The sequence below is a fragment of the Myiozetetes cayanensis genome, unplaced genomic scaffold (assembly GCF_022539395.1).
Source record: "Myiozetetes cayanensis isolate MyiCay16 unplaced genomic scaffold, myiCay2020 scf22, whole genome shotgun sequence".
Classification (NCBI taxonomy): Eukaryota; Metazoa; Chordata; class Aves; order Passeriformes; family Tyrannidae; genus Myiozetetes; species Myiozetetes cayanensis.
Window position 1 is genome coordinate 11,274,695 of NW_026087434.1, and position 117,350 is coordinate 11,392,044.

The 117,350-nt window shown below is 51.1% G+C and overlaps 1 protein-coding gene across 4 annotated transcripts; it reads left to right on the forward strand.

The window, feature by feature from the left end:
• The first annotated feature begins 1,888 nt into the window (after positions 1-1,888).
• Positions 1,889-108,132, forward strand: MYOCD (myocardin). 4 transcript variants are annotated; one of them, XM_050319533.1, is made up of 13 exons: positions 72,741-72,817; positions 82,531-82,596; positions 83,378-83,502; positions 86,811-86,866; positions 91,269-91,344; positions 93,435-93,596; positions 96,916-97,091; positions 97,697-97,822; positions 98,310-98,563; positions 98,906-99,059; positions 100,290-101,231; positions 104,914-104,971; positions 105,638-108,132. In XM_050319533.1, exons 5-13 carry the CDS (start codon positions 91,329-91,331, stop codon positions 106,198-106,200), a joined length of 2,451 nt encoding a protein of 816 aa, XP_050175490.1. In that variant the 5' UTR covers positions 72,741-72,817; positions 82,531-82,596; positions 83,378-83,502; positions 86,811-86,866; positions 91,269-91,328; the 3' UTR covers positions 106,201-108,132. The 4 variants fall into 4 exon arrangements, with proteins under 4 accessions (XP_050175489.1, XP_050175491.1, XP_050175490.1 ...); XM_050319532.1 differs by lacking the exons at positions 72,741-72,817; positions 83,378-83,502 and adding an exon at positions 1,889-1,967; XM_050319535.1 differs by lacking the exon at positions 86,811-86,866.
• Positions 108,133-117,350: the final 9,218 nt, after the last annotated feature.

Sequence of the window (117,350 nt, forward strand, 5' to 3'; positions counted from 1 at the left end):
GTGTCAGGGCAGGCTCAGGGTGGAGCTCAGCAAAAGGTTCTTCCCCCAGAGGCTGGTTGGGCACTGAACAGGCTCCCCAGGGCAGTGGGCACAGCCCCAAGGCTGCCAGAGCTGCAGGAGGGTTTGGATGATCCTCTGGGGCACAGGGGGTGACTCTTGGGGATGGGCCTGTGCAGGGCTGAGGGATGGACTGGATGATCCTTGTGTGTTCCTTCCAGCTCAGCACATTCTGGATTTGGGGGATTCTGGGATTCTGTGGTGGTAAGGGCTGGGTTTGCACAGTCTCGGAGCCCAGGGCTGGCCCAGGCAATGCACATGGGCACAGCTTTATGTCCCACCTGCAAAGTGACAAAGTGACACAAGGGCCTTTGGGACTTCCTTTCTGTCCCTGCCCCTGCCCCATGAGCACCCTGTGTGAAATGTCCCAGCAGTGGAGCACCTGTAACACAGCACAGAGGGACAGGGCCTGAGCTGCAGCCAGGGACAGGCTGTGGGGGGAAGGGTCAGAGCAGGTGGAGGGAGGTAGATGAGAAAGCAGATGGCAAAATCCCTTCTGGTGCAGGGTAGGGAGAGGGGTGTGAGACAGTCCTGGCACAGGGAGCGTGGAGGAGATGGTATCGTATACAATGCACTATTCCCACTTCCTTATACAGTAAATTGGTAACTTTTTTGTATTAAATCAGATTTTATCACTGAATCAGTCTTGCACTTTTCTATTCTTGTTCTCTACAAATGACCTTTTTTAGTTCTCCTCAGCTCTTTCCTGATGGGACTCATTAGGAACTGGTGCTAACTCTTACAAGCATTCACTTTCATTCAGCATCTGGAGATTTTTTTCAGACAATGCTCTGTTGAAACAGTCCCTGCAGCTTTCCTCTGCTGTGCTCGCTATCACAGCCCCTCCTGGGCCACGTGCTTGCATCCCACAAACATGGGTGGTGTGAGCTGAATCTTTTCCCTCTCTGTTTCTGGTGAGATGGGAGTATCGTCAAGCACCTCCCTGCACACATATTTGTAGAATCACAACTTGAATTTTCAGAATTATTTTGAGAACTTTTCTGATGAATTTGACCATAAACCCCACGTAAACCTTGGAGTAGAACAATGTGGTAAACAAACAATTCCTCCATCCTTCAAAAACTCTCAACATTTTGTACCTGATGGGGTTGAATTCTTCATAAAGGCTTTAGCTCTGGTGAGTGCCAATCACAACTCTGATGTCAGAGTATGGGTTTTGCATATGTATTTTACCTTGCAGGGTGTTTATACACCTCCTGAATGTAAAAGCTGAAAGGTGTCTGCTCTTTGCTTTTACTGTGTGTATCACATAATTAGCAGGTTCATCTGTGTTGTGTGGAATTATTTCTGTCACACAGTTTTCTCAGCAAACTGGAATCATATAAAGGAAGATTGTTCTCACCTGTAGATTTATTCTGTATTTCTGACAGTTCAAGAACTCTCTTGTGTGGGTGTCCCATGGTTGTGTTTTTTGAAAATACCCCTGACTTTCTGCAAATATTCTGTGTCCATGGATGGAAATTCTTCCAGCAAAGCAGCCAAGGATGCAGACCAGCAGACAGGGAGAATCAAGCAGGCAATAGGGAATTCTAAAGTCTTCCCATGCAAAGTGTCAGTAATTAGTTGTCTGTGGTCTGATCCTTCACAAATGCCAGCCTTTGTTCACTGTTCCCTGGATTGATTTGGGACTTTGTCCTTACCTGTTCCTCTTCTCCTCCAGAGGTCACCTTGTGTCTGCTTCTGTCCCTGCTCATCCAAAGTGGAGCAGCCAGAGTCTGGACCGGCCCCTCCAGGCACGGTGATGAATGGTGGGATCAAACAGGATTGCTCTGACCATAAAGGTGCACCAGGTGGAAATGAAGAGGAAAAGGCACTCAAGGAAAAATCTGCCAGTGAAGTGAGAGATGGCCCCAAGCTCCAGCCCCCGCCCTTTGCGGAGCGGAAGAATGGTGAGTTCCTCAGCCGGTGGTGGCAAGAGAGGGGAGTGGAGATGGGATCAGTGCTGGTTTGGCATGTGCTGGGTTTGTGGTTCATCATTATTCTTATGTGTGGTGCTTTTGAGGATGTTTCTGATGGCATGATTTTAAGGTTTAATGGAAGTGGATACTCTTGATCTCAGTGTACCTGGGTCAGCCGTAAATGCTGTTGTCACACTTGAGGCAGTTGCCATGTCCTTTGTTATCCAAGTGTTTGGTATAATTTTGGCTGAAATGTGGAATTTCAAGGTCTTAGGAAGAGACTGGTGATGTGACTGTAGCAATGGGATTGCTGGGGAATTAGGGTGACGTGAAGTTGATCAGTGGAGAAGAAATGGGAAGGGTATTTGATTTGCCAAGGCCCCGATAGACTGCTCTGCTCTCTCTGGGCACTGGGTGTTTCAGATGACCTTGTCCTCTGCAAAATGGCTTCAGATTGATGTAACAGAGAGCAGAATTTGGTCAGGCCTCTGCAAGGGTCATTTGTCTGGTCGTGGGTCCAGCAGCTACTCTTGCTGGCAGATAGTGCTGCAAGTTTGATTGGAGATCTGCTGCTGGAAAGCTGCTGGACAGACAACACCCCAGTGCAGCCTGTGCAAAGCACACTTAGGCTGAGGAGTTGTTTGCCATTTCTTTCAGGCAACTGTATAATATATGAAATGAAGAAAATTCCTTTTGGGCACTCTAAGGCTTTCAACATTAAGTCCTCAAAATATAATGCAATGTGAAAGTGCAGCCCGAAGGCACTATTTTTGCTTTGTGTCTTTGATTGTTTGCATTATTGTACAGGACCCAATTTTTCTCAATCACTATAAATCAGAAATAATCCAAATGATGTCATCATGGCAATGTACTGGTGTCAGACTGGAGTAATAGAGCAGAGAGCCAAGCCCAGGGCCTGCCCACAGTCAGACTCAGTCACACCAGTGAGGGCTATTCTTTCCTACAGTCCCAAATATCAAAGCGTACCTAAGATAATACAGTAACAACAGGAAAGATGATTTGGACTTGTAAAGGGACAAACTGTTTGTTGATGTAAAAAAAAAAATCACATTTTCTCTGTAGCTTTCACATTGGTTTTTGTGCCCGTTTTCCACATGGTTTTAGTTATAAGAAGGCAAAAAAGGAAACACCTCCACGTGCCCACAGGCGTGGTGGCTCCCAGCACTGCTCCCTGAGCCCTGCAGCAGTGCCAGCACCTGCCTGGCAGCTGACCCTCTGCCAGGGGTTGGTGTCCCCTGGGTCTTAGGCCTGGTGACCCACCAGGACGTGGCTCCACCCTGGGCTGTTTGCCCTCTAAGTGAGAAGAGCCCCTGCCCCATCCTGGCCATCCCTCCAGCCCCTCGCTCTGGTCCGTTTGCCTCTTCTCCCTTTCTTTAGCACGTTCAGACAGCACAGGGGCTCAGCCCTTCCTGCCACCCCATGTGGGAGCAGCTGGCTCCCTTCATCTCACATCATCTGGGAGCTGGCAGGGCCGCCGACTGTCACACACATCACGTGGCACCCGGGCCTGCCTTTGATGTCCCGTTCTGTGGTGTGACAGCTCCCACAGGGCCCGTGGAGCCTGAGGAGCACCTGGCTGGGAGGGCAGTAGGAAGGGGACATCCCTCGGTCCCCCAGGCTGCCCCCACAGCTGTCACCTCCCTTTGCCCTGCAGGACATGCAGAGCCCTGTAGCTGATCTCTTCCCTGCCCAGAGCAGAGCCTCCCTGTGCCCCTCAGTGCCATGGGGTGTCACAGCAATGACCTTCTGCCCCGTCCCTCGGGGGGGCTCAGTAGTTGGGATTGACGTGGGGAAAAAAGCAAGGTGTCAGTCTCCTCATATCCCACCCCCATGAAGGGCAGCCGTGGGGGTGTATTCAGCACTTCATCCCACACACACAAGGGAGAGCAGCAGGAGGGAGCAGGGACACACCATCCAAGATCGTGCCACTGAAGGAGACAGTGCCTAGGAATGAGCTGGGTGAGAGGCAAGAAGCTTTTAGGAATCTGTCAGGGCATGTAAGGAGAAGCAAATGCAAGTTGTGTAACCCCCCCTGCTCCTCTTGTCCTGTCTCATCCCATCTCCTGAGGGTACAGGTGTGCACACCTCAGCCAGGCAGGACCTGCCCCTTGCTCTGTGTCCTATCCACCTGTGTGCTGGTGATCTGTGGTGGTTTGGACAGACACCCATCTGTCAAGGGCACAGCTCCTCAGCAAGGACTAGCTCCTGCCCAGGTCTCAACTTTCAAACTGCCGTCTTTATTTGACTTAACTTTGATTTAATAAAAACAGTCTAGCTAGAATATTTTTAAATAGGAAAATAGTCTTTTTAACTCTAGTATTACTAAAAGATGGCTGAGGGGATTTCATTTAAATTTGTGAAAATAAATCACCTTTGAGCAAGCCAAAAGCCCATTTGGCAGGACCTACAAAATCCCAGGACTGGATGCATAGGTCCAGGAAAATGGAGACTGTTACCTCTACAACAAGCAGGAATCCTGACCTCTGCTTGCCCAGACCCTGGGCTTGTACCCCCAGCCCCTGGCCCTGACCTCCCCCAGGATGGAACACTGTCAGGATGCCCTTTTACCACAACTGTGCCAATCCCACAGCCCATGGTGTTTATACACCCAGTGACCTCATCTCCTCCCACGTTCTGGTCCACACTGGCCTGAGCCAGGCAGAGCTGTGACCTCTGTCTCGGAAGAGCCTCAGAAGAAGCAAATATGACTCTGGGTCTTCTTGAAGTCACTAGTGATGCTGGGTTTAGAGGAGAGGTCCAGCTCACCCCCCACATACACACAGAGTTATTGTGCATCTTTGCTGGGTGCAGGATCCATGGGCTCTGGCATTCTGCCTTGCCAGAGTCATTTTGATCTCAGCGTAGTGACTTCCCCCTCTCCAGCTCTACTCACTCCATTTCATCTCTCCATGCAGTGAGACTCTTGAGGTGCAAGGTCAGGGCATGGCATCCTCAGAGTGAGGACACACTGCCCACACCTCTGTTCCTGCCAGGGTTGGTTGCACACAAAGGCAGACTCAAAAGCAGTAAGACAATTCCTGATGCAGTGGGAACACAGGCCCCTGCAAGGGGTCCCCAGCAGCCACCTCCCTGTGGTGCTGGAGCCTTCATTTTGTGAGCCATGAGGGACAGTGTCTGCACTGTACAACATGAACCACAGTCCCACTGTGCAGGTACCAAAGGTCATCACAGCCCAGTCCAAAGGTGCTTAGTACCTCATCCCTCACAGGCTCAGCACTCTCTGACCTCCAGTTTGGGGGTCAGATCCATAAGCTGCTTTTCCCTCCCAGATCCACCTGAAACCCTCTCAGATGTTGACACCAGGGCCAGTGGTTACACTCTGAAGCAGCACCAATGCTCCCAAGATCAGTTTCTTCAGCTGATAACAGCTTTCATCCCATCACAGCTCATCCCAGCCCATCTTCCCATGCCATTACACTGTACTTTATCTGTGTCAGCTGTGCCCAATCACTCTCTGGGGGAAGAACATTTTTCCAACCTAAAGCTCCCCTGACACAACTTCAGGGCTCAGTCCACTCTGGAGGGTCTCATCTCTCTCCAGTGACTATTGGAGTTTAGATGCCCAGCTCTGACCCAGATACTTTTTAAAAAAGTGATTGATTTTACTCATTTGCCTCCACCCACGTGTCTCCCAGTCTGGGTGTCTGAGCTCTGGCTGCAGGTGAAGGCTCTGGACTGCAGGCATTCAGAGGCCACTGAATGGGTACTGCAGGTGGGAGAGCTGAAGGGCTCCCTGTGCCCACACCACTGCAGCAGAGTGTTTGCAAACTGCTTGTAATGTTTCCTCATAGGTTTCCTATTGCTGATTTTGGACAATAATGCAGTTAAACTTTCTGTTTATTTGTGTAGTGAAGCAGACCTTCTGACCACCGGCCCCTTCAGCCCCCTGCAACAAAGGGGAGGATTTTCCAGTGCCCATCTGGTTTGTGTTTAATGTAATGTGTAGAAAGGTTGCACATTTTCAGGGCCCGTGTTCATAAGCAGTAGATTGTACAACAGTTTATTACACAAATGGAGCTTTATATTACTGGGCTTTGTTGAGCTGCCAGTTGGGATAAAAAAAAAGTAACGTGCTTCATAGACCCTATCAAGGAAAATTAGAAAGCATTAAATTCTGCTCAGACTATCCATCACTGGTGAGCTAGTAATCAAATCCAGAGAGGCTGGTGGGAGGTCAAGACTTTCTTGTTCTTGGTGTTTCTGAATCAATAACTATTATGAAATACATGTAAGTGAAACCAAAAAAAGAGAGGGCATGTCTGACCTAGAAGTCATCACAACATCACAGCAGAGAAGCCAGAAGAGACCTACAGGTTTTGGGGAGAAAACCCCACAGTCTCAACTCAATTCTTGTGGTGAGCATGTGTTTTAGTTTAATTCTGTATTGGAATGGTTATTAAATTACTATCTAGTCCTAAGCAAAATCTAGCCCTTATTCCACACAGCCAGGTAAGAGGTGTATCTACAGGAAGACTTTCCAAATTACCTTTGGATCCAAACCAAATAAATATTATAAACACTGTATTGAACCCAGGTGATACCTAATCCACAATGAAATATCAGCCTGCAGCCTTGGACTGCAGAGCCCAGCTTTAATGCCACTTAAATCAGAATGTAAGAACTAAAAGAATTCCAGGAATCCAATGATATAAACTGTATTTTTAGAGCTGTGAGTGACTTGTGAGAGTGAAACAGTGCAGTGACTAAAGATAGCACAAGCAAGGTTTTCCATGATTTATCGCAGGAGCGCTCACAGTAAGTTAAAGTCACCGAATGTTGTGATAGCAGCACCTACATGTTGGCATGTTTTCAAGACAAGTCATTCATAACATATTTGTCACAGAGGAAAATTTCCATAACAGAGCTCTGAGTTGCATCTCACTTGCACGAGCACCACACACATCACTTTTCTATTAAAACACCAAGAGCTTCGTTTGTTCCCGAGGCTCTCTTTTTTTCTTTAAGACAGCTGGAGGGAACCCATTTGCCTGCATGTCTCAAACCTCTCCCAGGCTTTCAGTCTGGCTAAGCAATCCAAGCAGTGGTAGCAGAAGACAAAGACCCTCCCTTGGACTCAGTTGTGGCCTCACTCCATTCCCTGCTGGCCATCTGGAGTTATCATTTTCATAGGTGTTCATTGTGTGACCCGTCATTCCTCCTCGGGGCTCTGTGTTCCTTTGTGCACCAAGAGGTTGGGTAGGACCTTTGTTTGCTAAGCAAAATGTCTAGAGGGGTTATTTTAAGGATAAAGTCATGGCAAACATTTCCTGACACCTCCTGATCAGCGTTGCTCTTGGCTCCTGGCCCTTGCTGGTGGCAGTGTACAGGATAAAGGCACTGGCTACTTGAGAGGGGGCTACAGAGCAGAACTGTTTTCTCCCAGTTTCTCACATGCCAGGATGAATTCAGACAGAAACAGCAGAGAGAACCTGCAGAGAACTCCTCTCATGGATAGATTGGTCTTTGCTTCTGCAGCCACCTCCTGGGTAGCCTGAGAGTCACCTGGAATCTCATTTTCATAGAATCGCTGAATGGTTTGGGTCGGAAGAGACCTTAAATCTCATCTCTTCCCAACCCCTGCCATGGGCAGGGACAGCTTCCACCAGCCCAGGTTGCTCCAAGCCCCACCCAACCTGGCCTTGGACACTTCCAGGGATGGGGCAGCCACAGCTTCTCTGGGCAACCTGTGCCAGGGTCTCACCCCCATCACAGAGAAGAATTTTCTCGTGTGTCAAGTTCTAAGTTCACCTTCCAGCACAGAAACCCACTGGCTGTGCTGGGCCCTGGCCAAGCTCCCCAAGCAGGGTTCCCTTCTCTGCTGGATAGGGACATCACCTGCAGGATGAGGAATGTAGCTGAGAGACTGGAGTAAGTTCCTCTCTTCTTCATCCATTGACTAGTCCTGCTCTCAGTCCCATGATGTCCCTGCCCAGCAGCCTGGTCTCTGATCAAAACCAAGGCTATGCCCAACCCTGTGTAACCACCTTCACAACCCTCCCATGGAGGGATCTGTGTGAGTCATGTCCATTTCTTTTTCAGGTATATTTTGGGATGTTTCTAAGACCAATTTAAATTTCATTATGACTCAAAGAGGCTGTTTGGTGTCCTCTTTTAGAGATAAATAGAAATGGGGGGAGTTATTTGTCATGATTCTTCTTCTTGTTCCATCTCCATATGCTTTCAAGCAAGTTCTGCAACACTCTCACAATGACCCCATCCTGCTGGGTGGTCACTGCAGCCTGAGCACTGCAAAATGCAACAGAACAGGGGTACTGTTATCGGCAATGTGTCTGTTCTTGGGCTGGGGCTGAGTGTCCCACTGCTCCAGACCATTACTCAGCACCCAGGAGGACTGAACCCCCGGGCTGGCTCTCCTCAGCTCACCATCCATCCAGCCTTAGCACTCCCTATCCAGGCCTGTTGTCCTTCCCTTGTAACCATGCCTGTGGTTAAATAAACAGAGGGTGTCAGTGATTATAAGCTTTCCTCTCCCTGCTGCACTGGGGGAAGAGCGCTCACAGCTCCATGAGCAGTCTGAGTTTGTATTTCCTCTCCTTTACATTTGTTGTTATTTCTGTGTTGTTTTAATGATTTCCACATTCTTGAGGCCATTGCTTGGAGCACCTGTGGTCAGGATTTGCTCAACATCTCCCTCTCTCAGTAAAAAAAAAAACGCTTTTGAGAGGTAGCCAGTCATGGGTAAAGTTCAATCCAGGGCACAGTTCTTAATTCATGATCAAGCCTGATGAATGGCATGTGAATGATACCTGAACACGTGAAACTTGGGTTTGAAACTGTGATCTGTGGTATGAAACCTGCTAGCCCTGGAATGATAAAAAGAAAACATCCTCTGCAAGAATAACACCACGTTTTCTCTGTGAGCATTTAACCTGCAGGACTCAGTAGCACATTAGGCTCGTTGACACCAAAAAAATCAGGAGGATTCTGGATAGAATTAGTTATTCCTGGAGATAATGGGAATATCCACAACATCACAATGAGCAAGCATGAATGTATCCAAGTGGAGCATCTAACAGGGAATGGTAGGGAAAGACACCTGTTGCTATAACTCCCTAGGTAAGCTGGCCTAATAGAAAAACAGACTAACAACTGAGGCTTAAATAGTTCGTCAGGGTAATTTGTCTCTAAGCCCAGCTTATCTGGGAACTTTTTGCAATCTCCAGCACTTCAGGTCTTTTAGCTGGGATGCACTTTTTTCTTCAAAAGATCCTTTCTTATACAAATGAAAATTATACCTTTATGCAGAAATGTGTAGGAAAGCTTCCCTGGCCTTTGTGTCACGCTCAGGTGCTTCAGTGCTCTCAGCTGGTGAGCAGCAGCCCAAAGGTGTCACAGAAGGTTGTCAACAGAAGACACACAGTCTGTAGGGCTTCACTGCAGTTAAATGCCAAGGCAGCTTTGCTCCACATCAGCAGGTTACCCCCAGTGCCTCACTGCTGACACTGAAAACCTTCAAAGCTCTGCTTTTACAGTGTTGGGAAGGTGTTATGATAGCTGGATATCTCCAAGTTTTAAAGATCAGAAGCACTGAAGAGACAATCATAAATGGAGGTTTCTGTCCTTGAGCAGAATGAATCTGTGAAGAGGCTGGAACACAAGATGTTTCCAGTTAACGCACCATCTGTGTTAGATCTGTCCATTCACAAAGAGGAAACATATTTTCACTCTGAATGACTTTTTAAATTAAGAGACACCAAGGAAAGCAAGTACGTAAGCTGTGTGTGCGTGTCTGTGTGCAGATGGTGGTGAGTGGGGCTGTGCACGTGGGAGCCCCACAGACCTCGCTGCCCAACCCCGGCACAGTCTGCAGAGGGACCCCACAGAAACCACTCAGCACCTCATGCACACAAATCCACATGACATTCTCGTGGCACAGCACAGCACAAGCTCTGTTTTTAACCGCCTTGGTGTGAATTGTCAGCAGTAGTGGCAGCCTGGGGGGCAGGGCCTGGGGACCGGCGGCTGCTGTGGGAAGGGCGGGTGGGCTCACACCAGGGCTTCCCACGTGGAGCAGGATGGGGTTCTGGGCACGGGGATTCCTCAGGCAGCTGGGAGAGAACTGCCACAGGGTGCCAGGCTCCTCGAGGAGCCATGCCCACCCTCTGTGGTGAGCCACAACTGGGGGGAACTGGGGGGAACTGGGGGGAATTGGTCTCCACTTTGCTGCAGAGGGGATGGCCCAGTGGCTCCTGTGCCCTTCCACCACAGCACACTGACAAAGCAGCCAGGGCAGGATGCTGGCTGCTCTGGGGCTGGAAGGAGACAGTGCAGGAACTCATCATCCATGTCACTGCTTGGTCCAGACTCGTGTGCTGATAGTGCAGCTGGAGCCACCGATCCATCCCCATCACTGATGGAGAGATGGGGAGCACCGGAGAGATGAGCCTGCCAGGCACAGTGCCTGCTCCCGGGATAATCAGCAGCCAGGAGCATCCCTGTGGGAGACCTGCTCAGAGCTGGGTGTGTGGGGCTGGCTGCTTTGACATTCCTGCCACGATGTGTCCGTGTGCCCTCCCACTCCCCTGTGTGCCTGGGTGCTCTGTTTGTGTGACCAGCAAAATCTCCCTGGGGAGGGACAGGCTGCGATCACAGCCCTTGCCCAGTGCTCCATTCCCATGTTTGTTGGAGATCCTGCTTTCTCAGGGCTGGTTCTGGGCAGGCTAGAAGGGCTGGCACTTCCAGGAATCCATTTCCAGGCCCAGTGCTGCATTGCCTTCTGGTAACATCTGGCACAACATGTTTGTACAGATGTTTAGTGCCGTGGCTGCTTCCCAGTAGTTTGCTGGGGTGGTGTGTGGAGAACAGCTCCAAGGATGGGAAAAGCTGCTTCATACTGGGTTTGTGCAAAACAGCTCATATATTTTAAAATGAGAAGAGAGGAAATTCACAGCTGTGCCTCTGTTATATGTGCATTTAGGGCCAAATCAGGCCTGTTTCTGGCTTGGACATAGAGAACACTGCAGGGAGAGGGCTGTTCCTTCACAGGCTGCTGAGCAGCAGCAAAATCTCTCCACAGCTACTGCTGCAACCCTGGGTCTGCACGCCTTTTGTGTCCCCTGCACTTCATCTCCCAGAGGACAGAGAAAACTTCTGCCTTCTCATCCTTATTCCCCTGTCCCGTTAAGTCCTGCTGCCCAGGGGCAGGCAGTGCCAGAGGCTATGAAGTGAGGACACAAGAGATCCCCATGGTTACAGCCTCACTGGGCTTCTCCAGACCCCTGGGGCTGGTGTAGGGCCTCTGCTTTCCTTCCTGTGTTGCTGAGGTTTGTGCTTTACAAACCCTTCTGTCCAGGCTGTGAATCTCCAGGGAGGTGCTCAGCTCTGTGTGCCTCTCACCCACCGTGCCAGCTTGAGAGCTCCTGGGCTTTCTCCTGGTGAGGCACACGTGGGAAGATGGACATGGAAGGCAGGAAGATAACAAGACTCACTGAGAGATGAGCACACCGAACACCAGTGGACAGAGCAGGACACAGGAGCCTGGCTGAGCCTTGCACCTGTCTGGTGTTAAAAAATAGCCACAAACGGCCTCTTATGACAAACCACTATCATGGCCATGGCTGCCATTCCACACTGACCCAGCAGCACTGGGACCTCTGAACACAAAGCCAGGCTCTCTCATCATCTCTGTGCTCACCATCTCCACCTTTCTGATGTTGCAGGGCTGGTTGTGGAGGTTCCAAGGTTGATAAACCCTCTGGAGGTGGGCAGTGCCTGAAGAGTCTCAGGGGCTGGAGTTGCCATTGCAGATGGCTTCAGGGGTGTAGCACACACTGCTGTTAGGAGCGAACATTAAACAAATCAGCTCAGGGTAATGAACTCTGCTTTGTTCCTTTTATGGGTGCTTCTCCCAAAACCACAGTCCCACAGTGCTCATACCAGATGGGAAGTGCTGCTCTGGCCAGGACACAGGACAATAGACATTGTCCTTGGTGGTGAGCAGCTTGGGCAAGGATGGATGAACTGGTCAGGATGCAAGGGACTGTGTGGAAATGTGACACAAACACTGAGCAGCACTGCTGAGGCTGAGCACAGCTCCCAGTTACCCAGGGAAGGGAAGCAGGAGAAAGACAAGGATGGGGACATACAGGCACTGTTAACTGAGGTGGCATCAGGAGGCTGGCCAGAGCTTTAGCATGCCTGTGTACACCAAGCAATGAGCCTCTCCGTGAGGGGACCAGGAGCAAGGAGTCCTGGAGGACCACAAAGCAGGCCTGGAACAGGCTGGGGGCTGTTCCCAGTCGGAGCAGCAGTGCCCCAGCAGCAGGAGCACAGGGCTGCCAGCAAAGCTGTGGCCTGCAGCTACGAGCAGCCATGGTTCGCTGCACAGTGACAGGCATGGAGACCAAGGTGGTTGTGGATTTGTCACAGTACTCCTGTCCAAATCGGTTAGAGGAGAGACTAACATGAAGCCAGCAGGAGAAGCACTGCACGTTCTGTACTCGGCACTGCGATTGCGAAGGGCCGGGGCAGACCAGGAACGTGGTCACTGCAAAGATGTGACGAGCAGAGGAGGAGTCGTAAGAAGGTAAACATGACAGATCCCTTCCTGATGGATGCATGTAGTCCATAAACATCATTGTCACACCAGAGATCTTGCCAGAGATTCCTGAAGGTGCTTTCAAGCATGCTGCAGCCTCATCCTGTGGTTCTTGGGCTTTCAAAATTATGACCATCTGTTTGCAATTGAGGCTCATTTGGAAGTAGAGGAGACTGCTGCTAAGAGACTCTTTTTTTTGAACTAAGTCCCTTCAGTTCTGTCAAGAAGTTCCCACCAGCAGGTATAAGAATCACAGAAATCATAGAATGCTTTGGGTTGGAAGGGACCTTAAAGCCCATCCCAATCCACCCATGCCACACCTTCCACCAGCCCAGGTTGCTCCAAGCCCCATCCAACCTGACACTTCCAGGGATGGGGCAGTCACAGCTGCTCTGGGCAACCTGTGCCAGGGCCTCCCCATCCTCACAGGGAACAATTTGTTCCTAATATCCCATCTAACCCTGCCCTCTGGGAGTGGGAAGCCATTCCCCCTTGTCCTGCCTCTTCATGCCCTTTTCCAAAGTCTCTCTGCAGCTCTCCTGGAGCCCCTTTAGGCACTGGAAGGAGCTCCAAGGTCTCCCTGGAGCCTTTTCTTCTCCAGGCTGGACACTTCCAGCTATCCCAGCCAGCCTGCAGAGCAGAGGGGCTCCAGCCCTTGGAGCATCTCCATTACCTCCTCTGGACTCCTATGGCTCAGGAGGGTTCTTCATCATCCCAAAATGGGGTAATCAAGCTCAGCTGGAATGCCTGTGATAGGTATGACACCAGGCTGTCATGGGGGTATGTGAACGTGATGATTTAACCCCAGCCCTGCAAACAACTCCTGTCTGTTGTACTGGCACACCCACTGCTCAAAATAAGAACTTCCAAGAGTGAGCATTAAGCTGGCTTCCAGAATTTGCAGCTGCAGCCCAGGTACTTGAAGCCTTGGCAGCTTGTTTTAATTCTTACTTTGCAAGAAGCTGGGCATGAAGGTCTGTGGGCATGATTGAAGGGAGCTGGGCAGGTCTCCTCAGCTTTCTACAGAGCCTGAGGTGTGCTGGGCATCACCTTGAAAGTGCTCTGTCACCCTGCTGGGCTCTGCACAGCAAGGAAGGGAGGGAAATACAGACTCATTCCAGCAGGGAAGGAGATCAGAAGGGAGCAGCAATCCTGAGAAGGTGGGAGATTTTGCCAGCCCTTGGATGCTTCTATTGAAGCCACAGTGGACAAACATCTCCCTGATCTGTGCCTGCTCCCCTCGGCTCTGTGCACTCAGGGGGCATGATCAGCAGCACTGCTGTAAGCCCAAAGGTCCCCTGAAGGAGGCTGTCTTAGCACTGCACCAGGGCTTGAAACCTGGGCTTAAATGTCAACCTGCCTTAAAAGCCCCAGGCAGCTCCTGACGTGTGGTGTGAACCTGTTCACTCAGTGGAGATTTGCTCCACTGAAAATGAGCCTGAAAGCTGATAAGAGCCCCTGGTTAGGCCTGAAATAGCCCTTTGCAATGTGGGACTGCCTGGAGTAGGTATCAGATGAAGAGCAACAGTCACAGCACAGCAGAAAGGAGGCTGAGATCATGCCTGCACTTTGGTGCAGTCACAGGTGCAGGGGCTGCTCAGAGATGTGGCTGTGCTCATGCTGCACATCCCCCAGAGCAGCCGTGTTCTGGTGCTCCCTGTTCCTGAGCTGGAACACCAAGGGAACATAGAAAGAGTGGAGACACACTGGAGGGAGAACTGCCCTGGAAAAGGTGCAGTGGGTGCTGTCTGGAAGTGCCTAAGGAGACAGGATTCCCATCTCATGGCAGCTGCAGAGAAAGGCCAGAGGGTTTTGCTCAGTTACCTGGAGCTGTGTGAAATGCAGCATTCCTGGCATGAAGATGATTCGTTCCAGTGCCCTCAAAGAGGCAGGAGAGACTATATTTTATTTGCAACCTCCACTGGTCCTGTGCGTGGGAAACACAGTTGGCACTGTGGCTCTGGGATTTCATTCTGCTGGGGGTTTGCTCTGTGCTGGTGATAAGACTCCACTCTCCTTGGTCACTTTGTAGGAATGGAAAACATGCCTGGGCCTTCAAGCACACTTTGAAGTCAATCAAAGCTGTCTGAAAGTATATTTCTCTGCTATAGAACATAAAAATATTATCCTTCTGGCGTGCTTCCATGAGAATATTAAAAATAGCTTACTGAGTTACTCTGTGAAAATCGCTAATATAATGAGACTTTTGTGTCTTATTTCATTAATGAAGGAACTCTAGTGCTGGGCTTTAATGTGATATTGCTGTAAATCAATAAAGAATATTTTTGGAAAAACGCAATCCTATTCTTCCGAGATATTTTTGTAGGGTGAAGTTAGAAAGAAACATTTATTGCTATGACTTTTGTCCAACTCAATAAGCTATTTGCATCTGAAAACTTTAGTGCTAGTTAAATAAAATCATGTTCTGCCCATGGGATGGCATTTTATTTCCTGGTTTGTTTTACTGCTGTTTGTCCAGAACAGGGGAGAATCTGTTTGGCAGAGAAAGGCTTGGAGCTAAACCTTGTTCTGACCCCTCACAGCAGAATCCCATGGCTGGCTTAGAGAAGAGTCAGAGCAGGACAGGGCTCCAGGCTTTTCCTGAACAGCATCCAGAACACAGTAAGTCTGGGATGTGGCCTGACTCCGAGGCACAGGATTCTATCCCATTTCCAGCTCCAATTGTTTGTTAACTGCCCCCTGGGTCTGTGACCATCCTGGATGAATGTGCTGAGAAGGCAGCCAAGGAACCCAGGATGGTCCTGCCTGGGCCAGGGCTGAGGTGACTTCATCTCACCCCCTCATCTACGACACCAGGAGTCAAAAGAAATGTGGAAAACGGGGGCAATCGTACAGTAGGAATCACAGTTCCCCACCCAACTACAGCCTTGCCTTTACCAAGAGAAAAGCTTTAGATGTCATGGCCTTAGTGAATACTTCCTCCGTGGATTTGTCTCATTGCCTTTTGAAGCCCTGTTTAAGAGGTGATTTGCTGCTCCTGGGGGGTGTAAATCCCAGCTCTGCTGCAGGAACCAGAGGGACAGGCAACGTTCCTCCCATGGCAGCTCTTCCAGCACTGTACCCCTGCTGCCTCTGGAGCTCCAGGGAATCAGATACCTCTTCTTTCCTGTTGCTTACAGAGGCTCCAGTCGTGGTCAGTGATTTGAGGTGAGAAATAGGTTTTTACAGTACCTGAGTTCCAGAGGTACTTCTTGGCTGGCTCTGCCAGGGTTTCACAGTCTCTTGCCTTTAAGCACCTCTGCAGGGTGAGGAATGGCTCATGCAGCAGGAGCACAGGTGAGCTGAGGGAAGAGGCTCCTCTTAGTCAAGAAACAGCATTCAGCTGCCAAATTGAGAACCTGTCTCTGGGAGCAAATGATTCAAAGCACCACAGTGTGTCACGAGCCTGGAACTGAGCATTGCACACCCCCTCAAAATCCACAGGACCACGTGGCACGCTGGGTACATCTGGAGGAAACCTCTGTCACCCGAAGCCAAGATCAGCTTTCCCTCAGTCATTCCTGACAGAAGTTTGTCCGCCCTGTTCTTAAAAATCTTCTTTGGTTGGAGAAGATCTCAAGTCTTCCCCAACCCATCCTGAAGTGCACGCCCATAACTTGTAGTGCTACTCAAGATGGATACAGAGGGTAAAATAGTCTGTTCCTTTCCATGGTAGTCTCCCCTAGATTAAAAATCTAATCAGGGTTCCCCTCGGCCCATTTTTCACTGGACTGTCCCTCAGTCCTTGTGTCTTCCCTTGAGTGTCTTATTTTCTAGAGTTCTTGTGTCTCTCTCTGTGCTTTGGGCTCTCTCCTGTGGTCTCTCTCCTTCCTTGCCCACAGTGCTCTCAGGGGGTTGGTCTGTGCTGCCCTGAGAAGGCAGTGTAGGGGTGGTTTTGTGGTCTGCACTGTACAGCCCTGTGCTTACCCTTCTCAACTCATGTACCCTCGTGCATGGTCTTTACCCGGCTCATGATCCAGGTCTGTTGGCACAGAACAGCTGCAGAACACTCTGCTCTGCACATTCTGTGTGTGCAATAGGCCATTGCTGACTAATGCTCCCTGTATTCTCTCCTAATTCTGAAACTGTCCTCACATCATCAGTTCTTTTTAAGAATACTTCCTAGCTGTGACCCTTCTCTGCTGCATCCACGTGTCCTTCTCCAACTTCACCTCTCAGTAAATGAAATAATTTTCTACTCCACTTTGTAGAGGACTCACAGAAGACAAGGTGACACATGGAGAGCTTCTCTCTGAGTGTGCCTTTCTAAGCATTTTGCAGCACCTTGGGCAGTTTCATACAGACCATGTTTTCCCAAAAAGCTTTTCAGAATGTCAAGTCAGACAGTGTCAACAGCCTCATTAAACAGAAGATAGATGACATGTACAGCTTATTCCCTATCCACAAGTGTCACAAAAGGATTAGATTTGACACATGCATAATGACTAGGGTTTATTTCTTTTCCCTAATTTGCTTCAGTATTTGTTTTTTGGCTCAATTAGTTGTCCAAGTACTTTTCTGGAAATGGAAATTAAACTAGATGCTCCATAATTTTCCTTTTTCAAAACCAGATATTCTGTTTACCATTTTTGAAGCCTTAAGGAGTGTTACATCTCCATGCCTGCCTCGTGTCTTTAAAAAATCTGTTTAAGTTGCCAGTACCTCCTAGAACATTACAACAGATGTATATCTCCCAGTTATTGCATAGAAGGCAGAATTATACTCATTTGTACCTTGACTGATTATTTCCAAGTCTTACCCCTTCCTGGGTGGTTGGCCCAGCAGGGCTGTGACAGCTGCTTAGGGACACGTTTTGCACAAAGGGGTGGCACCTGAAATGAAACACTGAGGAGACACAGGGAATTGCTGCACAGGGGCTGGAACTTCTGTGATTCCCTATTAAGAAAAAAGTGAAGTATTCCCACAGTGGAGACGGTGTTGGAAGGGTGGTGTAAGAGCCAGTGTTGGCAGTGGGGGGGAGTCTGTAGAGCCTGGCCCCGTCCATTGCAAATCCTGATGTTTCTGTGCATGCCACATGTGCTGCTCTCAAAGAAACACAACAGTGATTTATCATGGAGTCACAGAATCATTTCAGCTGGAAAAGGCCTCTAAGATTATCAAGTCCAACTGTTAACCCAGCATTGTCAAAGCCCACCACTAACCTATGTCCCCAGGGTCTTTTAAATCCCTCCAGGGATGGTGACTCCATCACTGCCCTGGGCAGCCTATTCCAATGTTTTACAACCCTTTCAGTGAAGATATTTTCCCTAATATCCAATCTAAACCTCTCCTGAGGCAACTTGAGGCTGTTTCCTCTCATTCTGTCACTTGTTACCTGGGAGAAGAGACCAAGCCCCCCCCCGGCTCCACCCTCCTGTCAGGGAATTTTGGACAGTGAGAAGGTGCCCCTGAGGAAGGAAGCACATGGATTTTACACACCTACACTCTGCAAGGTCCCACTGCCCCCTCACAGGAAACAAGCAGGTGAGGTGGGTGGCAGTATCAGAGAAAGAGAAGGTGCCTAAAGCATCTCTGAGAAGAGCATGAAAACCACTGATAACCCAAGGGAATGGGAGAGTCCAGGAATGACATCTCTGTCTCATCCAGGAATATGGTCCTGGTTTCTTCTTCTTCCCAGTTAAATACAAATTTCTTCTCTCTCTCTCTGTCTCTCTTATGCTGAGTTACATCTTGAGAAGCATCAAAATTCCCCCTTCAGACCCTGGGTATAGTGCAGTCTTTGGGAAGGATCAAGGTAGTGGAAAACAGAGGCTGGCACTGTTCCTTCCTGGCTGCCAGGACCCCAACAATGCCAGAACCGGCCTGGGCTCCTTTCAGGCTGTGAGCAGAAACACCTCCAGATCTGAGTGCCCTTCCACTCTCTCTGGTCCCCTTCACTCAGCCTTGGGCAGCTGCCTGCCAGCATCCATCCTGCTGGAGTGAAAATGGGGAAAAGCCTGGAGGCAGCACATGTGCTATCAGATGGAGAGCTCTCACCTGCACAGACCGCAGCCCCCAGCACACGGTGTAACCCCGCAGCGATTGCATCAACGAGCCAGAGCCGACACAGGAATAGAGTGTTATGGAAGTTGTGGATGCAGGTCAGTTTATTAACCATATATAGCATAACCCACTACAGCTGACTGAGAGCATTTCAATTACTTTGAGTTTGTTTCTGTAAAAATAGAAGAAATCTGTAGTTTAATCTTTAATTCACTCAGGGAAAAAAAAAATAAAGCTTGCTTCTTTGTGTCTCTCCAGCAGTTTACAGTTCATCCTTTGTAATGTGTACAAAACAAAGGGGAATGTTACCTTGCTCAGATGAAATCTTGTTTTCAGGTCTTAATTTCTTCCTTTGTTTTGTTTTACAAAGCTTCCCTCTCCCATCAGTTCAGGAATGCTGTCTAGGCAATAATCTCTCCCGTATCTCCTTCTCACAGATGCTGTTTAGCCACTTCTCCCTTTTGGTCCCCAGAGTACCTGCGAAGAGCTCAGTTCCACAAGACCTTCCCCTTTCTTTTTTTGTACAAAAAAACCCACCCAAACTCCAGCTCAGGTAAACCTAGGGCCAGCTTCACTTTTCCTACAACTGTTTCCATTTCCCACATCTCTGGGATAATCTGTTTTCTGTGAAAGAAATCTCTCTCACCCTCTGGGTAGAAGCACTTCAAGTGCAGGAGCAAGAGAAGAGCAATTAGGGATGTGAACACAGAGAGAGAGCTGAGCCTCTCCAGCCCAAGAAGGGGATTAGTCCATGGGACAGACAGACAGGATGAATGTGCCCCTGAGTTCAGCCCACCCCGGGGGGTGTGGTGGGTGCTGGGGCTGTGTCAGGGCAGGTCTGGCTGTGACTGCAACTCGGTCTCCTCACGGGAAGGAAAGGAGGACAGAATGAGCAAAACTGTCCAACTCTGAACTCTGGCACTGAGGCACCACAGCCTCCATCTCTGATCTTGGAGGTCTAGCTGTAAGAGAAACCCTTTTCTGCACTTTTCACCTTCTCCAGACACTTTGACTTTCACTTGCTCTGAGCTGCTGTGACTCTGCTGGCTCATTTCCTGGATAAAATTCTCTGTTTCTGCTCTGCAGGAAAACAGCAGCATTAGATGATCACCAGAGGAATGCAACTGTGTTTCCTAGGACTCTCTGGGATCTTCTCCCCTCCAGGTCCTTCAGCAGGAGGGGGAAGTCAGGGATCATTCACCGGGGTCAGGGGTCATTCATCCTTCGCTGTTGGCATAGTGTTGTCTGGAAGAACAGGGCTGATAATCTGAATATTTTTCATTTTTCCTCTTCCTCTTTTTTGACTGACAAATGGCAATGGCTAAGGTTCACATTGCTCTTAGGAGAGAAGGATCTTCCTATACTCAGAACAGGCATGAGAGGGGGATTTCTTGGAGCAAAAGTGGAATGCTGCCATGGCACTTCTCTTAGAGGACAGAGGGGAGGCCTCAACCAGCCCTGCCAGAGACACACCAAAGTGTCCTGTCCCATAGCAGGGCCTTTTATTCCAGGTCAGCAAAGACTTTACTAATTTCATAGTACTTTCTGCTCATTTATCATCCCCAATTGCTTGGACGTGGCATCATCAGTTCCCTCTCTGCCCACAGTCATCATCTACTCCTTGTCACAGAGAAGCCCCAGGTGCCAGAGGGATTTCAGCCTTCCAGAGGGGCAGGCAAGGGGAGCAGGAGCATCTGATTTTTACCCAGTGCCTTGTTGGATGCTCTCTGGGAACAGAGAGATGGGACACTGATGGATGCTGGAGCAGACAGAGGGAATTCCTGAGGAGCACAGAGCAGACACAAGAGCAGTCCTAGGGTGATGGAAATAAAGGAGTTTCTCTCTGGTCCCAGAGGGGACTGTGCAGAGCTTGGTGCCACCAAGGGAGGCACTGAAGGACTGAGAGTCAGAGGATGCTGTGTCTGCAAAGACACTGTGAACACTGAACAGTGTATCGGGGTTTGTTCAGTCTTGTAGGGTTTTTTTCTTTGAAAACCCAAGTTGTTTGCATCAAAGACATCTCAGCTGAAACTCTCTTCTAGGATGGGGTAAGATTTGGGTTTTATGGTCCTTAAAAATCACAGACCAAGCTGGACAACAGCCATGGGGCATCTAAAGGGAAGGGACAAGGCCATGAGGATGATGATCAGAGTATTGCCCTGCTAAGTGAAGGAGGACCTTGATAGATGGTCCTGCACAGACACAGGAAAGACCACCTGGAAAGACCAGCCAGCAAATCCTCAAGGGGCCCAGCAGCAGCAGCAAGGTCCCAGAGTCAATAGGAGCAACATAGAGACTTCACCCAATAAAAAGACTTCCCAGAGATGGTCCCTGCTGGGGCAAAACCCCCAGAGTCGATTCTGTGCAACCCTGCAGGGGTTGGTGTCCTGGGGCACTGGGGGAAGGGCTGCCAAGGAGAAGGAGCTTGAGAAGCTGGTGACAGAGTCGTTCCTGATAACCTTTGCTTGTCGATGGCCCATTCCCAGCTTAGCTCGGGGTGTGGCAACGAGCCAGGGGTTGTGTCTGTGACTCTCTGCTGTCATGAGTTCATGGGATATGAGAGCAAGGCAGGAGGCACCCAGACAGGATCCCGGTGGGGCTGTTGTTCCAGGTTGAGGGGTGCAGCAGGGCTCCTGCTCCAGGAGAGCTCTGACAAGTCGAAGATTGTTTGCCCAGAATTGGAAGCCTGTGCCAGGATACTTGGATTATTGTCATTTTGAGGAAGAAAAAAGAAAAATCCGTCTATATTTATGGAAAGAGAGCAGACATTTTTCCCTGCTTTCCAAGGAGGAGAATCAGTGAGAGCCCACAGTCTCTAATGGACCTGGTGACACCTCAGGAGCACAAAACACCCACAGCCCATCTCATGTTGGGGTTTAAGGGCTGCCAAGAGCTCAACCAGAGCAAGGCCATCAGAGGCCTTGGCAGTGCTGGGCTCCTGTGTCTGGAGCAGCCCAGAGGACACAAGCAGACACACTGGAAGCCATGGGATACCCTGGCAGCCAACCAGTCACTAGTACATCCAAATAATGTCTGGGTTTCCTTGTAAATTAAAAAAAACTGGTGCATTTCCATGAAACATTTTGATGTCTATGAATCAGCATTTTCCAATAAAATGTTTCATCAGAAAATTCCCAGTGAGATGCAGCCCTGATAAGGTCTGGAGCGTTGGCTGCAGTCCAGACAAGCCTCAGCCGTGGGGCAGCTGTGGACAGTGATCTCTCTGGGCAATGACGATCGCTGCTGACCTTTCCCGCAGTGTGACTGTGTGGCCTGGGCATCTGAAATGTTATTTATAGGCAGGAGCAGCAAGTGCTGTGGAGACAGTCTCCAGCAGCCCCTCGAGGCAGGGAGCTGCAGCTGGACAGGCAAGAGCTGCTGGAAAGGAGCTTGTCCAGTGGAAAAGCCACTTTACAGAAACACGAATAGAAACAAACTCCCTTTTGGAGATAAATCATTCCTGCTGGGGGCCTGGGTCTGTGCATGTGCTTCTACATGGCCCAGCAAGGCTGCTGGCTGTGTGAAACCACTAATAACAGAGGGGTGATCTCCTCCTCTCATTCCTCTCCTTAAGCTGCTGCCAGAGGAAGATTTGTTACAGCACAGGGAGGCTCTGGTTTCACTGGGTGTCTCCAGCTCTATGTAAATGTATTTTCATACATCTCAAACGATAAGAATTGCTGGGGACAGGTTGGTGGTATGTGACTGTAGGGCCCATATCACAGAGAAATGGAGTACTTTGGCTTCACCTGGAGCAATGAAATGAAATTGCTCCTTCTCAGAGCCATCTGCAGAGGATTTCTTGGAGTTTTCCAGAGCTTCCAAGCTCTCTAAAGTCTGTATTGGCCCAGGATGCAGGGTGTTGCTGCAGAGCTGAGGACAACATGGGCAGTGTCAGGACATTCAGTTGCTCCAATTTGCTTCAGGGGGAAAAAAAAAAAAAAAAAAAAAAAAAAAGAAAAAAATTAGCCAGATCAGTTTTTCCTAAACAAAACATTCAAATTTCCATCCCACTAAGATCTGGCATTCCCAGCTCTTCCATTAATTACCTGCTGCATTCTGAAGAAGTAATTTTCTGCTTCTGACTCTGCTTCTTTTCTTGTAAAATGAGGTCACTCCAATGTTCCTGCTGCTCCAAATTCTTGACACTTGCTGATGGATTTCTCTCATTCTGTACAATAACACAAAAATAAAGAAGAAACCAAGGTATGCTTTCTGCCCAAGTCCCCCTCAGGCACCTGTTCAGAAGCCTCTGTGGACTGGTGGGACAACATGTTATTCCAAGCAAACACCTTGTTTTGTGGTGGTGCTTTGAGTGGTGAGGTAGTAATGAACCAGCAAAAGCTAAAGAAGAAGGGACTCTCCCAGAATTTCTTACTTTATCTGAGCAAGCAGCCCAAGAGGCTGAAAAGGTCCTTCTGAAGAGCAGAAACACCTCAGAGCACATCCATCTGCACCCTGAGAGAGCCACCAGTGTATCCAGCGGGACCTGTCACGGGAGAGCAGCCAGAGAGGTGCCTGCAGAGCATCCTCTCTTGTTCACAGCACGTGCAGGGGTTTCTCTCTCACCAAGACTGATGTGCACATGCTGTTGGATCTGCTGTGTCCTGAAAAGCCAAGGGTATCATATTTGCAGGGTGGCCTTTTACTGAGCTGTTGTCTGAGACCAAAAGGGAGGGGTCAGAGGAGGGAGGCAGAGGCTGCAGTGGGATCCTCTCTGGAACACAGGTGTAGAAGAAAGGCTTGTGATGGAGTGTCCCAACACTCAGGAAATGCCATGGTACAGTCTTAGGCTGAAGAAAAGACAGAAGGGTATGAAAAGCTGATACTTGTGGCTCAGACTTACGGCTTTTGACAGCTATTCCACGAAGCACATCACAGCCTGCAGAAAGGGTTGTCCAAAAGATTCCAGTTCAATAGTGAGATGCCAGTAGTCAGCTGTTATCTAAAACCAGCTCTGAAGTCTCCCTGGGAAATGTGCTGAACTGATGACTTTTGAAATAATAAATCCTGGCTCTTTTAAAGCATAGACAGAGATGTCTGACTGTCTTCACTTTCTCTTGGCTTCTTCCTGCATACTGAAAAGCAGCTCTGGGCAATTCACAGGTACAAGTAGGCAGTGCATTAACCTGTGGGAACTTTGGCATCTACAAGTTATCACCCTCTTATGCAAAGTTGCATTTCAGCATTTCAGCTCTCATCAGAATATAAGAGTCAAACACCACTGCTTTAAGGCTGTGCATAATTGTACCTGAGAAAATAATAGGAAGGGATTATATGTCCTTGAAAGAAAATTCTGCTTATTCACAAACAGGGAACAAATCCTTTATTCTAAGTTTTAATGTCAGAGGCATTGAAGAGACAGATTTATATCTGTGGTTTGATGCAATGCTGTGACAATATGGATATTAATGGATTTACTTCAGAGAGGCTTTTGTTTGTGTGTGTGCTGCCTGAGTACCCTTTGGTAAAGAGAAATGTTTATTCTGACAGCATATATTGTGTTTCCAAGCTGGACTGATTCAAGATTTCATTCAGCAGTGGAGGCTTGTGGCAAATTATTAGTTTAAACATTACTGATAGATTTTCATTCTTTAAGTTGTACTTCTGCTCATGTAAATCAGCAATAAGACAAGTAAACCAACCCAGTTACAATTCTTTCCATTTAATAATTTTTTTTTGTTTGATACCTGGAAACCACCTTGAAATACGCTGTCATTGCAACAGTGCCTTCCGACAGAGATTTTGAGAGACTCAAGAATAAAATGGTGGAAGTACATTGAAAATTGTGCCATATTCCTCAAGTATCTACTCCAAGCACTGAGCAAAATTTTCCAAGGGAGCAAGAGAAATGGCTGCTTCTTTCACAGACCTGCTCCTTGCTATCCATACCACGTACATCGACATGGATATCAACATCCATATCAACATTCATGGCCATTGGGAACCTGCCAAGCCTCACCGAGGTGGGATTTTTCCCTTGGAAAGAAAACATCTGGGTCCCTTGCTCTGGTGAGGTGTAGCAGGGCAGGGGTGATGTGGATCCCATCTGTCAGAGGAGGTCCAGGACCTCTGGCTGATATTGGGTCTATTCACTGCCAAGCCTTTGCTCCCCCATGCCCTGCTCTTGCACCCCTTGGGAAGCACAGCACAGAACAGACCCTCCTGCTTTTACCCTCCCATTGCACCTGAAAAGGAGACTGTTCCCCTTGGTGCTGCTGCTGCCAGTGGACAGGTTGGCTGAGCTCAGCCTGTGGAGAGAGCAGCTGATCCCATCTCTGCTGTGCACACAGGGCAGGGGAGGCACCAGGAACAGGCAGCTGAGACCTGAGCAGGGAGAAGGGGGGAACAGGCTGGTACAGACACAGGGACCCTGTGACTTCTGGGATTGCTTTGCTCTGCATGAAATACCAGCTTCTTCAGCCTCCCCTCAATGACAGTGATGCAGCAGAACTGCAGCTTATACCATCATCATTTAAGTCACGATTGATGGAATTTGGCACAGAAAGTATTGGTCACAGCTAAGTTGACATGGCCAGTGTGTATTAACTCCCCATGTGCATCCTCCCTGCACTGAGAGACAAAAACTCCTGTATTCAATGGCAGGGAAAGGAGATTGTGGAAAATACTTTTCTACTGATACTGGAATAGGCAACTTGGACTAACTCTTGTTCATCTTTGAGAGCTATGCAATGACTCTTTAGCTTTTTTATTATCCCTAATATTTCTGCTGCTGTTTCTCGCTCCCCTCCTTCTTCCCAGCATTTTTTCTTTGAGAAGGAGCAATAACTTGAATAACTCATATTCAAGTTCATAGGCTCCATAATTTCAGAAATGTCACCCTCTGCAGTGTTGTCTCACCACCCCACTGGAGTCAGAGATGAGCCCTGGCTATCTGATTCTAGCACAACAAAACAAATATGCTGGCCCAGTGATCCTCTGACCATATATAGGCTGAAATAGCCTTTTGGAAGATACAGTTGATATCTGTGATCAGCACAGGGCAATTAGGAACCATTATGAAACAAGCATCTTACCAGTAATTTATTGGTCAGTCTCAGACTATTTCCTCATGTGGGCAGGGTGTCATCTTCAGGAGCACCTCCTGCTCAGGAAAGGCAATGAATTAATTTTTATAGAAGACGTGATGGGCAGGACGTGGAGCTCAGGGCATGAACCTGAGCACAGAGTTATGTCTTGGAAATGCAGTGTCCCAAAGGAAAGCATAAAGAAGAGATTCAATGTTGATAAAGGCCACAGGGGTTATTGAGCAGACCCAATGCATTCCTGCAGTGGCACGGTGACATGACCCCTTTCACATCACCATTTGCATCCACCAGAGAATCACAGAATGGTTCGGGTTGGAAGGGACCTTAAAGCCCATCTCAACCCACCCCTGCCATGGGCAGGGACACCTTCCACTATTCCAGGTTGCTCCAAGCCCCGTCCAACCTGGCCTTGGACACTTCCAGGGATGGGGCAGCCACAGCTTCTCTGGGCAACCTGTGCCAGGCCTCATCACCCTCTGAGGGAAGAATTACACCAGTCCAGTTCTGTTGGATTTGTCAGCTTCTTGCTGAGACGTGATTTTTTTTGCCACTGGTGTAGTGGAAAGAGGCAGAAAAGGAATTTCCAAGCCCAAACAAGCTGGATTTCATAGTCTCATCATAATTTTTAAGTAACTGAGCAAAGTGGGCAGCTGATGGTGGCTGCTTGATGTGAAGGGGTTGGAGGAGAGGCTGGAGACCAGGCATGACAGGAGCAGTGCAGGCAATAAAAGCAAATGCTGAACTGCAGACCTGCCTTTTCTTTGTAAATTCATCTGTTGCTAAGAATAACCTGCCTGGACAATATCCTACAGCATGCTCCAACCTAAAGGGCATTTTGGTCTGACAAATGAAAACTAATAGAGTGAAGTTATTACCATGTGAACATGCGGATTGAAAACATGTGTTGAGTGATTAAAGGCGAAGACTTGATGACAGGCCCGTCCCAGAGATGGTGCATCCTGGGGAGGAGATTTGCTGTTTGGGAAATGCCATATTTTACCATTGAGTTCATTAGTATTTGCCATAAGGAAAACAAAAAAGGTTAACTCCAGCAAAAAAACCTTCATCTCAGATCCTATCGCTGCACACACGATGTTTGCTTTGGAAACTCCTCGCCGGGGTTTCTGTCAGTCTGTTGCTCTGTGGATGCTGTCTCATGGACAGTTTAGGATTTCACTCTGCCTGGGCTTGGACTGTGTCCCAGGAGTGTGCTCGGTGTCAGGAATTCAAGCTGGAAAAAGTGTGCATTCTGGAAGATTAGCCACTGGGCACTGTCCCCGCAGCGCTGGGCAGGGCAGTGCACACCGGGCTGCTAAACCCACCAGCAGCGCTGCAGGGAGAGCCCACAGAGCCCTGAGGGAGTTTTGGTTCAATACGTGTTTATTAGAAAGCATTTTCTGCTTGTCTCTTTACAATACTCTGTCTTTCCTTAATGTTTTTAAGGTAATAACAGACCCTGTGTTTTAGCTCAACGACAATATTTTTATGGGAAAAAATATTTACACATCCTTGTTTTTCATATTTTGGATGAGATATTAACCAGAACTGTGGGGCCAAATGCTTCCCCCAAAACATTGAAAATAGAAGAACAAGAACAAATCAGTCACAATGCAGAAACTTTACTGAATTTTGTGACAATAACAAACATATCTGTGACTGGGTGCAATGCACCTGCAGCAGATTAACATTTGACAGTCGTTAACAGTCACAGTCCTTGTTGGATTTCCATCAAGATACTGCATCAAGAGCTGGTACTTCAAACTGAATCAAGTATTTAGGTCCCCCAAATCCCATCAGTGTCCAGGCAGCACCGCTGAGCCCTGAGCCACAGACCAGGGGCAGAGGAGTCTGCAGGAACACTCCTGCCAGGGAGCTCTCAGGACACTTCACTGAGATGAAACAGTCTGCAGGAAACTTCCAGCCAGGATAAACTCTTGCTTCATCACAGATTTCACCAGATGCCACATTGTTCCCACAGTCCTGCCAGTGCTGCTTTGCTGGGTTTGTGCTCCCCCATCATAGTTAACATCATAAAAAAAGTGTTCAGATGTGTGGGTCTATTAATTTACATCCGGTGAAATGTATCAATTGCTATTAATTGCTATGGAGTGGAATACCCCATCTTGCCTGTGAAGTGCAGTCCTCCCAGCAATGCTTCTCCTCAGTGACATTAAATTGGACAAAGTTTCACGAGGGCTCTGCGTGCTCTGTGCAGCCTTGCAACTGGGAAAACTAACACGGGAAGTTGTGCCTGTGCACCTCCTCTGTGCTTCTCTCCCCCAAGACCCAGATAAAAGCAGTCTGCAAAGAAAAACTGCATGTAGATGGCAGCTGGAGGCTTTGGGGCTCCAGGGAATGCTGGGAATGGGGTCAGACACAGCAAAGAAACAGCCAAAAAGTTAGAGAGGTCTCTGCTGCCAAACTTCCCCTGACCTTTGAGAAAGGGCAGAGGGCACAGGGTGGCTGCAGAGAGGAGGGCTCTCCCGGAGGATGCCCACATGCCTGCAGGAGGAGGGGGAACCACCACATGCCAGTGAGCAGACAGGCCTGAGCACAGAACAGGTGGCAGTTCTGAGAGGGCAGGGATTCCATGCAGGGAGGGAACAAGAGAGCTTTGCCTGGCAGGTAGAGCTGCCTGTGGCAAGAGCAGAGGCTGCTGCTCTCCCGAGCACTCCCATTTCGGGGAGGGAGGGGTGGGGTGTCTCCAAAGCACGTCTCAAGTCCCTTTTGGATTCTCATGGCTGCACCCAAAAGCCCGTGTGTCGCCCCAGCTGAGGGGCACACGGAGCTGTGCCCCCCCTACTGCCCCAGGGACAGGACAGGGCCTGTCCCACTGCACTCACCCTGCTCCCCACAGCAGGAGCTGGTTGGGAGCAGCAGTGCTGCAGCTCCTGCTCCCTTCCCTGCTGGGCTGCAGAAAGGCTGGCAGAACCCACAGGCACCTGCAGTGGGATGCAGCTCCTTCCCAGGGCCGGTGTGTGTGGGAAGGGCCGAGCTGCACACGCAGCCGGACACGGCTCGATCTGGAACACTCCCTTTCTGCCCCTCTCTGCTGGAATACATAAAACTGGTTTCTGTCTCATGGTATTAATAATCCCTTGAATGTCTTTGTTTAAAGTATTCCAGTGGGAAGTGCTATTTTAAGGCTCCATTGAGTTAGGCGGAATGTGAAACCTCCTCCTGCTGGACACTTCACACTCGGTCCTTATCTGCCTCCACGCTGGTATTTTGTCTAATACAACGTGCAGATTAGCTCCCCTTACAATTTCACTTTCACAATTTACATTTCATGTGTTGGAGCAGCCACAACAGTCTACATGAGATCGTGTCCATATGTTCCTGGTGCACAAAACACTCTGGTGCATTTGTTGAGCATTGTTGTGCTCTGGGAGATGACGAGGGTCGGGTCCTGGGAGGTGTTTGCTGGGCAGACCCCGGGGCTGAGCAAGCTGGGCCTGGAGTCACTAAGAAAGTTCAGTTTGCTGACAATTCATCAAGTAGCTATGAACACTGTTTGGCTCTTCAGGTTTAGGTAACGCTCCTGACTTCCTGCGTATTCAGAAAGTACTTCTGGTTTTGAAGTGCCTCTAAGTTAAACTCCCTTCCCTGCTGGCTGAATTGCTGGGGGAGAGGTCCTGGTGCCCACACTCCTGGATGGGACAGGATCTGTGGTGTGGCCCCCAGCCCATCAGATCTCACCCCTCAGACACTCAGCCTCACCCCTCACAAGAAATGCATTTCTCTACTTTTTTAAACCTGTGCTGTTTTAGTGTGCTTGTGGACTGAAGCTCCATTCAGAAATGCAGAGAAGGGAATCCCTTTGGCTAAAAAAATAACAACAACAAACAAAACAAACAAAAAACCTCTACTGAAAAGGAAATATTTTTATTAAGTTTGCAACAGCAGCTGAGAATAAAAAATCTGTCCATAGAATGGTGCAAGGTGTATTTTTTGTAGATCACACCTTCATGAGATGCACCAAGGGGAAGTGACTCTCAGAGTAAGTGCTGTTGGAACTGTGAAACAGTTTGCATAATATGAACATAAAGAAAAAAACTAGGTGTTATCAGTGAGAAGGAAAGGGGAAATACGTAAGTGTTGCACAAAGACCTCAGAAATTCATGATTATGGAAGTAACACAAATGTTTTAATTCCTTGCCCTGGCTCTGCAGGGACTGCAGCAATAGTGTAGTGTGGCTGTGGACAAGACTGATGAGGGCAGAGGGAGTTTCAGCACTTGGGAAGTTTATCTCAGCACAGTCCTCCTGTCCCATCTGCCCTCCTCCTGGGGCAGAACTAAGTCAGACACTAAATCTGAGGAGCTACACTGGGGCAGGAAGGCTCCTCTTCCTTTCTGCTGTCTATCACAAGTTTAATTGAAGAGGGGCAGGAAACACGGTCAAAACAGAGATAAGAGCTCCCACCTGCAGCCTGCTCCAGGTCTGAGAGTAGCACCTGGAAGCCATCCTGGTGCTGCTGAGGAGAGGCTGCCCTGCCCTTTTCCCAGGGTCCATTGTGATGAGCAGGAATCCTCCATGGCAGCAGTGCAATGATTCTCTGGGCAATGGCTGGAACTCTGGAGCTGATCCTGGCATGGGGAGTGTCCAGCCAGGGTAATCCCAGCAGCAGAGCCATGCAGAGCTGAGACAGCCTGATGGGAGCTCCCCTCTGCAGGGAAAAACAAGCCCATTTTGGAGAGGAGAGGAGAGGAGAGTCTTGCTGAGCACAGGGCATGTTACCCCTGGATATCAACAAAACATGTTCCTGCTTTATCCTTTGCAACCTCGCTTATAAATACCATGATCTCTGCTTTACTTGCACAAAGTTGATTTATTTTTGTTCTTTCAACTGTGGCTAATAATAAAGTGTGAACTCCCTGCGAAGCTGAGCCCTGTACCAGGGCTCTGTTGTCATGAGGTCAGCGACTCCAAACACAGGGAGATGGGAACACATTGAAGGTGTTGTGGAGAAATTTTTTGCACCAGTTGCAAGGGCCAGCGTGAGGCTGGGAACAGCTTTGTTTAAAGACTCTGGGTTCCTTTGGCAGGTGGCAGCTGGTACCTTTTTTTTTTTAAGTGGCGCAGGGAGCTCAAAATGATTTACAAGGCAGGAACAACACCATGCCAGTGACACTTGTGAAGCACATTTTTTTCCTCTAAATAATTTTCAAGTATTTTGCTGTAGGAGCTGGAGCCCTGCTGAGGCACTCTGGCTCAGCCCCGCATTTCTCCCGTTTATGGTACCCCACGCACAGGCAGTAAATGCCTCCACTCACTGGAGCTATAGTTCCCATGCCATCACAGGGCTGCCTTTGGAGAGGTCCAATCCCTGCTTCTGGCCTGGCAGGCTCTCCTAAATCACAGGACTTCATATCCTGCCCCTCAGGCATCACATACTCCCTGTAAACAAGCACTTTCAGTTCTGGCCTGGAGCTCCTTAACTGTGACTCTGTTGGAAAACTCAGCAAGATGGGGAGGACTGCGTTAAAAAAAGGTAAAAAACAACCAAATCCTCCTAGGCATGACATGGAAGAAAAATTAATATTTAAAATGCATATATGATGTAATGGGACTTAAAATAAACTGTATCCTGGAAAAAAGAGATTAACTGCTTAAGGCAAACTAATGAAAAGGTCACTTGGACAATACTTGCAAAGCACTCCCTGTACTGCATCATGGACTTATCGGTTCTGTTTGACAGGGACTCACACATGATCCCAAGCACTTATCTCTGTTTTATGGTTTATGAAAAATTGATTGACTCCTTTTGCCCAAGAATTTGTGTTAAATAAGAAATAAATGTTGTTTATGGGCAACTTTCTCTTCTCATAATCAGCAGGGGCCAGTTTTATAAGAATAGGGCATCAAATCTTAATACAGCAAAGTACCTGCATATTTGACATGGCAACGTGAACTCTTCTGTTGTTATCTCAGCTGGATCAGTTCCTAAAGCTAAAGAGAAACAGCAGTGAACATTTTCCATTCTTTCTGCCTTTAAGCAGCTTCCCACACCCTCTGGCACCAAACACATCCTGTCTAGGTAGTGCCAGTCAGCTCAGTACTGACACTGAGATGGGGAGAGTGGAGATGTCCATCCCTTGCCACCCCAGTGTGGTGCTGGAAGCACTGGGGTGTCTGAGCTCCTGCCTGCCAGGCTGTGGGGTGCAATGTGTGTTTGGCTGCCCACTGGTTCCCTGGCAGAGCAATCCTCTGCCCAGCCCCCCTCGGATGTCTCCCGGATAAGGGATGTTAGTGATGCCCAGCATGAGGAGATAACACTGTGCTGGTGCACAGCACTGTCACTGGATTTGGAAGCTGGGTGGGGATCACAGACACGGGCCCAAAGTGGGACTGTTCATTTGCTTAAAATTTCAATCAGCATCAGTTACATCATGCCTAGTACATCAGGCAACTATTGTATAACAACACACAAGAGAGACTCAAAGCTCTCAGGACAGTCCCTGAGCTGCATTGCTGGAGGTGAGGACCACAGTCTAGGAAGGTGTTCTCATCTCCTTCTCAGGCCTCTGCTATTGATCACTGCCAGAGGCTGCATTGTTGGCTAGATGGGCTGTAGTCACCCATCTGTGTCTGTCTTTATGATTCCCTTCAGCTGATCATAGCTGGACTGAAAGGCTCTGCCGTGTCCCAGAACAGGCAGGGTGCACAGACACTTCCTGGACTGGCTGTCCCTGACCTCTAGGATGGCTGTGGAAGGGAGCTCCATCCTGAACTGTGCTTGCTCTGCAGGGCCAAAACTAGGCTATAGGGAGAGCTTTGCTGATGTCCTTCCCCTGCCCAGGCCCATCACCGAGGGGCTGAGCAGCTGCGAAGGACCTGGGAGCTGTGGTGGATGCCAGGTTGGACATGCCCCAGTGGTGCACCCTTCTGTGAACAAGGCAAAGCACTTGCAGGGCCTTCACTGTGTCTCTCTGCTCGTTACTGATGAAAACACCCCAGGAGGAGCATTTTCCACGCTCTGTCCCCTCCTGACTGTGGATGAGAAAAACTCAAGTGAGGTGGAAGGAGCTGGATTTGTTTTATCTGGCAAGAAGGAGGTTCAGAGGGAATCAAACAGAGCCTGCAACTATTTGAAGAGCAGAGACAAAGGTGATGTTTCCAGCTCTTCTCAGGAATGGGAGACAACATAATAAGTGTCAAAAGCCACTCTTGGTGGAGGTTCAGAACGGATTTCAAAAGAACTCCAGCAAGAGAGCAATGCAGCACTAGGACTGATCACCCAAAGAGTCTATGGGCTCTCCATCCCTGGGAGTCCTGAAGATTCAGGTAGATAAGCCATAGCTGACCTGACCTTGTTTTGCTGCTAATTCCCTTCTGGGGAAGAGTGTGGATGGCAGGCTCTGACAATCTCTTCCTGTTGACAGGCTCTGTGATTCTTTTCTCCACTGTATTTCAGAGATGCTGGTACAACAGTCATATGGAGAAGACATAGGAGGATTGGTCCTTTTAAAAACCCTTTTATTATTCATAAAGAAGGAACCATGCAATCAGCAAACCTTTCCACCGGACTGTACCTGCTTTTCTCCACTGGAGTTGTATTCTTATATAAGATTTCCTTGAGTATTTCCTTGCTTTTCAGCAATGCACACAGCTGCAGGGTGGGCATGCTTGTTGACCTCCTCTAGTGCAAAGCATGTGCTCTGCCTCAGGGAGATGGAGTCTGTTGTTCTTATTTCAAAACAAGGTGCACACATATTCTGAGGGTGCTGGGAGTATGTCCCCTGAAAGGGATGTTACACAGTCAATATTCCTAAAGATGGTTTTATTTCCCCAAATAAAGTGTCATAAAACCTTCAAAGATTTGAAATATCACTCAAATGCTGTGTGCTGTGTGGTGCTGCAGCCAGTGCTGGGCAGAAAGTGTTAGATCTCACAATCCTAGAAGCTGAAGTTATAGATCCAGTCAGTCCTCCAGAGATCCATGGGAGGTATGAAAAAATAAGTTGCTGCTTCAGGGTCTTACATGGGGGCAACACTCAGACTCATCCAAAGTGTGAGGCTGTTCACAATAGGCTCCGTCCTATCTTTGAAGCTAAAATTGCTGTTAAAACTTGGTCTGAAGTGTGATGGGAACTGACTTAGGCCCAAGTCTCCTCCCTTAACTTTTGTAGTCAATGGATGTGGGACAGCCCATGCAGCTGCAGAGCCTCTCTCATACCTCCAACAGCTCTGTGCCTGACACTGAGCCACCAGTGGAAAACCCATGTCCAGGTGTGTGGGGTTTCACCCATTTCCACCAGCATCACTGGGATCTGCATGGAAAAGTGGCTACTGCAGGAGCCTTTTCCTAGGCTGGGCACACACTGAGCAGAGCAGGAGGAAAGGCCAAAACCACTGGGAAACCATGTCCTCCCCAGGGTCAATGTCAAACTGAGGGAGCTGGGCACAAGGACCAGAGGGACATCTCACAGGGGGGCTTTGAGTGGTAAAATGTGGATGGGCAGAGGGGGTGACAGCAACACGCACTGCCACAGGAGCATTGTAGGGGAGAGTTTCATACTGCCAGAGCAGAGGATGGTCCTGAGAGCAGCTGTGCAGCCTGAACAGGGCAGGACTGTCAGAAATGGTGTCTTGGACAGCACACTCTAGCCCATGCTGAACTCACATCCTATTTGCTGGACTGCCCCAGACTCTGCTGGATGAGAACAATTCTGGAGCAAGACTTCTTCTGGCTTCTCCCTGCTGCCATAGCTCCTGCCTCCTGTGACCTGGGACATCCCAGTTGGGTGTCTCCTCTGCCCAGGGCTGAGGCTGCCTGCTCAGAGCAGCACAGGGCTGCTCCCTGTCGTAACTGCCTCACAGGATTTCATGCTGTGATGTCCCTTTTGCAACACCTTTCACCAATGATAAATTCTCCCACAAACAGAGAGAAAGTGACCCAGAAACATCATTACACATAAACCCCTCAATTATACAAAGTCCTGCAAACATCAGATAAGACCATAACAGAGAAAAGGTCACAGCAACACCAGCTCTATCGTGAATAGCAGCAACAAGTAGCAGCCAGTGCCTGATTCAGTCTAAGGCTAGAAAGATGAAAAGATAGAAATGTTGTTGGCTTTAATCCCTTTGTAGTGCGTTCCAGGCAGCTGTCAACTGCTGAACATTCGAACAGCCAGGGCCTCCCAAAGGGAAATAACATCTTCGGAATGGCCAGGCTCAAGAAAACACCACATCTTAGATGATGCATTGATGGGGGAAAATAAATTCAGAAGAGAATTTGGTGCTTTGCCGAGCAATGTCCTGCAGATAAGCTTGTACCAGTTCTTCAGTCACGCACTAATGATCTTCAGTTGATTATATGTTATAAATCACTCTGATGGATACAGAAAAGGGTAATAAATGAATAAATAAATAGCAAACACTCTGTGGCTAGTGCTGATCATAGAAAGATGAATTAATCATAAATTCTGTTTCCAAAGGCTATGACACGAATGAGCATTCCTTTGATATCAGCCATGCTCTTCTTCCCACCAACTTGTTCTCAAATAAACATCTCAGTAAATATTTGTCTCCTTGCTCCGGAATTGCAAATAAAATGAGAAAGGCCACATCCCTTTCTAGCCCACAGAGGGCAATTTCCTGAGGCTGGTGCTGGATTTCAGGTTGGAATTCACTTCAGCTCAATTTGGTTAGCTTCTAGCTTGCCATGTCAGTCTAGACTGGGCTCTCTGGGCTCCCTTCAGAGCTGCCCTTCTGGTTGGTACCCTCCTGTATGTGCAATCTCTTTTATCATAGCCTCAACCTCTGATGTCCCACCCTGGTGCTCTCTGCCCTAGAAGGTGTCCCAGGAAGCTTTGATACCTCACTGCAGCACAGCCTGGTGAAGTGATTTCCATCACAGCACAGAGCTGCATCCCCAGCTCCTCTGGGATGGTGCTCCAAGGTTCAGGTTCCCTGACCATCAGCAGGGACAAGGGTTCCTTTGCTGCTGTACTGTACTCTGCCCTGCACCCCACAGGACTTAGTGGGGCAGGGATGAGCCCCTCTGGGATGCAGGGATGAGCCCCTCTGGGATGCAGGGATGGCTCTGTTGGAGTCAGGACAAGCCTTTCTGACAGATTCAGGGCTGACTTCCTCGATCTGCTGCTAATGACTGCAAACCCTAATTTAATTCTCTGCCTGCTCCCCTTCCTAGGTGAAGCCCATTCATTATTTTTAACTGTATCCATAACTCTTCTTTATCTCCAAGCCCTTCCGTTCCTCCTGCACAGGCTGATGACATGACTGCATGCACTGTCTCCTGGTAAATTCCCTGAGCACAAAGCATCTTGCTGCTCCCTTTCCCTCTTCCCCTCTGCAGAAGCCAGGTGCTCTGAGGAGGAATTTCTGACACATGGCTCTGCAGATGGTATCTCCTTCCTCAGTCTGCAGAGAGGCCAGTGCTGGAGCAGCAGCCTGCCCTACCATCCACCCCAAACCCTCCTGTTTCTGCAGCAATGTGTGTGACCTGGCCATCTCTCACCTGCATTTGTCCTGCTCAGCCTTGGGAATCATTTGGCAACTCCAGCCCACACGCAGCCTGGAAAGTGCACCACAGCTCAGCCTCTTCTTCAGGCTGTTGCTCCCTGTATCAGTTTCATCTTTACCAAATTTGAAGCCCAAATTCTCATATGCCAAAGCCAAATTCTGTCTCCAAGGTGCCCTAGCTTCTGATCAGCTATTTTCCTGAAAGCAATAGGGTTCAGGTAGGAAAGGTGCTGCAGGTTAATGGTGATCAAAGGGTTTGAAATGCTCTACTTGACCCAGAGTGTAAAAAGCTGCATGAGCAGTGCCTTTAAGCAGAAAACTTGTGATGCTCTGACAGAAAAATCAGTCTGGTTCCCTCACTATGTGCAGCATTCCCTCTGCTTATCCTCCATGTCAGCAATACCTTGAGATCACAGGGATGCACAGTAGCTGATGGGAGACTTTACTGAGCAATCTGAGGCAATCAGCAAGTTCCCAGCTTCCCCCGCTGCTCAATTTTCCTAGATTGGAAATGAAACACGGGTGGCAAAAGAACTGGAAGACGCTTTTAAATGAGGTTCTGGCCTGCACGAATGGCTCTCTAGTGTGAATATTGCTTAATAGGCCCCTCAATTAGTTCTGCTGAGTACAACACAGTGGGAGAACTGGTTTTATCTCCCTGCCTCCAGCCTTGGTTTTAACTCAGCCAAAGAAGGCTGTCCACTGTTGTTTCCCAGCACAGGCCTTGAGCCACAGAGAACACAGGGATTAGCAGAGCTGCATGAAGAGAGGATGGAGGAGCAGATGCTAGTGGTCTCAGCTGACAAACACAGCCACGTCTCCTCTCGCTGGCACCACAGCAGCCAGGCTGTGAGAAACGTGCTGGGCCCCTTCCAGATGAGATGCCACCATCAGTATCAACAGACGGGCAGGACTTTGTGATGCCTGGGCTAAATCCCAGCCTGGGAGACGCCGGCACAATCCCCTTGCTTGGCTGTGGCACTTGGGCAGAGCAGGGGGTGTCTCAGAGCAGCACGGCCCCGGCCCCAGGGGGAAGGAGTCGGCCTCTGGATCCTGATGGGGTTCTGCTTGGTGCATGTAGAACAACCTCTGGGCTGCAAGCACAGCTTTGAAACCTGCCCTTGGAGGCCTAGAGCAGAGCTGGGAGGGGTAATGCACCTGTCTGTGCAGAGGACAAAACTGTGCTCTAAGAAACAACTGCGAGGTAACTTAGGTAGCTAGGTAACTTAGGTAACAAGGTAACTAAGGGTAACTGGGGTTACCCTTATCTGTCCACCTTGAAACAGTGCAGTCCAGAATATATTCCCCTCTGCCCATCCAGGAAAGTGTTACCACAAACATGTGTTTTATGGTCTGGACTCCAGGCTGGACTTGTATTTTCAGGTCCTGGAGACCTGATTGTCTTTTTTCAGACCATCTCATCTGCATAACCCACAGTGGTTCCAGAGGGCAGGCACCCTGTTCATGAGCCTTAGCATGTGCCTCTTTGCTTTGTTGTTCTCTGAATTACACACATAAACTAATAATAAAACCATCTCTGTGCTCACTATTGTCTTTCTGCCTGAAAAAAAAATAAAAAGACGAAGTAGAGGAATAAAAGGACATAATATGAGAAAGAAACAGCTTTAGTGAGATTAATATTAGTGAGATTAATATTCAATAATACATGAATGGCTTCACACGGTGAAGTGGAAAGTGTTGCAGGTGTTGGAAAATTATATGACTTCAGTCAAGACTGCAAGGAGTCCAGCTAAACTTAGGTCAGTCTGACAAGTGAATTTTTGAGCTGGTAGTGCAAAGTTTTGCATTCAAAGGAATTATGTTTGCTGATCTCAAGTGGGTGACCCATGCAAAAGTGTAGTCAAAACCAACCAAAAATGGGCTTATGTTTAGTGCTCCCAAGGATAGAACCTTAACCTGCAACAGATTGTGAGAAAGGCTGACATTCACTACCAGGGGTCGATCACTCAGCTCACCTCAGAAGATGATGGCAGGGTGGGCAGGCCCTGGCACAGGTTGCCCAGAGAAGCTGTGGCTGCCCCATCCCTGGAAGTGCCCAAGGCCAGGTTGGACGGGGCTTGGAGCAACCTGGGCTGGTGGAAGGTGTCCCTGCCCATGGCAGGGGGTGGCACAGGATGATCTCTAACGCCCCTTCCAACCTGAACCATTCTATGATTCTATGAAGACAGAAAAGATGGAAACAAGAGCAGAGAAGATGAGGAGGCAGAGAGCATCCCACCTGAGACAGGGTACATGGCTGCCATGACACAATATATAGACACAAATCCTGAGGGACAGCAAAGAAACACCAGAACATGCTGAGGTTCCCACTTGGCTCTTTGTTGTCATCAGTCAAGTGCTAACACATGTTCAGTGGGTTTAGAAGATCACACATTAAAGGTGGATGAGAAGTCAGACGCACGCTATATATTTATGTGGAGAAGAAATCTCCTGTGACAAAGCTTCACAGGATAAATTTAAGACTTTATCCAACATTATCCAATTTGAGGCATTTGCCACCACTGATTTTCAAGTGCAGTGTAGGCACTTGAGCTATTTGTCTGGTTTTCCTCTGGAAGCTTTATGCTGTGTGCAAAATTTCTGCTGTGGGCAGATTCTGGGAGAGCAGCTGTGCTCAGGAAGCACTGGAGGTGTGGGTGTATGTGCAGGGCCACGCTCAAGGTCACTCTGGGTGGAATTTGTTTGCCATTACAGGTGACACTTAGTGGCTTTGCTGCCCATCCTCTGGAGAGGCAGGACATCTGTCTTCTGGACCTGTTGCTAGAATCTGAATTATCCTTGGAATATTTTGCTGCGGGCATGTTGCTGTTTTCATGCTTTGGCAAGTCAGGGGGAATATCTCATGTTTTCACAACTCTGTGACTTTATCCCTTCGTTGTTCTTCTACTAAGTTTCCCTTAGGAAACTCATGCTTGCAAAGAGCCCTGGGGTCTGTGATTAAGCCCAGAATCGCAGTGCTGCAGCCCACAATTCAGACTGGTCAGAGTCAGCAGTGGGTGTCTGAGGTCCTTCATCCAGAATCAGGATGGAGCAGAAGGACGATGTGTTTTGCTTCCTGGCTTTGCATTCATCTCAGGTGGTAGTGGCTTTCCAGTCCCCCTCATCCCAGATGCCTTTAGGTTTGTTCCACCAGGTAGATGTGGACTCCCTGGCCCTGTTCTCTGAGGTGTTTTAGCCTGGCCAAGGCCCAGGCAATGTCTGTGCTGGGTGCAGCTCCATCCCTGTCCCTCCTCAGGACTCGACTGTTCCAGTCCATGGCCAGAGGCCAGCAGAGCTCGAAGGTAAACACAGTACCTACCAGCAAGTGTGAATTCAGCTCCAGATCAGCAGTAAAGGAGAGCATCCATCCTGCCATGGGAGAGGTGACTCCACAGAGTACAGAAGGTCCTGCCAAGAGCTTTTTTTGGCTGTTTAGTCAAAACTTCCCTTTGCCTAAATTTCCATTGCTTCTGGGCACAGTATGTGCCTTCTTGGAGCACCCCAAGTGACCCTTGCTTGCTACCATCAAGTTATTGTTCGATTTAAATGATATTGGAAGCTCCTCCAGCCTCAGCCAGGGAGAAAGGCTTTCCCTCCTTGCCAGGGGACTATGTAATACAACAGTTTTCTGCCAGAACCACTCCATGGGGGCCAGGAGAGAAGCAGGAGGGACATAATGTGCTTTCCATGAGGGAAGCCCATTCTACCAAGGTCTGCTGGGCTTGCTCCACTGCTGGCATGGTTGCCTCTCACAAGTTGTACAGGACTTGATAAAGTCAGACAGCTGGATGAAAGAGCATAAATACCCTAAACTTAAACATGCTATTGAGAAGCTGAAGGCAGGACATAAATAACTGCACTCTCGCTTTCATGTTTATCATACAATTGCAACAGGACCATATTTGGAATAAATATTCCAATATTTGAATGCAACATGTGATTGGAGTTTATCTGTTGTCATGTTTTGAATAAATATTCAGAAAACTCCTTATTTCGGATATCCCCCTCTTCTCACTTTTCCACAAATGAGGTGGAGCCAGGCAGTTTGGACACTGCTCGTGCTGTCTTTCATGTTCTCAAGAGCCCTCAGTGTTTCCCTGGAACTGAGCTCAGCACAGTTTGCTGCTGGGAGGCAGGATCTGTGCAGGGAGAGCCCGCCCTGGCCAGCGGTCACTCCTGCTCCTCAAACCAGCCTGGGGTGCTCCCTGCCCCGAGGGATGGTCACCTCTGCTCCTCCTCTCCAGAGGCTCTCCCAGCACGGCTTTTCCGTGGCCATGACCAGAGACCACAGCAAGGCCATGGCAGGAGAGGACCACGGCAGCTGCTCCATCCGAAAGGGGAGGGAGGCAGAGCGCCCTGCATCGCTGTCTTCTCCATGGACAGGCTCCAGCCTCTGCCTGCCTGTGGTTCCCAGACAGATACAGGGTCAATTCCAGATCCACCATCTCTCAGGGACACTGGTGTCATTCTGCCCTTTGAGTTTCAATAATGTCAACTGTAAGAAGTCCCTGGTACCACCAGCCATGATCTGGTGAAGCATAAAAGCTTGTCAAAAAAGCTCTGAGAAGGATGTCACAAAACCAGAGGATCAAGTCAGCTATAAAGATATATTTACCCCCAAAGCAGTGTGGTTAACTGAGGCTATGATTATCCTCATTTGTAAGAAATTCAGTCCTGTTACTGTGTGGAGGAGCACAGGCTGATCTGCACCACCACTCTGGACAAACACAGGTGGAGGGCTGATGTTGTCATCACAAAGGTCTGCTTAAAGAAATTTTCTGGATAACTGAGCTTGCACACACTGTGGTGGCATCACCAACAGCCAGGTAATGTGCTAATGCAAAGCTTTACTTGCCCCTCAGTTCAGGAAGGACTTGGAGGGGCTGGAGCAGGTCCAGAGAAGAGCAACGAGGCTGAGAAGGGACTGGAGCCCAAGTGCTGTGAGGAGAGGCTGAGGGAGCTGGGGTTGTTGAGCCTGGAGAAGAGGAGGCTCAGGGGAGACCTCAGCACTCTCTGTAAGCCCCTGACAGGAAGGTGTAGCCTGGTGGGGGTTGGCCTCTGCTCCCAGGAACCAGCAGTAGGACAAGAGGGCCTGGTCTTAAGCTGTGCCAGGTGAAGTTTAGATTGGATATTAGGAAGAAATCCTTTACAGAGAGAGTGATCAGGCATTGGAATGCGCTGCCCAGGGAGGGAGTGGAGTCACTGTTCCTGGAGGTTTTTAAGATGAGACTGAATGTGGCATCAGTGCCATAGTCTAGTAACCACGGTGGTAGAGGATCAAGGGTTGGACTTGCTGACCTCAGAGGTCCTTCCCAATCCAACTGATTCTTGATTCTCTGATTCTATGGTGCTGCAGCCAGTGAAATGGTGCAGGGCTCTGCAGGAACACAGGAGCCTTTGACAGGATCCTGTGTGACAGCGCTGCTCGAGGGGTGTTCTGCCCAGTTCTGCTGCTTCAGGGTTGTTCCGACCCTTACAAACGCAGCTGATTAGCACAGTGGTACCTTCTTAGGACAATATGGATTTGATCAGACATTGTATACTAGGTTATCTTTGCTGTGAAATGCAGTGTTACAAAGTAGTGTTTCCCCTAACATTCTCTTTTTATTTTCCCTTTCACTCTTACTAGATCAGATTTTGGCAGACAACATTTTGCTTAGTTCCATTTACTTCTAAAAACATGAGTTCTGCAATTAATTTCATCTTTCTATTGTCTCAGAAATGTTGGTCAACAGGGAGAATAATTCTGGCCTGGATTTCTGGTGTGCACTGGGGTACAGCACCGTGCTGCCAGCTGACTGCCAGGCATGGGATGCATTAGGAGGGAAACGAAATCTGAGGGCGCTGCGTGTGGAAATGCACAATGACTGCCTTGCACGTTCACACAGCCACGAGCACACATGTGCACTGATCACTGCCAAGGCTCTCAGACAAACATTCACACCCTTCCATGAGCACGGTCACTCACAATGGGACACACACGTGTGCTCAGACTGGGAGCACTGGGGCTCCCAGAGCCGCTGACACCGTGAGCCTCCTACCTGAGCACCCCCACACCAGCACAGCCCTGCTGGCACCTTCATAGAGATGGGCCCCAGGGTGCTCTGAGTTCTTGGGGTTGATGGAAATGCCATGTCCCCAGAGCTTGAACCATCAAATTCATGGACCCCAATGCTTGCCAAGCTGCCCACGCTGTAAGAAGCACTAGCTATGGATGAACAAACAGTTCACAACCTTCTGTCATAAAGGAAGCCTACATGAAAGCTGGAGAGGGACTTTTTACAGAGCATGTATTGACAGGACAAGGGGGAATGGCTCCACACTGACAGAGAGTAAGTTTAGATTAGATATTATGAAGAAACTCCTCCCTGTGAGGGTGGGGAGGCCCTGGCACAGGTTGCCCAGAGAAGCTATGGCTGTCCCATCCCTGGAAGTGTCCAAGGCCAGTTTGGATGGGGCTTGGAGCAACCTGGGCTAATGGAAGGTGCCCCAGTCCATGGCAGGGGGGTGGAACTGGATGATCTTTAAGGTCCTTTCCAACCCAGGTCATTCTGTGATTCTGTGTTTCTGTGATTCTCTGTCCCCTTCCTGCTGGCTTTGTGGTTACACCCCCATTTGCTTTGTGACTGAGAGCACTGGGGTACAGAAGTCTGTTGCTCCCTTCTCCCGAGTGCCACTGTCCCTTTGCCAGATTGTCACATCCTCCCCCTCAGAGGACGCTGCAGATGTGACAGCGGCCCCCTCTTGCAGGTGGCCCTCCTGGGCCTGGGCACAGGCCATGCTCAGTGTCCTGGTTGCTCTGTGTGCAGGCCAGGGGCACATGGAGTGTTCATCCTCCCTGGGTTATATCAATATTCAAATGCTCCATTTATACAAGTACTCAAAATTTAGCTGCCTTTTTCTGAAACTCCATTTTCACCTCTCAAGAGAAGCACTTTGAAGAGGGAAGCAGCCAGGGTGGACAGAAAGGATTGTGTCCCTGGCCTGTTTCTTTGTGATCTCCACTGAAAAGGTGCTTCTCCATTGGAGAGGTCCTGCACGGTGACTCAGCCCCTGCAGGTTCCAGCTGCTCCTAAACACAGTGCTCATTGGCTCAGAGCAGCTAACGTGGAACAGAGGGTTGAATTTGTTGACACATCTCAGAGAGATCTCACTGATTAATGTGCTGAATCTCAAACACAGGCTAAGAGCATGAAATCCCTAACAGGGGTTTAGATCAGAGATAACATAATAATACACAGAACTCTTGGAAACATTTTCAAACCATGTAATGTCTATATTCTTAGTGTTCCTGACAGTGCTAATGGAACCAGCTAGTTGACAAGATCTCCTCTGTATTCAATTCTCTGATTGCTTTTAAATCCCTTTTCATGTAGACATGGTTCTTCCAGCATCACTTAAGTCTTCCAAGCCTATGGGGACTGGGATGTGGAGCTTGGTGAGCCAGTGTTGCTTCTCCCTGCTCTGTGACCAGGGACAAGAGGCCACAAAGGCTGCCCTGAAAGAGATGCCCTTGTAAAGGGCAGGGAGGAATCAGCTTTACTGGTGGAAAAGAAGAGGATACAGGCCAAGAGGAGTCTGTGAGCTTTGTTTCTCAGCTTTTGTGCATCTCTGTTCTGCTTCTTCACAGTGTGGGGAGGGGAATGATGAAATGCTGTTTGAGTGTTTGAGGCAGGTCACGGAATGCTTATCACTTTGCCTCATCCCACAGGGAAAGGCAGATGAGAGCAGACCATGCAGTGATTCATTAAAAAGCTCTGCTTCCCCCTGTCAGAGCCTTACATGGTGTATAGCTTACTCCTGCTGCCTTAATCCTTTGAAGATGCTGGGTCAGTTTTTCCTGTTCATCTGGCTTTGGCTGCACGTGCTCTCGGCCCATTGAGCCACCACAGTTCCCTGAGCTTCGCGAAGGGGCAAAAGCAAGGCTTTCATTTATCTGATCTCTGTTTCATCCTTTATTTGTAAAGGGAGCAACCAAAGTGGAGATGGAGTCCCTGCCTTTTTCCACCAAGCCCCACACGTGCCTGTGCCATCGTGTTCACTCTCTTAAGGAGTCACGGGAGGCAGCTCTGGGATTTCATGCTGAAGCATGAGGAATATTTTCTCTGGGTTTTGAGGCAGTGAGGGGGAAGGTTCCTGAACCCCCCTCTGAGTTCTGGCACTGGTGCAATTAAATGAGCTGGAAAAGTGCCCTTCCCAGCAAGGGCTGTGCATGTACTCACGATGGCACGTGCTCTGAGGAAGGGAGCAGTCCCTATCCAAGCCCCACATGCACTGGCTCCAGAGCACACTTCACCTTCACCTGACTCACTATTGGGCCTCCACTCTCACTGATTTTATCTGCTTTACTTTACTCTCTTCCTGCCCTTGGGCGGTGATCCCTTTGCTGATACCAGATGAGACCTGCTGGCAGTGAAGCACAGGGAAGCAGAGACTGCTCTGGGAGCGCAGACACTTCGGAGCAGCCTCCAGAGGGAGATGCCAGCGTGGCTCTGGCAGAAACAGCCTCCCTAACTGGAGCTGTCCTCCCCAGCTGTGCTCTGGCTCGCTGTGAGAGCATGAAGCACAGGTCTGCAGGTTAAGGTACCCATCACCACCAGATCCAGGCAGGGAACCTGAGGCAGCTGCCACCGAGTCCGTGAAGGAGGGAGTGCCAGGACTGGAACCAGCTTCTCCATGAGCCAACCCAGCAACTCAGCACTGCCCTGAACCATGGGCAGCCATCACCTCCTTGCCCAGCACAGTGGTAATGATGAGAGGCCACTGCCCCCTGCCAGGCTGCCCACCCTGCCCCTCACACACTGTGCCTTGCATGTCTGCTGGGTACCAAGGCACTGCCACTGCTGCTGGGGTCAGGGAGGCTCTGGCAATGACTTTCCCTGTGCTTGCCTTCCTCACCTTCCCAGCCCCAGCCCAGCCTCCCCCCAGCCCCTCTGACCCCCAGGCTGTGTCAGGGAGGTGGGTGGAATCTTATTGCCAGTTCCAGAGAACACTTCATGCTGCCAGCAGCACCCTCTGGATTATGTCCCATCCCGTGGCCGTCAGCTGGCAGGTCCAGCACCCCAACACTGCCACAGGGCAGGCTCAGCCCCAGCACCCCCAGAGAGCCCAGCAAACCTCAGCACCTCCATCTGCAACCCAGGAACACCCAGGGGAAAGGGGAAGGGACAAAATAGAGTGGGAGGTGAGTTCAGGATTCTCAGGGATACCTTGGAAACACTTTGGATCTACCCAAAGCAAGTATATGACACAGTTCCTCTGGGGCCAAAGGAAGAACACCAGTTTACAAGTTCTGAGGTTGCACTATCTGTCCATGGCCCTCTGGGATCAGCAACTGGCCTTTTGTAGCCTTCTGGCTGCCTTTTCCTGCCTGATTTTCCCACAAGTTCTTTGTCCCTTTCCATGCTAAACACTCTGGTTTATGCCAAACCTCATGTCTGCTGCAGTGTATTTAAAAGCCAGTGATTGGGGCTTTGACTCCTCAGGTGGTGAGTTTTCTGCATTATTGTCAGAGAACATTGTGGTTTCAATTTTTTCCACTCTTAGGAAATTTTGGAGACTGCTGAGAATGGAAACTAAATTTACTAGACCAAATAATCCTGTTTTTTTCCCAACAGAATAAGTGCCATATAAAATACACCAGTGACAGTCTCCCAGCTGAGCACTGCATGGGTTCAGCTGCACATCCCATTGGGAAACAGCCTTACAGCAGGATTTGGCCCTCACCTTCTTCCTGGAGCTCTGAATGCCCTGTAAGACATTGCCCCATGCAGTCAAAGTAACAATAATTAATATAATTTACAAAACAGTGGGTCCTGGGAGCACTGCTGTTGCTGCTGTGGTGATGGTCTGAACCATGACAGGAGAGACCTTGGCAGGTCTCAACACTGTTGATTAGATGGATGACATTGGATCTTAGTTTTGGTTATCTTGGAGTGCTCGCAGTGGGCTGTGACATCCCAGCAGGAATCGTGCCCTTGGGAAGTGGGCTCCTGCTCCAGACTGGGAGTTCAGCAGCTGGAAACCATAGGGAAGATGGAGTGCATGAGTTGATCATAAGACAAGTATAACCCACTGATGTAATGTCACCGTGAAAGGGGCAAATGCAATGCCAGGATGCCTCGGGATGGCTCTTCCCGTGAATGACAGGAGAGACGGATGCCAGGGAGCTCCGGAGAGACCATGCCTGGAACAGCACATGCAGGTCTGGTTGCCTGCTTCAGGAGAGACACATTCATTACTCTCTGGACACGAGTCTGGGGTGAATTCCAGGGCTTAAGGAGATCTGTTTTTAAGCTAAAGATCCTTAAGCTAAAGATCTTTCCTGGTAAAAGACAAAAATGGGTATAAACAGATCATTATGAATTCAATCTGAAAATGAGGAAATACAGTCTGAAGGTCAGGAGTGAAACACAGGAACAGCCTTCCCTACGAATCATATGGCTTTACAGTGGAGAGATTCAGTGCAGGATAAGAGCACACTGCTGTGTGCAGGGTCAGTTGCAGCTTGATGGTTCCTTGTTTGCACGAGCAGACCTGTGTCTGGCACATCTGCCTTGGGCACGGGGGATTGCCAGGGCCAGGGAGTTGAGGTGAGCTGAAGCAGAGGCTCTGGTTATCAGCCCTTCCTCTGAAATTTTCTCATCCTTCCAGAATGGTCTGTTTGTTTTGCTCAGTCTTTCATCTCCCAGGTCACCCCGAAATCCGATTTTTTCCAGACCAGGAGTTTCTGGGTGATGAGAAGAGGCATTGCTGCAGTGTGCAGCCAGATGGAGAGGGTTTGCTGGATACTCACGTTCTAGTTCTCTGTGCCTCACAAGCAGCAAACAGTCTCTCAGAAGTTACCCCCAACTAAATCTCTGTACCACACAGTGGCACAAAGGTCCCTTTTAGGGCAGACACAGTGCCTGTCACACACAGCTCCTGCAGCTGGTCATGCTGCTTCCTCCCTGAGCAGCCCAGCTGTGCACAGCCCAGGAAACTAAGCTTCAGAAGACTCAGTAATGGGTAGAGGGACAGACAAGCATAACCCTCCTGAGAACTCAGTAAATCCTTCTTATCATACATCAAGAGCAGGAAAGAAGCAGAGCCCACTGAGATGTGAGTGAAGCGAAGGCAGGATGTGCTTGTGACACATTAGAGCAGGGTAGTGACAGCTTCTCTCATGCTGAGGAGCTTTTAACCCCCCTTTCCTGGTGACACCCAGCAAGTCTGCTCACACAAGCACTTGGCAAGGGGGAGCAGAGAGACCCCACAGCCAGAAATCAAGCTGCTCCCCCAGAGCTCTGCCAATGTGCCCCTTATTCACGAGCGAGGAGTTTAAACCACTATCCCTCGACTTGGCTGTTTGCTCGGTTCACATCGTGTGACTGATAGCTTAAATCATCTGCCATTGTTTCTGTTCCCTGACTAGATGGCTTTTAAACAGGACACCCAAAAATACACTCTGCAAAGAGATTTCAGATGAATATTCACTTGGGATTGAATTTGCATGTTTCTGCCTTGCCCCAGCGTGGAGCAGCCGTGCACGTGCTCCCCAGGAACCCCAGCACTCCCAGAAATCCCACAAGCTGGACGGCAAGCCACGCTGAGCACACATCTTGGCAAAGATCCTCTCCTTTACTGTGGGACTGGCTCCGGGGGGATGCTGAGCAACTGCTCTGAGCACCAGGGGGTGAAGTGCTCTCCAAACTCTGACCTGGTTTATTTATGAGCTTTGTGGTATCTTCTGCACATCTTCCCACGGATGAAGTGTTGCCTCAGGTCCTTTCTGTGAGCTTTGTGCTGGAGCTGCTGCTGTGACAGCTCCCGTCAGTGTACTGGTCATGACGACTGCCCACATCCCCTGGCCTCTCCACCTCTTTCCTCTGGGTCACCAAACAGGGGTGGAAACCATAGTAAAGCATTCCCAGTCGTGGTTTCTACCTGGGCAGGTAAGACACGTGGCTGCAACCCTGGGCACTGCCTGGTGCCTGGCACAGCTCCTTCACTCACAGCACAGGCATGTCCAGCCCTGCTGCAGCCACTCCTCGCCTGGGCCCAGGGGTGCCCAGCACACAGGATGCAACAATGCCTCTGCCTGCACTGGCCACACCAGCACCCACAAGGGACTGAGTGAGTCCCTTACCTCATCCCACTCTGCCCACTGTCTGGAGGGAGCAAAAAGGGCTGGAAGGAAGGTGGGGTCATGGGGCAGAGACACAGCAAAGTGTGTGCCAGGCACCCTGCTCTTCTCACCACCCATCATCATTTGGGAACATGCCAGTCTGTCTCTCCAGAGGCCTTCAGAGAGCAGGAGCTGGTACCTGCTGTGACCCTCTGGGTCCTTGGAGGGAGAACAGGGAGCCAGGCACTGCTGTGTACGCTTAGAAGGTGCCAAATCCTGCAGCTGGAGCAGGATGGGGAGCTTGCCTGGTGGGGGGCAGTGGTGCTGCTGAAGCAGGCGTGGCACAGAGCTCCTCTCAGCACATGGTAAGGAAACAGTGCAGGGCCAGGCTCAGCCGTGCTGACTTTCCAAGGAAGTGCTCTGTGAGTTCCTGGGAATTGCTGTGTAAGCTCTTTGGGACAGGTGGGGAGGGTGGCTGCCAGGGAATGCAGCAATGGAGACCAGCACAGGCTGGCAAGGAAACCCCAGGCAGCTCCAACAGCATATCTGGGGAGAGGAAACCATTTCAGGAGCTTCCTAGAGCAGGATGGGGGTCCTGACAGGACAACTTTCAGTGGTGCATGTCTCCTAATTCAGAAGTACTTTGACCTCGAGGTGGGTTTGGGCCAACAAGGGTGTGAAGTGGCGAGTGAGGAGGCCAGGTGAGCACAGAGCCCGTGGCTGCTGAGCACCAGCCTGGTACAGCTGTGTGCAGGGTCACTGTGCTTGGCACCTGCTTAGCCACTCCCTTCTCCACTGCCTCCCTCCTGGTGGCCTGGCCCCTGCAGGCACTCACACTGGGGTGAGGACTTTGGCTGAGTCACCTGCTGTGGCTGATCCCAGTCCTGCTGCAGGGCACTGCTTGGAGGCAACCTGCCCCCAAACCTGCTGCATGGCAAACAGGGGAAGCATGTGCAAACCAGAGTCACCTGCACCTCCCAGGGCTGTGGGGAAAGAGGAAAGCTGCCCTTTAACAGGAGCTGCAGGAGCATTGTCTGGGCTGTCTCTGCCAGGATGGGATGTCCCAGGCAGCTGCTGCACCAGGAGTCTGCATGAGGGGTCATGGGTACACAGCTGAGATCTAGTTCTGGTGTCAAATCACCTCCAAAGGGGATTCAGTCACCTCTTTCCTGCAAATGTATCACTCCCCTCTGGTAAGAGGGAGGGTCCCAAGGACCTTGGATTCTACACAAGAGGAGTCTGTCCCATCTCAGTGCAGGAGAGGGCTCATAGCCTGGAGCCCAGTTACATTTGAAAGACAGGGCCAGGATCTGTCCCTTCCCCCAGCCTTCCCTGCTGCTAGTGAACATCAGTGAGGGGGATAAGATCCAGATGAACCCCTGCAGGATGGGCTAATGATGAGTCCTATATCACAGGACTCCCCATCGTGTCTGGCTTAGGTCCTCCAAGGGGCTGAAGGGATTGATCCATGTTAGTCTCCACCCAATAATCTCTATGAGATGGCATTATGAGCAGATGGCAGCTGAGAATGTGACACAAATCTCAGAAAATCAGGGCAAGGCAAATATTTGTGATATTAGAAATAGCTACAAAAATATAGAGCAATAAAAGCCATGATTAGGATTATAATCAGGAATGCATTCCAGAGCTGCCCCTGTGCCTTAGCTTCCTTGGGAAGCTGGCATCTTCCAGGGATGAAGGAGGGGTGACATGAAATGGAGACGTCTCAGGACCTGTGTCCACCCCAACTGAACATCCCTGCCTGTTTTCCTCCCCCATGTAAAGGGTCCATGTAAGGGAAGAGACCTCCCAGTGGGTCCAGTGGGCCAAGGGCCTCTTGTTTGCAAAGTCTGCTGAATTCCACTCTATCTCATATTGAATTTCCTGGCTTTCTTTGAAATAATTTTGTATTTAAAGGTCCTTTGTCTTCACGGGCTACTCATGAAGAAAAGGGCAGCTTGGTACCTCTTTCTCAAAGCTCTGAAAGACTCCTGACCCCATCACACTGGCTGCAGACTTAAACTTGCTGTGCTTATTGCAGGCACTGAAATACAGTGGAATATGTACACTGAGAATGACATAAATAGTGGTGAAATAGGAAAAGAGATCCAAAATTTCACCTAGACAGTCCCAAGAGGTGGCCCATGGGAATCTCACGTGGTTTAACAAGACCAAGTGCTGGTGCTGCACCTGAGCTGGGGCAACCCCTGGTACCAACCCCAGTGAGAGAGGAACAGATGGAGCCCAGCCCTGGGAGAAGGACTTGGGAGGGCTGGGGGGTGAGAGGCTGGACATGACCCAGCTATGTGTTCTGGGAGCCCAGAAACCCTCCATGTGCTGAGCTGATCCCCCAGCGTGGGCAGCAGGACATGGGGGGATTCTGCCCCTCTGCCCCCTCAGGTGAGACCCCCCTGCAGAGCTGCCCCAGCCCTGGGAACAGCACAGCAAGGACAGGGAGCTGCTGCAGAGAGTCCAGAGGAGGCACCAAGCTGAGCAGAGGGCTGGAGCAGCTCTGCTGGGAGGAAAGGGGAGATAATTGGGATTGTTCAGCCTGGAGATGAGAAGCTTTAGGGTAACCTGATTGGAGAGAGACTATTCACAAGGGCCTGGATTGACAGGATAGGGGGGGATGGATTCAGACTGAAAGTGGGTTTGGATTAGATATTAGGAAGAAATTCTTCCCTATGAGGGCGGGGAGGCCCTGGCACAGGTTGCCCACAGAAGCTGTGGCTGCCCCATCCCTGGAAGCATCCAAGGTCAGGTTGGATAGGGCTTGGAGCAACCTGGGCTAGTGGAAGGTGCTCCAGCCCATGGCAGGGGGGTGGAACTAGATGATCCCTAATGTCCCTTCTAACTCAAGCCATTCCATGGTTCTCTAAAATTCATCACCTCGGGATACCATCATGTGCCTGTTTATGTGGCCTGGGCAACTTTGACTCCAGAGTTCTGAATGAACTGTCACTGTGTTCCTGTGGTGGCACTGGCAGCTGTTAATGGCACTCATGGGAAGCTGATCTGCAGTGTCCAGATGCTCTGAGAACACATCACCAACCTTTTCACAGCAGCACACACCGCTGGCAGAGTGCATTGCTGTTAGTGTGGCACGGGCACAACACGACACATCTCTTGATGGGCCTGCCCAGATTCCACTGATAGCCACTTGCTGTCCTGCCAGAGCAGGTGTTGGACAGCCCAGTCCACTCCTTCTCTTGGGGAGGTTTCCCAAAACACTGGTATTTCCTGAACAGGTGGTTCCTGTTTCCTGCATGTCTGGTTAATGCTGGGGCAGAAGGAGGTAGTGCAATAGATGCACAGACCTGTCACCAGCAGTAGCAGCCGTGTAGGAGGTGACAATTGTTTGTGACTGCAGGGCTAGGTCACCTTGGGCCAAATGTGACCCTGTCACTAAAGAGCACAATCATTCTTAGGGGGGTCTGAGCAGGTGCAGTCCCTGCTGCCAGGAGCTGACTGTTCCCAAACTGTGTCAGCAGGCTTGGAGAAGCCACTGCTGCCCCCCTAAATATTACGAGGTGGCACCTGCTGTGAACCACGGTCCTCTTCTGCTAAAAGCTGTAAGATGCTAAGCAAAACCACAGCCAAGGAATTTTAGCTCAAACCAGGAATAGTGTTAATGGTTCTAACAGAACTTTCCATGGTCCTTTTGATGTTTAATGAAGTCACAAAGTTTTATGTTAGGCCAAAGATAAATATCAAGGAAAGAAGAATGTGTGGAAGTGGTTGGAGGTAAGAAGTTGTATTCTCTTCTCAGAGTTATTCAGGCAGCGGCAAAACTATGTTGGCTCATCTACCTGGAGGAAGGTGAGAAAACCTCTCTTGCCATGCTTGGACTACAGCAGCTTCTCACCAATTCCTGAGGGGTATGAGAAGGGCCCTGTTCTGGGCAAGATTCCCCAAAACAGTCTCTTACCCAAGCTCTGCTTCAGAGGTGCAGCCCTGCACTGCACCTCATGAGGAGGAAGCTTTGACCTCTGTAGACTGCCAGAGTGTACTTGATACCTACGAGGTAAAACGTGGGTGCTTGAAGCTTCCTTTCCTTCTGTTGGGCTTCTAAACATTGTTCCTCTCATTTCTGCACTATTTGCACTGCATTATTCTTTATTTAATTGCTCCATGTACAATCTGCAGTCAAAATACTTTGAATCTATTGGTTTGGGAGGGGCAAGTTCCTTGAATTCCTGTCCACCCCAGCTCGTGTCAAGATGCAGACACTGTCACAGTCAGACAAAACCAAAACTCTTTCTTTTCTCCCGGGCTATAGCACAGATTATTTTCTCGGTCATTTGGTGTGCAGCCAAGGAGGGATGGGAACTGTCCACCACAGCAACCCAGAGTGGTACTGCAATTCTCTTCTTGCTGAAGGCAGGGACTGTATTTGCCAGCACTCTGAGAATGAAGCAGAGCTCTGGGTGTTGTTCAGTTGGTTTCAAGAGTTCTGCACTGCTTTTCATTGGCCCTCCAGTGCCATAGAACTGCCTGCTGCTGGACAAGGTCTGTCTGCACAGGCTCAGCAGTGTGTTCCAGCCCTGGCATGCAGGATGGGAGGCTGTAGTTACCAGGAGGTAGAATTGTGTGGATGTGTTCAGGATCTGGAGAAAGGAAAGTCAAAGGGATTGGCCATCCAGGATGTGGAGGTGGGACTGGAGCAGACAGCCAGTGAGGGGAGGGGTCGTGGGACATGCCTGCCATCTTGTGTTCCCAGAGATTCCTGCTGCCAGGAATGCACATGCAGCCACTCCCATCTGGTTGTCCCCTTGGTCACCATGGCAACGGTGAGCATCCTCCAGTTCATCTGCTGACAGACACCACTCTTTCCAAGCTGGAATGTCCTGTTCCCCAGGCCAGCCCGTCCTCCCACCACAGCTCAGATGTCAGCTCAGAGACGTTTATAAGCCTAATTGAGGGCAACTTTACACAATCCTCTTAGGCAATGTTTCTTCTCTGGGCAAAAACAATTCCTTTCTGCAAGGCACTGGAAGCAAGCCCATGGTGTTCCAGTGAGGTGTGAGCAGACCCTGCCAGTCCCACTGCCTGCCCCTGCTCCTTGGCCCCACACACCATCCAGAACAGGAGGAGCATATTTCCTTGTGTCAAATTTTTCAGCATCCAGTTTAAAGACTCCCTCATTTTTCCTCATCAATCTCCCCAGGGTTTCACTTATCACATTCTTTAGGTGGCAGTTTTCTCACTTGCTTGCATCTTTGAGCCTATACACTCAAATCAGAGTTAGTAATAAACAAAACTATTCCTTCCAAAACAGAAACTCATTCTTGTAAAGATTCCCATCTATAAATACCTCTGCAAAGGACAAGAAAGTTTAGCTTGGCATGAAAATGTGGGTACCATGAGGAATGCCATTTTTCAGTGCTACCAGCAAGGGCCCCACAATAGCTGCATGCCATGGAGACACATGTCCTGCCTGGAATACGTGCCTTTCCTGTGCCTGGCCGTGCTCTGCGACCTATGGATTGGACATGCTTGGGAAGCAAAAGCCTGCAGAAAGCTGCAGGGTGCTCCAGGCAATCTGACTGGATGGGCATCAGTGCACAAATTCCAGGAAAATGCCTTCTACAATGAGGTAACAAGAACAGGAGTCAGACCATGAGAAGGGACACCCCCATGCAGAGGAATTTAACGTCTCAGTAAACCCCGTGTGGGAGGGGAAGCAGGCCAAGAAGTGGCTTGTTGGAGAGGGACTGCCCTGAGCTGGCGGGTGACAAAGGCAGGTTCCCTGAGCATCTGTGCCAGCCACTGCTCTTTCTCCTAAAGAAGTTTCTCCAACATGATGAGCACCCACAGCCCCCAGGGCCCGCTGGCCCTACACATCCCTGAGGAGCACGTGGTGCTCTTGGCTGCTTTGTGATCTCCCCTTCAGCAGTCCTTGCTTTCTCCACAGGACCTTGCACCACTGCTGGAATAACCTGCTCTCCACACACTGATTCATCTCTTCCCACAACCATATCCCACATCCCCAGAGCTCCACTGCTTGCTGGCCGTGCTCCCACACTCTGCATGTGCGTAGGAGCAGGTTGGAGGCTTCAGGGCACCCCTGACTTTTGTGGCTGTGTTTGTGTGGTGGAAGTGCCTGTTTGACTGGCTGATATAACTTCCACAGGCATGTGGATACCCCCCAAATCAAGTGCCTTCTCAGTAACACACCAAGAGTTCACCCACCCCTACTTCTCCAAAGGGATCACCACATCCTAAGGGGTCTCTCTCATGCCAGTGTGTCTCTGGTACACCTCAGGGGTCAGAAAGCAGACTGCAAAGGACACTTTCACCCTCTAGACACCAGACACTAAACTGAGGTTTGTGATGGCAGAACAGCCTCTCTTCCCTCTTATCATCTCTTGGGAAGGACCCCATTTGTGGTGGCTGCTGGGGCTGCTGATAGTGGGGTCCTTAGGTCAGACCATTTCTGAATAAAGCCCCCTATCTCAACTCAAAATCCTTTCCCATTCTGGGTTTTAAAGCCATGTCTGGAGAGCCTGAGCACTCTGGGCAGGAGACACATTTGGCTAATCTCTGGCTGAGCTGGCTGCTCCAAACACAGCTGACACCTGTCAGTGATAGCAGAGGTGGCTTCCCAAAGAGGCCTCCGCTCCAGCTCCTCTGAGGCTCGCGGCAAGCAGGAGCCAGTGCCCCTCAGCCCTTATCTCCCAGCTGTGCTGAGAGGAACCCGAGGTGTGTGAAGGCAGCTTTATCTCCCCAGGTGACAAAATGACTCAAGTAAATAAGCTACCGGGCTGGGGAAGGTCCCAGATGTGTTTCTGGGCCATGTGTTGAACTATCACAGCTCGGCACTGAGCAGGGGGGAGTTCATGGAGGAGCGGTGGGTACTGCCACTGCAAACCTTCCTGACACCCCCCAGAGTACAACAGGAGCAGGGCACAGAGCCCAGAGCAACCCGCTGGAGAGTGGAGGTGACACAGTCTCACCCAGAAGTTGTCCCAAAGACGTTGGTCACCTGCAGTGATGTGACCACCTGGAAGATGAGCCACATCCCCCTGGGCTGGAAACCTCCCTGCCCTGGGTGCCACCAAGAGAACTTTCATATATTTCCTTTTTGGTCACGACCTGCCCAACCCCTCCTCCTCTGAGCATGAAAACCATCCAGGCTAATGGCTCTACCACAACCTATGGACAGAGATGTGGATGCTGCTGCCCTGCTCACCAGGCTCTGCACTCTGAGGACGGTGAACATCAGCCCATGGAGGAATCTAACTGCAGAGGACAGGCAGTACCTTACCAGAGCAGTCATCTTCCTCTTTTAGCTCTCTCCCAGCTGCTTCCCTCCTTCTCCATACGAGGGAAACTGGTGACCAGAGCCCCAGGGTCAGGGCCACACTCAGAGGAGCAGGCAGTCCTACCATGTCCTGATTATGTCATTGGAAGCCAGAAAGAAAACCAGGTTTTTCACATTTTTTCCCCAAATGTCATTTCCATTAGGTCGTCTGTTTCAGCCAATTTAAGCTCTCAGCAGAATTCCCACCAAATTTTATATCAACTATTTTAGGGAAGGGTTTAAAAAAGTGAGGAGTTTGACTAATTTTAAACCCAGCATTCCCAAGGGACATTTAACAAAACACACAATGTCTAAAAACCTTTGCAGTTTCAAGGAGTTCAAAATAACATTCCAGAAGGGATCTTTAGAAAAATGTTCCTGCACCGGTCCCATTCCCGCTGCTGGGCTGGGCCTGCTCCCTTTAATATCCCACATTTGTTTTCCATTTAGTTATCAAACCTACATTAAAATCAAATCTCAGAGTAAATGAAATCAAACTAACCTGCCTCCTTTCATTTCCAGAATATTTAGGGCATATTAAAGGAGCAGAGCCTGTGTATTTTCATTTCCAGCAGGGCCAGGTAGCAGAGCTCAGGAGCTCACCCCTCTGAGCCCCTGGGACAGGGCTGAGCACACCTTTGCTTTCTCTCATCCCACCCCACTGTGCTCTGCACCAAAAGTCCTTTAACCACTCCAGGAGAGAAGTGTTGGGGCTGTCCCTGCCACCCCCACTGCCATATCAAGGCAGCCCGGCTGCCACTGCGAGGAAATCTCATTTTACACTAATCCAGGCACTCTGCAAAGCTCCCTCTGTAGCTTTTGTCTGTGTTTAGAGATGGTTTTATTAAAAGAGGCTTGGAAGGGGTTATTTAAATCACCCTGCCTGGCAAACTAACAAAATTACCTGTGCTCAGCCCAAACACCATGTCCCTTGCAGAATCCCCTCCCTTACAAATAAATTTTAAAACCTTGCTCACGTGAAAAAAAAATGTATTTTTTTATTACCAGCCCCTCACTCAGCACTGCCCCTCTCTCATCCCCTTGCCCAGGTCACCCAGTGTCAGGGCTGGGGTGCTGGTCCCCAGCTCAGTGGCAGGTGGCCTGTTTGGGATTTAACATTTGAAATTCTGGGTGGGAACCAGCCTTGTTGTTGTACTCCATCACCACCCTGGTGATGGCAGGTGTCTGAAAGTAATTTTGTATTGTCTTAATCTGTGTGGTGGGGAGTGATAGAGACAATATCCTTCTTTTGGAAAGAAGATTTATTTGTCTAGTTTATTCCTAGTTTTAAATATGGATACCCTTCAACTTAAATATTTAATTCTAAACTTCTTTTTTTCTTATTAAAAGAAATAAAAATTAAGAATTTATTATGAGTCAACATCTGCCCAGGGAAGGTTTGCTAAAATATTAACTGCAAGTAGCTGAATACAATGATTTCCCTCTTTTCATTAACAGCAGATGACGTTTCTTTTGTCAGCAAAGATATTTCAGATTTATTGAAGCATAGTGGGATATGTCTGGGTCCCAAACATACAAACAAAACTATAAATAGTTCAGGAAGATAAGAAAAGTGTCTTACGTAAATACTGAGCCTAAAATGAATTCAGAATCCAGGAATCCTTCCTTGCTCTCCAGTATATTTAACATTTCCAGATGTGCCTGGATGACCAGTTTGGGATTAGGGGTCTGAAGCTGCATGGCCTGAGGCCCACTCTTCAGAGAGAATAAATTGGAATAAATGTCCTACTGCAGATCTACTTTTCTACAGCTGCCCCTGTCCTGAACAAGTATTTGCTATTTCATGAAAGGCGCAGCTTCTGCTCGATTTTGTCTGTCCTGCAGATCATCCTCAGGCAGTTTCTTTTCCTTACTGTGGCTTCAAACTCTTTTGTCCCTTTGGACCACCTGGTCCTGGGGTCTTCAGCACTGAACAGACTCAGATATTGCAGTGGACCAAGGGCCTCAGTGTCCTCCGTGACCTTCACATTATTTTGTGGGATCTTGGTCACGAAAAAACATCACTTCTTGCAGTCTGTGACATTTCCCCATAGGACTCTGGCTCTGCCTTGAGCAGTACAAAGGCTTGTGGAACCCTGGATGTGAAGGGCCCCAGTGTGTCACTGGTATCATCCCATGCAAAGAGCCCCAGGGAGGGCTTTCTCAGGCCTTTTCCAAGGAGATTCAGATTCATTGGACAGACTGACAACACCTTACCTGGGATGGGATCCTCAGTTACTGTAGAGGGGCTGCAGCAGCCTCACACTCCAGCAGTCCTCACCATCCCACACGAGCCAGAGGGTGCTGGGCCCACACCACACACCAGGCAAGAGGGACACATGAGATGGAGTGAAGTGTTTGGGGGAAGCCACTCTGGCCTGTTTTCAGTGACCTGCTGCCACCAAGCTCACATCCACTTCTAAGCCATCCCATTGCCACATAAAGTCCATTAATGTCCCTTTTATGTCCCACTCACAGAGGGGCACTGACATCAGACAACACCATGTAGTATGTACTCTTCTGCCAGGGGTGAGGCCAGGCTGAACCAAGTAGGAAATCCATTCCTCACACAGCCAGAGAGCTGATGTTCGCCCTGCTGTCCCAGCTAACAGGGACACGTTGGCAATAGCTCCTCATCTGAAGGTCTTGAAAAGCCATATCCTGAGACTGACAGATTCCATGCCTTTATCATAAACACCATAACTCCTTCCTATATCTACAGGGCTCTGGTTGGCCAGCTGGGGAGGGGTTTAGAAGAGGAAGGGGAAGAAGGGGGAGAAGGGGAATGGGGACAGGCAGCACAGGGTTTGCTTCAGTGTTCAGCCCTGCTATTTCCCACCAGCTTTTCCTGGCCCATTTTGATGCTTTCTAATGTCAGTGTTCAGTATTGCCTGCATCTCTGTCTCCCACAAATCCAGATCTACTGTTTCCCTACCATGCCCCTGCACAGCTCCCATACCATCAGGAATCTCTTTGGCCCCCACAGGTCCATTCCTCTACTCTTGCCTCTCTGTGCTGTCCAGTGATCAACTGTTCTCTCTGTTCCGTGGTCTTGGCCATGTCTGGTGGGATTCATCTCCTCTCACAACAGTTATCTGAAAGCTGGAATCTAGTCTTAGCTGTCATCTAGGCTTCCTCTCTGCATGATGGAAAGGGAGTGTTTGCTCCAAGGAGCAGCTCCTCCCAGTCTGAGCTCAGTGTGGGGGACAGGCAGCGCAGGTGGCCCTCTGCCACCACCTGCTTTTGTCCTTTGCCTGTCCAGGAGATCCAAAAGCTGAATGTGGCATCCAGTTTTTAGACAGTCCAGTAGGGAAGGATGAATGCAGCTCTCACAGAGCAACAGCCTTGCTGCTTACAGAGAGCAGGGGCTACAGAGAGCCCCTGCTTTGTGCCAGGGTCACCTCCCATCTGCACAGGGAGAAACTGGGTCCCTCAACCAGTTTGGGTAGGTGTGAACTTCAAGGAAAAAAGAAAGGGGGGAAAAAATGAGTCAATTTCTAAGAACAGGTTTGTAAGAAATAAAATACCATAAAACTGGGACATTTGGCTCATTTTCCCTCGGAATGGACAGGAAAAGGCTTTATAGAGCAGTGTGTGAAACATTTTTATTTCCAGGAGTTTCCTATTCATCTGTATTTCAATGGTCAGTGCTTAAATAGCATTTCAGAGACCTGTCCAGAGACCTTCCCTGTTCCCAGTGCTGTGATGTTTTCTGGTTGCAGAGCTCTGACCACAGGCACACACAGCCTGTGTTTGTGCTGTGGCACTGCCCGGGTTCCAGAGTCACCTCTACTTCTCATCAGTCAGAAAAAAACATAAACATTACAAGGTTATATCGACCATTGATTACTCTTTTCATAATCTTTAAAATAGTAGGTAAGTCCCATAGTTATATGCAACTTGCCCCAGTTCCTCTTTTTGTTTGTTTGGGTTTTAATTATCCTGGAAGGAATTTACTGGTGATTTTGTGCTTGAGTAAGTCATCTCCAAGTCTGTGTTTTACAAAGCTTGGCACCTCTGCATACCTCCCCATCTGGGAGAATTTCAAAGTCTCTGCTTTCTCTCCTGCTTGAGTACTGTACGGTGATGGAAGAGGGAGGCCTGGGGAGGCTGCTGGCAGTGGGATGAAGAACTAGCTCTCCTGGCTGCAAAGCAGCACAGCTCCCTTTTCCAATCAAACAGTGCCTGGTGGAGGAAGACAATTGGATACCCCAGGAGAAAGGCTTGTGAGGGGGATTTTGGCAGCAGCAGGGCAGCTCCCAGGCTGGGAGGATGGATGATGAACAGACCTGGAGCGAGCAGAGCGGTGCCCGTGCTCAGAGCAGAGAGCCAAGGTGCAGCACAGTAGCAGCCTGACATCCTATAAATAAACAACGCCTGCAGATGGCAACAAGCAGACTCCTGCTCCTCCCCGGGCCTGTGTGGCTGTGCAGGGGGAGCTGCTCCCCAGGGCTGCTGTGTGTGAGTGAGAGGTCACAGTGCACGGTGTCCCCGGGGTCACTGAGGGCTCCAACAGCACCCATCTCCCCAGCAGCATTGCTGGGTGCCCTCACCACAGCTCCCAGTCCTCTGGATGAGGCAGAGCGCTGAGGAAGAGCAGATTCTCTGGTTTTAAGCATTGTCTAATCTCAAGAATAGAGGTGGGAGAATCAGGCTGGAGAAGGTCCAGGTATGAGGGAGCTGGGGAAAATGATGCCTGGGAGCTGGGGTTTTCCAGGATGTTCCTGAGGAAGTGAGGGAGCTCAGAGGATTGAGAGCAGGGTGCTGGGCACTGGAGCCAAATGCTGTCATCCATGGGCTCCTGTTCTGCCCCTAAGCACCGTGGCCATGCTCATGTATTCCTGCCAGAGCTGGGCTGAGGGGACACTGAGGAACACCAGCGAAAGGTATAAGGGGTAAGCAGGGGTAGGGCACTAAAAGCATCTGTGATAGGACCAACATCTCCATGAGAGCAGGGACCATTAGCCCAGGGAGACCAGAGGAAAATCCTGTCCTGAGAGCACCAGGTGGGATCAGTGTCTGTTCATCCCTGTGCCTGGGGAACTCAGCTGAGTCCAGAGGTCACCAGGGTGGGGAGGGCTGGCAATGCCGTGTGCACAGTCCTCCAGGAATGTGACAGTTTAAGTGAAATTTGGGATCCATCTGCACCCTCTTCCATGGCCAAGGCAGGCAAGTGATGGGACAAGCTTCAGTGAAATAATGCATCTAATCCGCCTGAGTAATGCTAATGCAAGCCTCTTGATTAGTGTTTAGAAATCGGGCAAACAATTGATTTAAAATAATTGGTAAATTATGATTAAATAAAAACATTTATACAAAAGAGTTTGTCATTGATATGGTTAAATAAATATTTGTAGAAGTAACTTATACTTGGCCCCGTGCCTGGGCGATGAGCTCTCTTGGGCTGGCTGTGGTTTCATTTTAATAAAGACCAGAAGGCATTCCAGGAATACATAATGCTCCCAGCCCACCCGATGTATATCTGGGGCTTTAGCTCTGCTCGCCACTAACCCGGGCCCAGCTTTGTTCCATATCCCCGGCTATTGCTCGTCACACCCTCCCAAAACAGGCTCCTTCCTTAGGGCTGAGCCACCACACGGGTGGTTGTGCAGAAGTGGCTCTGTGGGCAGGCGGGACGAGCGCAGGTGGAAACATCGATGTGTTGCTGTGTCCTGAACGGTGGGAGCAGAGGTAGGGCCGTGCAGGCTGCTCTGTGGGGAAACCTTGAGCTCTGAAGCTGCTGCAGGGCTTAGAGCAACACAGCTCTTATCTGGCCCTGCTCAGTGGGAGATTTCCAGGGGCTTTACCGAGGGGTTCGCCTCATTATCATCATAGAGATAAGGAAACCAAAAGGAGACATGACTTGCCCAAAGTCCTGATGCAGAAGGAACAGAAGCCAGGTCACCCCACCAGCCAGGCCCTGTGGGGCCTCCACAGCTTTTAGAGCTCGCTGCAGGCTCTGGCACATCCCCCTCTGCTCCACAGCCTGGCAGTGTCAGCACTGCCTGCTCCCCATCAGCTTCATGGAGCAAAGGGACTTGTGTTCCCCTCTGGTACCTGCTGAGTAGCTCTGCAAGCACCCATCAAGTGAAGGGTGAGGGGAGACACAGGTCAGCAAAGCAGGGGTCTGGAGGTGATGCTGGAAGCACTGTCATTGCTTCTCTCCCTCATTTCCAGCCAGCCACCAGTGCTTGGAGCAGCCAGATCAGGCACAAAATCCTTCCTGCCTGCACTGGCCACCCAGAGAGCAGCCAAGGACTTGTCACCACTCCAGGACACACCAGCTCGGCGAGAGCCTCACGTGCTCCTCATTGCCCTCAGAACTGGTCCCACAGCTGCTTGCACAAGTCCAGCGGGCTGGGGAGTCCTGCCCTGCTCGTAGGGGTGTCACCCCAGCCCCAGCCTCACCCTCCTTGTGCCCTGAGGCTGGGGGGTGAGGGTTGCCTGGAGGGGATGCACATTTTGCTGGTGGTAAAGACAGCAGAGCCAAGAAGTTCCTGCCTTGCAGCAACTTTCCTGATCAACATGACATGCCAACAGTCAACCTGCAGCCTGGACACATGCAGAGTGGATCTGGCAGCACAGCCTGGGAATGTGAAGGTGTCACCCACCCTTGCCTGGAGTGACCTGTGTGGGTGGCTACCGGAGGAAGGACATAGAGAGCCCGCTCAAGGCTTGGTTTGCACCATGCACGAGGCACTGGAGGGATGGAGGGAGTCAGTCCCTGCTTTCCTGGGCTGCAGTATTTGGGGCTTACCTCAGGCATCACTGCAAGGGCAGCTTGGCACCTGCGAGCATCCTGCTTGTGGCCTGAGGCATCAGAGCAGCCATGGGTGCTAGAGGAGTCCCTTGAGGGAGCAAACAATCAGCTTCACTGGGAAACCATCCCCAAAATGTCATCTCCGGTGTACTGAAATAGAAATTGCCTGCCCCAGCTGTGAAACACAGAAATTCACAGTCCCACTCAGTGTCTGCCTCCCTCAGCTGTGCCTGCAGGGAATCCACAGAGCCTGTCTCCTCTCCTCCTCCCCAGCACCTCCCCACAGGGACAGGGGGACAAGGCCCTCCCTCTGGCTATGAGTGCATACAGGGCCATGCTCGGGGCACACACCTCCCACCGAGGCCAGTGTTCTGACCTTGGTGTCCCCTACCACGATCATGAGTCAGGAGGCAGCTCCTGGTGTCTCCCATCCCACATTCCATGCCTCTGGACAGCACGGGCCATGTCTGGCCTGGCCCTTCCCCCTGCTCTGCATGGAGAGAAGAGCTCCCTGAGTGCCTTGAGCTCCTGCCTGCACAGCCCACTTGACCTGAGAGCTGTGTTCCAGCCAGCACCCCACGGAGAGCATCACCCCTCCCACTGACCTCCCCAGCCTCAAACCAGGCTCAGTCTTTGAGCCTTTAACTCTTCCTTCACCCCCTTGATTCCTCCCTGCCCTCCCTGCCCATCCTGAGGCTCCTGGAGCTGATGGAGCAGCCATGGCTGCTGAAGGACTGGTCTGTGTGTCAGGAGTGACTCCCCCACTCTGCCCCTGCCTGGAGCCAAGGAGTCAGGGATGAGTGTCAGTGCATCCCCCATCCCTGGAGCACACAGGGACAGGAGGGACATGGGGCAGCCCCCAGGACAGTGCCCGGCTGTGGTAGCCCCCACACTCACAGTGCATCCCTGCTCCGTAAACACAACAGCCAGAGCTTTACAATCAAATATTTATGCTAGTCAAAAACATTTTACATAATCTTTAAACAGCTATGTCATCTCCCTATTTTCATTCTCTGATCTCTCTGTTTTGAGTTGGGATTGGAGAATTTCGCGTATTTACGAAGAAGTAAATATTATGATGAAAACATCAGGCAGCTTAATAGTAGCTTTAGCAAAGTGCAGCAGTATTTTTGTGTTCATGTTGTCAATTGCATAATACCTTCTGGACCTTCATAAATTAAGGGACCTTGCTTGGATGCTTGCAGCCCTGTGATAAATAGTTCACAGCTCCAATTCAAGCAAGGCTGGCTGCTGCCAGAATAGGAAGAGCTTATGACACCTCCACCACAGACTGCTGCCTTCAAGCTCTGTGAGGAGATAGGGAGGGGGCAGACCATTTAAAAGCCTGGCAGACAGTGGCAAATTCAAGGTGGCAAAATGCTGCTGTGATAGTGCTTACCAGATGTGATCAGAAGACTGGATTGTCTTGGACCATCCCTGTTCACAGCTTCCTGGTCAAAGCAAACACCATGCTCTGCACGTGTCCTGAGCAAGGACCAAGCAAGGATCACTCTGAGCTAGAGACCACCTCTGCCTCACAGAGACACAGTTGCCTTACTATCTTCAGCTCAGAAAGGCTCTGTCTGTCCCAGGTGGTGGAGAGGACTATCCTGTTTGTCACCTGAGAGCCACAGGAGCTCTTTTCTGTGCAATTCACCCCAGGATAAGTCTCAGGCATGCAAAGAGGAGCTCATTTCTTAGCAGGTTCCTAAAGGCCATGATCAGCAGCATAGTTGGGGCTCTGCTGGGGCAGTCTCAGAGCAGGAGGTTCATATCTGCTCTGAATTCAGACAACTTCAGTGATCCCTGCCTCCATTACTGGAGCCCAATAATGGGAAATTCCCCTGGCCCATTGGAAAAGTCTTCCCAAGGGAAAGATTTCTTTTTCCAGTCTCTATCCAAGTGATGACATTCTGGCAGTAGGCATCTTCAAAGAATGTCCAGAGCTTCCTAGTAGCCTTGACTACTGGTTTCCCTGTGATACCTGCCCTTGGCTACTGCCCTACTCTCAGTTTATCACAGCTGTATGGATGCAAGAATGCACTCCTTCTGAGCAACATATTCGTTAAGGCACCTCTTTTTCCAGCCTTCCTGCTCCTTCAGGATTCAGAGTTCTGCCAGCCTGGGGACATGCAACACAGAGCTCTGTGCCAGTACAGCTGTCCCTCCCCATGGGACCTCGGACACCACAGCTGCACAAGCACTCAGCAAATTATCACTGGTCTGCACATGGGATGGGGGCATCAGGGTTGTGAGTTCATACCATCAGATCTGCCTTTCCAGAGCATGCTGGGAAGATTCAAGAAATAAGGCCATGGCAGGAGGGGGCTTCTCCAAATGCAGCTGCCAGGTGCTAGAGAAAAGAAGCCACATGCCAACACTCCCATTCCTACAGGAGAGGACAATCTGAGTGGACATGACTGGCAGGATACCAGGTCTGGGGAAAAACTGTTACCTTGGAGAGTGGCAAACTGGCTATGAGACATTTTACTTGGCATTACAGCCAACCTTAAGTCTTGCAGGGAATTCAGTTTGCTCAGCTCAGGGGTTTGCTGTTGACAACGTCAGTAAATACATTCTAAGATGTATCATCAACACCAGCTCAAGGCACTCTGCTCCAGAGAGGACCTGCCATGCTACCCATCCACTCCATGTGATCCAAAGGATCACATGGAGTGGATGGGTAGCATGGCAGGTCCTCTCTGGAGCAGAGCTGGATCTCCTATGCAAAAAGAAAGACACTGGCAGAGCTGTGGGCCCGAGGCTGAGAGGGCAGGAGGTAGAGCCCAGCCTGGCAGGACAGCCTGGGGGTGTGGGAGATGTCCCTCCCTCAAGCTGCAGATCCACAGCCCTGAGACCTGCTGCAGCCTGGCCTTCTGGGCACAGACACTGTGTCACACACTGACCCCTCCAAGTCCCCAGAGGGGTTTCACTGAAACTTCAGCTCATTTGGGTCTTTTTCCCACAGTTGCAAATCTACATAGAAACAAACAATCTGCTTTAAAATAAATCAGTCCCATAAACAATAGGGTGTGTTGGGAGACTAGAAGAGACTGCTTCCTGGGATCTGGTGAGCAACACAGAGCTGATATCCTTGTGGCTCTGGAGTGTGACTTCTCAGTTCAAAGGAATTCCCTACCATGACTAATTTATTCTGGTATTTAAGGCTCACTCCTTCACTCACTGCAGTCAGTATGACCCTGTTTACTACAGAGGTGCTTATAGCAGAACTGGAAGCAGGAATGGGAAGCAATACTGGTCTTTGCAGTCTTTGGTACTTGCATGCCTGTTTCACTTTGCAGAGAAAGGTCGTGCTGCAACTGCTGGTGATGCCCTCTTAAGGGCTGAACAGTGACTGTGGTGCAGACATGTGAGGGCTGGGCAGTGAGAACTCTGGAAACACACGAGGACCTTGTTGGGCGGTTTCTGGTCTATCCAAGGCAGGCAGCAGCCAGAAAAATGGCTTGTTATCTGTGGTGTTTCTCAGAGCCTGTCATCCTTGCTTTAAGTCTGAGGTTTATGGGAAACAACTTACCTCTGTTTCCTGAGGACATTAAGAATACATGTGGTCAGGGCTGACTCTCACATAGTGACCATCACAGGGGAACACCAGCTCTGGACTATGAATTTAGCAGTTCAGTAATTTGTTGAGATGAGTCAACAAATTAGAGGTTGTTAGAGATTGTGTCACCTCCTAAGATGACACTGGTATTCCCCGGAGGAGGAAAGAGAGAAGGAGAGAAAGGGAAAGAGGAGAGAAGGAAGGTAAAGGAGAAGAATAAAATGTCTTTCAGCTCTTCTGACCTCTCATCCTGTGTCACTGGCAGGGTATAGTTTGTGGCTGTTAAGTTTTGGAGAGGGGAGAAAGGATTTTTAAGAGCAGGTTCTGTAATCAGCATCATGGGACTTTGAATCTCCACCACCCCAGAAGCCTGGGGTCAATAAAAACACCGCCTCCTACCGGAGCCCATCTGTGCCTGATCACTTCCCAGCCCTGCCACAGCAGGGGGAGGCAGAGCTGGGAAGGCATCGCTCCCCCTGAGGTACCTCTGGGCTACAGCCTGTGCTCAGTGCTCAGGAGGAGAAGCATCTGGGGCTCAGTCAGGCTCAGGCAGTGTTTAGCAATCTGAGGACCCAGGATAGTGGCCAGATGACAACAATTCCAGGACCTGTAGACACTGGGGTCTGTCTTTCCTATGAATGGGCTAAAGGAGCTGTTGAAGTATCATCAGAAGTGGTTTTACAAAAAAAAATTACTACTCAAATGAGTAGCAGCAAATCTCTGGGACCTGGTGGTCCTAGAGGACTGCAGGACTCTGAAATATTCAAAGGAACATGTCTGTGCTATTAATCTCAGCATGAGGCCCAACATCCTCATCTGCTGTGGGTGAGGAGAGGGGTAAATCTCATGATCGTTTTCACAAAATGCTCCAGTGAGGACCCAAGGAACTATAAACAAGTAAATCTTCACTCCAGTTTGCAAATTTTTGAACAGATTTAGCAGAAATGTGAAGAAATTCTATATATGAGGGTTATAATACCCACCAATTGCTCTGAAGTATTCACTGACAGTCTGAGTAAGAGTGGGCCAAAGACTGCAGTGGTTTTGGTTTTCCACCAACCTTTCATTGAGATTTCTCCTCAGATATCTCTAGCTCCAAGCCTGTAGGTGAGAAGAGGAAGAGCCTTCCAGGGACTAATGCCTTCTTAAAGACAGAAATCAATGCTCATTTTTCACATCTGAGTGAAGTGTTTCATGGAGTGCCAAAGGAACATGTGCTGGGACAGAGCTCCTCACCAGAAATATTAGGGAAAAGGGCAGATGATTCAAAATTACTAAAGCAGTTAGAAGTAAACCTCCCTGCAACCAGTTGCAGAATGCTCTCTCATTGCTGAATGACTGAGAGGTGAAACTTTAGATGACAGTCAACATCAATAAATGTAAATAACACACAAAGCAGGGAAGACAAAGAACCAGGCTATGTGTCTCCACACTCAAGAGCCCAGTGTTAGCAATGACCACTCAAGGAAAAGAGATTGGGGCCACTTCAGACTTGTCCACTTGAGCCCCATGCCTAGTGGCTGCCCAAGTCATCAGTGCAGTTTCTACAGCCCTGTCAGAAGAGCAGCGACCTCAGAGTGGTGGCTCCACATCACCAGGCCAGGGACCTACATGGAGAGAAGCACTATGTAAGCAGGACCATTTTGAGTTTCTCCTCAGCCACCCAAAGAAAGTTCTGGTTTTAAGTTTTCAGATGAGGTCACTCAGCAGCTCGAGCCCTTTGGTTGACACCTCAACTTTCCTACTCTTCCCATTAATTTTTGGTGTCATTCAGCAGAGTGCCAAGGCTGATTGTTGGGATCTGGGTGTTCAGGGGAAGGACTATCAGTGGCCAACAGGTTGTAGCTGAAAAGATAAAGGAAAAAAAGAAAGCTGCAACAGTCTCACCCATCCCTCATGGACTTGTAATGTCAGGGAAGAGGGAGCGAAGTCGTAACACCATCAGTCCTGTACAGGCACTGGTGTCCAGGACAGGCTCTGAGCAAACCCTGGCACTGAGAAACTCCCACTGTGTGAGGGGGTGCTTGGGTGCCTCACATCTTAATGTCTGATGTAAAAGTGCTCAGAGAGAAGCAGACTTACTATTTCAGGTGGTAGAGAACTGCCCTGGGACAGGGCCAGTACAACCTCCCATATGCACTGGTCTGATCTGTGCCCTCCAGGGGAACTGCTCAGGAACTGCCTGCAGGGTCATAAAAAGCCCTGAGAAAAGAGTAGGGAGGAACAAAGGTTTCCCATCAAAATGGAGGCCAGGTCAGACAGATGGGATGATACCTCACACAGCCCTAGAAAATCACTAACCAGGACGTGCCTGCTAAATCACCCCCGTTTCCATTGGCCTGGGTGAGGAGTCACCAAACCAGCAAGCAGAAAGCTCCTGCTCACTCTGCATCTCTACATGCTCACAGTGACTCGAGCCCAAGGAGTCAGTGATCTCCACGTGGCTCCATTTCCCAGGCTGCTCTGCTTGGGGAGCCCAGGGTTAATCCTCCCTTCTGCCACGACAGTCAGCATTTATCCACACCGAATCATCTCCATCTGCCATCCACCCAGATGAGGCAGGCCACACACCACTTTCTTGATCATTCTGGGATTTTACTAACCTGCTAACTTTTTCAGCTGCAGGTTTTACAGCCCCTATCCCACCAAAAAAAAAAAAATATAGTGTTTGCCATTTTTCCCTGTTGATCGTTGCCAAACCTTTCTCCTTCCTTTTCTTGTGTACTCCTGATTTTGACTCATTACAATACTTTGCTTCCTGCCTTGGAACAAGTGCACTTGTGTGGGACCAAGTGAACAGGATTCTGAAAGTCAGAACCTGATTTTTAAAATTTTTTTCTGTTTTATTTACTGCTTTAGATGCACCTCCAGACTGCTCTAAAAATTAGGAGACTGCAGCCTGTATCCATCTCACCTACTACTCATGCTTGTAATCCATGTTACAAAAAAAAAATCCTTTGTCTTCATTAATCATTTAGGTGGGCAATGCATGTCCATGGAAGGGGAAAACTTGGATACTGAGGGGCTTTAGGGGCCCAGAGGCCCTGCATTGTCTGTGCCCTCGACGTCTTTGGACAAACCCTCTTCTGTGCGTGAGCCTCAGGACAGAAAAGGTGCCCACGGTGGAGATGATGGGAGAAACCCCTTCAGCAGAGGGTCTGGCAGAGGGGATCAGGCTGCCCTGTCAGCCTCCTCCAAGTGCCTGGCATCAGCCTAGAGCTCCTGTACCCATCCCTTGTGCCTGCAGATAGTCCTGAAGGGGCAGAGGGTCACCTGCAGGGTGAGAGTAGCACGTGAGATGCTGTGCACCTTGGGCCGCTCATCTGTCCTTGCTGGTCCTAATCCATCCCTGCTGAAGGCCTTTTGCTGTCTCAGGGAGATGCATCCCAAGCAGCATCACACCATGGAATGTCCCCTTGCACTCTGTTCCTCTTCCACTGAACTCAGAAACCAGAGATGGTGATGTGCAGGCAGAAAAGGTCAAGAACAGGAATCACTGCAGCAACAGCAAGAGGGGTCTGAAGTAGAAGAGCTCATCCCCACAGGAAGACACAGCACTGGAGTGAAAAACTCGTCCATCACATCTGCAGAGTCCTGAGGGGGCAGAGGCCCAGGGGGAGAGAGGCACACGAGGGGCTGCACGGCCAGAGACCCCTCAGGCAGCTCCAGCTCACACACGATGGAAAAGACACTAGGAACCATCAGGCTCCAAAGGGAGCAGGGTACCTGAGTGGGGCTTTGGCCAGCAGGAGCAGTAAATCAAACAGGAGTTTGCAAAGCAAAAACATACAAGAAACTGCAGTTTGAGACTGTCCTTTAGCTCTTGTCCTTGAGCTGCTCATGGTGTGGTTCTGCTAAATGATGGTTTCTGTTTGAGGACAGCACTGACTGAAAGGGTAAGTCCATTAGACAAGACATTTCAAATACAGTGGATTAGACATTAGGAAAAATTAGTAAGGAACAGGACCTGTGGTCACCCTGCAGTAAATTCTGTTACTGGCTCAGCTCAATGCTTGGAGATAAATTTATTTGAATCACCTCTCCCCCGTCAGTCACTAAGGAATATCCACTTCATCAGACATAGCATGACCAGGAAATCACAAGTCCAGCCCATGGCAGGGAGGGGGCTCAGCTCAGGACAGCCTCATCAACCTCAGCTGTCAGGTAACAAGCAATAGGACAAGATGAAATAGTCTGAAATTGTTCCAGGGTTTAGGAAGCATTTCTTCACTGAAAGAGGAGTCAGGCACTGGAACAAGCCACCCAGGGGAGTGGTGGAATCACCATTCCTGGAAGTGTTTAATAAATGTGCAGATTTGGTGCTTAGAGACATGGTTAGTGGTGGGTTTGACAGTGCTGGGATGAGGGTTGGACTTGATGATCTTAGAGGGCTTTTCCAATCTAAATGATTCTGTGCTTTTATGGTTGTATCATGTGGACATGATACATGAGGGACTACATGAGTTCTCCATTGTGTGGGGAGCACTGATGGAATCAGAGCTTCTGGGTCATACATCTAAAAGCCCTGAAATGCTGATCACTCCCCCAGACTGTGTAAGAGTACTTCACAGAAACCACAGGATTAAAATAAATTAAAATTTAAAAAAAAATAAAAGAGAGAAAATCCCACTTACAACAAAACCTCAAACCAGTTCTGAAGGAGTTTTTGGGTGGGTATTTTTGATCTAGAGGGAATTTAGGCAGCTTCCCAGGTGAGATCCATGTGTCAGGGAAGCTGAGACTTGTCCTTAACTTAGCTTGGCTTGTACCACTTGTGCTACACAGTAAAAGGTGACCCCAGTTCATTTTCTTCTACTACTTAAAGTGAACCAGCCAGGGGCTTGGGGAAGGGAAGTCCCAAAGGATCTGTTTCTCTTTATTTTGTATGTTTGCAAGAAGCTTTTCTTCTCTGAGAGCACGTTTGGTAGGTGGGGAAGGATCCTCTACTGCAGCTGTGTTCACCATTGCTCCCACCCTCCTCAGGATTGCTGTGCTCTGCTGTGACACGGGAAACTTTGAGCCAAGGTTTAGCCCTGCCTCATATATCCTGAGTGTCTGTGTGCCACAGCACAAGGGGATATGTTCTGGATGTCTGCAGCATCTGCCTCCTGACCACAGCACATGTGAGCTGCTCAGGTGGATAATCCCACGGGTAGAGCTGCGCACTGAGAGAGGTGAGCACTGAGCAGCGCAGCTCTGGGCACAGCTGTGCTGCACGAGGGTTTTGGTTGGATCTCAGCAAAAGGTTCTTCCCCCACAGGCTGGTTGGGCACTGAACAGGCTCCCCAGGGCAGTGGGCACAGCCCCAAGGCTGCCAGAGCTCCAGGAGGGTTTGGATGATCCTCTGGGGCACAGGGGGGGACTCTTGGGGATGGGCCTGTGCAGGGCCAGGAGCTGGACTGGATGATCCTTGTATGTCCCTTCCAGCTCAGCACGTTCTGTGACTGTGAAACACTTGAGCCCCCCTCCCGCACTGCCGATGGTCTGTGAGCCCGGGGCACAGCCCTCCGTGCGGGCCAGGGGGCTCCGTTTGCCGAGCAGCCACGTCCTCTGGCTCCCTGACGAGAAGGGTGTCCAAGGTGGCACTCGGGGGGAAGGAACTTCACCCAGCCGTCCCCTCCCCCAGGACACTGGGGCTGAGCCCAGCCCTTCGCTTTGGGACACACGGCCCCCGGGCCGCACCACGCTGCAAAGAGTTAAGCCCCGCTCTGTTGATACTTCCAGCGGCTCCCAAAGTCGGCTGAGACGGGGAGCGCCCGGATTGGCTGCGTACGGCCGGTAGTAATTAGGATCAGATATCAAACTTCTGTCTTTGCTAAGACCCTTTCCGATAGTCGCTGCTCCCCGCTAGACGATGACATCAGCCAGGACACCCAGCTGCTGGTAGTAAACTCCGGGCGGGAGGAGGCTCCCGCTGTCTCCACGTTAATTAGTTCAACACAGCACAGGGGGAGCAGTTGGTGTCTGTGGAGGGTCAGTGCTGGATGGGACCAAATCTTACAAAGCCACTTGCTGCTTCTTGCCAGCCGGCTGTAAAAGCACCCAAGGAGTCCAGGAGAGCTGGATGAATCCTGAGCGCCAGCCGCGGTCTGGTCGGCTTTTCCCTGTGGAGGAAGTTAATGGTTTAAGTGAGGGGCGTCTGGATCTGGTCCCTGAGTCACCATGACACTCCTGGGGTCTGAGCACTCTTTGCTGATTCGGAGCAAGTTCAGATCAGGTAGGGAAAACCTTGAGATTTCTCTTAAACCTTCTCTCTCTGGCAAGTCGTAGCCACGGACTGTTTTGCATTAAATGTTCGGAAGCAGCATGCGAGCAAAGATTCGAGGGGTTGTAGAGCTGTCACGGCTTTGCTCTTGCAGAGACTGTTCCAGTGGAGAGACGCATCTTCCTCTCTGTTGCTTTCTTCCTCCTGGTTTTTCATTGTCTTTGATTTATGGCTGTGTTTCTTTCTGGTAAAATTGCAGTTCCCGGTGCTCCTGCTCTGGCCCTGCTGCAAAAGATTTGGGCAGGAAGCCAAAAGGGCATCGGGGATAAACAAGGTGCCGAGGTGCGTGTATTCCAGGTGCTCTGGCGGGTCTGTCTGTGACAGTCGCGGGGCGGACGGGCCCGGCACTGTCTCTGACAGGCAGGCGGCCCGGCTGGTTCCATTAGGTTGTGACTAATTGGAGAAAAATGAATTTGAAGAAATGCGTCATTTTTAGAAGTAAAAATAACAAATGGAACATGAAAAGTATTTAAAGTGACATCATCAGAGAAATAAAACCAGAGGCACACAATTGATTGCCGCTCCCGGAGGGTGTGCAGTAAAACATGCCTCCGGCTCGTGAGCCCGGGGAAGCTCCGCTCGGGGGCTCCTCCGAGGACGCTCCGCCTGAGTGAAGGTGAGTGAAGGTGAACTATGGGACAGTCGCTTCTTGATCAGCCCCTCTGCAGGATGTTCATGCCTTTAGTCACTGGCTGTGTCTACAGTAAGTATGCTCTGTTTGGGAGTGGGTATCTTGACTTGCAGGTTTTTTTAATAACATACTGCAGTTTGAACAGAAATGTCAAAAAACGTTCCCGAGGGGCTTTCTCTGACCTTCCCAGAGGTGAAGATCTCCCTGGGAATATTCTCTGTGAGGATGTTCGGACAAATCAGCTGCATGTACGGGGTGCTTTAAACCCGGACAGGGCAGTCCCGTTGGAACACGCACCCGCCCTGGCGTGTCACCCACGCCGTGTGTGTTTTTGCCTCCTTCTGCATTGTAGATAATGAAACTGGAGATTTATGATACTGACGGGAGACATGAGTGGTGTTATCAGGATCTCTTAGATAGCTGGGTGGTCAATTTAAACTTTGTTTTCTCAGCAAATACAAAGTTGGCAGTTGGTTGAAAACCCCAGAGTGTGTGTGCAAACACAAGTGTCCTAGTCTGGCTCAATTATACAAAGCTTGAGTCCAGGTCTTTGGTGTGGTTTCCATATCGCTCTGATCTTACATTTCATTAGATTAAGTCATTCCTTAAATTTTGTTGGTATATTATGGTACACTGCTGTTCATTTGAAAAAAATCTCTGTCTGTAACAATTCCTCCAGCATGTACAAAGCAACACTGCCACCTCCCTGAGGAGCAGAGGATGGGCTGTGCATTGTCCCTGCATTCTTTTCAAATGAACCAGGGTTGTTTTTAAAGCTCATTTCTGGTTTATTTGTAAGCTGGCTTTATTATGGAACCAACAGTGGGCTCTCTAAACATATTTTTCAAATGATTCTCCAGGAAAAGTAAACTTTGTGGGTCTATAAATTCTCGTGCCTTTCAGCATTTCTAGGACAGTCAATTTGTGGGGCATTCTTATTCATTACTTGTTCCCACAACTGCCTATTTATTTTGTTGTAGCTGGGCTTGCCAGAATGCCAAAGGCATGTCTGCACCTCACTGTCCCCATGTCTGGGACCACTACAGGTGACGTGGGATGTGGCCAAAGGACAACTCTGGCTGTCACAGTGTGTGGGACAGGGGAGGAGAGCAGGATGCTGAGGAACACAAATAAATCAGTAATGCCACTTTCAGTTTGTGCTGGATTTTTAATAACATGGGGAACAGAGATGAAAAAGCTAACATTTAATGAAATCTCTTTTATGTGCAAAGTCTCTATGGGACAGAGTTTGCTCTGGTGTCCCTGCTCCGTGTGCAGGCTTTGTCAGCTGTAGAGCCCCAAGGATGGCGAGAGGTGCAGAGCTCTGATTTACCATCCTCCAGAGCGATGAAAGTCTCTAACAACCTGTCACCCTGCCCCACACCATCCTGCCTGGCTCAGGGGCTGTCACACGGGACAGCAGCAGTTTCAGGGAGCTCTGTAGCTCGCACAGAGCTGGGAGGGATCGGCCCCCAAAATTCCAAGCCCCAAGGAGCCAAGCTTGACAATGCACCATCGCTTTGGAAGTGGTCTCGTGCAGGCAGGTGTGAGGCTTTGTTTGCTCCCCAAGTTTGGGAAGGATTAACTGTGCTCCGTGACTCATGATGAGTCTGAATCCCTTTTGAAGGATTCCAGGACAATATTAATGAGGGCTGAAATAAATCTTAGTAACTAAACTTTTGCTCTCTCTCCATGGCCTGCACATGCTGAGCTATGTGAGTGTGTTAAATGGTTCTGGAGATACATCACTTGTTTCCTCATCCCAGAACCCCTTTAATCTCTGTGTCATGCATCAGGGAGAAAGTGGAGTGAGGAGGTGGCAACTAGAAGGTGTTGAGACGTAGGTGTGGCTCGAGCATCAGCTCTCTGGTCTCTCACTGCCATCTGGCAGCATCAGTAGCAAGGAAAAGAAAGTTTGTCCAGGAAAGACTGCTGTGGTGGTGGAAAAGCAGTGGCTTTTCACAGCGTGCACAGCAATCCTCCCTGGAGTCCCATGGTGGTTTCTCCTCTTCTTGTCTCACCAGTGGTCCAAGTGAAGGACCAGCAAAGCTCTGCCATGTGGAGAAACAGCAGCTACTCCAGGGCTGGGCACCAGGAACCACTCCAGAGAGAGGGAAAAACACCTCCATGCTGCAGTCCTGCAGGGTCCCCTTCCCCTTCCTTGAGGATTTGTGTGCCTGTTTATTTTGTCTGTTATGCCAAAGATAAATATTCTGATCTGAGGTCATCCTGACAAATTTTGCGGGAATGATGATTCTTCAAGTCTGTCATGTTATCCCATGTGCTCCAGCTATCAATGGGATTGCACTAAATCAGCTAGGACATCCAAGTGCTGTTCCAGAAACACATTTAACTCTTTCCAGAGACAATAATTTATGTGATATGCTTTGAGTACAAACCAATTATTCTTCAGCAGCATCAGACAAAACTGATAAATGTGGATCTAACCTTAACCCTGACCTTTTCTTACAGTGGTATGGAAAGAGCTTACAAGGCCTAACCTTATCAACCTAACAATATCTGCCTAACCTCAGTGGTAGTTTAGATAATTGGTGAGAAGTGAAAGTTTGACACTATAAATAAGGCTCTGTATGGCTTGGCATGGGGTACCAAGGCCTAACTGAGGACACAGAGGGGTGGGTTTGCAGAGAAGCCTGGTCTGGATTCATTCTTACTCATAGGGCTTGAATGAAGCTGAGATGGGAGAGGAATTCATTCTGTCTGCCTCTGGTGGCTAGAGTGATTTGGAACAAAATCAACAGGTCAATAGAGGCAGAAGACAGTAGGTCTTCGTAGGGTGTTAGGTCAGGCATTTTGGCAGAACCTTTATTTTTGTTTTCCTGGCGTCCAAAGATAAAACATGAGCCTGTGTTTCCTCTCAGATTGTGAACTCATGCAGGTCACTGTCAGTGTGTGTGTTCAAACCATGGCCTTGTTGTAACTGATGAGACTGTTTTGTGAAGTTTTTGTAAAACACTGACTTGATGTAGATGGATTTGTGCTTGGTTTTGTTTTTCTGGCATCTTATACCTCATTATTTCAGTAGACAGTCTCATGTTTCTCTGTCAAGTCAGGTGTGTGTTGTAGCACAGATTGAAACTATCGCACTGTGCTTCAGGGACGTCTGTTTGGGCTGCTCAGGGAGTGCTGGAGGGAAGACTCCAAGGTGAGGGCCCGTTTTCAGGACCATGGTGAGGTCAGGGTTGCACATTATGATGGAGAAAGCCCTCAGAGGGATTTCACAGCTGGTAGTGCCCATTTGGAGTCCCCTGGTGGTCTAGTGGTAAAGGCGCGGCGCTATCACTGCCGAGACCCGGGTTCGATTCCCGGTCAGGGCCACTCCCGGGCAGGTGGGGCTCGTTAGCCCTTAAAGGCAACCCACCTACATCCTAAGGACCTCGCTGCCACCGTCCAAGCTCGCTTGGCCCCGGCAGATGAACCTTAGGATTAAAGGGTGGGCTCAGTTCCGCGCACACTGTGTCTCACCTAAAAAATCCAATGCGCAGGCTGGAAGGTGGAAAGACCTTCCCCGGATCTTCGCTCGCGAAGACTGGCCTTTAAAGTGCCCATTTGGTGGTCTGGGCTCCTTGCTAGCCAGCTGTGGTCCTGTGTCTCTTCCAAGGCTTCTGAAGACCCAGACTTGTGGTTATAAATGTAGTTCTGTCCAGTGTAGACAAGATTTTCAGGGCAATCCCCCAGGTAACACACACATTTGTAGCACATCTGCCTGGGAGAAGGTAAAATGCTCCCACCTCTGAAGTGACATCACAGGAACAGATAAAGCAGCACCCACCTGGGACAGGATGGACCGGGGTTTTCCATGGCTGTCCTGGCTGAGCAGTGCCATGTCCAGCTGCCTGAGGTTCATCTCTGCTCACGTGGTTCCCACAGGGGCCGTGTTGTCAGAGCCTAACATAAGCCTGGTGATGAAAAGAAATCCCTTCGTGGCTCATGGCTGTCAGCAGAGCACAGAGCCCTGGAGGGGCTCAGGACAGAGCCTGGCCTGGTGTTCTGCAAAACAGCAGCTCCCAACAGACAAGTCCTATGGTGCTCTGCTGGTGTCAGCACCCAGGAGGTTGGCTGGCCTGTCACCCAGCTCAGAGTGACTCCATGTTCAGCCACATCCAGCTCCTACATCAGGGATTTGATGCCAGCCTGCTACCCAGCTGGAACAGAGCCCCCTGCTCGCAGCCCCGCCCGTGGGGCACCCTGCTGTGGATTCTGCTCCTGCTCCTGACACAGCTGTAGAGACGCAGACACAGCCCTGAGAAGGCCACAAGCAACGTGACTGCACCCTGCCAGCATGCCAGCTCTGCTCCGGCCCTGCTGGGACCTTGGGACAGTCAAAGGACCAAAGGACCCATGGGGCAAGCTGCTGTCCCCCACCACGCTCACACACTGCCTCAGACACTGGATGTAAAGCCAGTCTCAAAGCCTGCAGCAGTCCTGCCTTTGGAAGGAGGCTGGGTCCAAAACAGGGCCAGGAACTGGACTCGATAATCCCTCTGAGTCTCTTCCAACTCCAGATATTCTATGATTCCAGGGCTGTTTCTGCCAGCCATGGCCATGGCCAAACCCCTGTTTCACATTGGCTCAGTTGCTGTTTGACAGGCAATGAAACTGCTGCTGTTGCAAACAGGATCCCTCCTCCCCATTCCCAGTTTGTTGCCAACTCCCCCCTGTCCCCGGCAGAGATGTCCCCATCCTGTGCATCACTGATCTGCACCTGCCCTCCCCAAACCCCAGCTCTGAGCCACAGAGGGCAGGAATGAGCTGCTGGGGTGGCTGGCAGAGGGGACAGTGACTTGCTGCTGCTTTTTTAGTGGCAGTGTCAGCTTCAGCAGTTTGTCAGACTGCTGACTCCCATCACGGTCGTGCACTTGGGTCCAGCTGGCATAAGGTGGTGCCTCTGTCAGTCCCCAGAGGCACTGGCTGGTGCAGCACAGAAAGTGTGGGGAGCAGCAGGTAACTGCCCCACCACGAGTTCTGGCAGCAGCAGTGACTCATTTCGGATGAGAGAACAGCAATTGCATTGTTTGTGAACGTGGTTCCCAATCACAGCAAAGGTGCTGGTGCAGCCTGGGCAGGGAGGAAAACAGCAGTTAAAATAGATGTGGTACTTGGGGGCATGGTTTAGTGGTGGGCTTGGCAGTACTGGGTTAAAGGTTGGACTGGATGATCTTAAAAGTCTTTTCCAACTACAGTTCTGTGATTCTGTGAATTATTGGGATTTCACTTGAAACCACGTAAGAAAACTAAAGCTGAGGCAGGAGGGACTGTGCCTCAGTCAGTCTCACTGCCAGAGGATCCACCAGAGAAAGGGGCAGATGCTGGGTCAGAAGTCGAGAAGCAGCAATAGATCTGTATCTGCTCACCTGGGCAGCTCGACTCAGCTGCAAGAACAAGCTGAATGCTGAGACAGCCCCGTGCAGCCTCAGAGTTTCCAGAGAACCTGCTCTGGCCACTACATAAGTGTTGGTGGGAAGGGACAGGCTCTGATCCATCCTCCTTCTTGGAAACACTGTCCCCAACACTGGGTCAAGTCAGTCATGACTTTGCCTGCCTGTCCTAGTCCTGAACCCTGCCAGGAGAGCACTCTCCTCCCTCCTCGTGCTGCTCAGCCCCCTGTGCTGGTAAAGCCAATTGTCCAAGCAGAGGATGGTGGTGGGAGTGCTCTGGCAATGCCCCAGTGTGGGGGATGCTCTGGTGCAGGTGATAAAAGTCCAGCCCACACTGATTGTCTGCTGAACACTGATCTCAAAGCACCCACAGAGACTGAAGCAGATGGCCAGACCTGCCTACTCCTGGGGTGGAGAGAAGATCTGAACATGTCTTTTCTGTGCATCACTAGGCCAGGCAAGGCTCAAGCTGTCCTCTTAGCTTCCTAAAGCTCTGAGTGCAGGTCCTAGAGAGGAGGATGACTCACGACTGCAAGTCACGGGCAGTGCTCAGAGCTTGGGTCACCAGAGGCAGCTGTGACTGACAGCAGGAAGTCTTGTGTGCACCAGTGCCACAGCCCCACTGCAGAGGACGTTTCTGGAAGCTGCTATCAGTAAAGGCACTTGGTGCTGGCATAGAAGGGAGGAGTAGTGTTTTCTAACAGAAGAAGTTTGCAAGTAAAATCACTGGAATGTGTCTGACATGTCTCACATCATCCAGGGGGATTCTCATCATGGGGTACCACAGGAGGGAGCAGGGTTGCTGAAAGAAAGGCTGTGTCTCAGCTGGGGGAGCTGGTGGTGTCAGCACAGCTTGGTACCACAAGACCAGTGTGTTTGGCTGCTCCCTGGCTGGTACAGCCATTCAAGCTGATGCAGGCAGGAAACGAGGATGCTGGGGCTGTGAGGCCAAGACTGTCTCTTCAGTGCTCCAGCCACCACTCTTTGTATCATAAATGTTCTTCTAAAGTGTTAGCAAAGCCATTCCCTTGAAAACTGATAATATTCATGAAAAATTAATTCCTGTACATCGAGGGTGGTGGCACTCAGAGCTCAGGACTCCAGCAAAGGAAGAGGACAGAAATGCAGCTGGGGTGAGACACTGCCCCACCAGATTCCAAGGAAAGAAGCAGCTAAGTGGTGGTGGTTTGTATGGTACCAGGGACTCCTCCAGCCCTGTTTTTAAGCACTGTTGGTTGTAAGGGAAAGGTGCAAACCCTGAGTTGGCATCTGCCAAGCTGCAGCACTGCCTCAGAGGCTGCTTTCCCTCTTGCTGCAGGGATGTTCAGCATTACTGTGACACTGTCCACTACATTTCTTCAGATGGTTTGCAACAGGCTTTGGAAGTTCACAGAGATATTTATGGGAGTCAAGTCATGCATCCATGCCTAAGGACATACTGATTTGGGTGAATATTTGGTGGCTGAAATAACAACAGTCGAGCTTGTGCTGCTCCTGGAAATGGCCAGCACTTGCACTTGCCTGTCTTCACGGTTTTTGACAGCATGCCCTGAACAAACAAGGTTGGATAAACTTTTCCTCCTTGCTCTGTGGCTTAAGAATGGGCCAAACTTCAGGAAGTTTGTAAGCTCAGCATGGTCCACAATGAAGTCTGTGTCTCAGGGAGGTTGCATGACCTGCCAGGGAAGAGCTCAGCTCCCACACTCAGGGCAGCGAGTGGCATGGCTGGGTCACAGCCTTTTGGGCCTGTCAGCATGAAAACCAAATTGGAGACCTTTTCTCCTTGCACAAAATTATCACCAAATAGTCCCTGATCCCCTCTGTGATGGTCTATCAGCAGTGCTCAGTGCAGGAGGCAAAGGAGAAGCTGTCAGTTGCAGCATGGACCTTCTGCAGCGGAGTGGGATCCCCTGGACTGTGCCCGGCTCTCTGGAAGGCCATGGGATCAGGAAATCTGTGTTCCCAAGTGCTGCTCCTCCAGATAAATAGAGGGAGAGCTATGGCAGTGAAACGTGCATGTTTTCAGAACTTCTTGCATCCCAGTAGATGATGAATCTTACACCCACCACACTGGAAATCACCATCACCTTCCAAGATATGCTCCAAGGGAATTTGTACCATCTCCTTTTTATCCTCGCTGGCCTGGTTGACAGCTGACTGCTCCCTCAGACTGGCAAATTATTTGTTTGCTAGGATGGGCTATGAAATAGGCAGAAGCAGCAGGGAATGTGGGTCTGGAATACACAGCCATCTGACTGTAAGAATCCCCTTCCAGTGTGGATGTGGAACACCCCCTGGTCTGGTCGTGCTGGAAGTCGCGGTGAAATGATTCAAATGATTTGGCACACGTGGGAGCTGTGAAGGGAAGTGATGGAGCATCCTCACTTGGGATATTTTACAGCTGGATGGGGAGGCTGCTGTGACCTTGGCAGGGTGGGGTATGTGATTCCAGAAGGCTTTGCTGTCTCTGATCCCAGTTGGTGATGTGATGTTGTGTGTAAATTGCCTCAGTTGAAGGCAAGGGGCTCTAATGCCCAGGACACTAGGACAGTAGAGAACCATTCTTGGGTGAGCCACAAATCTGTTTTTATTTTTGGACAGTCTCTGACCTCCCTTAGCTCACCTATTCCATAAAGATCCGTCTCTTCCTCTGGGAAAGGGCCAAGTTCTTGCACAGCTCTTCAGCGTTGTAAGCAGTCACAGAGAAGGCTCTGCACACAGAAACTGGGGTACAGCTCGCCCTGTGTAAAACACCTGCCACAAGCTGGTTACCTTTTAACTGCCTCTACAGTCCAGAAGGAAAGATGGGCATTCCCAAGGCATAGACTGTGTTGTTTGGTTTTGAGGGCCCTTGAGGTGTTTGACTTCTGCAAGGGGGTGCAGATAACTGGGTCCAGTGTGGGCACCAGAGTGTGAGGGTCTAAATCTGTGTCCATGGGCAGAACCAGCACTGACTGGGGGTGGTCCCATGGGGCAATGAAGGGCTACAGACTGCCCTGGCAGCAAGGTTTGCCAGTGACTTCACCCTGGCCTAAGGAGAGCAGCACACACTCAGACCAAATACTGAAGGTTACATTTTTCCCTCACAGCAAGAATCTATCTTTGGTGTCCTAAGAAGTGCTGGAATTTGATGGGAGATCATTGTCCCACACGAGGCTTTCACTAAACACTTGCTTTGAATGTGAGATACGGTTTGTACAGAAGACATGGAAAAGTCACAAGCAATGGCATCTCAGGGAGCCTCATGAACTGTTTATTGAGCTCCATCCCATGATCCAGGGAAGCTGTGTTGGTGACATGAGCTGTTGGCAGAGCTCAGCAGGTTGCTCCCAAGGACAAAAAGGCTGTGCTTGCCTTTCTTCTCCTTCCAACGCTGGCTCATTCCGGACAGCTGAGGGTAGGCAGTCTGGGGCTGTGCTGGTGGGCAGGGGATGTGTGTGCAGTTGTTTCGTGACTGCTGGGAGGTCTGTGTCCTTGTGGCAAGCTGTACTGAGCTTCTAGCAGGAGAGAATGGACGTGAGTTTTATGTTCTGCCTTGTGATACAGGTGTCTTCTTGAAGACAAATTTGCAAAACCAAAGGGGTAGAATATGATACTCAGTCAAAGTCCAGGCATGGCTACCTGAGAGATGGGATGACCCAACCTGTGCAGCCCTGGGCCATGCAGAGGTTTGCAGCCTTGCACGGGGCAGGCAGCAGCTGTGTGGTGGGCTGTGATTACAGAATGTAAATACTGAAAGGTGCTTCTCTGTTGGGTGTCTAACTGATGCTCTGCAGCTCAGGCCATGGCACTCACTGGGTCGTTCCCATCTGTCAGCACGTTGCTCCTAAAGAGAAGTTATATGGGAGATTTGAAGTCCTTGGAGCAATGGGTTCACAGAGATGGCACTTTGCTCCTCACCACGTTATCTGCATTCCCTTGGTACAGTAAGCATATCTGCATCCCCCTTGCAGGGCTGGAAATGTGCTGCCACGCCCTCAGAAGGGTGGTGGAGTTGGAAAGCTCTACTCAACCCACAGTGCTGGGATGGGGGAGAACCTCCCATCTTCAGAGTGCAGAGCTCAGCAACTATTTGAGCTGCAGCCAGGGTCACCTGAGGCCACTATTCCAGGTGCCAGGCAGGGCTCAGCCTGTCCCAGGCACCAGGTAGTGGCTGTGCCAGAGCAGCCTGGCCCTGCCCACCTGTGCAGGAGGGAGGACTGGGGGGTGCAGGCTCTCAGCTCCTCCCTGGCAGCCCCCTTGGCTTGGAGCACTCTGTTCACAAGGCTGGTCCAGCAGCAGCAGGGATCAGTGCCAGACCTCAGTGCTACACACAGACACCCCCCCTCACTCTGTACTGGCATCCCAGCACAATCCTGCACCTTGCCCTGACTCTCTCTCTCACAGTTCTACAGCTGCGGCTCCAGCAGAGAAGGACCCGTGAGCAGCTGGCAGACCAAGGCATCATGCCACGTGAGTATCTTCTGCCTTTTCCACCCCCTCCTGGCTCATCCTGGGCACTGCTGGGACGCTGTGTGGCACCAGCTGCCTGCTCAGACCCACAGAGCTCGGAGCAAAGTGCTCCCAGGGGGACTTTGCTCCCTGCCCTGCAGAAGTATGATGGTTCCTGGTGCTGTGCAGAGGTGCTCAGCATTTATCACACAGACTATAATGCCCCTGCTCAAACTGAAGTCAGGAGAGATGTTTACCTTCCACCATCCAAAAGTTCAGCTGCAAGTTCCCTGTCCCAGGGGTCACTGTAGCAGGACAAGCATATCCAGCTCAAGCAGAAGACTCACAAAGCTCTTCACATAGGCAAGGGCACAGAATCTCCTGACCCCCTGTAAAAGCCACGAACTTCTGGAAACCTCTTGGCAGGACAAGGAAGTGGTAGAGAGGGCCCATTCCAGAGGCTGTGGAGGGAGGCACCAATGGGCAACTGCCTTGGCCTCAGAACAGAAAGGCAGTCCCTGGAGGCTTGAGATATATCCAGATCCGTGTGTGTGCCCAGCCAGGACCCCCCAGGGCAGGGTTATCAGGGTATACCTGAGGCCAGTGAAACCCTACCTGGGCTGCTTATGGCACATTGACAAACGTGTTCCCTCTCTGACCTCACTCATCCCTGCTCACAAGGCACTCCAGCCTGAGGGACAGGCCCCAGGACTGCACTATCATGCAGTCAGGCAGCATCAGAAATTCAGTTCCTAGGGCACAAAAAGTCAGTGAATGAAAACGATCCCTTCTGCACCTGCAGGTGCATCACGAAACCTGTAGCACCACTGGAGAAAGGATGTTGGGAGCTCAGCCCTGCTCGGTGGAATACTCTATCCTGACCTAGCTCAGGCTCCACGTGCATATCTGTGCTTACCTGGGACCCAGGTAGAGGATCCTTTCTGTCTCAGCAAGGACCCCTTGCGTTCACTGCTAAGATCACAATTTTCCAAAGGCTGTGTCACTCCTGTCTCTTCTGGTTGGCCTTGAAGACTGTGATGCAGCTCTTGCCTCAGCAGCAGAACAACACCTCACTAAGAGCACGGCTCTGGCACTGCTTGCTGCACCCTGCCCACCCCTCTGCCCTCCTGAACGATTGTGCCAAGGTAGCCAGCAACACTCACCTGCTCGGGACGTTATTGTCAGCATCAAGCACTAAGAAAATGTGACCAAGATGGCAAAAATCATGAATGCCAAAATGATAAATTGCTTTAAGACTGATAAATGCATGTTCTTTCCATTTTTCACCTGTTTATTTCTTTAAACATTCAGATTTTATGCTACCTGCCACAAAAGGGCAAGCACTCGAATCACAAGACTCCAGGAGCTGAAGCTTTAAACAAAATACTGTGACATTTGTTAGAGTACTGCGAGAACTAGGAATACAATCCATGGCCAAAAATATGTCTAACATCTCCCAAAGTCCACTCTGTAATGGTGGGGACACATGGACAAGGTGCAGGACACCTCACTGCACACTCACAGAGCAGCAGTGCCTACTGAGAGGTTGCAGGGCTGAGCTGGCACACGTGGCACCCAACAGCTCAAACCTTACACAGTGCAGAGCACGTATTAAGCCAAATTTATTTGATGGGAACTGAAGTCTATTTTGCTGTTACTTACAGCTTCTTTTGCACTCTCAACTTCTAGGCTGAGATTTTGCTATGTCGTTTCTGTCCAAGAAGACCATTTGGGGAAACTTGAGCATTGTTCACTCACTGAAAGTAATAGAAGAAAAGGCACTTTTGCCTCTATAAAAACAAACATGCAGAATTTAACTGCTGCATTTGACTTCAGGAGGAAGTGTCAGATGTTAGCATTTAATGCATGGGAGCCCCAGCCAGCTTCCCCATGGCTGGGGCAAGTGCAGTCATTCCTCATGAAAGACAAGTCTTTGTTAACCATATCTTCCCACACCCTGTTGGCTCTGAGGACCATCAGGTGAGGTTGGCTCCAGGAGGTGCACTAGGACAGGATCACAGTTACTGCAGGAGGTCAAGAAATGAGCCCATATGACTGTAACCCACAGGGGTTGAGGATCTTCTGGAAAGAGAACAGAGAATCTTTTCTGGAAAAAGTAAAGGTGGGCATGGCTGGTCTCTGTGGGGAGAGGCAGGTTTGGGCCCATGCTTGGAGCATGCCCATGGCCCAGCAGATTCTGCACAAGATGCTCCTGCTGCATACTAGTGCAGATGAGAGCAGAGTCCATCCCGTTCCTCAGCCTCACTGTGTAGGAAGTTTCCAGTTCATGCAGCAGCACAGGCAGATTCATTGCCCTGGTGAAACTGCTGCAGAGCCAGCAAAAGCAGTTTAATTGAAGAACATGTGGGGTCACTTGCAGGTGACCATGGATAAACTAGGCTGAGCATGGATAAACCCTCTCCCTAGACCTGCCCAGACACCTGCCCTGGGCCAGATCCTGCTCTCCTACCTAAAAGGAGGAGGAGACTGATTGCAGGATCAAGGATTCCTCAAGACAAGGTTCCCCTGACTGTGATGGAATGCAAAAACAGCTGCTCTTGAAGACCCTCGAGCTGTACACAGCCACCACCTCATCCTCTCACTGAAACCTCAGAGCCACAGTCCCAGGGTTATGAATACCACATGCAGCAGCTCTGCCCTGGTGCCTCCAGCCCCTCAGCCATTTCATGCTGAGGTGTCATCCCCTGAACAACCACTGCCATGTCTTTATTTGTTTAGCAGACTAATACAAGCTGCAGCATCCACATAATGCCTCCAAAAATCTTGATAAATTACTGAGCTCTGCAACGATTTCCTCTGGAATAGCACAGTGCTTGGTCAGGGCCTGTAGCGCACTGCCAACATCAGCACTGCACAGTGAGCAGCGTTGGGAAAGTCATCTGTCTTGCTAACTTCACTTCTCCTCCTTATTTGATCTTGTTTCTGATCAAACCAGCTGTCACCAGTGCTTGTGGCTACTCACCAGAGCATGACACAGCAACGCTTGTCTGTCCGTCTGCTTTCCAAATGTCAGGAGTAGGAATGTGCCTTCTGTGTTCTCCTGTGATTCACCGGAGGTTCCAGAGGTTGCCTGGGTGTTGCCTACCAAAAGTCAATTCAGAGGGCCTTCAAACCTTTTCTGTCTCTCCTCAATCTTCTCTTCATCCACCCCTAGACTGATGGAGGATAACATGTCCTGTGTGAAAATAGTTTCTGTCTCTATTGCATCCCATTCAGAAGATGGAAAGAGAATTTCTGTTGCCAAACAAAGAGTTGCAGCAGACTGTTTTTGTGGGTCAGGACACCTTCCCCTTCCTTGTCCCAGTGGGATCAGTGAGTTTTGCCTGCTTACACAGCCAGAAAAGAATTTCTGTAGAATGTGAGAAGTATTAACCTAACCCCCTCACCATGCAAATTCTGCCTCTATTTCTACTGAACCCCAGTGAACAAGGAAATGTGCAAGATTCTCCATGACTCCAGCACAGACTGGTGGGACTGGTGTTCACTGGTCCAAGAGCCAGGGATGATTGGCCTTTTTTGGGAGCCTCTCTGAGTTAATCCCCCTTGGTGTCAGGAGATGCTGAGGGCATGGTCTGCTGCCTGGTACCTGGCTGGGCCAGGGAGGTCCCATGTCACACAGCTGCCTCTGGGCAGGGAGCAGGACAAATGTCCAGTGAGAAGGGGAGGGACAGTCAGTGATGGAAGAGGGACAAAGGAGCACAGTTTCAGGGCCTTCCCCTACAGTGTGAGCTGGAGGCTGTGCCCACAGACCCCAAGAGCTGAGGCAGTCTTAGTTTACCTGCTGTCCTCAGGCCTCAGTCACCTGCAGGTTTTACTTTCAGGTGAGGTCCTTCACAGGTGTTTCCTTTTCCCAGATCTGTCTTCTGGAGCTGTGGTGCATTCCATGACCTGCAGGGAACATTCCAGGGAAAAGTCATATCTTCTCTCTGACGTGTCCCACAGAGCACTGTGTTTCAATGCCTGCACCCCCTCCCTGCCCACGTGCCTTCTGCTCTCCCCCTGCTCTCCATCCCCCCTGCTCTCCTGCTATGGACTGGTTCAGAGCATGGGATTTCCCAGAGCTTTCCTAAGTTATTTTTAGGCAGTGTAATAAAGACAACAGCTAGTTTGTGTTGCTATTTTTATAGCACTCATTAAAATGCTGTTGCTGAATATCCTGGTAGCTGCTTGCTTCCGCTCCTGTGCTGACTGCTCCTCTTTCTTTCCTGTTGCAGCACTGAAAAGCCCATCTGCATTCCATGAACAGAGAAAAAGTCTGGAGCGAGCCAAGGTAACTCCTGCAGCCATCCCGTGAGAGAATACGTGGGCTTGCTTTGCATGAGTTTGAAAGCACCTTCTACCACCATCCCCTTCTCTGGCATCCTCCATGCAGGCCCTGTGGCCAAGGATGAGGGGCAGAGCATCTTCCCTGCTTCCAGACATGGGGTGTGCTCACAGCTGTTCTGGAGCACCCTTCTCTGAGCAAGGAAGGGTTAAACGGGCAGAGGGGTCATCTGTGCTCTGAGCTGTGGGGTTTTACAGCAGCCTCAGGGTTTTGCAAGGGGCCATGGGCAGGGCACAGTTCAGCATGGCATTGGCAGACCTTCCAGTGAGTGTCCAAACAGTGGAACTGCTGCTGCCCCTCCAGGCACATCCACAGCCTGTGCTGGCTGCTCTGCACTCCTGTGTCAGCCAGCTTAGAGCAGGGCCAGCAGCAAACAGGCCTGAAGGATCCTAACTAGTTCTGTGTAGGGGGAATGCAGCTGCCTCCTGGAGCAAGTCCCCAGGGAGCTGACACTTGTCCCCAGGCAGGAGCCTAGCTCTGAGTTCCCCAGGGCAGCTTGGTCACTAGGACACAACATCTGAGGGGGAAGTGGGCCAGGCTCCTGTCCACCCCCTTATCAGGCTTCCCTAAATACAGCTGAAGGCAGAGATAAGATAAGTAGCCATTTCCATAACACACTGAAACTCTGCTGATCACCTTTTGGGAAATCACACTGGTTTCCCAAGTGCCATGACTAAGGTGGAGGGATGACCACAGAAACCACACAGTCCTGCAGGCTTTGCTTGAACACAAGAGTTTGTTCCATTAATCCACAAAACGTGCTTGCAGTCACATGGGAAAGGGCCTGTGCAAGGAAGAATGATTGTGAAATACAGAGCAGTGCTCTTCTGAACTTAAACACACTCCAAATCACTTGCCCCGAGTCTCCCGTGGTAATAAATGGCAAGCATAAGAAACACAATACGACTGTGAAAAATTAGTATGCTTACAAAATTTCAAGCAATCCAAAGTATCCTTGAAGTGTCATATATTTTATAGTTTAAGTATACATTTGTGTCTCTTTGTCTGTCTCTTCAAAAGCTTTCACTGGCTAGTTGCCTGGGGAACAGGAAAGGATGGTCCAGTCTATCCCAAAGCTCGGGTGTTTTTAGAGCATCCTAAGGAAGACCCTGAGCACAGCCCATAACAAACACTGTTCTCTTGCAAGGCTGCCCTGCTTAGACCTGGGACAGGGAAGACCCGTGGCTGCTTCCAGATAATTACTCAAAGGCATTTGTTGTTTAGTTGATATTCCTCCCAGCTGATGTTGAGCAAACAGAAAGCAGATAACACAAACTGCTCCTGGGTTCTGAAAGCTCTTCTGCTTCAGCTGATGCTACAAAAGCCCATATTTTAAGCCTTTCTCCACCATTTGCATCCCAGGGACACAAGGGCAGCTTATAAACAGATAAGGTCCAAGGGAACTGAAGTCACAGCAGAGACATGAGCAAAGCCACAGCTGTAGGCCAGCAACTGGAGCTGAGCCCAAGTCAGGTCCTGTTCTGAGGATTAGCTGGAAATGTATCAGGTGATTTTAATTGCACTCAGGTGCAGATACCACCTCGTTCTGACCTGGCACAGGAATCAGGCAAACCGGCACATGGTCCAAGCAAGGGATTGTAGTGGTGGAAGTAAGCTGGGAAAAAATACAGGGGGAAGGGTAAGGCGTTAGAGAGACTCCAGTAAATAAAATATCTATTGTTTGTTTAAACATGTCACTGGCTATGTTAGAGGCTGGCATCAGGCCAGCACAGCAGACTTTGAAGTTGGTGTCCTAGAATAGATTGCTGGGCTGGAGGACTGAGAGCAGGCTGCCTTTGCTGAGGCAGGCTGGCTTTCCTGAGCCCTGGCTAAGTAGTGCTTGAGCACTCACCCAGCACTCCAGCAAGGGAGGCAGAGAGGCACTGCCCCAGAGCAGAAGAGCCCCACCTGAGTCAGTCCTGAGCGATGTGTGAGCACCCAGAGACATCCCACTCTCCAGCAGCTGCCCTGGTGTTCTCTGATCTGTGCTGTGAGATCTGTCCTCTCATCCCCAGCTCAGTGTCCTCTCATTCCCAGCTCAAGCTGTTCAGCTGAAGTTTGAGTACACTGCTGGCTCTCCTAAATGCATGCATGTGTAGCACTGTGTCTCTTCTTTCTTGTAGCACTTTTAAAAGCTATTTTGCACCCTGTGTCCCTATAGCCATCTCACCCCTGGCCTGACCAGCCTCCCCTCCCTTCAGCCCCTCCTCACTGATCCCGTCTCTGACTCAATAATGATGTCTGTAGCTGTTGTCCAGTCCTTGCCCATGAACCCTTTCAGATCTAGGGCACAGAACGGGGTCTTGCTGCTGCTGTGTCTGCACTGGGCAGATGACATCCCGTGCTGTGTCTCCCCTGCAGGTTTGGGGTTGTGGGTCAGCTGCTGATCACTGGATTCTCCAGAGCCTTTTATAGTTTTTCTATGCATTGAGTAACTAATTTCTGCCAGGGTAGTGACCATCTCAGAAGTATCTCTGGTGCATTAAGTCTTCATCCCCCACAGTGCTTAATCAACTGACTTAGCTGTGGCTGACTGTGACCTGAACACAGTCCTTCCCAAGTTCCTGAAATTGTATCATATGTATTTCAGATCATCTATTGCTCTAAACCATGGTACACAGTAATCTGTTAGCCTTGAATGATTCAGAGTTAAAATGTATGTCTTCTATCATCCAAAGCATTAATTAATATATTGACTAGCAGGAAAAATTGCTGCATAACAGGATTTGATATATTCTTCTGTTTAGACTGTGAGCCATTCCCAGTTCTTCTGGTGATCCACAGCTACGCTCCTTTTTTATGTTAGTCTTATCCAGACCAAATTTCTTTGGCTTGCGTAGGAGAAAGCCATGTAAGATAATGTCAAAACATGTTTAAAGTCAAGCTATATGACATTCATTGTTTATTCCTGTAACAGAAAACTGTCATCTCTCCATAGAAGGAATTTAGGTTGATATGATGTGGTTTGTTCTTGATAAATCCATCCTGGCTGTTGTTCACCTCCTTGCTATCTTCAAAATCCACTTACATAGATTGTTTGATTATTTGGTCCAATACCTTGGTGTCTGCTTTATAATTTCCTGATTTCTTCTCTCTATCTCTTTTAAAGCAAGAAATTATGCTCTCCTTTGCCCAGTTTCCTGGATAGCTGCTATTACTCTAACCCTGTGTATCCCAAGCTGCTTGGGGACATTTAACTCCTCTGAGTACTCTCTAACCTGTTCTCCAACCTAATAACTGGAGCTTCTTCTCTGTTCCTGAAGGCTCTTGGCTTAGCCACCTGATTGATAAATAGCCATTTATCTGTTTAGTGAGGATTGTTTTAAAAGGCATTAAATCCTGTGGGCATCTCAGCAGCACGCACAATTATTTCTCCTGTTTATGGAACACAGACAGCACTTTCCATTGTCTGATCCTGGCTGCAGAAGTGCTTATAAGATCTTTTTCTCATGAACCTGTACGTTTTATGCTGTGGGTTTCCAAATGTGCTCCAGCTGCTTGTACTATTCTTTTATATTTATTCTTAAGATTTTAACCTCTTTGAACTATGAACATATTTTGGACTATTTCTTCTTGCAGCTCAGCTTAGCAAAGAGCTAATCTTGTCTAAGTTGTGCTCTAGCTTTTCTTCACCGGGGATAAGCTTATATTTGTATTGTTGAGGTCAGCTGCCCTCAAGGCTGACTTCCTTGGCCCTAATGGATGGTGTTACTGTACCCGTGTGTGCCTCTGTGTTCCTAAAGCCATGAGGGAGGTGGCACAGGGCCCCAGGACCATGTTCATCACAAGCTCAGCTGCAGCAATCTGCAGAGTGGATTTCCCCAGCCTTGTATCATAGCTGGGGTGAGGAACCACAGAGCACAGGAACTGCAGGAAGGTTAAACCCCATGGCTGACCTGAGTAGAAAGTCTGAGTATCTTCATTACTTGCTCCTGATATCCCACCCCAGAGTGCCAGGCTTCCCACAGAAGCCACTGCTAACAGGACACTCTGGAGTTGCCTTGGTGCAGCTCTCAAAGGTGCTGGACCTGCACCACTCCCAGGGAGTAGGTCCCATCCTTCCTACGAGCTCTCACAATACTTCAGGCATCAGAAGCCCAGTGGTGATTGTAAAGGACACAGGAATGGGTACAGTGGTAAGTTAGCAGCTCCATGCACAATGTTCCCTTTCTGAAGAACTCCTGCCTGGGAACAAGTCAGTGTCTGAGTGCCAAAAAATGCCATTTAGGACCTCACTCAACCCAGCTTGTAATAAATTCAAAAGAACCATGGGATGGCACAGGGCCAGGTGCTCTCAGGACCTCATTGCTGCTCCAGCCAGGTAACCCTCTGCATTTGTGTCCTGCAGACTGAAGATTATCTCAAGCACAAGATCAGAAGCAGGCCTGAGCGCTCAGACCTGGTCAACATGCACATTCTGCAAGGTAAGACTGCGTGAGCTTCTCTCACACACTCCTCGTGTCTCCTGCCCTGGGACTTGTGTCCTTCCTGCCCCACTTGTGTTCCTTCAGGGCTCTCATCATGATTAACTTTGTCCCAGCTGCTCATGAGAGACAGACTTAAATGGGACACAGTTTGTCTGGAATTCTCTGCAGACCTGGTCCTCAGGAAGCAGCATGCACTTTTTTTTATTCCCTGACAAATGCAGTCCCAAGGCCATCTAGTCTTTCTCCCATCTCTGCCAGGGGCCAGCATGAGATGCTCTAGAGAACAGTGGGTGTAGAACAGCTCTGAGAGAGAACTCTCTAAGCCTCAGGAGCTGATGTCTGATGATGAAAAGCAAACCCAGGGCATTTGCTGGCCAGGGCACTGAAACTCCTATAGCAGCCTGTTGTAACACCCTCCCAAAGCGAATCTTTGGTGCTGCCATAATTCTGGATATTCTGTGGGACAACTCATGCAGTCAATGACCCAAGCACAGCTGAATGAAAAGCCCTGCTATCAGCCTGTGAGCCACAGCAGCTCTCCCCTCTCCCATCGTGGTGTTCCCTCCCAGCCAGAGACCTGGCAAGGCTGCATCCCATCACAGACAGCAGAACCCCATGGTGTCCCTCCTTATCTCCAGAGATAATAAGATCCTTAGAGACAGAGAGGATGTGCAGCCTCCCTCCCTCCTTGAGCCCTGTCAGTTGCCTGGAAGAAGCAGATCACTCTCTGGCAGCTGTAAATGCTGCCCTCTGCTCTCAGCAGGAGTGCAGTCTTTTTTCCTCTGACAGGCGGGAGGACTGAGCCAGGGTCCCAAGCTGGATCAGTGTCCCTGCCTTGCTTTCTCCTTTGGTTTCCATCCCTAAAATGGGCTGGCACCGTTGCTTAAGAGGTGAAAGTGTCTTCCCCTTGGGTTAAATAACAGAAGTCATATGGCCAGGAGTTGTGGCCAAGTGCTGTAAACCAGATGTGGAGGCAGCTGCAGCCCCAGGCATGGACAGGGCCAGGCAGGGCAGGCAAGGTATGGGGGAGCAGAGCCTGGCTGTGCACTGAGCAAGCTGCACATGCTGCCCCACACCCCCTGACCTGGAGCCTCTGCTCACACCTCTGTCCTTCGTGCTCTGCGTTCCATGGAGGTGCCTTGGTGTATCACGAACTTACGTGTACATTTTGTTCACAACAGGACCTAGAGGGGATTGAAATTGGCCAGGTGAGACACTTTGCATCATCAAAGTGCCTTACAGACACACGTTCTGTTGCTGTTCACCTCGAGGAGCTCATTTAGCTTGTTTTGCTGACAGTATCTCCTCCAGAGTAGTGCCCAGTCTTTGAAGACAGCACAACCTAGAATCAGCCAGTCCCACTATAGACCCCCAAGGGTATAGAAATGGTCTAGTTTAGAATCCCACTCCCTCCCTATTCATGCCTCTGCCACCACAGGAGCCAGATCAGGTTTGTTCAGGAAATTTTCTGTCTAAGTTGCTACTCTTCTGTCAGCACTCTGTAACTGGGGTCTTCTCAGCTGGCTTTGGTAGGGCTGTAGCTTCCAGATCTACCTGCCTTTGCTGTGCTCCTCTCCAGCTCGTTCTTCCCTGGAGGCCTGGAGCGCTGCAGTCATGTCACCTCCCAGTACTCACTATTTTTAATTCCAATGAAAGCCATTTACTCCAGTTGTCAAGCACTGTTCTTTTCTCCAGCTGTTCCCCAGAAGTAGGGATCCATCTGCATCAGCCCACAAGGGCCAAGGTGCTCCTGACAGGCAGGAGCTGAATACCCCTTTGGCCCTCATTAGTGTCAGCTTGTTAATCACAGGTCACTCCTGGTCCTTGCAGAGGATGCTCCAGCTGTAGGCTGGGTTTGCAAATTTAGGCTGATAGACAGAGGCTCTTGTTTGGGAAGGGAGAAGCTGGGCCTAAGGCTCAGAGGAGGAGCCATGTCCCAAGTCCCACCAGCCCCATCCAGTCCAGCAGAGCAGCTCCTGCTATGCCCTGAGCCACACTCAGGTTTCGCCCACAGCCCCCCAGGGCTGTGATGAAGGGAAGTACTCGCTGAGGTTTCCCCTGTCCTGATGCCTTCTTTGGCCTTTTAGACTCGGCTGCAGAGGGGTCCATTCAGTCGACTCAAATGAAGCTGAAAAGAGCCCGACTGGCAGATGACCTCAATGAAAAGATCGCTCTCAGGCCAGGTCCTTTGGAGCTGGTGGAGAAGAATATCATTTCCGTTGACTCTGCAGTGAAAGAGGCCATAAAAGGTAGTGAAAGGAAATGTGTGTGTTGTGTGTGTGTGGAGCAGGGCAGGGGCTGGCGAGGGCACGAGGAGGTACCACAGCGACTGTAGGAAGTGGCTGACCTGAACTTAGGAGCTGCATTTATTGCTTAAATTTAATTATTTCACAGTGAGCGGCCCAGTCCAGCACAGCCTGCTCTGTCTTATCCTGCCCGTGAGCAGAGAGCTCTCACCTTAGAGCAGTGACACTGAAACGTGCACAATTGCTCAGCCACGACCCCTCAAAAGAGCCTTCCTTCTTACATCCCTTCTCTCCACAAGGCTTTGAGCATGGAAATGCTACTGTTGGAGCCAGCACGCTCCTTTCTCTGGCGTGGGAGAGGACCTGGGTGCAGAGATGTGGCTGTGAGGCCAGTCTGAATTCTCCCACTTGTGCCCTATCAGCCAGTACCCAGCACTCGCCTTATGCCCAAGCCTGGTTTTCCTCCATCACCTCCCCCGCTAGGAGGGAAGCAGAATCCTCCACAATTACTTCCCCACAGGGAAGCTGATGTGGGAGGTGAAACAGCAAAAAGGTGACTCAAATTTCACAGGGCCCAGTGCCAGGATAAGGAGGTCCAAAAGTAGTGAAAAGGAGCAGGAAGACCAACAGGGTCTTGCAGTGACAGGACACCAGCCTGCATTTTTGAAGCCTGGGGCCATCTCCACATGCCCAAATTGGTGCTCAGGTCTCCAGTGAGGCACTGAGAGGTGCTCTGCCCCTGGAAACTGCTTGTTCTGTTGCTCCCGGTTCCTCAATTCATGGGATAATTTTCATTGGCATAATCCTACGTGAAGTGTCTGTTCTGGAGCTGAGGGCAAGCTGGAGACAGTGGCAGGACTCTGGAACAGGAGGGGTCTTTGAGTGACAGGAGTGATGCAAAAAATGAGAGTTGAAATAGGAAGCTCTTTGACTTTCATTTCATCTCAGAAACCATCATAAATGACAGGAAATATTCCAGGCCCAGATATCACTCTGTTCTGCCCTACAACTGTTCCTGCTCTTGGGTTTGGGGCTGTGAAGAACAGGCTCTGTCTATACAGCGGCTCCTCCAGCCTGGCCCTGGAGCTGCTCTCCTTCCAGCATGTCACAGCTCTCCTCTTTGAACCTGAAATGTTCCAGGACTCTGCCTGAAGAGGAATTTTTAAGGAGAGTTGAAGTAAAATCTCCCCAGCCACTTATCGAAGGAGAGAACAGTGGAAAAAAAAAGTTTCAAAAATTCTCCCCCGTTATAAACATTTGAGGCAGTTTGAGCATGACTTTATCCCCTGAAGCTGAGGTTTGGAGGCTGGGCAAGTGAGCTTGAAGCTTGAACAGAGCTTCTACCCAGCTGCCTTGTCAGGAGCTCGTGGTAAACAGAGATTTACGGGACCAAACTGTTAAAAACAAAAGTTTGGCTTAAAAATGATTTGTTCAGTTTTAAATTTCTCCCTTTCGCAATGCCCTTCTATCACACTGCTGGGGAAAAATGTGTCCTGCAAGCCAGTTACATCCCATTTACGGTGAAATGTGCAGCACATCAGGGTCAAACAGGGAGGTTCTTGGTACCATTGGGTGCCATGAGAAGAAGGTAATGCAGCTGCACCAGGAGCACCATCTGAGCCCTCAGGTTTCTGCAGAAGAAAGCCTCAGGCTGAAGGATCCTCAAGCTGCTTTTCAGAGTCAGGGGTGCCTTGTGTTGCTCAGAGTTTGGGGTAAAGGGCTGAACACAGAGCAGAGATGAGCACCGGCACTTGTGAACGTTAAGCCTTTTGTTTTTGCAATACCAGAAAGATGACAGGGTTTAAAATCATTTTACTTTAACCTTGGAATCTCAACTGTTTACACAGTGGAAAGTTCAGCTGACGTGTTCCTCTAATCACCTCCGGCAGGGTGAGCAGCAAGTGCCAGACCCCAACCAAAAGCCCAACCGTCCCAGTGACAGGAGGCCGCCAGTGCCCTGCATAGCTGAGCAGTGACACAAGAACCCTTTTTTACCAGGTCCTTGTCATCACTTTGTCCAATGCGTTGGGGAGGACAATACCCAGTGCATTAGAAGCAGCCTGGAGCAAACACCATCCTGCCTGAGATTACAGCAGGGACACAGGATGGGGAAACAATACACTCTGGGCCAGGCTGTGTGAGAGCAGGACAGATAAGGGAAGCATTCCCCATCGGCACAGGCCTGTGGTATCAAGCAGTAGGATGCAGCACATTCTTGTCATGCTCTGGGCTGTCGCTGTGTCCTGAAGGTCCCTTGGGTTCCCAGCTTTGGCACCACTTCTCAACACACACACTTAATAAATGCCAGCCCAGCAGGAGCTTTGCAGATCCACAAGTCCACTACTCCTTGCTTGGAGTAATTTTTCCCAAGAGGGGATACCCGTGCTGCCTGCAGGAGTGGGAAGCAGTTCCCACCCAGCCCAGGTGGACCATGCAGTGCTGCAGTTCCTCAGGGAATACCCTGTTTGGGTGCTGCGTCTGATGGACAGGGCACAGGGCCCTATTTTCAGGGACATGTGAAGAGAGCAGGTTGGACATGGCTGACCTCATACCTGTAGCCCATGCGGTGGCTGGGCAGCAGCTCAGGCAGGAAGCCAGGGCTCCATTCTCGCCTACCCTGGCACCAGCAGCCACAGGGAGCTGAGATAACCCTTATCTCTCAGATAGGGGCAGGGGTCAGAGCAGGAGGCCCGTCTCGGTGAGAAGGTGCACATTGCTAGACCAGCGGCAGGGACAGGTGGAAGCTTGTCCCCAGGCCCTTCCTGTTTCCCCATTTGTCACCTCACTATCAGCATGCCGAGCTGCCTGACAAATGCCAGACATGAGCACGTGGAGATTACGAGCGTGGCCACGCTGCTCCTTCCTCTACCCCCACCTGCAGCCCTTCAGAGGCTCACATGAGACCTCTTTTCTCCCAACACTTTATTTATCAGCAAAACCTGGGGGTCAAGAGCCCTTGCCCATCTGACTAGCAGATATCGTGCAGCAGCTGTGCAGCGGGAGCAGCGGTGCCTGGGGCTGTCAGAGGCAAAGGCAGTGGTTTGAACCCTGTCCTGTAGGCAGAGGCAGGATCTGGGAGCCTCTGTGCACCTGCAGCCAGGTCCGCCCGTGTTGGTTCGTGTGCCGTGAGGGGTTGGGTCATGCTGCAGGTTGCTTTCAGCCTCAGTTCTGCTGAGGACGGGTCCCACGCGGTGTGGGTGTTCGGGGGGTGAGGGTGAGCCCCCCGGCACCACGGCCGGGGCTGGGGGCACCGCGAGGCTCACCGGGCCCCCCAGCGCTCCCCAGTGCCCCGGGCTCTGACCGCCGCCCCTCCGCCCCTCAGGCACCCAGGGCAGCTTCCCCCGCCCCGCCGACGCCTTCGCCTTCGAGGAGGAGGACAGCAGCGCGGACGGGCTGTCCCCCGAGCGGCCCCGCAGCCGCGGCTCCCCGGGGCCCGCAGAGCCGCCCGCTGCCTCCAGGGACCCGGAGCCGCCCCCTGCCCCTGCCGGGACACCGCAGGTAGGGCGGGGGTCCCGGAGCCCCAGAGCGGGGGGCACAAAGGGGGACGCGGGAGGGACAGGGGCGGTCCCGCCCGGCCGCTCCCCGGGGCCTCACGGGCTGCGCGGGGCCGGCGCGCCCTCCCCCGGCCGGAGCGGGAACTGCAGGCACCGGGCCGAGATGGGGAGAGGGACTGAGGGGAATGGGGGGCCTGGGGGGAATGGGGGAATGGGGATCACTGGGGGAGTGGGGGAGCCGGGGTGGACAAATGCACACTGTGGGGCTGGGATGGACTGGGGGGGCTGGACGGACTGGGGCCCACTGGGGCAGGGGGGTACCAGAGGGACTGTGGCTGTCCAGGTCAACTGGGAGGTCTGGGGCACACTGAGGGGCCAGCGTTGGGCAGGCTCAGGTGAAATGGAGGGGGGCTTGGAAACCAAGAAGGACTGAGGGGACAGAGAACTAGGAGAGGACTGGGATAGCCTGGGGGTATGGGAATATTTGGCTGGGATAGACCTGGGGGAACTAGGGACAAAATGGGGTGAAGAAAGGGTAGCAGGTGCCCCTGTCCAGGCTGGGCAGCCCCTGGCACCGACCCCACAGCCCCTCTCTCCTGTCCCTTGCAGGATCGTCCCCCCAGTGCCGATGGCCACGCTCTGGACACAGCCCCGGAGCAGGGCAGCCAGTGTGACAGCCCCAAGCAGACGGGGGGGCAGGACAGCCCCACGCTCCCCGTGCCCTCTGCAGTGAAGGTAATTAATGCCTGTGCCTCTGGCTGCATCCCTGCCTGGAGTGTCCCCATACTGCACTCCACCTATGTGGGAGGTCTGGGGTTCTGGCCTTAAAGGCTTTGAACAATGCAGGCAGGCAAACCTCATGCCAAACTGTAATTTGATTCACTGGGTAGTGGTACAAGGTACAGCAAAACACCTTTTGCCACAGGCGATTGCTTGAGTCCTGCACTGGAAATGTCCCCTGGGCTGGAAGCAGGAGGAAATATGAGGAGCACTGGAATACCTTCTGGGCAGGGAGGGTCATTCTCCATCTCATGCGCTCTCCAGCACAAATGAGGGACAAAGTCCCGAGGGAGTTTCCCATATCCAGGTTTAGCAGCTCTTGGAGCCGGAGTGTCAGAGTGCCAGCAGGAGCTGCCTTTTTTCTCTCCCAGGCCTCTGAGGTCCCACGGAGGGTGGCAGGAGCTTTTTTCACAGCTAATTCCTTTCCTTTTTGGACCAACAGTCCAAATCATCCACTGATAGCAAGAACCGTCACAAAAAGCCCAAGGACACAAAACCCAAAGTGAAGAAGCTCAAGTACCACCAGTACATCCCTCCAGACCAGAAGGCAGAGAAATCCCCTCCACCCATGGATTCTGCATATGCCAGACTGCTCCAACAACAGCAGCTCTTCCTGCAGCTCCAGATCCTCAGCCAGCAGCAGCAGCAGCAGCAACAGCACTTCAGCTACTCTGGGATGCACCAAGGACAGCTAAAGTGAGTGGCACTGTGACAGCAGCAGGGTTTAGTCCTGTCTCTCTCCAAACTTTCCCTTGCCTTGTACCCATTTGTGCCAGTGCAAGGGGATAGAGGCAGTGAAACATAAAAGCTTGGGAACAACACAGACTGTCCATTCTGGCTTTGTGGACTGGCTGAGGCACCTGTGACCTGCTGGTGGGAGACCAGCAACGTCCTACAGCCCAGCCTGCTTTTCCTTGGGGTGGCCATCCATAGGCCTCATACAGGAGACAGCTCCTAAGGGAGCAGAGGGATGGGATGCTGGTCACAGAGACCCTGAGGGGACTAACAAGTTACCCCAAATCTCCTTTGTTATTTCAGGCAATCAAATGAACAAATGGTCAAAAGTTCAAATTCTACATCAACTTCTGTCAACAACACCTCTCTTTCTCCAGTGAAAACCTCCTTTTCAGGCCAGACTTGTGTCTCATCTATCAAGCCAGGCCCTCTGCCGTCCAACCTGGATGATCTCAAAGTGAGTGCAAACTTTGTCACAGCAGGAGCTGAATCTCACAGCCTGAGCGTGCAGTGGAGTGCCACAGGCTGGGAGTGAGCGAGGCACAGATCAGCACACCCCACCCACCGTGCTCTCAGCAGCTCAGGAGTACAGCACACCACACTGGGGCAGGCCTTGGGCACCGTGGTGGTCCCTGAACATGAGGGCTTTCCACTCTGCAGGTGGTGCAGGGGTGCATTGCTCCAGTGCGTGTATCAGCAAACCTTAGGTCTAGCTGGGGAGGCTGCAGGCCAGGCCAAGGGCAAGGACTAAAGGGTGATCTGTGATGCTGCTCCTGCAGCTCCTGTCTCCATCCCTTCTGTGGTTTTATGGTGGACATCAGGATACTCTAACAGACCATCTGGAAGGTCAGAATGGCCTCCCCTTGGTGACTCAGTGGTCCCTGCAGCCAGGCCAGCTCAGCTCTCTGCACGAGCAGGTATCTCCTGCTACATGCACTGCTTTGAACATCTCTCATGTAGGCAAGGCAGGGTATAAGGGAGAAACAGTCACATCAGCAGTTCTTTTATACTTCGCTAATGGACACTCAGCCATAAGGAAGGCCAAATCCTTCTAGGAGCAGAGACCTGGGCAAAATTCATTATTAGAGGTAGAAATAACGTGAGTTTGGCCACAGCAATGCCCCAGCTCAGGTGACTGTATCCTGTGCAGATGCCTGAACGTGGAGCATGTGGCTCCAAGGTATATGATCAGATTCTCTGAGCTGTCAGCTGGCTCCTGGTCTGTGTGAAAGTCCTCTACTCATGGAGAAACCTCCTGCTAGGAAGGGAATCTTGAGTTGCCTCCATGGCCCAAGGGCCACTGCATTTCCTGGAGGAAGAAGGAAGGTTTTCTTGTTAGGAAAGGTGGAGATTCTGCAGGACATGCAGTGGTCAGAGCTGCACAGGGTAACTGTGGTGAGACCCGAGAAGGCAGAACTTTAAAGCTGGGAGCTGCAAGCCTGTGATCTGAGCCTGCCAAGGGCAGTGGTGGAGTCACCATCCCTGGAGGTATTTAAAAGACATGTAGATGTGGCACCTGGGGACACAGTTTAGTGGTGGGATTGGCAGTGCTGGGTTGAAGGTTGGACTTGATGATCTTAAAGGTCTTTTCCGACCTAAATGATTCCATGATTCCATGATTCCAAGTGCTGGGTTTCTGAAGGGCTCATCTGCCATTGAGACTGATCAGGAGTGACTTCCCTTCTAGGTGTCCGAGCTGAGGCAGCAGCTCCGAATACGAGGCCTGCCTGTGTCGGGTACCAAGACAGCGCTGATGGAGCGTCTGCGGCCCTTCCAGGAGTGCGGCAGCACCGCGGTGCCAAACTTCAGTGAGATCACCACCGTCACCTTCCCAGTCACTCCGACAAGCACGCTGTCGAGTTACCAGTCCCAGTCTTCCACCAGCATGTTATCAAATGGCTTCTACCACTTTGGCAGCACCAGCTCCACCCCACCCATCTCACCTGCCTCCTCCGATCTCTCTGTGAGTGGCTCTTTGCCAGACACTTTCAACGACGGGCCCATGTCTTCCCCACAGTTCGGTCTCCAGCCATCTCCAGTTCATGGCAGTGCTGAAGAAAGCCTCATGAGCAGCATGAATGGAGGGAGCATCCATCTGGAACTGGAAGGAATTGACACAGAGAAAGACAAGATGCTGGTGGAGAAGCAGAAGGTCATCAATGAGCTGACGTGGAAGCTGCAGCAAGAGCAGAGGCAGGTGGAAGAGCTGCGGATGCAGCTCCAGAAGCGAAAGAGAAGCAATGGCCTTGAGGAGAAGCAGCAGCATTTCTTTGGTGTCCCCATCAAGCAAGAAAACACCGTGTCCAGCTGTCCATTTGCATCCAAACAAACGGCCCTGAAAGGCCAGGCGGGCAGCTCGGACAAGCTCAGTAACTGTGCGGTGCCACAGGTGCCCCACATTGTAAATAGCCACTGCCTGGAGCCTGCGGGGCAAAGCACCATCACCTCCTCGACATTCCTGAGCCCGCAATGCTCCCCCCAGCACTCTCCCCTCGGGGCTGCCAAGAGCCCCCAGCACATCAGCCTTCCGCCGTCCCCCAACAGCCACTACCTGCTCCCGGTGTCCCCCGTGCCCGCGGACGGGCGCAGCGGGTCCCCGCCGGGCAGCGCCTGCCTCCGCACAGCACCGGTGAGTGTGAGGGTGACCCAGCCCCCTCGGGCACACACAGCCCACTGCAGGCCTGGCCTGCCAGCCCGGGCTGCAGGAACTCGGGATGGGCACCCAGGGGCCGTTGCACCACATGGCACTGCCTGGAAAGGCAGAGAGTATCCCAGATGGATGGGTTGGAAGCTGATGGCACTGCAGGGTTCTTTGCAGGGTATGACTAGGGAACCCCTGCCTCGGCACCCAGTTGCCCTGAGGGGGCCACAGCACAGCTCCCCTGCCCCATTGAGCCCTAGCACAGCTCCTGCTGCCCTGGAGAAGCCCTGGCACAGCTCCACTCTTCCCCAGGGTACCCCAGCATAGCTCTCTCTGCCGATAGGTGAGCACTGGCAAAGCTCCCTGTGTCCTGGGAGACTCCTGGCGGATCATCCGCTGCCCCATGGAGCCCTGGCACAGCTCCTTCTGCCCTGGGAGCCCTGGCATAGCTTCTTCTGCCCTGGGGAGCACTGGCACAGCTCCCTCTGCCCCTGGTTAAGCACTGGCACAGCTCCCTCTGCCCCTAGAGGGGTCCTGGCAAAGCTCCCTCATCCCTGGGGAAGCATTGGCAGAGCTGTTTCTGCCCTAAAGGAGCCCAAACCCAGCTGCCTCTCCCCTCAGGGGGAGTCCTGGCACAGCTGCCCGTGCCCCATGGAGCCCTGGCACAGCTCTGTACACAGCAGGGAAGCACCAGCATGGATCCCTCACCTCCTAGGAGAGCCCTGGCACAGTTCCTACACCCCAAGGAGACCCCTCTGCAGGGTTGCAGGGCTCTCCAGCATCTTGCCAAGCAATTGTGGCTCCCAGCAGTGTGTGAGGGATTTTTACCACTGGGTTGGAGAAGAGCAGTTGTCCCGGGAAGCCTTTTGTCAGAAAGCTAAAGCAGGGCCTGCAGTTGGGGTGTGCAAACAGATAGAGCTCGTGCCTCCCCACCAGCCGCCAGCCCAGCAGGGTGTTGTCTGCAGCAACCACCACTCCTCACTCAGCCCTCTGGAGAGGTACGAATGCTTGGGGAGGGGCACACGCCGCCAACACGAAAAGCACCACAAAGTTCTGCTGATCAGCAGTTCGTCCCAGTTCGTCCCAGTGCCCTCCTGGGGCTCCCCGGGGAGCAGCACCACCCCTCCCACAGCCTGTCCCACTCCAGGGTGCCAGGCGTGCCCCCGGGGCTGAGGGAGGGGCACGGCAGGGGCTGAGCACACTCAGCGCTGAGGAGCAGTGCCTGGAGCAGAGCCATCCCAGCCCTGTCCCTCGGGGGGCAGGCACTAGGGGACAGCCCTGCACGGTGCACGGCGTGGGCACAGCACTGCGTCCACCCCTGCAGAGGATGGTGAGGCAGTGCCATGGGCAGTTGGCACCAGCACCACCAGCGAGGTGGGAATGGGCAGCAATTTAGGGAGAGGACAGGCAGAGACAGGGCTAACAGTGGGATGGGCACGGAGGGCAGTGGGGTTGGAGTGAGGCAGGTGGTGGGGCTGCTTCAGGGGTGAAGAGGGTGATGTGAACACTGGTTTGGGTGAGCTGAGCCATGGGGAGGATGAGCTGGGCAGGGGGCAAAGAGCAGGGAATGCAGGGGGTGTCCCCAGCAGTGGGGCTGTAGAGGTGAACTGGGCACTGGGTCAGAGCTGTGGGGGCAGTAGGCAGTGGGGCTGCCCTGGAGAGCTGGGCAGTGGTCAGTGAGTGTGAGGAGGGAGCAGTGATACCATGGGGGCATCTCCAGCTTCTCCCTCTCAGCCCGAGAGCAAGGGGCATATGGAGGGGATGGTTCCATGGTGTCCTGCAGCTTATCCCAGCTGTGACACCACCATCCTGGGCATTCCTCTGCTGCCTGCAAGACATTCCCAGTGGTGAGGGTCCTTCCTCAGCAAGAACTACTCTACCCAGCACTGGAGTGCTGTTCCTCATGAGCCAGGGATAGTGTTCCTTCCAGCTGCTCTCCACAGAAGGGTGGCCAGGATGAGCATGGCCTGGCTGAGTGACCTCACTGCTGCCCTGGACCCACCCCTGGATCCAACCCACCTGCAGGAGTGATGCTGCTTCCCCTGGTATTGGCTCTCATGGGACAAGGCAGTGGGGAAGGACACACTAGGGCCTAGAAGTGATGGGGACAGCAGCTGGCAGGCACTGGACCTTCAGAAGAGGTCTCTCCTGGAAGGGGAGCCTGGCAGTCACATGCAGATGTTTGGCACACTCTGTTCCGTGGTCTTCCCTGGCCTGGCTCTGTGAGTGCCCCCAGACAGGCAGTGAGGGACAGGGGCTGGGGCGCAGCTCGGGAGGTGCCACATCAGTGGCCAAATGCAGCCAACCACCAACAGCCCCTGTCTTCCCCTTGCCCTGCACATCCCTGGCTGTGCCAAGCACCAGGGTGCTCTGGGACACCATCCCTGTGCTCCAGCAGAGGCCAGCCTGGCCCTGGGGCTCAGAGCCAGGCAGAGGGAGCTAGTGTACCTGCCTCTACCTGCTCGAAGGCCAGGCATTTTGTTTGTTTGGCCCACAAAATAGTTATTTTCCCTGGCCCTGGCCCGACCTCAATAGGAATGAGAGAGATGGTCCCCCCTCTGTGCCTCCCCGTGCACTGACTCCCTTTCCCTGTATTTCCCCAGCAGATGGCTGCCCAGGCAGGTCAAAAGTTTTCTATTCCATCCCCAAGTTTTTGTAAGTCAAGCCCAGCCCTGTCAGAGGTAAAGCAGCCTCCAGCCTATGAGGATGCAGTGAAGCAGGTAACTGCATGGTTTTTGTTTTCTACAGGGCTGGGGCTGCCCAGGGTGTCCTTTTGCAGATAGTGGGACTCAGCTACAGGAGTTCCAACCTGTTCTGGGGTCTCTGGGTAGAACAGGCCTATTGTCAGAGACATGCGCTTTTTAAAGGGTTGGCTGCTGTTGTGGCTGTTAGTGGCTGCCATGAAGCAGAGACCGTGCTGGGTAGGACAGTGTCTGCTGTGCACCCCCGGACACCCTCACACATCCAGGGTGCAGGTGTATTCCTCTTTGGGGTGCTCAGTGCTGTGTGAGGAATAGACCCTTGAGCATTCCCCAGTCACCAGGAAGCTCACCTTCACTCTTTAGCCCATTAACAACAGGGGTTGTTAAGGCTCAGGGGGCGGATGGCACAGAGCATTATCCTGGAGTGCTGTTCCCACGGGAGGACTGTCCATCGCCCACGAATCCCTTCCATGAGAATCTGGCAGCAGCCTCAGTGCCAGGAATCATGGCGCCTTTGGGGAAGCAGAGTGATGCTGTTGGCAGTGGTGAGAATTGGCTCCTGCTGGAGTGCAGGAAGTCCTGCCAGTGTTCAGGCAGGGAGAGGAGGATGCCTGGGCAGTGCAGGGAGTGCAGGCAGGCACATGCCAGTGCGAGGTGCTGGGCCAAAATGTCGGTGTGTCTTGGTGGCCCTGGGACAGGGCAGGCTGTGGTGTCCAGTGAGCAGAGGGTTGGTGGCAAAGCAGGGCACCTCGGTCCCTGGATCAACTGTGATTGTCCCAGGTCCCTGCAGTGCCCACCTGAATGCCACTGCCAGCCCCGTGTTGGTGTGGCCTCTCTCCTGCATGGGAGGAAGCCATTTGTGGGGTCTAGAGACAACTTTTTTGGGATCTAGAGCCACCTACCTGGCTTGTGGCTGGAGGGACTCTCCTCGTAATGCCCTCTACTCTCCTCTTTGTCGTTTGCTGCAGCAGATGACACGAAGTCAGCAGATGGATGAGCTCCTGGACGTGCTGATTGAGAGTGGAGGTATGCGCTGCTTCCCTGTTCCCCCCCAGGGCTTCCCTTCCCAGCCAGATTGGTCCCTGAGGCTCAGTGCATTCTGTGCACCCCAGCAGAGCTGCCTGAGTTGAATACAGCTTTCATCAGCCCTCCTGTGCCAGCAGCCACTGAGATTGAATCCAAAGGCACGTTGGCCCTCCTGGAGCCTGTTCCTGTGTGTGCCATCCCGGTGGGGCGGTCTGGGCTTTGCTGTCACCTGTGCAGGCTGTGCAGAGAGAAGGGGCAGCAGAGCAACAGCCTGTGCTCAGCACTGCCAGCCCCCTCCCCACACAGAGCCCCCAGTGTCCCCCAGCATTCCCAGTGCTGCCAGTGCCATCTCCCACATAAAGTAGTGCTGGTGCCCCCCTCCCGCGTGCAAAGTGTTGCCTGTGTCCTATCCCAGTCCCTCGGGGACAGCTGCCAGTGCTCGTGCCCTAGGGACTGTGTCCAAACCCAGGGGACTGAGGTCAGAGAGCAGGAATGTGCAAGGTGTCCCGCGGGGAGGGGGTGGTGAGCAGTGCCAAGGGGACCGAGTGGGGAGCAGGTCTGCAGAGGGAAGCCCCAGAGTCCAGGTGGAGGGCTATGGTGGTGCCCCTGGGCCCAGCAGTGGTGGACACTGCCAGAGCACCTCAAATTCCTCTCATCTGTTGACAGAAATGCCAGCCACTGCCAAGGAAGATCGGTCCTGCCTCCAGAAAGTACCTCAGATAACAGTGTCTCCGGGGAGCGCCGGTGCCTCTCTCCCCAAGCCCCCCGCCCCCTTCGAGCAGGTCCCGCCCACGCCGCTGCCCTTCGAGCACTGCCCGGGCAGCAGTGACGCCCACCTGGAGGTGCTGCTGAACAGCCCCCTGGGCAGGGTCAGCGACATGGCCCTGCTGAAGATGGGGGCAGAGGAGCCCCACTTTGAGGGGATGATGGAGGGGTTCTCTGGCAAAGCCGCAGATGAACTGCTCAACTCCCAGGAGATTTTACAGACTCCCCTCTCGCCCATGGAAACCCAGCTCTCCCCTTCCCCTGCTGAAGGCTCCAGTTTACAAATGAGTTTCACTGAGTCTCCATGGGAAACGATGGAGTGGCTGGACCTCACCCCCCCCAGCTCTGCCACTGGCTTTGGCTCACTCACCCCTGCAGGTCCCAGCATCTTCAACATCGATTTCCTGGATGTCACCGACCTCAACCTGAACACCAGCATGGACCTGCACCTGCAGCAGTGGTGAAGGGAGGTACTGTGAGATGGTGTGAGCCTGCAGCAGGCAGTGCAGTGTTTCTGTCGTGCTGGAGAATATGCAGGGCTAACATGCCTCATCCAGGGGAAACTGGAGTCATTTTCCCAGCATATAAACTTGTTTGAATTTCCAGTCACTTCAAATTGACAGCACAACTCTGGTACTTTGGTTTTCCTCCATTGACACATCCCCACAGAGGACACCAGTGCCTAAAACACACTTCCTTTGATTGACAAGAACTTCCGTTTTCTTTCTTTAGTCTTTCCAGCCCCCAGTTTTACTAGTCACTCTCATGAGAACTGGAGCAGCTCATGACAAGACTGCGTGGTGAGATGGCCTCACCTGGGTTGCAACAGGAAATCACAGAGCAAAGAGTCCAATGTTTCCCTCTCCCTCTCTCCCCAAACCCTTCAGACAACCCTGCTGGCCTCATCTTGGCTGTGCCCAGGCCATGGGTGTGGAGCAGGAGGCTCTACCCAGCCTTGGCTCTTGCTTGGCTCTTGCTTCCCTCCTCCTACCCCAAAGCTGCAGTGCCCAGTCCCTGCACTGCCCTGCTCCAGAGGGGTGAGAGATGGAGACCACCATGTTCATGGTGGCACCTTGGCATGTCCTGAAGGGGCAAAAAGCCCAGGAGCCATCCTGGCTGCAGCCTGCACTGGATCAGGCTGTGCCCTTGGAGCAGAGAGCTGTGGGGGTTGCAGGCAGGTGTTCAGGAGGCAGGTGCAGGTGTCGCAGGGATGTGCCGTACTGGTGGAGCGACCGTGTGTCACACCCATGGGACACAGGCATGTGTGAGGTGTTTTGGTCCAGGGTAGGAGCAAATGATATGAAAGAACCAGCTGGGCTTTGGAGGGGCTGTTCTGTGCACAGCCAGGTCGGGGTGATCTCCATGCCCCTGCCTCATCTGGGAGCAGGGGGAGCCAGCAGGGACACTCAGTGACCGGCACGTGGAGCAGGGCTGCGGGTCTGTGTGAGCCTCTGCTTGTGCTGCCTGCCCTGCTCTGCCATCCACCCTCCATCCTTCTGCCCATTCTTCAATCCTCAGCAGTCATCCTTCTTCCCAAGTTTACTCCAGTGTCACTGCTCCCCCAGCCCAGAGCGAGGCTACTGGAGAACAGCTGTGAATCACCGAGGATCTCCTGGAGGAGCCCGTTCTCCTGAAGCTGGCAGAGAAGGAAGCTCTCCCGCAGTGATGCTGGAATCACCAGCGTGTCTCCTATGAGTCTCTGTGCAATATTCTTTCCTCAGGCTCTAGCAAGAAGGAGCCTTTGCTTCACCTCTTGGCTTCCACCAAAGAACTTGCTGCAGACTGTGTGATGGACACGTCTGTTTTTTGCAATTCTGGTTTTGCCAAAGTAAATATTGTTGCTGACGAAGATTGTTAAACTATTTACAGACTGAGTGTATTTAATATTTGTGTTACTGGAAGGACAGCACACGGAGATGCAGCCACTGGGAGGAGGTCCAGCCTGGCCATGGCTCCCGTGGCACTTCCCCAGGGATGCTGGAGCTGCTGGAGGTGGCTCTGCAGCCCCGGTGGGTCCCCAGTCCATGGTGTTGTTGCATGCTGTATAAAGCACATGGCAGTAGCTGTCAAGTCACTATTTAAAGCACCACTTTTCTATTGTACAAATGTCACAGGGCACTGCTAGGATAGACAGTCACAGGTTGCCTTTTTTTAAAAAGAATTTCTTTTTCTAAGTGAAAGATTTTTAGAAGCCAGTCTGTGGAGAATATCCAGAGCACTTGATCCAGAGTAGTGTTAGCTGCTCCACTACAGCCTTGTACAGGGCTTTCCAGGTAACTTTCTTCTCTCAGCAAATGTATTTCCTTATTTAAAGGGGTACTGTCAGCTTCAAACCTGTAAGCAAGCACATTTCCTTACCTATGTTACCAGCAACACCTTCATTATTAAAACCCTTGTCTTGCCACTCTGTCTACTTGCAGTTTGCTGTTTGATTTCACCCCTGGGACAGCCACAGCCATCCCAGCTGCCACCATCTGATGCCAGCTCCATGCCCTGGGACAGCTAGTCTTTCAAGGGCAGAAATATTTCTTTCAGAGCTGTGGTTTCTCATGGAAGATTCCTGAACACACCAGCTGGAGTCTCTTGTCTCTGCTGGCTCTTTCTTCTGTTGGCTCTGATTTTGCTTTATTCTCCTCAGACCCCCCTTCCCTGGTCAGGGTCCCCTTCAAAGGCAGTGGCTGGTACCCTGCCCAAGCCCCTTGGCATTTCTGCCAGCTGGTGGCTGGTGGCCACAGGGCACATGGGGGCACAGGCAGAGCCCTCCCCCCAGCCAAACCTCCTGCTGCCCCCAGGCAGAGCAGGCTGGGACCTTGGCTCCTTCTCCCCAGGAGAACCTTGGCTCCTTCCCCCTGGTACCCCTGTGTCTGATCCAGATCCATTGCATTTTCCTTTGATTAGAGAAGGTTCCCCAGTGTCTCAGTTTAATGAGACTGAAGTGTTTCGCTGGGGAGGATGAGTTATGAGGAAGACCAAGCTGTTCCCTCTAAGCAACTGTAAATCCGAAATCAAGAGACTCCGATGGAGGAAGTGTGGGGAAAGGAAAAATAACAGCGCTTTATTAAAGGCTATACGTGTATTGGCACAACAACGAAAGAACACAAAAACAACACAGACAATAATCCGGGACCTAAAGTTTAAAAAAAAAAGAAAAAAAGAAAAAAAGAAACAAAAGAAACCAGTTGAGGACTCTCTGCCTGTTGGTGCAGTCCCACCCGCAGCCGGCGGGGGGCGCTGCCCGGGGAGCCCGCCGTGTGCCGGTGCCGCCGGCAGGGGGCGCTGTGGGGGCGCTGTGAGGGCCCCGGCGCGGGAGGGGCTGACATGGAGATTGCTCCTCTCCCACCGGGAAGGGGAAGGGAGAGGGAGAGGAGCCAAAAGGGGGGCTCTTCTCACAAAACCCGAGCTGTGTGCGGCTGGCTGTGGCCGGGATTTCCCCCCCTGCCCTGTCAGTGGACACACACCGCTGCCAAACGGGAGCGCAGGAGGGAAAGGGCGGCCTCGTCCCCTGCAGGTCCCTCTGAGGTGGCTCGGGCGGCTCCCATGAAGGGCGAGCAGGGCCGGGCTGGGCAGAGCAGGGCGCAGGAAAGCGGAGGCAAACTGTGGCCAGAAGCAGCCAGGTGAGCAGGACGCAAACGAAGTGAACCTCGGGCCTCTGCCACACACAGGCTCTCTCCATCAGGGCAGAAGTGAAGTGCCTCCTGTTTCCGAGGAGAGAAAAAATAAAATCGCATCCCTCCTCCCCACAGTCTTGGGAGGGCCCTCAGCTTGGAGTGTGGATTTACTGGCTAGTTCTTTAGTGTGGGCCAATCACCCAAGACAAACTACCCTCCCCCGTTCAACATCTTTCTTTTACATTGATGCAGGGGAAAGAATAATTCCTTGCTTGTTTTTTTTAGAATAAGTAAACCTATGACAGCCAGGTATTTGCCCACCTGTGTGCAGGGAGGTACTGCCCAGGTGGGCACAGGTAGGTTGAAGCTGAAATGGTCCTGAGACACGGCTCAAGTGAATATGGAAAGATGTAGATGAACAAATAAGCAGTTCCTGTGAACACCTTTTAAGCTTTAACCCACATCCTGCAGCCAGGTGTGCTGTGAGAAACAGCCGAGCCAGGTCGTGGGTACTCAGAGGATGAGGAGACAAGGCTCAGCCTAGGATTGTTCCAGGAACAGTGATGCACTGGAGCACCCCTTGCCTCGCTGGGAGAGCCTGCCTGTGCTGCTCCACCTGCAGCAGAGCAGCTGGGAGCCTGTGCTGCCACTGCCCCCTTGTAAAAGGCAAACAGCAGAGCCAGTGGGCCAGGGAGTCACAGCTCTGAAGTGCAGGAAAGATGCCTGTCAGGTGCCAAAGTTTGGAGCAGCACTGCTGGGGCAGCTGAGTCCAGACCAGGGACCTGCTGCAGGCAGAGGGAGGGATCAGAGGGTCTCCTGAGGTCTCTCCTGAAGTCTCCTTCCAGGTCCCAAACAATCCCAGCAGAAAATCCTGTGTGGAGAAGAGCTCAGGCCAGCTCTGGCCCGGCCAGTGGCCCTCCAGCCCCACCAGAGCAGCCTCCTGGGGAAAGCCCAGTCTGTGACACTGGGATGGGACAAGCTCTCTCCTCCCATTGCCTTGGGTCAGTTCACACTCAGCCTTCCACATGTAGGTGATTTTCCCACACAGGTTGTCCCAAGCAATTTAGGGTTCTGGGATTTTCCTTCCTCTCAATACCAAGCTGAAGGATCCCAGTGGTGTCCCACTCTCTCTGGGCCTTCCTTCCTGAAAAATAGAGGAAATACAAAGAAAAAAAAAAAAGGTTTAATGTATTTCCTCCACAATAGGCACTGACACATCCACAGCATCTCTCCACCAGCTCCCAGGTCAAGACAGACCATGGGTAAAGCAGTTTCCCTCACCAGTGACATGGGGAAACAATACCTGTTTCTCAGCCCTTCTGCCCTGGTGGGGTGGGATGAAGGGGTAGCATAAGTAGGAACTTACACGTGCCCATCACAGGACCCTGCACATAGAGGGGACCAAAGCCCCAGAGCCCAGTGCCACAGCTGGAGTGCATTGCACCACCCCTCACCCTGTGACATCCACAGCAGCACCCCCAGGACCCCTCGCTGCACCCCAGTGCCACCTCCGCACCCCCAGCACCCCCAGCCCGGTCCTCAGGGCCCCTCAGGCTCCTCCTGTGCAGTCCTGGCACCTCATCACCCCCCCAGAGCCCCCACTGCCAGTGGGGCAGCCCCTCACACCTGCTCAGCATCCCCTCCCCAAGCACACTGCCACCCTCCACCCACCCACAGCCCTCCCATCCCTGGCCAGCTCCCCCGGAGCCTCTGCCCACCCCACACCCACTGGGGACACACCAGGGACACACCAGGGACACTCCTCACCCACACATGGACCTCTGTGCCCCCAGCCTGCTGTCACCCCCCTGTCTGCAGCACCTGAGGCCACCTGAGGCTGTGCAGGATGGGCAGAGGGTCTCAGGGGGCTTCAGCAAAGGCAACTTCTGGGTTTAAAGCACAGACACTTGTTCACTCTGGAGCACTGGCAGGGACCCAGCTGTATGGCCAGGGGTTTCAAGACCCTAAATACTACCTGCACACCTTGGCTCACACACAGGGGGATGATGTGGCCTTCACAGAGTTTTGGGGTTTTTGTGTCACAGCACTCCCCACCATCACATTTCTACCAACTTGTTGCATCCAAGTTAGGGCCTAAGTTCCTTGTATTCCTATCAATTCCTTACATTCAACATTTTTTTGCAGATGAAAGGAAACATGTTTTTATAACAAATCCATGAATTTACTGGTAGTTTCATTAACATATTAAGCACTGAACAAAAGAATTAGTTTTACTTAGTTCAAATGACGACTAGAAGTTAAAATGCACCAGAAGTGTTACATACAGTTAAAACCACTGCTCCCCTTTTCCTGGGGGCTCTGCTCACCTTTCACTGCCTCTCTGGGGCTTTCAGCCTGGAGGAGGGTGTGGGGTGTCACAGCACAAGGCAGCAGCCTCAGCCTTTGCCAGAAGAAGCACAGATGTCCACATGGATGGATTTTTCCTCCTCGCTCTGCAGTGGCTGAGGAAACCAAGGTGGTTTTTTACACCTCTGAAAACACAGTCATTGTTCCTTGCTTTGTAACCACCCCCACATTACACCTGAATTGCTCTGTCTGTGGCTTCCATCTGCCACAGGCTTGTTTTTGTTTAAGGCTGGTTTTACCCTACCCCCAAATCCCATCCCTTTACTGACCATTGCTGAGGTGTTTGTAGCCTCAAGAACCCTGTGCCAGTTCCTGCAGCCCCCGCTGTCATGCCTTGTCTTCCAAAGCCCATTCCACTCCAGCTGCTTAGAGGATATTTATACACAGTAGAACTACTGAGTATTTCCGGTTATTAGTTGAAAAAATTATACCAAAGCAGCAGCAGCAGCAATGCATTTACTGGGCTCCAAAGCAGCAGCAGCAGAGGACCCCAGAGGAGGCCCAGGAGCACCTCCTGCACTACTCATCTCACTGGCAATGTCCTGACATCCAGCTCACCCATTGGTGCTGTGATCTCACCAAAAAGGTGGCTTCAGTCACACTGATGTTTCTTCAGGAGGCAGGAATTGGCTGGATTTCAACGTGGTTTCCACCAACCCCTTGAAATTGGGATCAGGTTCAAAAGTCTTCAGGAAATCACTGTGATGTGCAGTCCCAGGATCTGAATCCTTCTGTCCTCCTTTCTTACTTAGTTCCCTCCTGCTTTTCCAGCTCAAGCCCAGGGGCAGAGGGAAGAAGAAAGGAACAGAGGATCCTGGTGCAGGGAACCAGGAGATGAGCTGTGGGTTGCACTATGTAGAGGGCTGAGCTACAACATCCCACCATTCACCAGCATGAAGGGTCTCGAGGGGAAGCCAGATAAGGAGTGGCTGAGGGAGCTGGGCTTGTTCAGCCTGGAGGAGACTGGGGGAGACCTCTCTGGGGTCTGCAGCTTCCTGAGGGGATGCTCACAAACTGGAGGGCTCATCAGGTGGTTCTGACAATGTCTGCAGGGCCTCATGGTGAAGCTCTTCCTCCTCAGAAAGCTGCAACAGCCTCCTAGGACAAATCACCTGGAATCAGTCCATCACACAGCTGTCAGGGTGCTGGAGTAGGTGGGTTGCTAGCCCATTCTGAACCTGGTGAGAAACCTGTTTTCCTTGGAAGCTCAGGCAGATTCTCCCCCTCTTCTCAAATACTCTGATTGAACATGACCTGCACTGCCACATTGGCTGCCTCCACCTCCACCCAACGAGCTGCTCTCTCCTGTCTGGCCAAGGCACAGAACTGCCTCTATGGTCTGACAGCAAAGCAATTTTTTTCCCAGAGGCAAAGAGGGAATTGAGGCATCTGAATTTTGCTGGCCCTCATTTTCTTCTTGACTTTCTGTCTGTGAGAGCCAACTTATGCTGAATACAGGCCAAGTCCGGTAGAAGGAGGTGCAGAGCAGAAGTGCTTTGGTCAGCACAACAGGGCGTGACTGCCAGGGAGCCAGAGCAGGTGTCTGGTGTACAACAAGGTGCTGGGCTCACACAAAGCACCGTCTCCAATGGTTTTCAGTGTGGCTCTGGTGTCTGCACCCACAGGCACAGACACCCCCATGGATACCACAGGATTTACCACACAGCCTTGCCAGCCAGCACTCCTCAGGTGGGAGCAGCTCCTTCCTGCACACACCAGCCCCTTCCAGCCCTCCCGAGCCTGTGCCTTTGTGACTGTTGGCACAGCTACACCTGCAGAATGACAGCCCTGCACTCAGCTCTGCTGCTGCAGATAGCAGAGATTTGCTGTCTGGACATGCCACATTCTCCTGATGGTAGGGCCTGTCCAGCCTTTCCATCTGGGATTTATGCAAAGACAAAGGCTCTCTGGCAGATGCCCCACAGAGCAGCCCTGCTGTTCTACTTCCAGTACAACAGCGCTCTGTATCTCCAGGAGAGGGAGTTTGTGCTTCATCCTCTTCTCCAAGCACTTGCACAGCTTTAAACATAAATAAAAATGTCAATAGCTGTTTTCTTATTCCTCAGAGCAGCCCCTCCTTTCCCTGGACCCTTACTATGCTCTAAGCAATGGCCACGTGTGAATTCCATCAGGAGTCAAAGTGCTGAAAAGCACAACCAATACCTATGGTATTAACAGAGTCCCACAATCCCTGAGGTTGGAAAAGCCCTCCCAGCCCATGGATCCCCCCCGTGCCCCATCCCCACCCTGTCCCCCAGCCCAGAGCACTGAGTGCCACGGCCAGGCCTGCCTTGGACACCTCCAGGGCTGGGGACTCCAAACCTCCCTGGGCAGCCCCTGCCAAGGCCTGACCACCCTTTCCATGAGGAAATTCCTCCTGGTGTCCAACCTGACCCTTCCCTGGCTTAGCTTGAGGCCATTTCCCTTGTTCCCTGCGAGCAGAGCCCAAAATCCCCCTGGCTCCCCACTCCTGTCAGGGACGTGCAGAGAGTGAGAAGGTCCCCCCTGAGCCTCCTTTTCTCCAAGCTGAGAGCCCTCAGCAGCTCCTCATCAGAATTGTGCTCCAGCCCCTTCCCCAGCTTCGTTCCCTTCTCTGGACACGCTCCAGCCCCTCAATGTCCTTTTTGTCATGAGGAGCCCAGAATCGGAACAGCACTCGAGGGGCCTCGGCAGTGCCAGCACAGGGGAGGCCTCTGTAATAGGCCCGAGCCCTTCATTTTACTCACCTGGCCACCAAAGGGGACACGGGGCTGGGATGAAGAGCAGGGGAAGCCATGCCAGAATATTCATGGGAATACAGCCTATTCAATTCAAAGTGGTCCCGACAGGAACAGGTGGGGGTGCACATCTGCATTTGTTAACCCTATTTGGGTCCAGGCAGGAATGGGTTTGAGCTCACCCAAATCTCAAAGCTGGTCTCGGAGCTCCCCAGACACACAATAACCATAACAGAGCACAGTCCCAGCTCTCTTGGATGTTATCTGATGCTTCTGGAACCTGGTCCAAACATTGGCTCCTCAGCCTTGGCACTGAGTATGGAAACAGAGGAAGAGGCTGTGTGGACTGTGGTGCCCACAGGACAAATTCCAGCTCCTGGGCTGGAGAAAGCCATCATGTCACTCAAGCAAGGAATGTTGGAATTGTCCAAGGGCTCTCAGGAGCAGCAACAGTGGCACTGTGCAGATGTGGATCTTGTTGAAGACCACAGGGACATCTGGGACGTGGTGTGAGGTTTTGTGCACCACCCCAGCAGTGACACTGTGACAATGGGACCCTAAACAAGGGAATGAAGGACAGATGGGCAGGAAAAGAGTCCAGAGGAAAAATGGAACATCAGTTCAACAAGGAGCAGCGGAGAGGAACTGAAATGTCTGCAAGTAGGTTCCCTCCTGTATGTAAGTAACAGGGGAACAGAGCTGAGAGGGATCCTCCCCCTCCTGCAGAGCACAGGAACACCCTGTGCAGGGATGGGCAGGGGGACTCACATGCAGCCACCAGCTTCTGTCAGCTCCTTCAACTGGGACAGCTTCCTCAGGACACATCCCAGGATGTAAGGGCAGGTGGCAGTGCCAAAGGAACAGAATCCCAGAGCAGTCCCAGTCCATGGCACTGTAAGGTGAGGAGCTGGTTTCTCCAGTGGCTGCCCAGCAGGGCAGGACCTTCCCTGGTGTGTGCTCGGACTTTTTCTTCTGTCTTCACCAAATGAGTGATCTTGGATTCTGACTGAAGAGTGAGGACAGCAGGTGATCCAAAAATCTCCAAAGTGTTGTGCTGGCAACAAGAAGTTCGTGTGGTGCAAACACAGAATTCAGGCAAACTGACAGACTGCAGCCATGTGAACCTTTCCCACTGTGTATCTCTACACAGTGAGACTTTCTTCAGCACCATTACCTGTCTTCCCTTCTCTTGACACAACTGTCACCCTCCAAGTGATGAGACACTGCCAGGGCTGATGCCAGGTGATCCACCTGTTCCCAAGTATGCCTGATTCTGAGCTGTGGCATGACCAGTGATCCCTGCAGGATGCTCTGGCTCTCCCCTCTCTGAGCTGGGCACTCCTGGGACCATCCCATCTGTCCAGGTGGAGCAGAACAGGCACTCGTGGCTGGGCCCTCTCCCCTGACATGTTCTTTCCCAGTGGGGCTCCCGGGCTCCACTTGACAGGGCAGACTCCAAGCCCTCCACAGCTTCCAGGCAGGAGAGACACCTACCCCAGCACCAGGCAGTGGGAATTACCTGGGGTTCTGAGACATCTGAGCTTTGCAGACCTTGGCTGCTCTTGCAACACTAAAACAGCCTGCAAGGCTGGGAGCATTGGTTGCCCTTTTCCTGGAGCGTGGGCACAGCCATCTGCCCTCCTCACAGATCCTGAGAACCTCCAGAACCTCCCATCGCCCAGCTGAGAGGCACCCAAATCCCACAGAGGGCCCAGCAGTTTTACAGAGAGAGAGAATATATCCAGGGCTCCCTACACTTCTTTGATTTAGCAGAAGCAGATTCGAAGGCTGCTTCCCTCCTCCACCTGGAGGACAGGCCCTGAAGGCAGGTATGCCACAGCTCTTAGTGAACCTTCCCATTCATGCCTGACCTCACAAAAGGAAAATAACAAGGTCACAGTTGCATCTTAGTTTTATTACAACTGACCTGCAGGCAAAAGGATAGAACTAGTACATAAACACTCTGATCCATGTATAATAGCTTAAATAGAGGAGGAAGTCAAACCAGGATATCAGATAAAATATTGGGAACTCTCTGAAGCACTTACGTTCCTGAGCTTCATTTTACAGACAATAAGGCAACATCCCTGCACATCAGCTTTTTGATATTTCTTATACATTTTTTCCTATGGTACAAGAAAAAAATAATAACCAGAATTCACAATGTACAGTTCTTACGCTATTTTCACAGCTTCTGAACACTATACACTTTTTTTTTTCCTTTCTTTTTCTTAATGAAGATACATTGCAATCAGTTGTGCACCCTTAATAATTGATAATCATCTATGTTGAATAGGCTAAATCTGCCCTGTATGGTCACCCAGGCCATGGCACCTCAGCCCTGTCACTGGTAGCTCAAAGCTTTGCCTTTCCATTCCCAGCAAACTGGTCCTGCTGCTTGAGATGGGTCAGCACCAGCGCACGGGTCCAGCCCTCCCAAAGGGGCAGAGCAAGGCAGGCGCTCGTGTTTTGGGTGTGCTGGCCCTCTGAAAGGTTTCGGGGCTCCCTGTCAGGGGAGATGCACAGTGGAGGTGGACAGAGCCTGAGCACATGTGGCTGCCCTCGCTGGGTCTCTTCAGCCTCCCCAGCCAGCGCCCCACAGGACATGGAGGGTCCACGGTCCCATTACAGGGGGCTGAAGGCTGGAGAGAGGAATTTGCCTGAGAAAGGCTCTGGGTTCAGGGCAGAATCACTTCACACACTCCATGCAGGGGTTCAGCTGATCCTTCCATGGATGCATCAGAGCTGTTGGGAACGAGCGGTTACTCCGGAACGCTCTGCCTTGTCTGTTCTGGGAAGACTTCGGTGACCACCTCGCCTGAGGAGCAGCCCCAGAGGAACACACTCCAGGAAGGGCAGGACTAAGGGATCCCCAGGGCTCACCCCAGCCTGGGTGCCCGTGGGAGACGTGCGGTGCTGCAA

Bases quoted from the DNA above. Each gene is read 5' to 3' on its own strand.
- MYOCD (XM_050319532.1), top strand. The intron at 91,345-93,434 runs GTAAGACTGCGT...TTGGCCTTTTAG, and splicing joins CAACATGCACATTCTGCAAG to ACTCGGCTGCAGAGGGGTCC. The intron at 104,972-105,637 runs GTATGCGCTGCT...ATCTGTTGACAG, and splicing joins CGTGCTGATTGAGAGTGGAG to AAATGCCAGCCACTGCCAAG.